The following is a 121,896-nucleotide window of genomic DNA, read 5'->3' on the forward strand; positions in this document are numbered from 1 at the left end:
GTAATTCCTAAACCCTTCCTCTGATTTGGATGTACATACCCTCAAATAAACCTGAGAGTGTGCACTGTCAGCCCATATCCATTATATAACTATAGCTTGAATATGTTTTGGTAAAATAGCCGAAAAAATCTAAAACTGTGCCTGTGTGTAAATTTATATGGACCTGTATGCTACATGTTTTTCTAGCAGAGGGGCTGTCAGTGATTGTGAGCACTGTCTTTACAACCCGTTTAATTCTATGTGTGTTTATTGGTTGCCATCCTGAGCATTGTAGTCCCTCAGTGATATAAACCTGCTAACGATCTACAGCAGGTAGGTCTGACAAAGGGTCAGTATGCACTGATATGGGTTGCCTATCTGGTCAGCCCTTTTCTTTCCTACACGTGTGATAACTGTGGCTGCTGATGCCGCTCCTGCTTCTTGCTTTTAGCAATTGTAACAATTTAGGTAGTCTTCTTCCACGCATTATATTTCACAATATATAAGTATAGAATGTATAAATTTGTTTTACAGTGATATGGTGCAATACGGTGCATTCCTAAAAATTAAAAGCATTACCATATGAAGTAAAAACACATTGATTTTCATAAAATACAGTATGTCGTGTCAGGATGTTTTTGTTGTCATTTTATAACTGTGACTGGAATGTAAATATATGAAGGTTTGGCGGAAATGCTCTTGTCATCGTTTATTCAGCAGTCAAACTCTTTGGTCATCCTCTGCAGCTGTGGCGCTTGTTTATGTTATTTTGTGCTTAAAAAAAAACCATCTTAAGTGTAAACATAATTATATACCAGATGATGCAAAAATTACCTAATTGCTTTATCATCTAAACATCCACTCCAACATCAGAGTAGGGTTGCACGTGTTATGAAAAATGATTTAAAATAGATCTAAAGTAATTTTTCTGTTTTGGATAGAGTGGCGAGGTGCTAGAACCCCTATTAGGTTTTTACTGCTGTCTGTGTTCCAGCTGGGGAGATTCACTTTCTCTATTGGTCCTGAGGATGAGCCTTCGGGTTCACAGTTTAGTGAACTAACAAAAAAACTGGAAAATGTAGCCAGTTCTACAGTAACCAAACCATAGCTACTCAAGGACAGATCCCTGGCCAGCTTCTCTTTGTAAACAAACCAACTTGAGATCTTAAGTAACGTCTTTGACCAAATATGGTCAATGACATTGTCCAGCATCTCCGGCTAATTTGTTTACAAACAAATGCTGGACAAGGTTTTGTCATTTTGCAACAGTAGTGCTGGGGCGGGTTCAGGTTGTGTGTCATCACGGCTGTGAGTCAACATCATCAAGCTGCAGGTCATCGTGGTGTTGAGGCAACATCGTTGGCCAGCAGGTCATAATGATTGATGCTGAATCTACAAAATGATGGACAAAACCATTGACAATGGATTTATAAATACATCATTTCCTTTTTTTAATGGAATTTTTATTAACCACTTGACCATCAGAAGGTTTTATCCCCTTCTTGACTGCGCTACATTTAGGCTCCATGCACACTGAAGCTCAAAAAAGCTTTTTCTGGACGCCAGATTGCTGGCAGAAAACGCTGGTTGAAAAACATGCTTTTAACAGCGTAGCGTTTATGAGCGTTTATTAATGTTAGCGTTTATGGGCGTTTTCAATAAAAATACACAGAGGACACTCCAAAAATCCCACAGTGCATTCCAAACTCCCACAATGCATTGAAAAAATAGAATGCTGAACACTAATTAACGCGTGTTTATAAGCGTGTATGAGCGTTTATCGGCGTTTGCCGGTTTTTGGAGGTGAAAAACTGCATTTTGAACGCGAATTTCTGGCGTTCAGAAAAAAGCCCATAAACTCCACTGCTCATTAAAGCTAAAAAACGTCCATGTGTGCATGGACACATAGGCTAACATAGAGTGGAGTTTATGGGCTTTTTAAAAAAAACGCCCAAACTCCAATAAACTGCAGTTTATCAGCTCCAGTGTGCATGGAGCCTAACTGGCAAATGTAACACAGTACACAAATTAAATTTTATATCATTAATATAATTTTATTCACATAAAGTTTTCTTTTGGTGGTATTTGATCCTCACTTTTTTTTTTTTTTAATTAAACACTGTAAATGAAAAACACCAAAAAACAAAAACATTATTATCTACTTTCTGTTATAAAAAAAATCCAATAAAAAGAAATTGCATTTCTTCATAAATTTAGGTCAAAACGTATTCTGCTACATGTCTTTGGTAAAAAAAATCCCAATAAGTGTATATTAATTGATTTGTGTGAAAACTATAGTGTCTACAAACTATGGCGTATATATACTGGAATTTGGAATTTATAGGCGCTATACTGGTAATGGGGATGATCAACGACTTAACGTGGGACTGTGATAGTGTAGTAGGAAATCTGGTCCTAACAGACATTGGCTGGAAGGATCACTAACTGACAAATTGACACTAACATTGCTAGTAACAGTAAAGCCCCATACACACTATGAGATTATCTGCTGAGTTTTTCCTTCAGATTTACCAAAACCATGTAGTAGAAGGGCCTGACTGATGGCATACACATTGAAACTCCTAAGGTTTGTCCTCATATTATATGGTTTTGGTAAATCTGAAGGAAAAACTCAGCAGAAAATCTGATAGTGTGTATGGGGCTTTATACTGTGATCCGTTACAATGCTGAACACTGTACTAATAGCACTGGTTGTGAAGGGATTAACATCAAAGGGCAATCAAGGGGTTAACTGTTTGCCTAACAATGTATTATGTGTGCTGCTTCTATACTTACTGAACTGGCAGTTTTTTCTCCCTGCTTTTCAGAGAGAAGAAACAGCCAGATCGCTGTTCTCTGTAAACAGAGTTCTATGTGTTTGCAAACTGTGATTGGACACAGCCGATCAGCTGAAATCATTGGCTCAAATCTGCTTCTAAATTCTTGTCCAATCACAGCACAGGTCAGCACGGGCACCGCCAAACTAGGAAGTACACCACGACGCCCGGATACATTGTGTCTGGTTGTGCCACCCACTCAGATTAGATCCACTGTGAGTGGGTAGGCAAGAGGTTAAAGGACTTTTTCAATGTGTGGTTGTCTTTATTTCTAAAATTTTTTGGTAGTGAGTAATATTGAGTACCCAGGGCGGGTGAATATCTGGGGGCCCCCTTATTATAAACTGGAACCTCCAGAATCCAATAAGTCTCCTTTGCAAACCCGTACATCACTTTTGTGAATATTGGTCTGGGATACATTTCTTTCTTTTTTTTAATATGTTTATTGTGCAATATCAAAAGTAAAAACATTGTCCTGATATGATAATGCACATTACAAGTCATAGCATAGTGTATATGAAAAACTAGGTAGTTAAAATGAAAGGGACACTAAAGGTTTGTGTTTTTTCACCTTAATGCATTAAGGTGAAAAAAACACCTGTCCATGACCGGCTCCCATGCCCCCCCCCCCCCCCCCGTTTTACTTACGTGAACCCTCAAACTTGTCCCACGGGAACACGCTCTCTCTCTGCAGGGGGTTCTCGGCTCTTGATTGGATAGATTGATAGGAACACAGCCATTGGCTCCTGCTGCTGTCAAATCCAATGACGTGGCCGCCAGGGGTCGGGGCATCCCTATGGGGCCCTAGGGATTGGGGCATCCCTATGGATGCCAAATGCTGGAATCAGGAGTGCGCCCCCCCCCCCCCCGGGAAAGCGCTTCTCCCAGGGGTTTATCTGATGCGGGGAAGAGCCGAAAGAGCCAACGAGGGACCCCAGAAGACCAGGTTTGGAGCCACTAAAAATAAAAAAAATTTACATTTAGTGTCCCTTTAATCAGAAAAACGTAGGTGACAAAGCTTATAGGCTAAAAATAGTGTCATACAGTATTTGAAAAAAACTGGATATTTCTATAACAATGTCTCTGTGGCACAGTGGAATGCCATAAGGAAATGCAAAAGTAATGCTTTGAAACCAAAGAGTGGGAGTAAGGTACCTAAGGGGGGTAAGGAGTGGGGGGGGGGGGGGACGGACAAGGTTAAGAATACAAAAAAAAACTACTGACACTGGCTTTTTTTCTCAATGGAGCTCACCCCCCCCCCTAGTCACGCCCCTACCCACCCAGCAAAGAGACCGCCCAGTCCAGCAAAGAGACCACCCAGCTTAGTGCAGAAAAGAGACCGCCCAGGAAAGAAACCGCCAGCAAAAAGACGGCCCAGTTTAGTCCAGCAAAGAGACTGCCCAGTCCAGCAAAGAGACTACCCAGCAAAGAGACTGCCCAGCCCAGCAAAGAGACCGCCAGCAAAAACATTGCCCAGCTTGGTCCAGCAAAGAGACAGCTAGCCTAGCAAAAAGACCGCCCAGCTTAGTCCAGCAAAGAGACCGCCCAGCTTAGGCCTGCAACTCACATGGACCAAAGCATGCACCCCCATATATTGAGCAAAGAGACATTCTCAAATGTGCAGCAGAGAGACATTCCCAGCAAAGAGACCGCACAGTTTAGTCCAGAAAAGAGACCGCCAGCAAAAAAAGCCACCCAGCTTAGTCCAGCAAAGAGACCGACCAGCCCAACAAAGATACTGCCTAGCTTAGTCCAGCAAAGACACTGTCAGCAAAAAGATCACCCAGCTTAGTCTAGCAAAGAGACTGCCCAGCCCAGCAAAGAGACTGCCCAGATTAATACAGCAAAAAGATCACCAGCGAAGAGACTGCCCAACAAAGAGACAGCAAAGCAAAGAGACTGCCCAGCAAAGAGACTGCCCAGCAAAGAGTGCCCAGGAAAGAGACTGCCCAACCCAGTCAGGAGACCACCCAGCCCACAGACCACCCAGCCAAGTACACCATAGTGCAACCCCATTCAGCAGCATCTTTTTTACACCACACAGACCTGGGGCTAGTGAGGAGGAGGTGGAGGAAGACCGCCTGACAGGCTACCATAACCTACCACTATCCACGATCCATCATCCGACACACTGTGCCAACCCGATCTCCCACACAGCACTGAGGGGCAGGGCAGAGCCGCAGAGTACAGATCACTCTGCCTTCCACTCTCACAAGCTCTGTTTTATCCCCCGGGGCAGTGCGCAGCAGACGGCATAGGAGGTGGAGGAGGAGCCGGGCAGGACAATACAGATACGGCGGTTTTGTTTGATCCCTCCGTGGGAGGCAGGGTGCAGGCTAAATAGTTAGGATTAGGAGGAATGCCTGGCATAGGTGGTGGAACAGCGTTCTGGTGCGTTTCGCCAGAAAAAAAGCCCTGCTGACACTGCCCACTCTACTAACACCAACCACCACTGAAAGAGGGTGGTTGTGAGTCTCTCTAATGCAACACAATGCACGATCTGGTGGCATTAAAGAGATGGCGTAAAACTGATTTGTTGGATGTTTTCTCAGGATCATGAATATTTGAGACATGTAGGAGAAAGAGCAGGGTCTTCTGGGATGGTGTAACAATATGTAGTAAAGTCCCCTTTTCTTCCTGGCATCTCCAGCAACTGTCAGGGGTTGAAGAAGAATATTTATGAGATATTGAGGGTGTAAAGTACCATCCCGTGGGAAGTTTAAAATTGGTTTCTTGGGCACTTGTACAGATGGATGATTTTAAGGTAAAACAGATAATCCGCCTATGTTGTGTAGAAGAAAAAGCCCTTTTTAATGTCAATTCCCACTTCTGTAACGAAGGGGGAACATAGTCACCAGGTGGAACAATCAGCAGCATGTACATTTGGGAGAGTGAGCGGGGGAGGGAACCCGTCTCCTCACAAATTTGTTCAAAGGTAATCAACTGTCATGGTTATGCAGTAATTTTCTTTTTTTTTTCAAGCTTACCTCTCCTCCATGTGTTCACCTTTAGAGGCCAGCCACTCTCACCTAGCTGTTTAAATAATCTCTCCTCAAAGCATGGCTCCACCCCAGCCCCTATCAGGGAGCTCTATATTAACCTGCTGATCAACCATTGTGTGTTTAGCTTTTGTGTGCAACTTGCTGTGTCTCCTACGTCTGATTCCATTTACCAATCTTGGCCTGTTCTCGACTATCCCTGTCTGCTTGCGAACCCTGACCTTTGGCGTGTTTTATGTTTATCCTTGTCTGCTAGTTGCCCTGACCTTTGGCTTATCCCTTTACTATCATTATTGTTTCAGCCTGCTGCTTCCTTCCTCTTTCTCCTGTAAGTTTACCGTGAGCGTGAGCGTGAGCTGTGAGACCCTGGGGGCCACGACCTGGAGCCAGACTGCAGCGCAGTCCATCCTCACCACTAGCGGCTCTGGTGAACACCTGCTGGCTCTTAGACTCTGCTCCCTTGGGAATCTATGCTCTAGCTCCCAGTGGGATCTGTGTTGGTGCTCCAGTGGACCTTCTTCTTGCACCTCTCAGAGTTCAATCCACAGCAGTCAATCCTAGGGTCCTGGTTTGGTGGAGTTAGGAGTGCTGGATGTATATAAGATGTAGAGGGGTTACAATGTTGGGGGTATCTGAGGCCCTGTCAGGCTGGATGGTGCCTCATGATTTTTATTGTCAGCTGTGTCTATACTTGTTACAACTGTCCTGAGCATCATTCTAGCAGATATATTATATGCACAGGACTGCTTTGTTACTTTATGTATGTAGTACATACACTGTACATACACTGTACAAACATACACTGTTTCTTTGCTGCACAGAATGATTGTTCATGTAGTCAATGCGGAGCTCCACCCAAAAGGGGAAGCTCCACTTGTCTGCCTCCTACATACTTGATGTCTGTTTACCTGTGCTGTCTCCATTGTAGGGGCCTCAGAGCATTACTTTACCCAGGGGCCCACTATGCTATTATGATGGCCCTGCATACACACACACACAGACACACACACACACACTGTACTGAAGATACAGGAAATTTAATCTTTAGGGATGGACTAAGGATATACACACATTTTCTGCAATATGAGGTACCTTCAAAGTCCCTTGTTTTGTGGGCTATAATGATGGGGCACTAGTACCAGAGTCTAGAACTAAATTAACTTGGTGCATTTAATCTATCTTTAAAGGCCTGTACACACAATGCGATTTTCCGAAGGGAATTGCCTGACATCTGAAATTCTTACCGTTAGTATGCTCTTTTCGACATCCGATTTTCATTTTTCATGAGACAAAAGCTGGATGAGCAGACTAGTCAAATTTTTAACGTCTGATTTTCAGATGGTCAGTACAGAAATCGTCATACAAAAGTTGAAAGTAAAAACACGCACGATCGGAATCAAGGAACGACCGGGAAGAGTTTGGTCTTGTAAACTATCATTCGTAATCTAGAATTAATATTCGTGACGCATCAATTGATGATATGTCGAAATGCAGCGCACATTCTCATTTTCTTTTATGTGATAATAATGAAGCTGCTTTGCTGGTAATACTGATGAAGTTATGCCAAACGTACGTTAAAATGCATTTGTTTTGTATTGATATAAATAATATTAACCACTTGCCTACCAGGCATGAACACCCCCTTTGTGCCCAAGCCATTTTTCAGCTTTCAGCACTGTCGCAATTTGAATGACAATTGCGCGGTCATGCAACGCTGTACCCAAATGAAATCTTTATTATTTTTTCCTCACAAACAGAGCTTTCTTTTGGTGGTATTTGATCACCTCTGCGGTTTTTATTTCTTGCGCTATAAACAAAAGAATAGGGACAAGCTTGAAAAAAAAACTATATTTTTTACTTTTTGCTATAATAAATATCAATTTAAAAAAATACATTGATTGGTTTTCACAAAAGTTATAGTGTCTACATAATAGGGGATAGATTTATAGCATTTTTATTATTATTATTATATTTTTTTACTAGTAATAGCGGCGTTCTGCAATTTTTATTATGACTGCAACATTGCAGCGGACATATTGGACACTTTTGACACATTTTTGGGACCATTCACATTTATACAGTGATCCGTGCTATGAAAAAGCATCGATTGCTGTGTAAATGTGACTGGCAGGGAAGGGGTTAACACTAGGGGGTGATTGAGGGGCTAAATGTGTGTCCTGGGAGTGATTCTAACTGTGGGGGGAGGGGGCTGACTGGGGGAGGTGACCGATCGGTGTCCCTATGTACAAGGGACACACCATAGGTCTCGTCTCCTCTTCTCTGACAGAATGTGGATCTGTGTGTTTACACACACAGATCCACGGTCCTGCTCAGTTACTGGGCAATCGCTGGTGCTAAGCAGACATCGCGGCCGCCAGGAAAACACATTGTGTCCCCATTGATGCGGCGGGCGCGCACCCCCCTAGTGGCCCGGGAAGGAGATCACGTCATATGACAGGGGCCCAGAACGAGAGCTGCCTTGTCCCGCCATCATATAACAGTGGCTAGTGGTTAATATTATGGTTGTTTGATTTTTTGGAGAAGTTACCACAACACCGTTATCCCTGATTTTGTAAGATCAAAGATACAACTATGTTGGTGTCCCTTGTTCATTTTCCATTGTGTTGTTTTTAATGTAACTACCTACTCCAAAACTGTCATTTGAAGATCAGGAACGATCTGAAAATCGCAAATTCAACGCTCACTAAACTTCTACTAACTTGAAATTAGCAGAAGGGGCCCAAAGGGTGGCGCTCGAGAAATTAACTTCCTTTTTATACTCTCGTGTTTGTCGAACGACAATTTTCAGATAGTTAGTCTGCTAGACAAAATCCTGCACACGCGCTTTTGACAAAAATCAGACTCTCTGTTATACGACAATCAAATCGTGTGTACGAGGCTTAAGTTAAAATTGTAAAATGAATGTACTGTATGTATTAAATCGTTATTTAATCTCATTTAAGATAACTATGCGGTTTGATAAAAAGGCTTATACCCAATGTCAAAATGGATAGAAGGTCTGTATCTTACAAGTTTAAAAAAGTAATGTATGATGATGTATTTTTTTAATAAAAATATAAAAACGCAATCTGTCTCTATATACAATTTTGCTAATATTGCTAAAGTATTATCTAATGCCCAATCCTGCCTTCATCTTTTTTTCTCACGTCTTTATTTGTTTCCATAAGTGATGCAATTTCTTCTGGCGCTGTGTGTAGGAATGTAGATTTCTTGTCTATTCTTCAGAATTTGCATGTCACAAAAGAATTTTAAGTGAGCTAAAGAGTTCCTTAAAGTTTTTTTTGGTATTGGTTAAGCATTCATTAAAACAGAACACCGAAACCACATGCAGTTTAATGTCCGTTGGTTTATCTGCCTAGATTTAACTTGCTTTATTGAAGCAAAGTATTATTGACAGATAGGTTTAATTGTGTTTATTAGTACCCATTATAGTTTTTAATGAATAAATGGTGTTACATCATATTGTGTTTTAGGCAGAGGCGGCTCTAGACTTTCTGAGGCCTTAGGCAAAACTTAGACATGAGGCCCCACTCACGCCCATAATGGGAAAAATATTATAAAAATGATAAAAATTAACTGTATGAATGCATATATTAACTTAATTCCTATGAACTATGAATTCACCGTTTCTATAAATTTCTCTAGCCAATTATTCTTTAATCAAATATCATTAAACATAGGGTGGGTGGGTATATATGTTACACGCACACAGATATAGATCAAATTGTGCAGCTGCCTACTCATTATCCTTTGTGCTGTCTCATAAATGTGAAATTAATTTGTCAACAAAGTATAAAACAAAAAAAAAAGTAATTTTACAACATATTCTAAAACATAACCTGTTTAATGCAACAAGTCCAATCCAGCTAAGGAGCAGTCCCAGCTGAGGGATATAGTCATAGTCCAACCCAGCTGATAGACATAGTCCGACCCATCCAATCCAGCTAAGGGACAGTCCCAGATAAGAGACAGCCCAGCTAAGAGACAGTCCAATCCAGCTAAAGGACAGTCACCGACCTCACATCCATGATACAAGAGATGGTCAGAGACTGTGTACGGGCAATAATACAGGAGATGGTCAGAGACTGTGTGTGGACAATGATACAGGAGATGGTCAGAGACTGTGTGTGGACAATGATACAGGAGATGGTCAGAGTCTATGCAGACAATTATACAGGAGACGGTCAGAGACTGTGCAGACAATGATACAGGCAAGGGTCAGAGACTGTGGACAATGATACAGGAGATGGTTTTATTATGGTAATGACAAGCAAACTCTTACCTGGCTAACATGGTATCAAACGTTGGAGCCACTGACAGGGTGCTGACAGACAATCATGCAGGAGATGGTCATAGACTGCGGAAAATTATACAGGAGATGGTCAGAGACTGTGTGTGGACAATGAATCAGGAGATGGTCAGAGACTGTGTGTGGACAATGAATAAGGAGATGGCCAGAGACTGTGTGTGGACAATGATACAGGAGACGGTCAGAGACTGTGTGTGGACAATGATACAGGAGACGGTCAGAGACTGTGTGTGGACAATGATACAGGAGACGGTCAGAGACTGTGTGTGGACAATGATACAGGAGACGGTCAGAGACTGTGTGTGGACAAGGATACAGGAGACGGTCAGAGACTGTGTGTGGACAAGGATACAGGAGACGGTCAGAGACTTGCAGAGACAATGATACAGGAGACGGTTTTATTATGGTAATAACAAGCAAACTCTTACCTGGCTAACACGGTATGAAAAGTTGGAGCCACTGACAGGGTGCTGACAGACAATCATGCCACAAAGATGCAGGAGATGGTCAGATACTGTGCGCAGATAATGATACAGGAAATGGTCAGAGACTGTGGGCGGACAATGATACAGGAGCCACTGTGCCATCAAAAGCAGCCACCGTGCCAGTAATCGCAGCCACTGTGTCATCAAACACAGCCACTGTGTCATCAAACGCAGCCACTGTGCCCTCAAACGCAGCCACTGTGCCAAAACGCAGCCACTGTGCCCATCAATTGCAGCCACTGTGCCCATCAAACTCAGCCACTGTGCCCATCAAATGCAGCCACTGCGCCATCAAACGCAGCCACTGTGCCATCAAACGCAACCACTGTGCCATCAAACGCAGCCACTGTGCCCTCAAACGCAGCCACTGTGCCCTCAAACGCAGCGACTGTGCCCTCAAACGCAGCCACTGTGCTCATCAATTGCAGCCACTGTGCCCATCAAATGCAGCCACTGCGCCATCAAACACAGCCACTGTGCCATCAAACGCATCCACTGTGCCATCAAACGCAGCCACTGTGCCCATCAAACGCAGCCACTGCGACATCAAACGCAGCCACCGTGCCAACAAAAGCAGCCACCGTGCCATCAAACACAGCCACTGTGCCCATCAATTGCAGCCACTGTGCCATCAAACTCAGCCACTGTGCCCATCAAATGCAGCCACCGTGCCCATCAAATGCAGCCACTGCGCCATCAATTGCAGCCACCGTGCCATCAAACTCAGCCACTGTGCCCATCAAATGCAGTCACTGCGCCATCAAACGTAGCCACTGTGCCCATCAAACGCAGCCACTGTGCCATCAAATGCAGCCACTGTGCCATCAAACGCAGCCACTGTGCCATCAAACACAGCCACCGTGCCCATCAAATGCAGCCACTGTGCCCATCAATTGCAGCCACCGTGCCCATCAATTGCAGCCACCGTGCCATCAAACTCAGCCACTGTGCCCATCAATTGCAGCCACCGTGCCATCAAACTCAGCCACTGTGCCCATCAATTGCAGCCACCGTGCCATCAAACTCAGCCACTGTACCCATCAAATGCAGTCATTGCGCCATCAAACGCAGCCACTGTGCCATCAAACGCCGCCACTGTGCCATCAAACGCAGCCACTGTGCCCATCAATTGCAGCCACTGTGCCATCAAACACAGCCACCGTGCCCATCAAATGCAGCCACCGTGTCATCAAACTCAGCCACTGTGCCCATCAAATGCAGCCACTGTGCCATCAATTGCAGCCACCGTGCCATCAAACTCAGCCACTGTGCCCATCAAATGCAGTCACTGCGCCATCAAATGCAGCCACTGTGCCAGCAAACGCAGCCACTGTGCCCATCAAACGCAGCCACTGTGCCATCAAACGCAGCCACTGTGCCCATCAAACTCAGCCACTGTGCCATCAAACGCAGCCACTGTGCCATCAAACACAGCCACCGTGCCCATCAAATGCAGCCACTGTGCCATCAAACGCAGCCACTGTGCTCAATAATTGCAGCCACTGTGCCATTAAACCCAGCCACTGTGCCATCAATTGCAGCCACCATGCCATCAAACACAGCCACTGTAAAGCATCCTCAGTAAAGCAGATGAAAAGTTATTTTTAGAATGTGTGAAAATAAAACTGTCTTGTCAATGCAGAGTTAATATGGCCTTTGGACTCTTAGATTTGGTGGGGGTGCATTGTTGTTAGGTTTTTCATATATATATATATATATATATATATATATATATATATATATATATATATATATATATATATATATATATATATATATATATATATATATATATATATATATATATATGAAAAACCTATATATAAACTGTACCTGATGATCCTGCTCCTCGCCTTGGTGACAAATTGGTAAAGGCAGCAGGACTCAGTTGGAGAAGCAACACATGATGTTCTAGCTCTGCCCTGCAGTGCAATCTGGGAGTTGTAGTCTCTGCAGAGCACAGGCACCAGACGGCCATGTTAAAGTCTATGTGCCTGTGCTCTGTGGGAGAACTACAATTCCCGGCATGCAATGGGGCCGCCGTTAGGGGAAGGAAGGGCTAGGACTCGGAGGACAGCGCTGCTGCTATTGGACACACAGGCAGCCTAAGCCATGCATATTAGACAGTCGGACATACTCTTATCACCCCCCTCATCCACCGCCGCGGAGCTCACTCTGTCTGCAGCTGTGTGCAGCGCGCCCGCCGCTCGCTCACCCCGCCGTTTGAGAGACACTCCACACAGCAGCAGACAGTGCAGCACAACACCTCAGAGACAAATTAGGCAATCGCTCGATGGCGAGGCCCTTCCTGTGGGCGAGGCCTAAGGCAATCGCCTAATTTGCCTAATTAAAGAGCCGCCTCTGGTTTTAGGCTGGATTCACACCGATGCATTTTTAGTGCTTTTCTACTTTATAAGTGAGGGGTCTTGTAATCATCTGAATAAAGATGCACATGGTATATTTTGATCACAATGTTGGTGTTTAGATGGACATCTTGATTTATGGATATATATCGAAAGACTCTTATTGCACAACTATTTATTTTTTTATGTATATCTATTTACACTCAACGGACACTTTATTGGGTACACCCTGCTAGTACCGGGTTGAACCCCCTTTTGCCTTCAGAAGTCCCTTTATTATTCGTGGCTAGGGATGAGCCAAACACCCCCCGGTTCGGTTCGCACCAGAACTTTCGAACGGACCCCAAATTCGTACAAACTTTAGAACCCCATTGAAGTCTATAGGACTCGAACGTTCGAAATTAAAAGTGCTAATTTTAACGGCTAATATGCAAGATACTGTCCTAAAAAGGGTTTGGGGACCTGGCTCCTGCCCCAGGGGACATGGGTCAATGCCTAAAATGTTTTTAAAAATGGCCGTTTTGGCGGGAGCACTGATTTTAATGACGATTAAAGTGGAAAAAAAAAGTGAAATATTCCTTTAAATATGGTGCCTGGGGGGTGTCTGTAGTATGCCTGTGAAGTGCCACGTGTTTCCCGTGTTTAGAACAGTCCCTGCACAAAATGACATTAAATGGAAATAATATCATTTAAAACTGCTTGCGGTTTTAATGTTATATCTGGTTCCTGCAATATGGTTGAAAATCATTGAGAAAAATGGCATGGGTAGCCCTCCCTGCCCATTATCAGCCCCTTTGGGTCTTGTACGCATACTAAGGGGAACCCCGCACCCATATTAAAAAAAGGAAATGCGTGTGGCCCCCAGGCCCTATATACTCAGAACAGCAGTATACAGGCGGTGCAAACAAGACAGGGACTGTGTAGGTTTGTTGTGTTAAGTTGAATCTGTTTGTAATTTTCAACTGGTACATTTTTAAAGTGTAGCTCCAGTCCAAAAAAACTATTTTTAAGCTTTTTGGAAAACATAGGGAAGGGTTATCACCCCTGTATAATTTTTTTTGTCGTACACTTTTTTCATCTCACTTGCTGTTGTCTCCTTCCGTTTGCAAGTAGGAGATGTTTGTAAGTTGGATGTTTGAAAGTAGGGGCCTGCCCTATATGCTCTGCAGAAATGGTGGAACAAGGTGTTGGTTTTGCCACAACATTGTAAGCCCTCAAAGTGACTCTTGGTGGGCGCTGGAGCGCCCTGCTGTGAACGATTATATCAAGAATTGTAATTACATGTCCTTGTTAAACAGGGGCAGAAAAATTGGGCCTTAGGCACTGGTGCTGGTGCCACCACACTGCAACCTCTCCCATATACTCTTGTTTTATTGCAGGAATTAGCCCTGCTGCAAAGCATTGCATCAAAAATTGTAATTAAACGCCCCTGTTTAACAGGGGCAGAAAAATTGGGCCTTAGGCACTGGTGCTGGTGCCCCGACACTGCAACCTCTCCCATATACTCTTGTTTTATTGCAGGAATTAGCCCTGCTGCAAAGCATTGCATCAAAAATTTTAATTAAACGCCCTTGTTAAACAGGGGCAGAAAAATTGGGCCTTAGGCACTGGTGCTGGTGCCACGACACTGCAACCTCTCCCATATACTCTAGTTTTATTGCAGGAATTAGCCCTGCTGCAAAGCATTGCATCAAAAATTGCAATTAAACGCCCCTGCGGCAGAAAAATTAGGCTGATGGCATCACCCAGAACCAGAAATGTTCTTCAAACATATCAGCGGAGGAGGAAGAGGATAGACAATCAACATAACAGGACAGTCACTCAGCATCAGCATAGGCAGTCTTGAAGGGATGTGATAGTTAAAAAAAAATTATTCGGTTACATCAGCTTCAGGTGCTTGGTAGCTGTGGGTGATCCAAGACTGATTCATCTTGATGAAGGTCAGTCGATCAACTGATTCGGTGGACAGGCGCACCCTGTGATCGGTAACAAAGCAAACCAGCAGCACTGAAGGTGCGTTCCGAAAGAACGCTGGATGCAGGACAGGCCAGTAGCTCAATTGCATACTGTGCAAGCTCTGGCCAGTGATCCATCCTCAAGACCCAGTAAGCCAGAGGATTTTCGGTGGGAAAGGTGTCCAAGTCTGACCTTGCCCCTAGGTATTCCTGCACCATGTAAATCAGACGCTGGTGATGGTTGCTGGAACCGATCATACCTTGGGGCTGCAGACTAAAAAATTGTCTGAAAGCATCAGTCAGACGGCCACCTTCTCCACCGCTCCTTCTGACCGATGCCTCAGCAACACGTTGTCCAGGACCAGGAGTTTGTAACCTCCCAGTCTCTGGGAACGCGTTGCACAGACCTTTCTGCAAGGCCTCCCGGAGATGTCTCATCCTCTGCTCCCTCTGCAATGGCAAGATAAGGTCGGCAACCTTACCCTTGTACCGTGGATCAAGGAGAGTGGCCAGCCAGTAATGGTCCCTCTCCTTGATCCGAAGAATACGAGGATCCTTTCGCAGGCTTTGCAGGATCAGGGAGGCCATGCAGCGTAGGTTAGCTGAGGCATTCGGTCCGGAGTCCTCTGGGTCACTAAGGACAACATGGTCCGCAGCTACCTCCTCCCAGCCACGTACAAGTCCACGTGTTTCTTGGGACTGTAAATCATCCCTACAAGACTGCTGCTGCTGATGCTGAGTGCCAGCCTCCACCTCCATGCTGACACAATCATCCTCCTCCTCCTCTTCCTCCTCCTCATCCTCTTCCTGTGTGATGGGTGGCACAGCAGGAACACTGTCTGGATAAAGGGGGCCTTGAGAGGCAAGGAAGTCCTCCTCTTCCTGCCTCTGTTCTGCCTCAAGTGCCCTGTCCATTATTCCACGCAGCGTATGCTCCAAGAAGTGGACAAGAGGTACAGTGTCACTGATGCATGCACTGTCACTGCTCACCATCCTTGTGGCCTCCTCAAACGGTGACAGGACAGTGCATGCATCCCTGATCATGCCCCACTGGCGTGGTGAGAAAAAACCGAGCTCCCCTGACCCTGTCCTAGTGCCGTAGTCGCACAGGTACTCATTGATGGCCCTCTGCTGCGTGTGCAGCCACTGCAGCATGGCCAACGTTGAGTTCCACCTGGTGGGCATGTCACATATAAGGCGGTTCTTGGGCAGGTTCAACTCCTTTTGGAGCTCAGCCAGCCGAGCACAGGCATTAAATGATCGGCGGAAATGCACACAGACTTTCCTGGCCTGCTTCAGGACATCCTGTAAGCCGGGGTACCTGCCCAAGAACCGCTGCACCACCAGGTTAAGGACGTGAGCTACACAGGGCACATGGGTCAGTTGTCCCTGTCGGAGGGCGGAGAGGAGGTTGGTGCCATTGTCGCAAACCACCATTCCTGGCTTAAGCTGGCGTGGCGTCAACCACCTCTCGGCCTGCCCCTGTAGAGCTGACAAAACATCCGCCCCAGTGTGGCTCCTGTCCCCCAAACAAACCAGCGCAAGCACGGCATGGCATCGTTTTGCCTGCGTACTTGCGTAGCCCCTGGAACGCCTATGGAGCACCGCTGGTTCTGAGGACAGAGCACTTGAAGAGGCCATGGAGGAAGAAGAAGAGGAGGGGGTGGAGGAGAGAGGTGTGTCACAACCAATAGTAGCATTTTGGAGGCGTGGTGGCGGAACAACCTCCAACACTACTGCACCTTGTCCTGCATCCTTCCCAGCTGCCAGAAGAGTGACCCAATGGGCCGTGAAAGACAGGTAACGTCCCTGTCCATGCCTGCTGGACCATGAGGCAGCGGTAATATGCACCTTACCGCTGACCGCCCTGTCCAGCGAGGCAAGGACATTGCCTTCCACATGCCGGTAGAGAGCCGCAATCGCCTTCCGTGAGAAAAAGTGGCGTTTGGGGACCTGCCACTGAGGAACCGCACATTGTACAAACTCACGGAAGGGGGCCGAGTCTACCAACTGAAAAGGCAGCAGTTGAAGTGCTAGAAATTTAACCAAGCTAGCATTCAACCGCTGGGCATGTGGATGGCTGGGAGTGAACTTCTTTCGCCGGTCCAGCAGCTGGGGCAGGGACATTTGCCTGCTATAATCGGACGTGGGTGTACTGCTAGCAGAGTGCCCGGAAGCACTTGGCTGTGACACACCTAATTCTACACCTTCATTCCTCTCAGAGCAGGTTTCAGAGAGGACTGAAGGTCTAGTGGGGTTGGAGATGCCAGCTGATGAGGAGCAAGGAGAGGTCCGCTTTGTTCTTTGGTGTGGGTCTTTGAGGTACGCTTGCCAACGAGCTGCATGGCAGGTCAACATATGTCTGGTCAAGCATGTGGTGCCCAAGCGGCTGATGTTTTAGCCACGCGAGATACGCTTGAGACATATGTTGCAAATAGCAGTGGTGCGATCTGATGCACTCGTCTCAAAAAAGACCCACACCAAAGAACTTTTATAATAATGCGCAGCGGCAGCGCCCTGCACAGGCGGAGCTCTGCGGTGTGATTCAGTCGGTGTGCTGCCCCTAAGCTGGCCCCCGGAGGGCATCCTGCCTTGTTGGACATGTGCCTCCTCCTCCTCCTCCTCCTCTCTCCTACCAGGCACCCACATGGAATCAGTGCCCTCATCATCCCCTCCCTCTTCATCGCTGTAGCAAACCTGGCAATATGCTGCAGCTTGTGGAACATGACTGCCAGATTGCTGTCCTTCTTGAGCATCCCCTCTCTCTGCATTCACGCTACTGCTTCCTCTAGCTGAGTGTCATCATCAGAGGCTACAAAACACTGGGCATCCTCCTGGAGCATGTACCCAACACTGTGCTCAAAGAGTTCAGGAGACTCCTCAGGAGGACGTGGTGGGTCTAAGGAAGGAGTCACTGATGATGACATTGAGACGAGGGAAGACGATGCGTTGGCAGCTGCTTTGCTAGTACCCTGAGACTGGGTGAGAGAGGATGAGGAGGATGAGGAGGATGAAGAGGGCTTGGTCATCCACTCTACCAAGTCATTGACATGTTGCGGTTCAACATGTCCAGCTGCCGAAAAGAAGGACAAGTGTGTCCCATGGCCACGTGCTGATGACAATGCACCGCGTCCATGACCAGCACTGTTGTCTCTAGACACAGAGCCTGCTTGCCCTCTTTTATCGGCTCGCGCCTGTCTGCCTCTCCTTGCTGGCCTTCCAGACATGGTAATGGCCTGAAGGGAGTTGGGTAAAACAGCAGTTGGGTAGTGTATATTGTGCTGGAGGCACACAACACCCACTAACTCCTGCAGATGCCTTTATTATAGAACACCAGAGTTAAAGGGGTATACTGTAATGGAGTCACACAACACCCACTAAGCCCTGCAGATGGCTCTATTAGAGAAAAGCAATAAAAGGTAGATACAGGTGTATATTGTGCTGGAGGCACAAAACACCCACTAACTCCTGCAGATGCCTTTTTTATAGAACACCAGAGATAAAGGGGTATATACAGATGTATACTGTGCTGTGCTGGAGGCACACACAACTTCCAATAACTCCTGCAGATGGCAAGTGGGCTCAAATAGAGAAGAGCTATGTAGGTGGATATAGCGGTGTGTACTGGGTACAGAGCACGCAGACAGCACGCACAAGCTCCTAACACTACTGACTGCAAGCTCTATTATAAAAGATAGATCACTAGCTATATAGGTGAGGTGAATATAGCGGTGTATACTGCGGTCAGGGCAAGCAGACAACAACCACTACAGAAGAGCAAGATCGAAAATCAGCCGATAACGATCGGTGTGTACTGTGTTGAAGGTACACAGAACACCCACTAACTGCTTCAGACGCCAACACACTACACAAGGCCGCCGCGCTAGCGGCCTTATATAGTGTGGGGCGTGTACTACACAGCCTGAGCTATGATTGGCCACAGGCATCCTGCCTGTGGCCAATTATGGCTCTCCTCGCTGCTGGCGCTGTGATTGGCCAAGCATGCGGGGTCACAGTGCATGCTTGGCCAATCATGAGCCAGAAATGCACTGCAATGACGCAGTGCATTGTGGGCCGTGAGCGCCACATGAATTTGGCGCGAACGGCCCATAATGTTCGGAATTCGCCGATGTTCGAGTCGAACGTACATTCGACTCGAACACGAAGCTCATCCCTATTTGTGGCATAGGTTCAAAAGGTGTTGGAAACATCCCTCAGAGATTTTGTTCCATGATAGCATCATGCAGTTGCTGCAGATTTGTGGACTGTACATCCATTAGGTGAATCTCCCAGGCAGAACGGATACATCCTTTCATGTCGTTTACGCCAAATTCCTACCCTACCATCTGAATGTTGCAGCTGAAATTGAGACTCATCAAACCAGGCAACATTTTTTTTCCAATTTCCTATGGTCTAATTTCAGTGAGCCTGTGCAAATTGTAGCCTCAGTTTCCCTGTTCTTAGCTGACAGGTGTGTTGTGGTGTTCTCCCGCTGTAGCCCATCTGCTTCAAGGTTCAATGTGTTGTGCTTTCAGAGATGGCATTCTGCATACCTTGGTTGTAACGAGTGGTTATTTGAGTTACTGTTGCCTGTCTATCATCTCAAACCAGTCTGCCCATTCTCCTATGACCTCTGACATCAACAAGGCATTTTCGTCTACACAACTGCCACTGACTGGATATTTTCTCTTTTTCGGACCATTCTCTGTAAACCCTAGAGATGGCTGTGTGTGAAAATCCCAGTAAATCAGCAGTTTTTAAAATACTCAGACCAGCTTGTCTGGCACCAACAACCATGCCACAGTCAAAGTCACTTAAATCCCATTTCTTCCCAATTCTGATGCTTGGTTTGAACTTCAGCTATTCATTTTCTCCATGTCTAGATGTCTAAATGTATTTAGGGTTTCTGCCATGTGATTGGCTGATTAGCAATTTGTGTTACCAAACAGTTGAACAGGTGTACCTAATAAAGTGGCTGGTGAATGTATATATTATTTTTGTGTATTATTTTTTATATGTAATTTTTAGATACTTTTGAGGTTTTGTAACACCAAATGGATGCTATATTTGTGTTTTTTTGTGTTTTAATGAGATATATACAGAGGTTATATAAAGCAAATCTTGAATGAATTAAAAAAAAAAGTAAGAATTTAAAATACTTGTTGTTTTTCTGTACTCTTACCTGATTTTTGTTTCAGTTGCTAACAGTTTTTTTTTAATACCTTAATTTTACTACAGGATGGGCTGGAGCACTATTGTTCTGGAAGGACATCATATGAGTCCTTTCAGAACCGGTGTGTCCACCGGAGACAGCCATTGACTGATCAGTTACCAGCCTGCTGCCAGTGATCAAGCACAGCAGATCACATGACAGTTATAAACAATGGATGACTTCCTTTCATGCCATCCATTGTATACAGGTCTCCTGGTCTCCTTTCCCAGTTGTAAAGAGAAACGCGTCGGGTGGAGCCAAGGACCAGACATACAGTACAGTCTGCATGAGCAGCTGAACATATAGAAGCTTACATTGATACACCGCTTTTTTTTACCTTTTTAAGAAAAAACTTTTTTGTATGTTGCAGTGTTGCTGTGTTTTTTACATACCCCTTTGGTTGTTGGCCATATGTGAACTTTTTAATAAAGAAGCTTTTATGTGTTAAAGTGGAAGTAAACTCCCCTATCGTTTTCATCCATGGAAGCTGCCATCTTTGCCTCTGTTTAATCTTCAGCTGCCACGGTGCTGAACATGTGATCTGTTATGACACCAGCCATTGGGTGGTTTGACAGTTTGGTTGAGAGCACAGCCAATGTGCAGTTAGCATTCCCAGCATGCCGTTTTTGGAAACTGTTTAAATCGATAGGTTTACTTCCACTTTAAAACCTATTGCACTATATATGTTTTTTTTTTCCCTTGATGGTGGACGGAGTAAGTTTTTTGGCGCACTCACAGCCAGTGAAGCAGGCGAGTAGTGTGGACGGAAAACAACTGAGCATGAAGCAAGAGAGTGATCACCTTTGGCTGGAGAGCAGATCGTCCTTGCTGTGGAAGAGAGTGGGATATCGCTCGGTGTGGAGGGTTCATTCTGATATATGCCCATTTGATCCTTGGATCTGGTAAGCGGCCATTTGATCATTTTCATATATATCGCGTGAGGGATTACATGTGGAGACTGTATTAGAAGAAATACAGCAAAGAAAAACTGTTGCCGTTCTGTTAAAGTTTGCTCATTTTCCACCATTTGGGAAGAAATTCTTTGAATTTTTTTGTTTTGACCTTTCAGAACATAGGGACTAAGGCCGCGTACACACGGGCGTATTGTCTGGCCAACTAAGTTCATCAGACAATCCGACAGACAGTCCGTCCTACTTTTGCATGAACGGACTTGACCACACATGATGAACAGACAGTCCGCTGAAAGCTTGGGCGATGACGTGTACAGCACGTACGACGGGACTAGAAATACGACGTCCAATACACTGCAATGCAACCTTCGACCGTGTAAATCCTTTCTGAGCATGCGCCATACTTAGTCCGTCCAACTTGCCTACTCACGAGCGGACTGTCCACTGAAACCAAGTTTGGACGGACTGTATTACGGAAATTCCGAAAGACTTAGTCCGCCAGACTGTCCGCTGAAAAAGTCCGCTGAAGCCCACACACGAGCGGATTGACTAAGTTGGACAGACAGTCCGCCCGTGTGTACGCGGCCTTATAACCATAGCCACCACTGATTCATATAATTGTGTGTTCATACCTTGTGGACATTTGTTTAATTTATTCGCATAACACTATTTATTTATGGATTCAGTCATTGGGTAATTTACATTTTTTTTTCCCTTAATGGATGAACTACACTATTTGTCACTTATATTATTTATTGATTTGTTGATAACATTTGATGATTTATTTATTTATATTATCTCACTAAACCTCACCTAGGTCGTGCAATTGAAGCTCTTTTTCACTTATACTTAACCCTATATTCAGTTTTTTTTAGATGCAGCACTTGGTAATGTTTTATCACCTTTGAGTGTTTTTTCAGGTGGAGTTTTTATATTCCATATCATTTTTTTCACATACCTTTGTACATTATCGCACATTGTGTTTATTTAAGGTCATTTGTACCTCGTTAATCAATTATCACCGGTTAGCGAAGATTTTTCCCTTTTAAACAATACAATTGTGTTGCTCACTGTGATTGGTCACAGTGATCACATGGTGCAGAGAGGGCCAATCGCGGCCCATCTGTACGATGTGATTAGCTCTGGCAAATCAAATTAATTCAGTAAAATGCTTGCTTTTAGCAATGAAATTCAATGCTATAAGCAATCAAGCTACGTGCAAAAAAAAAAATATTGAGCTTTTCCCCACCACTTTACTATGGTTACACACTGGCTCTGGTTGCAGTGTGTTAGAAAAAGAAAAAAAAAGGTAAACAAAGAAAAAAAATTGGAAAAAAAAGTATTATTATTTTTTTTTTTAAAACATACTGTCACCAGTGTTCCTGATCACTGCCACACCAGTTATATGATAATGCTGTACTTCACTGGTGAGAGTATGTAAAAAAAAAAAACAATTGTGCAATTGCAATTTTTTCTTTTAATTTCTTAATTTTCCATATAATTGTGACAAAAGTACAACTTCAAAAAAAGTCACCATGCTTCTTACTAAATACCTTGGACTGTCTACCTTCCAAAAAAGGGTTAATTTGGGGGTATTTGTACTGTCCTGGCATTTTATGGCAACCTGTACCTGGGGGGGGGGGGAGCATACAGTGTTTACCGATGAATTCCTATCTGTGTGCCTGTCCAGCATTATATCCACTTAAGCCCCGGACCATTTTGCTGGTCAAAGACCAGACCGCTTTTTGCGATTCGGCACTGCGCCGCTTTAACTGACAATTGCGCGGCCATGCGACGTGGCTCCCAAACAAAATTGACGTCCTTTTTTTCCCACAAATAGAGCTTTCTTTTGGTGGTATTTGATCACCCCTGCGGTTTTCATTTTTTGCTCTATAAACAAAAATAGAGCGACAATTTTGAAAAAAGCGCATTATTTTTTACTTTTTGTTATAATAAATATCCCCCAAAAATATATAAAAAACATTTTTTTCCCTCAGTTTAGGCCGATACGTATTCTTCTACATATTTTTGGTAAAAAAAATCACAATAAGTGATTATTGATTGGTTTGCGCAAAAGTTATAGCGTTTACAAAATAGGGATAGTTTTATGGCATTTTTATTAATAATTTTTTATTATTTTTTTTTACCAGTAATGGCGGCGATCAGCGATTTTTATTGAGACTGTGACATTGTGGCGGACACATCGGACATTTTTGACAAATTTTTGGGACCACTGTCATTTATACAGTAATCACTGCTATATAAATGCAGTGATTCCTGTGTAAATGCTACTGCAGTGAAGAGGTTAACCAGTGAGTGGCAGTGTAGGGGTTAAGTATTCCTAGGGGTGTGTTACTAACTGTGGGGGGGTTGGGCTTTCATTTAGTGAACACTGATCTCTGCTCCAATCACATGGAGCAGAGATCAGCATCACTAGTTGCTAGGCAGAATGGAGAAATGCTGTTTACACGGCATTTCCTCCATTCAGCCATCCCATGAGACGATCGCGGGTATGCCTGCGGCGATCGAGTCCACGGGACTCGTGACCGGACTCACAGGGGTCCCGACGGCGGCGTGCTCACGATGGCACGGCGGCATTGAAGATTGGACGTACCTGTACGCCAATATGCCTGCCCGTGCCATTCTGCCGACGTACATCGGCGTGCGCTGGTCGGGAACCGGTTAAATACCACCAAAAAAAAGCTCTATTTATGTGAAAAATGATAAAAATTTCATTTAGGTACAGTGCTGTATGACTGCGCGATTGTCAAAGTGTGACAACACTGACAGCTAAAAATCGGCCTGGGCAGCAAGGGGGTAAAAATGCCTGATATTGAAGTGGTTAAAGCTCTTTAGCTGCCTTTTAAGAATATGTAAATACTTTATTGTTCATAGTCTGCGCACTTTAAGTCAAATTTTTCACAATAAAATACATGGTGAGATCTGCCCTCATCTCATTGCATATTTTGCGGGAAGTTTGACATGCATTCATAATGTAAATAGGGCCTTTTAACCACTTGCCTATATACGTCGGCAAAGTGGCACGGGTGCGCAAAACGACGTACCTGTTTGTCATAGGTTGGACTTGATGGACTTTTTTCAACCTCACCTACTATGTAACTACATAACTCCGTCATTTACGGCTAGCTGGAGTGCACATGCTATGAGAGCGTGCCCGAGGCTCCCATGTCCGCCGGTGTAAACAAGGCATTTCTCTGTTCTGCATAGCAACATGACAGGGATCTACTGCTCCCAGTGATTGGAAGCAGCGATCTCTATCATGTTCTAGTGAGCCCATCCCCCCTACAGTTAGAACACACTGAGGGAACACACTTAACCCTTTGATCGCCCTCTAATGTTTAACCCCTTCCCTGCCAGTGACATTTACACAGTAATTACTGCATTTTTATAGCACTTATCGATTTATAAACGCCAATAGTCCTAAAAAAGTGTCAGAAGTGTCCGATCTGTCTGCTGCAATGTTGCAGTCAGTGGTGGAATTATAGGGGTCACCAAAATCGCCATGGCGACCGGGCCCCTTGCTGCAGGGGGCCCTTGAGGGCACCCTGTACTCTTCCATAGGAGGGGAGGCTGAGAGGAGCTCCCCAATCATCAGCCGAACTGAAATCGGCACTACGCGGGAGCTCCTCACATTAGGGTAAAGTGTGTGCTCTTTGTCTCCCCCTACAGTGCAGTACCCGGCAGGAAGAGCTACTGTATTGGTGTTTATATGTGTGTGTGAGCATGCTTGTATGTGTGTGTGTGTGAGCATGCTTGTATGTGTGTGTGTGTGTGAGCATGCTTGTATGTGTATGTGTGAGCATGCTTGTATGTATGTGTGTGTTTGTGTGAGCATGCTTGTATGTGTATGTGTGAGCATGCTTGTATGTATGTGTATGTGTGAGCATGCGTGTATGTGTGTGAGAGCATGCTTGTATGTGTGTGTGAGCATGCTTGTATGTGCGTGTGTGTGTGAGCATGCTTGTATGTGTGCGTGTGAGAATGCTTGTATGTGTGTGAGTGAGCATGCTTGTATGTGTGTGTGTGTGAGCATGCTTGTATGGGTGTGTGTGAGCATGCTTGTATGTGCGTGTGAGCATGCATGTATGTGCGTGTGAGCATGCATGTATGTGTGTGTGTGTGAGCATGTTTGTATGTGTGTGTGTGAGCATGCATGTGTGTGTGAGCATGCATGTATGTGTGTGTGTGTGTGTGTGTGTGTGTGTGTGTGTGTGAGCATGCATGTATGTGTGTGTGTGTGTGTGAGCATGCTTGTATGTGTGTGTGTTCATATATGTATGTGTGTGTGTGTGAGCATGCATGTATGTGTATATGTATGTATGTGAATGTGCATGTGTTTAACAGTGGCGGTGCATCCAAAAGGGTGCACAGGTGCTGCCCCCTCTCTCCAGCCACCCCATCTATGACCAATGGATAGATTAATGCATAGCATAGCATGAATCTATCCATGGCCACCGCTGCCACCCCCATATTTTGGTGTCTGGTCCCTTTTGAGGTGCCGGGCGCCTGAATTACAGCGGCGGGGGGTGTTTTTGCAGCACCTGATTAGAGCCATGGGCTCTAATAGGCTTCAAAATAGGAGAACTGTGAGCGCCATGCTTGACGCGCACAGTCTACCCAGGTGTGTTAGAAAAGTGAATTAATATTCACTTTCCTAACACTGAACCGCCTCTCCACCAATCAGGTGTGTGGGTCTGTTACCCATCACCTGATTGGCTGAAACGATAGGTGCAGCTATTGGACGCCTATCAGGAGGAGAGGACGGGAGATGAGGATGGCAGGAGATGCACGGAGGACCCCGCTCATGGCCGTTACCCGCTGCCCCACCAAGACAGGGTAAGTGGTGGGCAGACAACGAGTGGGTGTGGGGATTCACAGTGGCATTTGATGGGCACACCAACAGCATTTGATGTGCACAGTGGCGGCATTTGATGGGCACAGTGGCAGCATTTGATGGGTACACTGGCAGCATTTGATGGGCACAGCGGTGGCATTTGATGGGCACAGCGACAGAGTTTGATGGGCACAACGGCAGAGTTTGATGGGCACAGTGGTGACATTTGATGGTACAGTGGTGGCGTTTGATGGTACAATGGTGGCGTTTGATGGGCACAGTGGCTGTTATTGATGTTTTTTAAATCGGTTCCTTTATATGCGGCCACCCACTTGGGACTGGGCCCTGGTGTTCGACCATCGGGCTCGGAGAAAAGAGCCCTGTCCGAAGGTCGGGGGGCCCTCCAAGGTTTCCTGCATTGGGGCCCTGAAGGTTCTAGTTACGCCACTGGTTGCAGTCATGATATAAATCACCAATTGCCGCAATTACAAAAAAATAAAAATTTATAATAAAAATGCCATGAATCTATCCCCTATTTTGTACGCAATAACTTTTGCGCAAACCAATCAATATACGCGTATTGCAAATTTATTTTATTTTTTTACCAAAAAAATGTAGAAGAATGCATATTGGCCTAAACTGAGGGAGAAATGTGTTTTTTATATTTTTTGGGGGGTATTTATTATAGCAAAATGTAAAAAATATTGCTTTTTTTTCAAAAATGGTGCTCTTTTTTTGTTCATAGCACAAAAAATAAAAATCACAGAGGTAATCAAATACCACCAAAAGAAAGCTCTATTTCTGGGAAAAAAAGGACGCCAATTTTGTTTGGATACACTGTCGTACAACTGCGCAATTGTCAGTTAAAGCAGCACAATGCCGTATCGCAAAAAAGGGCTTGGTCAGGAAAGGGGTAAATCCTTCCGGGGCTGAAGTGGTTAATCAATCTTAGTATAGCAGATGCCCACAACCACGCACAGTCCATTCATGATTGTTTATGTTCAGGGCATGTTCTAAAGACAAAAGCTTTAGGGATTGTAATATACAAGGAATGCAATGCGTCATATAAACCTTTTGCTTTATTTATTTTTTTCTTTCATTTGACTTTTAACATCTTTTCATCATTTACAGCTAAATTCTTTTGATATGTGGTAAAGGTTAACAATAAAAACACATACCAAACTTATCTAGAAAATAAAAACTACGTTAGACAATGCACGTTATGGAGACCATTGATCTTTAGTTTGACAGAAATGTAACATCTTTGCATCTCCTGTGTAGGATCATTATTTTTTTTTATAATATCCATTTAATAAACAAGTTATGTCACTGTCTACAGCACAATGATGCATGCATAGCATTTATACATATTTAGTTGATGATCATATAGGTAGCCCACATGATTGGGTTTGATCGATAAGGCGGTAAACGTGTAATGTGCGCATCGCTGCAACCAAAGTTGTCAAAATGTTGAAGGTCGTCTCCAACAAACCACTAAAGCTCAAGACATATATTTCCATTCATGTGACCTTTATCAAGTGATCAACCCTGGGCCTGTCACTTAAAAAAATATCGTGCATAAAGCCTGGATTATTGGCCTGATTTACTAAAATGTGAAGAATGTTTTCGTCATCTCCATCACACCATCATGAGCAGAAGCGTCAAAGTGTATATAAAGGCAAAAAATAAATAAAAATGTAATACGTCTCTGCAATACATTTTCTCCATATTTTATCCCTTTGAAGAACCTGTACAGAAAAATATCCCAGAAATCTTCTCCCAGAAATGTGCTCTTAAGGTATATCTTTCTGTAATCAACAAGAACTAGGAAGGCAACGCGGGACGAGTGTGTGTATTTGTGTATTTTTTTTTTACGTGTAGCAAACCGGTATATCGAAATGCTTCTAATGGTATATAAAACTGAATAAAATTGGGCTTTTTTTAAGAAGATGACATCTACGAACTATTATAATTGCATTTCTGTAAAGGGTAAGGAAACCAAAATATAAAGCTGAAATGTTTTTAATATATTTATTTTATAGAAGACCACTTGAGAAGTTGCATAGAAGCAAGGGCTGCCAGAAAGAAACACTGCAATAATAGCAAGCCATGTAGTGATGAGTAAAGTAAGCACAGTGTAGCTCTGTCCTGGCCTCTGCAACCGCGACGTGTGTCATTGTTTGCAAGGAATATTCAATAAATGGACTTCAATCACGTCGGTGTACAGCCAATTTCTTCCTTCATTAAGCCATGTAATCTAACATGCTAGCTCCATATTGATTTATGGGGTTAATTTACTAAAGGCAAATAGGCTGTTCATGTTTATTTATTTATTACAGGTACTTATATAGCACCATCAATTTACACAGCGCTTTACATATATAATATACATTGTACATTCACATCAGCCCCTGCCCTCAAGGAGCTTATAATCCATCCACTAAATGCCCAAGAAGATTTTTGCCTGCACATGATTGGAAGATGATAGACATGTGCGCACTGAAATATTTCGTTTCTGAATTTCGTTTTCGTCCGAAAAATAAATGTATTTAGTTACTCTCGAAATTAGTTTTTATTTATTTTGTTTCGTTAAAAAAATGCATTAGTCTGAAAATCCGAAATAATTAAGGTCGAATCTGTCATTGAAGGCTTATGGTGTCTGTCGAATGTTCTAAGAAGATTTGATGGAGCAGCTAAACTGTATGACGCCGCAATCGTACATTTCCGGTGGAATGTTCCGCCTACAAGATATAGTAGAATTCTAATGTTGCATGACATTAGTAATAATTATATTTATTAATTATTATTACTAGTCAACCAACATTAGAATCCTTCTATAGCCTATGGGCGGAGCATTTGACCATAAATATCCACTCACGGCGACTGCTTCGTTGAATCTTCATGTCAAATCTTTTCTCTCTATGTCGAATAATCTTGGACTAATAAAGTTAGGTTAGGCACATTCGACTTTTTTTTTGCTATTGTCTCTATAATGTTGAATCTTTTCTCCCTATGTCAAATTTTTTCTCTCTATGTCGAATCTTTTCTCTCTTTGTAGAATAATCTTGGGCTAATAGAGCTAAGGTTAGGCACATTCGACCACAGGTTAGATTGACACAGATTGCTATTGTCAGCGTCATGTCAAATCTCCTATCTATATCTAACTGTTGTCAGAACGAAAACTAAAATAAAGCATTTGTTGATGTCGGATCTTTCAGTTTTTGGCTTCTGCACTGTTCGTTATCATTTGTTAAAACGATAACGAAAATACCCAAAATTCGGACAAAAATGCATTCGGACGAAAACGAATGCACATGTCTAGAAGATGAATGTTAGTGGAGCTTCACAACATTTAAGGGTGAACTTCCTTGAAAGTGAACAGCCTATTTGCTCTCAGTAAAGTAGGTGAAGGATTACCTTTGTACAGAAAGAACCCCAATTCTCCACACTACAAATATAAATATAAAATGTAAAAAATTCTTTATGGTCCTTTATAGTCCTGAATAAGAATACTCTTTTAAATAGCTTAAAGTGATTCTAAAGGTTTTTTTTTTTTTATCTTATGGTATTCTATGCATTCAGATAAAAAACCTTCAGTGTTCAGCACCCCCCCCCCTCAGCCCCCCTAATGCTTATCTGAGCCCCATCTCCATACATCGATGTGCACAAGTGCCTCGGCCATCCGGGACTCTCCCTCCTGATTGGCTGAGACACAGCAGTGGTGTCATTGGTTCCTGCTACTGTCAATCAAAGTCAGTAAGCCAAAGAAAGAGAGAGGAAGCTGGGTAGAACCACGGCTCTGTGTCCGAATGGACACACAGAGCTGCGGCTTGACTCGGGTGCCCCATAGCAAGCTGCTTGCTGTGGAAGCACTCGGCAGGAGGGAGGAGCCAGGAGCGCCAGTGGGGGACCTGAGAAGAGGAGGATCAGAGCTGATCTGTGCAAGACCATTACACAGACAGGTATGTATGGCATGTTTCTTATTTTTAAAGAAATAAAAACAAGACTATAGTATCACTTTAACTAATTGTTGTCAATTGTGAAAAAACATAGTGAACTATTTATCAATGTTTTCAACCAAGATTCACACAACTTTCATATGCAGATGTGTAATACTTGGGTGGAAACACAAAAAATAGACCCCTTAGTATACATTGCAGTGCTTTCAAAAGTACTGAATTGCCTTAGTTTAGAATAGTAATACATGCAGTAGTGTATTTAGATTTTGTGTTGCCCTAGGCCTGACTAAACTCGTGTACCCCGTAATTTAAATATGACCCACCCCTTCCTGTCAAGGCCATACCTCTTGCTGTTTAAGACCTGCCCTGAAATTTTCAAGTGGGGACACTAGTTCTGAGGGCCTGGGGGGGGGCAATGGATTCACGTAATTTGCATTGATTTCCTCTCACCTTCTGTTTGGCTATGGGGCAGGAAGTGAACGGCTATCTCTGCAATGGGACAGGGATGGTAGAAAATAACCTGACAGGGGCTATAACCCTCACTCTATCCAAAAATTAATCCCATCCACTCTATCCAAAATGAAAACAAAAAGTGTTGCTTATAGTTCTACTTTAAGCACACATTTCTGATAATTTTATGGAGAGGACTAAGAAGATAACCATGCCAATGGTGCAGCAGAAAACATAGCACAGTGAGGAAGGTTTGTGGTCCAGGATGATGAGACAGTCAAAAATATAAGCGGCGCCACCCCCCACAGTTGCGGAATGCCAGCCACCCGCATACCTGAAGCAGTGCGGCCACTTTATCTGGGCGATAGACTAATTTGCCTCTCAGACCAGTCCGCCCCATAAGACTGGCACTACACTAATGGTGTAGCGCAATCCGGCGGGTATTCTTTCCATGCTGCCCCCCTGCAAAGTGCTGCCATAGGCCTGGGCCTTGTTGGCCTAGGCCAGGACACAGCGCTGAATACATGTAAGAGAAGTCAATGTTATAAGCACATGACCATCGGGCTCAACATATGTCATAACACTAAACAGAAAAGGTTTCTACTCAGTTTATCAGTAATGAAAGCTAACCTAATCACTTAAAGGGAATGTATAGTTCTTTCAGTTTTTCAAGAGCTTGCAAGAGGTCATATTGAAATAAATAATGTTATCAATGTGTGTTAATAGTTTGTAAATATATATATATATATATATATATATATATATATTCATGATGACAGCCATATTTGCTAATTACATACATAGGCTTCCTGCTTTACAGAGACCACAAAAGTTAATGTACCTTCTCACAATACAAGTCTGAGTCGACTGACCCATTGAACACAATGCCCATATCAACCACAATGTATGTGGTTGATATGTAATCGCAACAGTTGTTGAGTAGTTAGACAGTGTGACTGTAACGGCTATATGTTAAATGTTAGCTTGTACACACAAATTGCAAAGATTAGTACTATAATACTTTTTAAGTGCAGTAACATAGCAAAAACATAATTGTCCTTAGAGTTTCTCTAGAAGAAAACGCGTAATGCCTCTTGGTGGAACCAGTATTCATGAAAGAGGTTTTCACAGTCAGAGGAACTCTGCTCAGATGCACTCTAGTAAAAGAAGTAACTAAAGTTAATTTCTCTGAAGTCACTGCAGTCCTTGAGATAAATAGGAAGACTCAATATCCATGTTTGTGGAGAGAATGAATCGCATCTGAATTGCCCATTGATTTTTCAGCTGGCACTTTTGCAAATGAAGCATCTATGGTGTATTCTCTCTATTGCACATTTCGTAATCTGGAGTTGGCTTACATCTGAAAAAAATGAGAAGTGAACAAAAAAAAAATAACTAATGTGTTTGTTTTTCAGTGTAGAGTTTATAGATAGATAAAGGCAATGTAATCACTTGATCCAGAATGTTTGTTGATTCCAAGAAGATGACATTAGAAGTGGGATAGGAATGCGTGTTAAAGAGATAATAACTGTTTTTGAACAATTTCAGTGAACACTAAATAGCTATAATCTTACTTTTCTTGTGAAACACCAGTTCTTTCTATCAACACCCGATATGAATTGACATTTTTTTTAAGATTTAAAAAAAAAAAAGTATAACTAAAGGCAAAACTTTTTTTTTTGTGTTGGATAGAGTGGAGAGGGATTAGAACGCCTGTCAGTTTTTATTACTGTCTGTGTCCCCTTTAGGGAGATTCACCCTCTCTATTTGTCCTATTTACCATTATTATTAAAAGTGAAAATAAAACAAAATCCCAAATTTTGGGTTGTCCCCAGATAAGTAATAGCGAGGAAATTTTCCAATGAGTACACTAGTTCTGGTGACCTAGGGGGTCCCCAAACGATTTCTTTAATTTGTAAGCCCCATTCACACCTGCCTGAAGCTACAAAATGCTGGAGGGGGAAAAAAATCTATTATTTTCAATGGAGATGGTTCACATCTTCACTTTTTTTGTCACTCAAATCGGGCAGATTTGGGCGTTTTTCTTCTTTTTACATTGGTGACCTTTTGCCCTGCACAAAATCGTGTCAAAATGCTTCAAAATTGCAGTAAAATACGCTGCAAAAAACGCCGTAAAATTGCAGTAAAATTGCGCAATTTTCTGCCTGAAAACGCTTTGCTCAGGTGTGAATGGGGCCATAGGGATTTCCTCTCACTTCTTGTGTTGGCTATGGGACAGGAAGTGAAAGAAAATCTCCCCAATGGGGCAGGGATGGCTAACAAAAAAAAATAGATAAGGGTTAAAATTTTCCCTAAAATTAAAAAAACAAGTTTTGCTTATAATTCTACTTTTATTACATTCCTGTGTATAACCATAGAAAAATGAAAAATAAAACCTGAATAGTGGACAAGAACACAGTTACAGCATTACTAGATAATAACATGGTGTGGTAGTGCAGATAATTTATAGCAAGTATAATAATAATGTTCACAGCAGAAGAATTCCTTTAGAACACAGGCATTGTGGAACTTTTGAGGGTAAGGCAATATATAAATATACACAGTAATATATTTGCATAAACCAAATCCTGAAGCGAAGTAGGCTATGGGCATTTTTTTTTTTTTTCAAAAAGATTAGAACGGCTCTTACAATTATATGCTAATGGTGGAAAGAACAAATAAGCTGGCCATAAACAATTAGAAAATTGTTGGAAAAAGCGTTTGATGTGCTTGATTGTTAGTTTTTTAAAACGTTAGTGGACTAATTCTGATTACCAACGTACAAAGTTTTATGGCAAAAAATAAACGGTCATGTTGGATTTCTTGAACCTAAACAAACAACTTTTTAAACATTAGTAGTGGAATTGATCAAAAACAGTTCGAAAAAATCTACAGAGCATGCGTATGTTAAAATGTAACCCCGGATCGTTTAGTTGTTCGTGAACAATGTACCATTTACGTTATCGATCAATAATATGGTGATAATTAGATGGCGTTATCACATGTACATTCCACAGAAATACAACCTTTTTTTGTAACCATTTTCTAACTGTGTATGGCTAGCTATAGAAAAATTGTTAGAGGGTGGGGGATCTTCCATTTAAAGTGGAGGGCCACCCTGAAAAAAAAAATACATTAAAAATTAGAAAAAAATCAGAAAAAATACATTTAAATTTTTTTTTTAACGTACCAGAAATGCCTGTTGCTAGGCACATCCTCCTAATCTGCCTCTTCCTCCTCCGCGGACATCTTCTATCTTCTCTCCTCCGTGCGGCGTCTTCTGGGTAATGGGTCGCGCTGTGTTCTGGGAACTGTGTGTCCCAGAACACAGCGCGCCCCATTCACTCGCGCATGCGCAGTAGGAAACGGGCAGTGAAGCCGCAAGGCTCCACTGCCTGTTTCCCTTAGCCAAAATGGCAGCGCCGGGACCCGAGAGCTGAGGGACGGGTCAGCCTCGGGCAGCCGACATCGCGGGTGCCCTGGACAGGTAAGTGTGCTTATTAAAAGTCAGCAGCTACAGTGTTTGCAGCTGCTGACTTTTAAAAAAAAATTTTTTTAAACCGGCCCTCTTCTTTAAGATAGACTTTTGTGCATAAACAATGTGAGGGCTTTGCTGGGTACATAGGAAAGAAGAGGATAGTGAAAAAATACCTTTAAATATCGCCATAATTGGTATGGGGCTGGTGAAAATCAATACACCAGCTTTGGTTAAAAAAAAATTTTTTAACTAAATTAGCACTGCCCATCACGTTATTTGGGGAGGACATTCACCACTTCATTTTTGAAGCCAAAGAATGTAAAAATTGGGTAAGGTTATTAATCAAATAAATGATTAAGTGGAAGGGCTGCAATGGATTCTGGGACAAGCAGTTCCTTCACAAAACGGCCCCATAGACTGGTATACAGGGAGAACTGCAAACCCCATGATGCGTTGCTGACAGGAAAGAAAAAGTCTCCATTTTGTGTCCTGAGGTACAAGTTCAGTCAACCATGAGGGAATGAAGAGACCAGACCTGAGGGAGAGGTGCTGTCTCTCAAATGATCTCCCCGCACGTTTCAGGCCTCTACCGCGAGTTGGGACATCCAGCCTGAGAGAAGGGGATCCCAGGTGTATATCAAGGCGCATCTCCACCAACAGTGAACAGTTCCACTGTGAGGGGACTGGTCGGGTCGCCATAAAGCCTGCCTGTTTCAGGACATTTGTTTGGGTCTTGATCACAGGATTTGGTGAGACGGCATTTCTGCCCTTCTGCTGGGAACAGAGACACTGCACTACAGAAGGAGTTATTTGAACACTGTATACAGAAATTGTTACTGGTAGTCATCTTGCTGACACTTGTAATACTGCAGGGATAAAGGATAAGGCTACCCATTTCGGGGACATTGTATACAGACATCATTTTCCTCTCACCTTGTTGAATAAAATTCTGCCTGTTTCACCTGATAATCTGGTCCAGTTATATTGTTTTCCTTGCTACCCAGGAGTTAAAGTGCACCAACAAAGTGGCTAGCTGAAGACACCAAAGCTTATCTTTTCTTCAAAAAGGACTGAAGCTGCTAGTGCCATATGGATCCACACACACATACTCAGGGCTCTGTATATGCACTGGGTGTGTGGGACAGTTTATCTATAAAGTTAAGCCATTACTTGCTGACTTGAATAGGTGTGTAAAGTTGAGCCTGTGGGTGTCAGAGGACAGAAGAGAGAGGCCTGGCACAAAGGGAATCATTCCTCGCCTCCTGCCTGGACTCATAGAGCCAATCTCAGTAAAGGTAACCAAGCTAAATTTAAAGTGCAATATTGTGCTTTATTTACTATTAACGTGTGCCTCTGCTCTTGGGCACCTGCTTAGGTTTGAATTTCCCTGAAAGCAGCTTGAATATAGGATTGAAAGCTCTATTGCTCTTAAATCTCAGTTATTGATCTCTAGTTGATTACTCGACTATATACTGTTACTGTCTGTTATTCTTCCACAGAAATATTGCAGTAAAGACAATTTCTGTGTTTTATTATAACGTGTGTGTTTCTCATTGGTCATTGCACTTACACTATTGTCAGGTGTGCCAGAGGGGGCTGAGGCTATTATTAGAATTGAGGGGCAGAATAACAGACTGAACATATTTAAAGAGGTGTTCCCCTAAAAAAGAAAAAAAATTAAAGTCAGTAGCTACAAATACTGCAGCTCCTGACTTTTAATAATCAGACAATTACCTGTCCCAGGGTCCAGCGATGCGGGGGAACGAAGCCCCGCTCGTTCCCCCCTCCGCTCGGCAGTACCGGCATTCTAACTGTGGGCACCCGCCATGATTGGCCGTGCAGTCATCTGGGACCTGTCACGTGTCCCAGATGACTGACAGGAGGGAGGGGGCAGAGCTGAGCCCTTCCTGCTGTGATGTCAAGAGCCCAGGCAGTGAAGGAGGCAGACTACGAGGGACCCCCTAGCAACAGGCATTTAGAGGCGAGTTAAAAATTTCAAAATTTTATTTTTATTATTTTTTTAGGAATTTTGGTGAATTTTTTTTTTCACTTTAAGCAGCCCCTGCAGGGGTGTCTCTACACTTGCGATATTAAAAGGAAAGGGTTTACAGTGTCAGAGTCAAGAGGAAAAAGAATGGGTAAACTGAATATATCAGTTTACCCAAGGGCCTGTATAATCCCCTAAGGCTTAATGTACACAGGACATGACAGATAGTAGCCGATGTTTGAAAATGTTAGTTTTGCTGAATTTACGAACCGCATTTGCGTTTAAAAGCGTTTTTGTTTTTTTTCAAATAGTCAAAAGTTAAAAACGCTTGTGATCGAAACGTGCCTAAACACGAGTTACCGTGTTTACACGTGTTTGGCGTTTAAAATGCATCTGAACATCTGTCCTGAACACATTTATTTGCTTTCCAAAAAATACTTCTAAACTCAACTGACTAGAAACAAATATAAACAACCCTGTGTACATGTACTGATAAGATAACAGAGGGAAAAAAAACACCCAACTGCTCCTAAACATTTGTTTACTAGCTGCAGTGTACATGAAGCCTTTCTGGTCAATTTAAAAAAGGAAGAAAAGCATAATAAATTAAGGCATCCTCTATATATAAGGATATTTGCCCTTCTAAAGAGTTAATGCAAAATCCTCTACTAGTGGAAGACATCCATATATTAAAATAGCTAAGGATGTGGGCAATTTTGAATAACAATGAAAAATTCAATAAAAACAATTTTGCAAAAAAAATAAAAATAGCTAAGGGCTCGATGGACAATGCAAAAGAGGCAACAAAGGACAATCCTGACTGGTGTGCCTGCAAATGGGAAAGATTTCAGAGATATGTTTTGATTCATTTCAATTCTGGCTATATAATAGTTGAATCCACTATTCATTAGATGTGCGCATCTTCACTGGTCTCAGATTAGATTATGATTATCATCTTAATGATTCACTTCAATGATGCATCAAGATTACTGCCCATGGTCTTCATCAAAAACCCACCAGTGCAGCCTATCAGTGCCCATCAGTGTAGCACTATCAGTGCCCATCAATGCAGCACTATCAGTGCCCTTCAAGGCAGCCTCATCAGTGCCTGGATCACACAGAGGGGGATCTCCCACTGTGACACGTAGCTTGAATATGAAACGCCCGGTGGCCGCTGTAACAAAGTTCCGCCTCTTAGACCAGCTCCTATGATACATGTCACACTGATTAAATTTCCATTGATCAGTGTGCCATCTATCATAGGAGGCAGTCTAAGAGGCGGAACTTTGTTACAGCAGCCACCAGGCATTTCACTTACAAGTTCCATGTCACAGTGGGAGATCCCAACTCTGTGTGACATACACCTTCACATTTAGGCCTGGAGAGGAGGAGGAAGGGGAGGACTCTGACAGGGAACTATGACATCATTGATGCAATCGCGATGTAGCTGTTCTCTACATCGATACAGAATATTTTAAGGCTGCATCAATTACACAATTCGTTTAAGCACTTACCACCTACCACATAGCAATATGTCGGCAACGTGGTTTCGTTATCTTGATTGGACATCATATGACATGATCAGGATAACAAGGCGGCACGCAGACCGCGCGGCGATCGAAGGTGCTGTGTATCAGTCTGACACACCACAATTCTGATCATGGTATGGAGCCTCTGACAGAGGCTTCTTACCACAAGATCAGCTGTGACCAATCACAGCTGATCGCATATACCAGAAAGTGCTAGTAAACGGCTTTCCTCGGTTCGCGCTGACAGGGAATAAGTGAACCCCCATCAGAGGTGTCAATCAGCTGCCAATCAGTGCCCAACACCTGCCAGCCTATGCCCCACAAAGAACACCTGTCAGTGCCCATATAACTGCCAATCAGTGCCCACAACAGTGCTAATCAGTGCCCTATCAGTAATGCCTGTCAGTGCCCTTCAGATGCCACTCAGTAATGCCTGTCAGTAGCTCCTCATCAGTGCCGCCTATCCAGTGCCACCTATCAGTGTCCATCAGTGCTGCCTATCAGGGCTCATCAGTGCAGCCAATCAGGGCCCATCAGTTTGTTTTTTTTCAAAATTGACGGCCTTTTTTGTTTATAACACAAAAAATAAAAACCTCAGAGGTGATCAAATACCATCATAAGAAAGCTCTATTTGTGGGAAGAAAACGATAACAATTTAGTTTGGGTAGTGTTGCATGACCGCGCAATTGTCATTCAATGTGCAACAGTGCTGAAAGCTGAAAATTGTCTTGGACAGGAAAGGGGGAAAGTGCCTGGTATTGAAGTGGTTAACCACCCCTAAAATTCATGCCTGCACTTTGAGTTTTTCAGCATGAAAGCTGAAACTCCGGGGTATGAGGCTACAAATATTTCTTTAAAGCCACAGCTCTGCCTCTTGGAAGATGTCAGAACTCTGTCTTGTCCAAATACCTGCTTCTTGTATAACAAGAATTGTATTACCTGCACTGTTAACAGTGTTTGTGTCACTGAAGAGGCTCGCCCACTGTGCCTGTCTGCGTGACAGGTGCAGTGACTAGGAAAAAAGCCCAGTAATGCCCAGCTAGTAATTTTATCAGGCTGAACATTGCACTGAGGATTAATTGTCAATTATGGACACTCCAGTCATAGTGCCGCTATCTCATCACCTTAACACCGATCTCTGTCTTCATTCAGTCAAAGCAACATGTTTTATGTTTTGTCAGTTAGCAAGCTCCAGCTAGACACACAGTTTACCCTTTGATAGCCCCTGATGTTAACCCCTTCCCTGCCAGTGTCATTAGTACACTAACGGTGCAATTTTTTTAGCACTGATAACTGTAATAATGTCACTGGTTCCCAAAAAAGTGATAAAGGTGTCCAATTTGTCTGCCGCATTTTTGCAGTCCTGCTAAAAATCGCTGATTGTCGCCATTACTAGTAAAAGAAATAAAATACAGAAAAGTGCCATAAAAATATCCCATAGTTTGTAGACGCAATAACTTTTCTGCAAACCAATTAATATATGCTTATTGGGATTTTTTTACCAAAAATATGCAGCAGAATATATATTGGCCTAAATCGATGAAGGAATTTGATGTTTTCAATTTTTTTATTGGATGTGTTTTATAGCAGAAAGTAAAAAATATTGTTTTTTTTTTTCAAAATTGTCAGGCTATTTTTGTTTATAGCACAAAAAATAAAACCACAGAGGTGATCAAAAAAAAAGGGGAAAAAAAAGGACATAAATTTTAGGCACGCAGTGCCATATCGCAAAAAAGGGCCTGGTAATTAACCCCTTTCTGACCAGCCACCACAGTTGTCTCAGGGGTGAGGAGTGTGATCTGTTGTTCATACCAAGTATGCACAATGATCGGTCTCCTCACTCAGGCAGTCCCATCCCCCCACAGTTAAACCTCCTACACACGATCAGATTTTCCTCAGACAAAACCTCTGACTTTTGTCCGAAGGCGTGCGCCTGGATTTTCTCTTGCATGCAAATGGCAAGAAATTGTTGGCCAACAAACATGAAAGTGAGGCCCGGAACGAACAAAAAGAGAAACAAAATAGTGCAGGGCCGGGCAGGAATGTGGAAAGGGAGACAACAGGGGGTTAAAAAGTGTGAGAGGTCTTAGGGGGAGGATTTAAGAAATAAAGGAATCTGAGGGGGAGGAGAGTTTATTTAAAGGGGAGACGGGGAATTCAGTCAGTGAGAGAGACAGAAAGAAGCCGTTTTACACGTGCTGCTCCTCTGTCAGAGCGATACGGAGGTCAATTTGATCCTGGCACGGTGGCGGGCTGCAGCGGCAAGCAGGGGAACAGAGTGGCTTTACAGCTGCGGTGCCGTTATGGGGATCGTGCGGATGGGGCAGCGCCACGGAGTGAGGGTCGTTTCTGCGCTCGGTGGTCCCGGTATACAGAGCATTTCTCGACCCTGCTCCTCTCCCCCAGCGGTGATCAGCGCCACTCCGGTGCCCCCCCCCCCCTTTTTAGCGGTCTGTCGACCCCACCGGCGAGGAGCACACTGGATTCAGCCTCCATGAGGTACAGGTGAAATCCTCGTCACTGGGGGAGCGAAGGGGGTGGGGCTGTGGGCCGTAATGGCGCCCGTTCCCTGCCAGCGTGCGTAGGACGGTGGAGATTGCGATCTCCCCCTTCAACAGTGCCAGCCAGGAGGGAGAGCCAGCGGGGGAGGTGCCTGAGGGAAGCGCAGAATGGAGGAGGACAGTGGGTGCGGCCCACCTGGAGATCGGCAAGGGTGGGGCTTGTGCTGCGGTGGATGGATCCACCGAAAGGGAGAGGCCCACTGGGAATCTACGGCCCCCAGGCCTGCTGCACCTGGGAGGCTGCTTCCACCTATGAGCCCAGCTCATGAGGTGAGGTCGGGGGAGGAACGGTACGGTTCGGAGGAAGAGGAGCAGCCTTGGGATCTCGCATCATTGGAGTGGCAGGAGCAGCGGCTGTGGGGCCCTACCCGTCAGCTAGGTAAGATTGAACATTGTCTCACGTCGAGTTTATTGATGCTCTTTGTCAGTTGCTGGAGGTGGGGAAAAGGGGGTACTATGCTGCGGGCACGTACGGATGCAGCGGTTGTCCCGGGGGCATCGGGCGTTTTTCGCCTGTCACCTTTGGGACAGTGGGGAAACTGCGCAGTTGTTGGGGGGTTGGTAGGACCTGTTTGTGGGGCCCCCGCAGGTATCCCCATGGGTTGCCGGGTGAAAAGAGCAGACAGGGCGCGGGGCCCCCTCGGCCTTGGCGAGGCCCCCTTCCAAGCATCCTGGTGGGGCAGGCTGGTGCAATATGAGGGTAGGTTATGATTGCAGAGGCCACGAAAGGGGTTTCCCTATGTTCTGAGGGGCTGTTGGGGGCTCATTTACAGCGGGGATTCGGATCCAGCTCGGTAGGGGTGAGTATGGGGAGTTCTTCTCTTGCTGCACCTTGGAGATTTTGCGTGGGATAGGGTCAAGCCTGATGACTCGGAGGAGGAGGAGGGGGAGAAGGCGTGTTGGCTGAACCCGCGGACGTTGTGCCTTGGCTGCAGGCGTTTGCTATGATGGCGAGCATGAACGGTCAAGGAACAACAGGCTCATTGCTCGGCTCTTGCCGGTTACACTGCGGCCATTGGGGAGGCACATTAGGTTTAGGGGGGGACCGCTGGGCTGCAGTATGGTACTTCGTTTAAACAGGATGGGGTGGTTCGTCGATCTCTCTGGTGGGATGGCGGGATATCGGCCTCTGTAGGCGCTTGATGTTTTAGGTGTGGGCCCCCAATGCAGTTTTCTTCAGGGGGGAGGGGGCTGGGGAGACACCCGCCTCTGTATTTCTATGGGAGCTACGGTGAATTTGGGGGTTACGGCTGTCCTAGGCAGGAGGGCATCTGCTGTGGGGGCTCATATCCCCTGTCCCGGTGTGTTTTCAGAGAAGTTACGTGTGTCGAGGAGTTTGCGAACAAGGGGGATGGCAACGGTAGGGAGAAGGGGAAGGATGCAGCCTTTTCCAAAATAGGTACCCTGATTGGGGGGGCGGCTAGGCTGTTGGCTGATGGGTGTGTGGAAGGTTTCTTGGGCTGCTGTGTTCCCTGGCGGGGATACTGTTTATGGTGCAGTATTTACGGTCTGCTCCAAAACAAATCTGGGGGTGTTTTCGGTGAAAATAGAGAGGGTGGGGGAGGGCCCTTGTTATAATAATTAAAAAAAAAATGTATAACTAAAATACTGACTAAAAAAATAAATAAAAATATGGTGGAATTTGGTTTGTTCACCAATAGGGGTGGTCCCTGAGGAGGAACCAAATGAGGTTAGTCTTATGCCCAACTTCTCGTTTGCAAGCTGGGGTTCGGTTACTGAGGCGAGGGACCCCGAAGCTTGTACGGTGTCTTATTCTTCCTTGATGCTGCTGACAGGTGGGTTTAGCGCTATGAGAAAGGAACATTCAGGGCAAAGCCTGACATCGAGGTAGCTTTTCATTGGCTTCCGGTACCTCCGGTTAGTTTTTTTTTTTAGCTTCGGGGGTGCTGGGGCAAGGGACTGTTACAGGAATAAATATCTGGCCAAGGGTTGCTCCATGTCTTGCAAGAAGTTTCATATGTTTAGTCACGGTGGAGTGGGTGGTTAAGTATGTGTTGGGCCTGGTTTCCGTCATCCGCTATTTGGATGCCTTTCTTGGTGTGGGGCCACCGACCTCGAAGGTGGGTGCGATTCTCCTGTCTATGTTATGGCACATTGCAGGTAGGTTGCAGGTAGGTTCGGCATGCCATGGGTGGCGGTTAAAAACTGAGGGCTCGAAGGCAGATATTAATTTTCTGGGGCATCAGGGTTGACCCCGGATCCTCAAGTGGAGCAGTCAGGATTGAGATTCGGGGATGCCGGGTCAGCGAGGTGTTTGATTCGGGTTATTACAGTCTTTGCGGGGCGGGTTTTAATTTTGCATGTCGCAGCAGTCCGATGTGCAGGGATTTCTGCCGACGGCTGTCGGTGGCAACAGCCAGGGTTCAGGCCCAGGCCCGATTTATAAGGTTTTTTCTAAGGAATACAAAGGGGATCTGAATGTTGGGCGCACGTGTTGGAGGAGTATCATGGGCGATCGATTTGGGCTGGACCGGGGAGTAATTTGATATTGAGTGGTTTGCAGTGATCCAGGCTATGGAGTTGTGGGGGAGACGTGCAGGAACTTGAAGAGTGGGTGGAAGTTTGACACCGTGTGTGGTGCAGGTCATCTACCGCATACCCACGTCATAACAGATGGTGGTACGGTTGCTGCACCATTTGGTATGGGCATTGCATGCAGTTGAACAATGTTATGTATGCTGTACACCTCCTGGGCAGTGACCATACTCTGTTTGATTTCCTGTCTCGGTTTCAGTGGGACGAGTTCGGGAGCTAGCTCCATCTGCAGAGAAGGAGGGGTCCCCGGGGGGGTGTTGGTTTTGGGAGATTGTATTGGAGTCGCCGCATGATGGATCAGGAGGTCGGTGAGTGGGTCGGCCTGGTGGCTTACAACACGGTATGGAGTGAGTGGATGGTTTCTGTATGGCTTGCTGGGGGCTGTGTTGGTTGGGTCGGAGGTCAGACTGTGGGTGGTGTATTTCCTATCCATGCACATGAAGGTATGGGGGGGCAGTGTCCGCCGTTAGGCGGCAAATGGCTGGTTTGGCTTTGTTAATCCAACCTTCGTGGGCCAGATGGACTTCACGGACGGAGGGTTGGGAGCCACACGCGTTTACAGGGCTTCGGAGGTGTCACAAGCATACGGACCCTTGGCTGCCATTTGATTTTGCATTCTTCAGGACATGGGCGGCCATTGGGGTTCCATGTGTTCCTTGAATTAAGGGATAATTTTGTATACAGCTGTTTTTACATAGCGTTTTGGCGCCATTCGAGTGGGGGGGTGTTGGTGAGCCCCTGCAGGCGGGAAAAAAGTTTTTTTTTTACGGCTCTAGATGTGGATATCGGGGTGGATAGTGTGGTGTTACGTTTGTGCAGGTCTAGGACAGACCAGAGGGAAAGGGATGAGTGTGCAGCTGTTTACATTGCCTGGTTCCCGGGTTTGCCCTGGGAGGGTGGTGATGGACTCTTTGAGAGTTCATTTTACAGGGGGGTGGGCCATTCTTGTTACACAAGGAGGGATCCTGAGTATCCACGTTCCAATCGTGGTAGTTTATCGGAAGAGCCTTAGGGCAGGGGGGTTGGACTGTCTGGGCGGCCACAGAGGTGCCAGGGGTGGGGCTGGATGAGGTAGCGGTAATGAGGATTGCACGGTGAGAAGGTAGGTATTTCCGCACTGGCATTTGCCTACAAATTGTTACACAATTGAGAGTGGGCGTGGTACGGGGTTGGAGGTAGCTATCTAATAGTTAGCTTTGCTTTAGTTGTGGAATGTGTTCTGGTTTTGTCCATTCTGTCCTTTCAGATGAAGTGCAAATCTGCCTTGTCTGGATATGGGGGCATCTCTATGTCTGTTGGTGCTACATTTGTTTGTTGTGCTGTCCTTTCAGATGAAGTGCACATACGCCTTGTCTGGATGTGGGGGCATCCCTATGTCTGTTGGTGCTACCCTTGTTTGTCGTACTGCCCTTTCAGATGCAGTGCACATACGCCTTGTCTGGATATGGCGGCATCCCTGTGTCTGTTGGTGCTACCCTTTGTTTGTCGTTCTGTCCTTTCAGGTGAAGTGCACATACGCCTTGTCTGGCTGTGGGGGCATCCCCGTGTCTTTGGTGATACCCTTGTTTGTTGTTCTGTCCTTTCGGATGAAGTGCACATACGCCTTGTCTGGATATTGAGGCATCCCTATGTTGTTGGAGGGCCAGGTGGGCGGAGGATAGATCAGATGGCAGGCGGCTGGGTGTTTCTCGGAAGGGGGTGTGTATCCGCTGGATGGGGACCCCTGGGATGGTGTGGAGCAGGGTGGTGCCGGAGGTACAACATTAAGCTTGGCTCGGTCAGGCAACTGGACGTTCTGGTTCTCCGGGTGGGAGAGAATGTTTAGGGGTCAGTCTCATCAGGGGGGTAATTTCGGCTGTTAAGTCAGAAGGTTGACACTCCGCTCGGCTTTTCCCTGCCGGGTTAATGGGTGGTCCGACATTGTTGCCCGGACTACAAGACTCATGGCATGATCAGTAGCAAAGTATAATAAAGCCTGCCTGTGGTGGAAAAGGTTGTGGGTGAGTTGTTTCATGTAAGGAGGTTTGGGCAGTTATACACATGGAGTTGGAGCCTAAGGTGGGTATGTTTTCGTGGGGCGAGGGGATTCACCTCTCAGCTGGGGGTATTGACCTGTGGGCGCTGGGTCTTTAGGAGGAGATTCAGCGGGCCCTGCGGGTGTGGAGGGGCCCTTAAGGGTAAGGGGTTATCCTTGCGGGCTGTGGCGGTGTCTTTGGTCTTTGATGGTGGCAAAATCATACGTGATGGAAGTGGTGGGGGGCTCATCGGTAGTATGTGCCCCTCTGGTTTATTCCAGTGGAACGGTGTCTGCTGGAATACGGTAATGGTTGCACTGCGGGAAGGGGGTTGTCTCCAAACTGATCATTCGGCTGGAGGCCTGGTATGGTGAAAAAGGTCCCGCAGTGTAGTGGTGGAAAGTGTTAAGTTTGGGGTGCCATCATAGACCAATAGACTGTGATTTAAAAAAGTTGTGGTTACAAAGGTTATATGATAAAATTGGAAAATATTTAATATTTGGTTAATAAAAGGCTGCTATGGCCATTTATACTCCAAACTCCTGTGTGGTCTCATTATTTTATGGGGGTAAAAGAAAAGGGGATTGGGGTAGTATGTGTGGTCCAAGGACAGTAAAAGAAGGTTGGGGATATCTAGACTACACTAGTCACGTACTGACGTACTATGTGGTTTTTCAGCTCTTTAGCACCACCCTTTGGGCTCCTTCTGCTAATTTTGTGTTAGTAGAAATTTGGTGAGTGTTGATTCGCGCTTTTCATTTCATGATTTTCATTTTGCACTTTTTTATTTTGTGCTTTACTTTTAGCGCTTTTCATTTCATACTTTTAATTTCTTGCTTTTCAGTTCGTTTCTGAATGGCTGCATGTCAACCAGACATGTTGCGGAATCGGAGGAGATAACGTTTTATTTATTATTGGCCTTGGAGTTATTGCTTTGACCCAAGTCCAGTCCAGGAACAGGAGGAGGAGGATTTATTGGACCAAAAATTGGTTGCTTTATTAATCATGAACAATTATGTCATATGCCTTTGCTGCGGGAGCTCCAGGAGAATAATATAGGTGATTTTTGGAATCATCTTCGGATGATGGACCCCTGCTTTCACCAACTCTTGGCATTGTTGCCCCCTATATTAAGAAGCAGGACACATGCATGAAGCTTTTATTTAATTTTTTGGTTGAATAATAATGACTTGATTTGGTATATTTTCTATATTTTTGGATGCATAGAATGCACTTTTTGGTTAAGTTCTATTGACAGATAGCATGTCTAATTGTATTTGTTTTCTTTTTTTAATGCACAATAAAAAAAATTGTGGAGAATAATACTTGGCTATGTGTTTTACTCCAAATGACAGTTTGGGAGTAGGCAGTTACATTTAAAAAAAATACAATGTAAAATTGACAAGGGACACCAACATAGTTGTATCTTTGATCCTAAAAACTACGGGATAATGGTGTTGTGGTAGCTTGCCCAAATAAAAAAAATAAAAAAGCATAATAATATTATTCTTGATATCACTAGAAAAAAAAGCCTTTGAAAATGTATTTGCAATAACTCCATCAGTATCACCAGCAAAGCAGCTTCATTATTATCCCATTAACCTCCTCAATACAGTGCAGTTACACCCCCTTCCTGACCAGACCAATTTTCAGCTTTCAGCGCTCTCACAGTTTTAATGACAATTACTCAGTCATGCAACACTGTACCCATATGAAACTTGCGTCCTTTTTTCCACACAAATAGAGCTTTCTTTTAGTGGTATTTAATCACTAGTGAGTTTTTTATTTTTTGTGCTATAAATAAAAAAAAAACGTACAATTTGGGAAAAAAATGCCTTTTTCTTTGTTTCTGTCATAAATTTTTGCTAATTAGTAATTTTTCTTCATACATTTTGGCCAAAATTTATACTGCTACATATCTTTGGTAAAAATAACCCACATTAGTATATATTATTTGGTCTTTGTGAAAGTTATAGAGTCTACAAACTATGGTGCCAATCTCTGAAAATTGATCACATCTGATCAGGCCTTCAGTAGATCAGGTGTATCTCATTTCTTGAGACACTAACAAGTCAGGAAAGTACAAATACCCCCCAAATGACCCCTTTTTACAAAGTAGACATTCCAAGGTATTAAGTAAGTAGCATGGAGAGTTTTTTTAAGTTGTCATTTTTTCCCACAATTCTTTGCAAAATTAAGATTTTTTTTTATTATTTTTTTTTTTTTTTACAAAATTGTCATATTATCAGGTTATTTCTCACACACAGCATATGCATACAACAAAATACACCTCAAAATACATTCTGCTACTCTTCCCGAGTTTGGCGATACCACATGTGTGAGACTTTTACACAGCCTGGCTACATACAGAGCACCAACATTGAAGTAGTACCTTCAGACGTTCTATGAGCAAAAATGAAGCATCTCATTTCTCAACCACCTATTACAATTTTGAAGGCCCTGGAGTACCAGGACAATGGAATTTCCCATAAAATGACCCCGTATAATCTGTGAGGCATAATGAGTCTTTTGAATGATTAATTTTTTGCCAGAAGTTTTTGGAATATGTGGAAAAAAATTCATACGCATTTTTTTTTTTACACAAAATTGTCAATTTATAAGATATTTCTAACGCATAGCATGTATATAGCAAAAATTACAACCCAAAACACATTCTGCTACTCCTCCTGAGTATGTCGATACCACATGTGTAGGACTTTTACACAGCCTGGCCACATAGAGAGGTCGAACTTTGAAGTAGTACGTTCAGGCATTCCAGAAGCATAAATGACACATCTCATTTCATTCCTACCTATCACACTTTTGAAGGTCCTGGACCACCAGGACAGTGGAATTGCCCACAAAATGACCCCATTTTGGAAAGCAAACACCCCAACGTATATTCTATGAGACATGGGCTGCAAATAGGTACTCGGGTACTCTGATGGGCTGGAGATAGGTACTCGGGTACTCTGATGGCCATGGCCCAATCGGTGTGTGAGGAGGAGAACAACCCGGTAACATCTCGTTACCGCGGTTTGTTTACATTTTAGTGATCGGCTGTGGATCACAGCCGATCACGTGGGTAAACAGCCGGCCAATGGCTGTTTACCAGCATCGGTGACGAGCAGTGTTCCTGGGGAACACGCCGCCACCGACGTGCACGCGCAGCGCGCTCACAATCGCGCGCATTCGCCGTGCACAGTCGGGGTGTGACCATCTGTGATCAGCCGTGATGAAGTCACGTCACGTGGTAAACAGCCATAACCAATGGCTGTTCACCCCCTTTGGAGGCGAGCGAATAGGTGCGTCGTCTGGCCGTCATTTGACTGCCAGTGGTCAGCAACCAGGTAAAGAAGAAGAGAATGTGCTCTGCATTTTGAGATTTCATAATTTGCCACATGTCACAAATGTTAATTCTCCATTACAAATGCTAGTTTACAAGACCGACCGCTTCTGGCTTGTCATTGCTTCCGAGCATGCGTGTTTGTACTTTGGACTTTTGTCCAATGGACTTGTGTACACACGTTTGGAAAATCCGACAACAGACATTTGTCGGTGGAGAATTTTAAAACCTGCTATCCAACATTTGTCCACAGAAAATCCGACAACAATTGTCCGATGAAGCATACAAACGGTCGGATTTTCCGCCAACAGCCTGTCATCACACAATTCCCGTCGGAAAATCCGATCATGTGTACGAGGCTTTAGAATCACATCCTCGAACACACAATTAACCCCTTTACACAGTAAGCAGTGCATTTTTATAGCACTGATCACTGTATAAATGCCAATGGTCCCAAAAATGTGCAAAAAGTGTCCGATCTATCCGCCATAATGTCGCAGTCCCGATAAAAATTGCTGATCACCGCCGTTACTAGTAAAAAAAAATTATAATAAATTTGCCTTAAATCTTTCCCCTATTTTGTAGATCCTATAACTTTTACGCAAACCAATCAATATACGGTTATTGCGATTTTTATTACCAAAAATATGTAGAAGAATACATATTGGTCTAAACTGAGCAAAAAAAAAGGGGGATATTTATTATAGCAAAAGGTACAAAATTGTGTTTTTCCCTCAAATTATCGCTATTTTTTTGTTTATAGCGCAAAAAATAAAAACTGTAGAGATGATCAAATTCCACCAAAATAAAGCTCTATTTGTGGGAAAAAAAGGACGTAAATTTTGTTTGGGTACAACGTCGCACAACCACGCAATTGTCAGTTAAAACAACGCAGTGCCGTATCGCACAAAAATGGCCTGGTCATTGAGCAGCCAGATCTTCCGGGGCTGAAGTGGTTAAGGGGATAAAACCTTCCAGGGCTGAACTGGTTAAATTGAACCCTTTATTTGGCAATGCAAAGCAAAACAAAGGGGGTTATTTACAAAAGGCAAATCCACTTTGCAATGCCGCGTACACACGACCGGAATAGGTCCGACGGTCTTCCTGACTGACTTTCGGTGGAACGAACGGACTTGGCCACACACAAGCACACTGAAGTCTGACTGATTTTAACGTGATGACGTACGACCGGACTAGAATAAGGAAGTTCATAGCCAGTAGCCAATAGCTGCCCTAGCATCGGTTTGCGCCCATCGGACTAGCATACACACGAACGGATTTTTCGACTGGACTCGAGTCCGTCGGAAAGATTTGAAACAAGTTTTATTTGTAGGTCCGTCTGACTTTTGGGGAAAAAAAGTCCACTAGAGCCCACACATGATCGTAATGTCCAACGGATTCATTCCGTCGGACCTAGTCCGTCGAAAAGTCCGGTCGTGTGTACGCGGCATTAGATTTTTGTAAGGGGTAGATGTGAAATGAGTGGAAGCTCTGCTGATTTTATCATCCAATAACGTGCAAGCTAAAATGCTACTTTCTATTTTCCTTGCATGTCCCCCTCGGATCTACAGCGACTTTACTTCCAAGTGCACTTGCAGTGCAAAGTGGATTTTCCTTTAGTAAATAACCCCCAAAAAGATTTACTTATATAACTGGCCTTCCTGCTACATATAATGGCCTTCCCCTTCACTACAGAGCAGTGATAGCTGTAAGAGCACTCAATAGCCAGACATGAGAACTGTCATTTGGAGGCAGTGTACGTTTCAAGCAGAGTGACATGGATTGTACAGAGGGCTTTTTACTTGTTGCTCCTTATTGATTTTCATTTTAAAATGCAGACATTTGCCGCCGCAGTCTGATCTATGTAAAAAATTAACATGTCTGCTGAATGATAAACAAATGTGACATTTGATGCATAAGGTAAATGATACAATATCCAAAATAACACAAATCATACAAATGTGCAGGTGAGTGTCTTTATAAATATTAGTATGTGTGTATATATATATATATATATATATATATATATATATATATATATATATATATATATATAGATAGAGATATATATCTATATCTCTCTCTATATATAGATATATATATAAAAAATCTACAGTATGACCAGTATGAAAAATAATAATGAAACATAATACATAATTAAATAATAAATACATAATGGAAAATAATAAAATCAATAATAATATGCACATAATAGCAATTAATTCAATATACACACAATATAGTTTACTGTAGAGAAATTTTTTCTGAACACAAAGATTAATGTGTATTCAAGCAGTAAGGATTTTTCCATTTATGTCGTTTACTAAATGCAGTAATGTTCGGATTATCAGCATGTTGTAAATCTCATTTTAACCTTTGAGCCGGCAGTTTGTGCTGCTGTGCTATAAACAAGGTATTTTACTCACTCCAGAAAAATGTGTTCAATCATATCACTGAAATGTAAGCATGTTCTACTATTATGCTGGCCCTTACTATTTACTGGCTTTTCTTGCATATTATTGACTACAGCTGGCATTAAAAGAGATTTAATAGTAAAACCATATAACGATTTATTTTAGGATTAGGAGATGAGCTAAGCAAATGATTTTAGTAAATGCCCCTAACAGCACATTTACATTTCTCATACAAGCAGATGACATGAAATACAGGCACAATGGGGTTTATTTACTAAAGCTCTAAAGTGCAAAATCAGGCTCACTTCTGCATAGAAACCAATGAGCTTCCAGGTTTTATTACCAAAGCTTAATTGAACAAGCTGGGGTTAGAAGCTCATTGGATTCTATGCAGAAGTGAGCCTGATTTTGCACTTTCCAGCTTTAGTAAATAAACCCCATTGTGTACTTAAAGAGGGATTCCACCTAAAAAAAAAAATATTAAAAGCCAGCAGCTATAAATACTACAGCTGCTGACTTTTAATAAATGGACACTCACCTATCCCGGGTTCCAGCGATGCCGGCAGCCGAGGCCGATCGATCGCTCGGCTCTCGGCTGCTGCCGTCACCATTCTAGGTGAGGGAATCAGGAAGTGAAGCGAATCGGCTTCACTTCCCGGTTCCCTACTGCGCATGCGCGAGTCGCGCAGCGCAATAGGAATTGTCCGCGCTGTCACTGGGACCCGTGTGTGTCCCAGCAGACAGCGCGGCAGGACAGGAAATGACATAGACTCCCATGGGAGTCTATGCCCGGAAGTGGGTGTAAATACCTGTCTTTGACAGGTATCTCCACCCCCCTCCCCCTGTAAGGTGCCAATTGTGACACCGGAGGGGGGGAGGGTTCCGATCAGCGGAAGTTCCACTTTAGGGTGGAACCCCGCTTTAAAAGTGGGGTATGCCTGTAGAGGGCGCTGCATCTAGTACACTGATATGGTAATATTTTACTATATTGCTATGAAAAAAAGAAACAAAAATAAACCAATGTTTTCTTTTAAATAGGCAACATTTTGCTTTTTATGTTGAATCGAAAAGTATTTATTGTAAAATTATGTACAAAATCAAAAAATGTCATACATGGTGCAGTCTGTCAGGAGCAATAACACATCAGTCATTGTTTTTCCAGAGTCCCCCCCAACATGGTTTAATTACCTGTTGATCCTGTCAGTTTAACTTACTTTAAAGTGGTTGTAAACTCTGTTACACCACTTGTACCTATAGGCAAGCCTATAATAAGGCTTATCTGTATGTACTGTGAATATCTCCTAAACTTGCACAGTTTAGGAGATATTCAGAGTGCGTGCAGCCAATGACATCATCGAACGTGCGCTCTGAAGGTTCGGATTACAATGCCAGACCTTCAGAGTCAGTGCCAGAAATGGTGGATCCCACGCGCATGCACGGGAGTCATGCCCCCCCCCCCCCCAGCCACTCATGTAGCCAGAGGCTACGAACCTGGAAGGAAGACCAGGTGAAGATATCAGCCATCGCAGCGCTGACATCACGGCACTGGAATGCTTCGTACTAAGGTAAGTCTCTCATAATGTGTTAGTATGCGATGCATACTAGCATATTATGACATTGCCTTGCAGGATTTTTATTTTTTTTTTACCACTGGCGGTTTACAACTGCTTTAACAGACCAAGCTGTGCAGTAAAAGTGGCAATTAGAAGGTTGAAAAAAAACTATTTTACACTGACAGGGTGCTTACAATTGCCATATGTTATTCATATAAATTATATATAATATATTAATGTATAGTTAAAACCTTTATCCCAAAAACAAACAAAAAAAAAAAGGTTTCTGTAGCTATTAGAAAAGTAGAAAAATATTAGCTACAGTAAGGCTTTAATTTAGTAGTTACTTGTAAAGTCCATTTAAATCTACCAGTCAATTTTAAATTGGTTCTAAAGACCGGCATTTTTTACCCTTTAAGGTAACAAATGTCCCTGTATTTGTATTGCCTCTTCACCCCTCTCTATACTTACATGAGCCTGATCTCGATCCAGTGATGTGCCCTTCTGCAAGGGCTGTTTCCCCTCTTTCACAGAGGCAGCAGTGGGAGCCATGGGTTCTTGCTTCTGCCAATCAAATCTTGTGAGCAGAGAGCAGGGGGTGGGGCTGGGACATGCTGTATGTGTCAAAAAAATCACAGCCCAGCTCAAGAGCAAGCCCACAAGTGTGCCCTCCTATAGGATGCAGCTTCCCATGGTAGGGCACTGAGAAGAGAAAGTTCTAAGCCACTTTGTGAGGTGACTGCACAGAGTAGGTAAGTATAATATGTTTGTAAAGCCACATTTTTTTTTAATTAAAATAATAATCACTTTAAGCTGACCATAGTGGCTTAAGCCTTCAGGCTCACACCCTTCCAAACATTTAGGGTATTTGAACCTACTACAGGAGATTTTGAAATCCAAGATTTGGTGGACCTCGTATTCCTGAGATGGATTGACAGCATGCATTGCTAAAGAAAAAGGGCAAGAGAATTTATTCAAGAATAGCTTCTTGAGTAGAGATACTGAAAAGTGTTAGGAAATCTAAATGCTACCTCCGGAAGAGCCGCTTAAGTATAGTTGGTTCTGCACTCTACCCAGGGCCGGCCCTACAATGGGTCCTGGAAAGGGGTGGCAAATTGAGGCCCACATTTTCTTTCTTGTGTGCAGGGGTGCCGCTATTAAAGCATATCAGTCAGGGGCACTGTGCTGCTCATTGACCGGCTGGAGTTGGGAACAGGAACAGAAGGGCAGGGAACTTCCAGAAGTGAGAAGCTCTGCGGCTCCTCCCATCCAGGCGGGCATATGGTGCATTCCAGTGAGCAGGGTTTCCAGGCTGCAGGTGGGGCATAAAGCAGCAGCAGCAGCGGGGCTGTTCCTGGAGCCCGTGGCCGCCCAGTTAGTCCACAAAATGTCAGAAGGCGGGGCCTAGTGGGAGGGGCCGGAGGAGACCCAATCTCCCCATCTCCTCACCTCGACATAGGACACCACAGAGCCGAAGACAAAGTGTCACAGTGAGTACAACTGCCTATGATCTTATCCTCCTCAGCACTGCCACTGACTCCCCTCCCAGCACTGTCACTGACCCCCCTCCCAGCCCTACCACTGACCCCTCTCCCAACACTACCACTGACCCCTCTCCCAGCACTACCACTGACCCCTCTCCTAGCACTGCCACTGACTCCCCTCCCAGCACTGCTACTGACCCCCTCCCAGCACTGTCACTGACCCCCTCCCAGCATTGTCACTGACCCCCTCCCAGCACTACCACTTACCCCCCTCCCAGCACTACCACTGACCCTCCGTCCAGCACTGCCACGGATCCCCCTCCCAGCATTGTCACTGACCCCCCTCCTAGCACTGCCACTGACCCCCTCCCAACATTGACACTGACCACCCTCCCAGCACTGCCACTGACCTCCTCCCAACATTGTCACTGACCCCCCTCCCAGCACTGCCACTGACCTCCTCCCAGCACTACCACTGACCCCCTCCCAACATTTTCACTGACCACCCCTCCCAGCACTACCACTGACCCCCTCTCCCAGCACTACCACTGACCCTCCCTCCCAGCAATACCACTGACCCCCTCTGCCCAGCACTGCCACTAACCCCCCTCCCAGCACTGCCACTGAGCCCCTCCCAGCACTACAACTAAACCCCCCCTCCCAGCACTGCCACTGACCCCCTTCCCAGAATTGTCACTGACCCCCCCTCCCAGCACTGTCACTAACCCCCCTCCAGGCACTACCACTGACTCCCCCCCCCCCCAGAACTACCACTGACCCCCCTCCCAGCACTGCCACTGACTCGCTTTCCCAGCACTACCCCTGAGCCCCCTCCCGGCACTGCCACTGACCCCCCTTCTAAGCATTGACACTGTTCCCCCTCCCACCCAAGTATCAAGCAAATGCACTTTCACTACTTTCAGCAATTCTAGTAATATCTCAATCATTTCTACACATCTAAATACACAACCTTTTTAGGTACATTTCCCTCCTCAAAGATGTGAAGGGGCTCATTATCTGATGTTTCAGATGTTGAGACATTTAAAGGTACCTCCTCCTTGCTGGAGATATAACAGCTTGGTGCTCCCCCAGAGCGCCAGAGCGCTGTCAAATGCATGTCTCATCCTCTCTCTTTCAACAATAATGAGCCAATGCAAGTCATAAACAATTACATTGTGACTTTTACACTCTCCAGTAATCTTTTTCTGGGCCATGGACAACACTTTTACCATCCATGCACCCTGACCTGGTCTCTCTGACTGGACCACTCTCTACAGGGACCAATGCACCCTTGATCACTGGCCACTCTGCGACTCCTCCATTGGGCATACCAGATGTTATGTCCACCCTATTTTTACAAATGGAACCTTTGTCCAGTAACGCAAGTACTTCCCTGCTCCAACTATCCCAGTCTGTGATGTCTCTATCATGGGTGCTCTGTAGCACCACATCGCCTACTCTAGGAGGCACCTAGAACTCCACAGCTAATACAGTATCTTTATCATCAACTTTATGAACAGCAATGCATTTCACAACATTATCATCAGCATTCCTGACTTTAACTGGCTGTCTTGGCTCATTACCAGCTTGGGCCTGTGGGACATTTAGTACGTCACTTTTCACGTTATGAGAAACACATTAGGGCGGCTACACAATTGTCCTGGAAAACCCCAAACTTGCAAAAATACTTTCACTGTGCCTATGGAAGTGGAGAAGACCAAGCGCACTAAAATGAAAGGGCATTGGGAAGAGGAGTGAGAGTGACAGTCTAGTGTGTCCCTGCATCCCCCTCAAGACACATTAAATGTGAGAGTTTTGCAGCTACTCTGGGTATTTCTTTAAAAAAGAATCCCTTTTGGCTGCACTAAATACACAGGCTGTCCCAGGTTTGAAAGTAATAACAAAGTAAAAACAAAAGTAAGGCATAAGCAGTCCAGTTGCATAGGCTCTTCCTGAGGTGATGAAGGAGAGACCTTGGGTGGTTTAAGGGGGCTGTGAAAGAGCCAGGTGTGGAGTAAAGGTCTCGCACTGACAAGCCCTTTCTTAGGCTCACTCTGAGAAGTGGTTGTCAATCTGGATGGCCAGGGTGACTAGGTCATCTTGGTTGGTAGGAATTTCTCAACTGCAAATGTAGGAAAATTGAAGAGATTAAGAAGAACACGTGCTGAGGAGCAAGCTCCAGCAGGCTCATTTCTCAACAGTGCAAGTAGTGCTGCAATACTATTGGTCCCAGGATCAAGCTTCTCCCAGAATTCAGCAGCCCAGGCCACAGTGTGCCCAAAAATTATGGATATAACATAACCTGTTTTAGTGCCATCAATGGTAAATGCTCTGGCTGCAGTTCAAAGTGAATATTGCACTGGTTAACAAAGCTACGGCAGATCTCCAGAGGAGCAAGGTGATGGTGGCAATTGAAAAGAGGAAGCCTCCAGTGGGACCAACTGCTAGGCAGTAGACATGTGCAGAGTAAAATATTTCGTTTCGGAAATTTCGTTTTCGTCCGAAAAATAAATTTATTTAGTTACTCCCGAAATTCGTTTTTATTTATTTAATTTTTCGTTCAAAAATTGCATTCGTCTGAAAATCCACATGAATTATGGTCGAATCTGTCTGTCGAATGTATAAAGAAGATTAGACGGAGCTAGTATATAGCATACTTCGTGTGAACTTTAGAACCCTATTAAAGTCTATGGGACTCCAACGTTCAAAATCTAAAGTGCTAATTTTAAAGGCTAATATGCAAGTTACTGTCCTAAAAAGTGTTTGGGGACTCGGGTCCTGCCCCAGGGGACATGTATCAATGCAAAAAAAAGTTTTAAAAACTGCAGTTTTTTTGGGAGCAGTGATTTTAATAATGATTAAAGTGAAACAATAAAAGTGTAATATTCCTTTAAATTTCGTAGCTGGGGGGTGTGTATAGTATGCCTGTGAAGGGGCACATGTTTCTGGTGCTTAGAACTGTCCCTGCACAAAATGTAATTTCTGCAGGAAAAAAAGTCCTTTAAAATCACTCGTGGCTATAATGAATTGTCGACTCCCGTAATACAGAGAACACTCATTGAAAGTCATTGATAAAAAAATAAAAAATAAAAAAAAGCGTGGGGTTCCCCCAAATTCAATTACCAGGCCCTTCAGGTCTGGTATGGATATTAAGGGGAACCCTGCGTCAAATTAAAAAAAAATTTGACGTGAGGTTCCCCCTAAAAATACATACATGTCCCCTGGGGCAGGACCAAGGTCCCCAGACACTTTTTAGGACAGTAACTTGCATATTAGCCTTTAAAATTAGCACTTTAGAATCTTTTCTCTCTGTCAAATCTAAAAGTGCCATTTATGCAGGAAAAAAAGTCCTTTAAAATCATTCGCAGCTATTATGAATTGTCGGCTCCGTAATACAGAGTACACTCATTGAAAGTCATTGATAAAATAAATAAATAAATAATTTAAAAAAAGCGTGAGGGTCCCCCAAATTCAATTACCAGGCCCTTCAGGTCTGATATGGATATTAAGGGGAACCCCGCGTCAAATGTAAAAAATAATTGACGTGATGTTCCCCCTAAAAATCCATACCAGACCCTTTATCCGAGCACGCAACCTGGCAGGCCACAGGAAAAGAGGAGGGGACAAGACAACGGCTCCCCCTCCCTCCTGAACCGTACCAGGCCACATGCCCTCATCATTGGGAGGATGCTTTGGGGGTCTGCGACCCTTCAGGTCTGGTATGGATATTAAGGGGGAAACCCACGTCAATTTTTTTTTTCAATTTGACGCAGGGTTCCCCTTAATATCCATACCAGACCTGAAGGAACTGGTAATTGAATTTGGGGGACCCCCACGCTTTTTTATTTATTTATTTATTTATTTTATCAATGACTTTCAATGAGTGTTCTCTGTATTACGGAGCCGACAATTCATAATAGCTGCGAGTGATTTTAAAGGACTTTTTTTCCTGCATAAATGACACTTTGTGCAGGGACAGTTCTAAGCACCAGAAACATGCGCCCCTTCACAGGCATACTATAGACACCCCCCCAGCTACGAAATTTAAAGGAATATTACACTTTTATTGTTTCACTTTAATCATTATTAAAATCACTGCTTCCGAAAAAACGTCTGTTTTTAAAACTTTTTTTTGCATTGATACATGTCCCCTGGGGCAGGACCCGGGTCCCCAAACACTTTTTAGAACAGTAACTTGCAGAATCTTTTCTCTCTGTCAAATCTTTTTTCTCTGTCGAATATTTTCTCTATATAATCTTGGACTAATAGAGGTAAGGTTAGGCACATTCGACCACAGGTTCTATAGACACAGATTGTTATTGTCAGAGTCACGTCCAATCTCCTATTCTATATCAAACTGTTGTAACAAGGAAAACGAAAATAAAGCATTTATTTATGTCGGATCTTTCGTTTTTCGGATTCTGTGCTTTCGTTATCGTTTGTCAAAACGAAAACGAAAATACCTGAAATTCGGACGAAAATGCATTCGGACGAAAACGAATGCACATGTCTACTAGGCAGGGGGTTTTGGTGATGGAGGTGCTGCCCTAATGGAAGCTTGTACTTAACCCATACAGATGGTACTGGAGTGCAGATGGCAAACCATCTGGACGTGGGTGGACTCATAGGCACTGAGCCTTTGGAGGATCCATTGGTTGATGCTTGTGTTTTGGAGATGGTAGTTTGAGCAAACTGTCAGACTGTCACAGACGCAGTGGTGGAACTACCAGGCTCACAGCAGTCGCAATTGTGACCAGGCCCTGGCATTCCACCACTGTGGGGGCCCCCAAGACCCGGAATCTCCCCCTGCACCTCTGGCTGTCAACTCACTAAGCTTCGGAGGGGGGCTGATAGCACAGTTCACTGACCTGTGTAGAGATGAGAGGGGAGAGGCCTCTGACCCCATCAGGTATTGGCTTCTGTGTGCGTCACTCTGCTTGTACACAGAAGTTGATACCTGCCCAGATCAGAGATGCACTAGACAGGGAAGTGAATTGTGCTAGCTGGAGGAAGATCCCATGGGCACTACAGAGCTGCCTATTGCCCCCCCCCCCCCTTCAATGCATAGTGAGCTGATAACCAGAGGTGCAAGGGGAGATGCTGAAGGCACAACAGAATTGCAGGAGTGGCCATGGGGTGACCTGCTGGAAGTTCACTGTGTGTGTGTGTGTGTCTGTATTGGAAAAGAGAGTGTGTGTGTGTGTGTGTGTGTGTGTGTGCAGAGATGTGATGGGGGTTGGAGGTGCACATAAAGTGGGTACAGAGCACAGATGTGTTTGGCTTTTTAACACTGGCGGACTGATTGGATCTGCCTGTCAGTTTTTCAGACAGACCAAATTGGTCCATCCATAGCTCTCTATGGAGCTCTGCGTGTAATGCTGACACCCCCACCACCATTCGCTCCAATTCTGTCACTAAAGACAAAGGGGTGGGGATCCATTCCTCATACTTCCAGTGGATCTGATTGAATGGCAGTTGGATGGAAATGAACAGGCGGTCCGTTTCCATTTAACTACCCCATAGAGAGCAGTGGGCTGTGCCTGTGTCTGCTCTGCATCAGCAGAGCCGACATGGACCTGTCATCTATTTGCTCAGCGGGGTTCAGGAGAGAGATCCCCCGCTGAGCAAGCAGATTCCGCTGACAGGTCCGCCCAATGTGAAAGGGGCCATAGGGGTGTATGGGGTGCCAAGTTTGCTTGCTGTGGTGTACCATGGTATGCTGAAAGGATACAGAGGATGCTGGGAGGTGCAAAGTGTGTGTGTGGGGGGGGGGGGGGGGTTGGAGGTGTGGGGGGTGCAGAGATGTGCTAAGGTATGCTGGGGAATACAGAGGATGCTGGGAGGTGCAGAGGTGTGTGTATGCTTGTGTGTTGGGGGTGTGGACATGTGCTGGGGATTACAAAGCCTTGCTGAGCATATGAAAGCAAACTTGGGGTATAAAGAGGATTCTAGAAGGTGCAGTGGTACGGAGAATGCTAGGAGCTGCAGAAGATGCAGCAATGTGCAAAGGGGTACAGAAGTGTACTGGGGAGGGGTACGAGGTGTGCTAGGGGTAAAGGGGTTATTTGGGAGGTACAGAGATGTGCAAGGGGGTATAGAGGCGTGCTGAGGGGTGTAGAGATGTGCAAAGGGGTATGGCATTAGATGGTTCTTGTAGAACCACACATATTTTAACCACTGGCTGCCCGCTGTATAGCTAAATGATGGTGGCAAAATGGTTTAGTTATCCTGATCGATGTCATATGACGTGATCAGGATAACAGAGCCGGAACGTCCCCGCGGGGGTGTACAGCGCGGCGATCAGAGGTGCTGTGTGTCGGTCTAACACACCACAACTCCAATCTTGATATGAAACCTCTGACAGAGGCTTCATACCATGTGATCAGCTGTGAACAATCCATAGCTGATCATCACATGAACCAGGAAGTGCCGGTAAATGGTTTTCCTCCCGTTCACGCTGACAGGGAGAGCCGATCGGCATCCCTCCCTGTCAGGGGGGCTCTGTGTTGATAATCAGCACATTGATTATCAGCACAGCCCCCATCAAAAGATGCCCATCATCTGCCAATCAATGCCCATCACCTGCCAGCCTGTGCCCCTCTATAAAGCCTGTCAGTGCCCATAAAAGTGCAGATAAATGCTCACAACAGTGCCCAAAAAAGTGTCAATTAGTGCCCCATCAGTAATTCCTGTCAGTGCCCCATCAAAGTGCCACTCAGTAAAGCCGGTCAGTAGCTCCTCATTGGTGCTACCTATCCAATGCCATCTATCAGTGCCGCCTATCAGTGTCATCAGTGCCGACTATCAGTGCCGCCTATCAGTGTCCATCAGTTGTTGTTTTTTTAATTAAAAACCGCAGAGGTGATCAAATACCACCAAAAGATAGCTCTATTTGTGGGAAGAAAATGATAAACATTTAGTTTGGGTATAGTGTTGCATGACAGCACAATTGTCATTCTGAAAGTTAAAAATTGTCCTGGGCAGGAAGGGGGGAAAGTGCCTGGCATTGAAGTGGTTAAATGGCCCACCCGTAATAAAGATATGTTCTCTGCCTACAGTGGCAGGCTGAACACATAGAAAAAAAAATGGTGTCCCTGAAATTTTTATGGAATTGTCGACAACTATGCAGGAAGGGGTACGGCTGTAGAACACGTGAAAGAGTCCTGCTGTGGGACCCCAATAAAGAACCCCACAATGGGAGTAAAGAGCCCTGGATCAGTGGTAAGGGCCTCAGGACAGGGTCAGGGGGGCCCTTCATGGTTTCTTGCTCCGGGGCCCTTAAGATTCTAGTTATGCCTCTGTCACAGGGGATTCTTTCCCCACTTGGGATTTACTGTTTGACCAGAGTACTACGTGGGACACACAGTATTACAGCATGTGGAGCCACAGAGAAGATTTTTAATAGTGCCTTAGGGGGTCTTAAATTAAAAATGCAGCTTTGGTTGCAATTCTCACCTTTTCTTCCTTGCTGCCTCTCCAGAGATTCCTTTCCACAGAATGTGCTCCGTCTTTTTGGTTGAATGATGCCCAGTGAAACATTGGGAGGTGCACAGAGATGGGATTTAAAGTCATACCCCTTTGTGAATAAATTATACCTGCTACGGTAGACATAGGATGCAACCCGCTTATGCATCTTTGTATAATCCAATGCTTGTATGAATGTTTTATTTCAATATATTTATCATTACTTACCGCTTTTTCTTGTAGCACCAAATAAAGACAATTAATCCACTTAGTAATAATCCCACTAATATTCCAATAGCTATATATGTTACTTCAGATTCTAGTTGGTATGCTGGTAGGATAACATGTTCACATCTTTCTCCTGTGAAGTCCGATAAACACCTAAGGAAAACAGAAGAGCAGAACAGAAACTCACCATTTGAAGGAAAAGTCTGAAATGGTTCACATATGCTCATGAATGAGCATAAGATCTTCAGGGCGTGGCCAAACTTCTGTTAGTTGGGTAACGATGCAGATTGAGCACACATGAGCAAGCTCCCTATATATTTCATCATGCAAAATTGAGTAATTTGTGTTCATGGCATTCTCTGTCTTTATCAGAGGACTCATTCCTTCCACGTAATGACCATAAAGTGTCAGTCCTGTCCAGAAAGTGTTTTCTGAGCACCTATACGATCTATCAGTCCTATCACAGCAATAGAGTTTCTGGGACAGCCAATATTTCAAACTATGTACAGGTAAAATTACAAAAGATACAGTAGGTACTGAATACTATTTCTTGTGTTCTATCCTTATAATGATAGTACTTGGATTCCAGATAAAATCAAAAACAGGTTTGTCAGTAAAAACAGGTTATTCAATTACTTTTTCACAATTTTGTATCATTTTGACTTTGCAGCTTATACACCACATAAAATGCAGCTTTAAAAATAATCTAAGGGATATACTTTAAAGTATTTTGTCATATGCAGTACTAAAATATTTCCCTGAATCAAATTAGGCTTGTGCAATTCGTTTCGTAATGAATCGAAATTCGGCCGAATTTTGCATCTTTCGGACATTCGGATGCATCCGAATGTCCGCATAAAAAATAACAAATTACAACGAATACGAAAGAAATATAACGAATGAATTCGACATGATTCGAAATTATTTCAACCGCATTCGAAAATATTTTGTGACCCGACTTTAGGGCCATGTATCTCGGGGTCACTTGATGCTAGACACTTCAAATTTGGATATGTTGTAGTGCTAGTATTATTGTGTTTACATACCAAATTTGGGGTTTCTAGCTATAAGTGACCCCGAGATATGTGGCCCAAAAATCGGGTCGCAAAATGTCATTCTCTGCTCTATTAACTAATAACATTTTGCAACCCGATTTTGGGGCCACATATCTCGGGGTCACTTATAGCTAGAAACCCCAAATTTGGTATACAAACACAATAGTACTAGCACTACAACATATCCAAATTTGGGTTTTTTAGCACCAAGTGACCCCGAGATACATGGCCCTAAAGTCGGGTCACAAAATATTTTCGAATGTGGTTGAAATATTTTCGAATGTTGCCGATTTTTCGAATTCGGTAGAAAACTAAACGAAATCCGAAAAAGAATTTAAGGAAGTTAACGAATATAACTAAACGAAATTAATAAATTAACGAATTAAAACGAAACGAAACTAAACAAATTTTTTCCTTTTGCACATGTCTAAATCAAATAAATATGCAGTATTGGATATAAGAAAGTAATATTTACCAGCAAGTTGAGACCTATTAGTATCTGCCATGCTAAAAATAGACCTGAGTCGCTGACATAATGCATATGCACTCTCCTAACAGAGGTGACAATGACTTCATTGGATTGAAATAGCAGATAAGTCATAGATCCAACTTGTAATAAACATTTTTAAGTAAAATTAAGATTTACTACTGTACATATTGAAAATTATTAAAAAAATAATAGCTTGTAAAAACGAAGGGGGGAAATAGAATTTACCAAAAAGCATGGTTTATCAAAAAGCTGAGCTTCTGTCCCAAAAGATGATGGAAGCTACCATTATCTGACTCCATGGTAGCACACTACTGCATAGTAATGACTAGTATAAGTACCATACAGCATATGAGTCACAGAACAGTTATTTTCATCAGAAGCTATTACCTTTTATCAAATAAATACAACAGATGTCAGCTAATGGATGTCAGCACTGCAGTAACACTTGGTGACGTGGCGAGTCTCATAAGTGCAGTTCAAGCTGGTGAGGTGGCTAGCACGAGTAGTGTCCAGCAGCCACCAAGAAGACAAGCACAGACCCGTCGAGCCCATAGTGCCCTTCCTGCTGCATTTGCCAATCCAAATTGGGAGCCCACCACTTCTGCAGCACCCGTACTTCCCCCATTCACTGGCCAACCAGGAATTCAGGTGGAAACAGTTGATTTTACGTCACTTGATTTTTATTTGCTGTTTTTCACGGAAGCTCTCCATAGATCTATTGTGGACCAAAGCAATTTGTATGCTGGTCAATCCATCGCCTCTAATCTCCAGTTGACCCTTGCCAGAGATTGGAAACCTATTACCGTTTCCGAATTTAAGAACTTCCTGGGCCTATCCCTCCTCATGGGCATAACTAAAAAGATTGAGTTGCAGTCATATTGGTCCACTGAACCAATTCACCATATGCCCGTGTTCTCTGCCTCCATATAAGGGACACGATACAAGCAGATATTGTGGTTCATGCAAATTAATGATAATGCACTTTGTCGTCCTCGAGGTGACCCTAGATTTGATCGGCTCTACAAAATTCGGGCCCTCGTAAACTACTTCAATCAGCAGTTTGCAGCCTTGTTTACTCCCGATCAAGTTGTCTGCGTTAATGAGTCCTTGATTAAGTTTTCTGGCTGCTTGTCTATCAAACAGTATCTTCCCAGCAAGCGTGCCAGATATGGGGTCAAGATGTATACATTTTGCGAAAGGGCAACAGGCTACACATATAGTTTTATGGTTTACGAGGGAAAAGATAGTCACGTAGAGCCAGAGAACTGCCCAGACTACATAGGGAGCGCTGGTAAGATTGTGTGGGACTTGGTGTCACCCTTAGTCAGAAAGGGGTACCACTTGTATTTGGACAATTATTGTGTCCCTCAATGTACAATGTAGAAGAAAAATAATTTATCATAAGTATAAAAATTGTATTTTCTTTATTATCCCTTAAGAGACATAGAAATTTACTGATTCTTAGAATTTTGAGACCAAAAGCAATCCAACTGAGGGGTGCACAAAAGCCACTGACAGATCTAATTTCTGCAACAACCAGTAACGTTCCCTACAAGGCAAAAGAACTGCTAATGACCCAGGGGAGATCACAGAATATTTGAGCAACGGGAATGCCTAGCACTCACTGTCAAGGGGAATGAGTACTTTGAAGGACACTAAGTCCACATCAGCAGAATCCATGGATCAAGCAATACTCACAGCTGAAACATATTACTACTTAAAAGAGAAGAGTATACCAACAGATATTATCAACATAGGGAAAATACTGGGAGGTTTCCCAGTCTCAAACCCAGATCCCTTGGTGGAAAATTTGAACAACCAGTCCACAATATAAGGCCAGCAGTCTAAAGATAACAAAAGCCCAAGCCATATATTTCTGACTCTAGGCATCAGAGAAGAAAGGCTCCAAAAAGGGGTAGGGATATCTAGAAGTCTATCAATCATGCAATCTCATTTGAGATAAGAAAGTTAAGCCAATCATAGACAGTTCAGAAGGGACCGGATGAGATTTGAACCAGGTATGGGCAGGCTGATTGTACTCGTGTCGATCTATCAATCAACTTGGGTACAATCAGCATGTCAATTTTTTAGGATGTGATTATTGCCAGTGGCTATAGCTGCTAGAAATAATGACTTTGCTCTCCTGGCAGGAATAACTCCCAGCATTCCTTTTCCCCTGCAGATAGCCCTGTGGCAAGCATTCCCCCATCAACACAGTTAGTGTTGATGGGGGAACCAAACAATTATCATATCATCTATGGTTGGCTTTAGAGAACTATCTAGCATAATACTCCTAATGGATGGTCAAGAGACTACCCTCAACAAACCACCGTAAAACAGTAATAGTGACAAGCAAAGGGGAGAAAAAAGAATGGGATGGAAGGAGAACCACCTCATAATGGTGTGGCAAAATCAGAAAAAGCAGTAGGGTGTGCAGACTTGTCCACAGGACAACCAACAAATTCATTAAAATCCATAGAGAAAACCCCCTGCATTGTCTGCACACCTGACACTGGACATTGGACAAAAAAATGTGTCTGACCTGCCTTAAGTCCAGACTCCCAGATAGCAAGGGAAAGACAAAAGAAAAAAAAGAGGCAGAGGCTAAAGAGAATAACACCCCTATATCCAACAAGCCCTAAATAAGAAGGAAGGAAGAGTGCCCTGACCACAAAATCACATTTAAAGGGATGCAGACCCAGCTTTCCTCATTAGAGCCCTGCAAGTGCAGCAGCTGATTGAAAATTAAAAAAAATACTCTGATACAGATTTACTTTGAATGTGAACACAGACAAACAGCTATTTCTTCAGAATAACAGAAGGAAGGAATCTGCAACAAAGTTTTTTAAAATCCTTGCAATATATATACAGTAGATCACCCAGAGGGGAATGTTTTTTTCTCAACAAAAGTGAAGTTACACTTTAAGGAATAAAACATGGGCTAGAGTTTCCAGGAGGCTGCTTTAGGTGACTTTTTGGCCAACATTTAGTTCTCTGAAAAACTCTTAACGTACATTAAAGGTTTTATTTGTAAAACCAAGATTACACGTTTAGCTTGTTCATTTCAAATTATTTAACCTTTTTCAACTGAAAAGTATTTCTGCCTTAAAGTGATATTAAAAGTTTGGCTTTAAACAAAAAAAATTACACACGTTATGCCCTGTTGACACGGACTGTGTTGTTGGAAATTCCGATCGTGTGTGGGCTCCATCTAAATTTTTCCGACACACAAAGTTTGAGATCTGGATCTAAAATTTTCCGACAACAAAATCCTATTGTTTAAATTCCGATCGTGTGTAGACAATTCCGATGCACAAAGTGCCACACATGCTCAGAATAAATTACGAGACGAAAGCTATTGGCTACTGGCCTCTTTATAGTCCGGTCATACGTGTATTACGTCACATCGTTCTGAACGTTCGGATTTTCCGACAACTTTGTGCGACTGTGTGTATTTTTTTTGTATGTTCTTCTGCCTTGGCTCAAGTCCCGGCCAACTGCCTACCTGCTTATCTCCTTGCCTTCCCTGGCGGAGTGATCTTCCTCCTCTCCTAACCCAGTAGTAGCCAATATGCAAGACAAGTTTGGGCAGAAATCTGTCGGAAAAAATCTGACGGATTTTGTTGTCAGAATGTCTGACTGTGTTTACAGGGCATGATACTTACCTGAGTAGGGGTTTTGCACAGGGCAGCCCAGATCCTCTCAGGTCCCCTGCAGGTGCTCCTGGCTCCTCCTCCTTGACTAGTGCCCCCCCCATAACAAGCTTCTTGCTATGGGGGGCATAGGTGCATGGTCGCTCCTGAGCCCTGCTCTATGGGTTCATAGAAAAACATAGAGCCGTGTCTTGACCCCATCCCCTGTTCTCTCCTCATTGGTTCACTGGCTATGATTGATCAGCCAATGAGGAAAGGATATCCCAGAACAGCCGAGGCTCTCGTGCATATTGCTGGACTGAGTGGGGATTCAGCTGAGTATTAGGGGGGCTGTGGGGAGTGCATGAAGATAAAAAAACCTTCAGCCTTTAAGCTTCTGATTGACCAGGTGTAGGAGTGATGCCGCGTAAACACGAGTGGAATGTCTGACAGAAAAGTCAGACGGGAGCTTTTCATCGTATATTCCGATCGTGTGTATGACCCATCTGACTTTTTATGTCAAAAATTCTGAATGAATAGAACCTGTTCTAAATATTTCCAATGGAACCAATTGCTATTGGGAAAACCGCTCGTCTGTATACTGTTCCGATGGGACAAAAACAGCGCATGCTCTGAAGCAAGTACGAGACGGAAGCCATTGGCTACTGCCTATTGAACTTCCTTTTTCTAGTCCCATCGTATGTGTTGTACGTCACCATGTTCTTTTTTTTTTTTTTTTTTTTTTTATTGAAAGTTTTTCAACACATTAATAACATACAAACATACAAACAAACATAACCTCCCCCCCCCTGCCCTTCCCAACCATTCCCTCCCCCCGCCCGACAAAACTCCCTCCCGTGCAGCCCTCCATTCCCCTTCTGAAGCTCAGTCTGTGATCATCGACAGCATCACACAGATAAACACATAGTTTGTACCGTTACTGAGTATTTAACTACCCAAGATGGGGATGCAAGCCAACCCAAAGGGGTAGCCCCTCCCCATCCCGCCCCTCGCCCGACACACAAGGAGTACACCACCCACCTAGCGATCAATTCACAGTGTCTGCGGCATCAAGCCAACACCTCCACACCCTCTCAAATTTGTTAGGACACCCTCTGCTGAGATAAGTGGCTTTATAGAACGGTAAAGCTTTATTAATTAAACCTTTCCAATAAGAAACTGTAGGAGGTTCAGGTTTCTTCCAACATAGCAGGATAGATTTGCAGGCATAAAACAACGCCAGAGAAATCAGAGTCCTCTGCGCCTTTCGAGGTGCCAACTCCTCCACCAATCCGAGCAAACATACCGCAACTGTGACTGGAATCGGCACCGAAAGGACAGATTGCATAACCTGTGTCACTCCCCTCCAGAACTCCTCAATCCGCGGGCACCGCCAAAACACATGGTCAAAATCAGCCCGGTCAGCTGTGCAACGCCAACATCCCCCCGTCCCCGTACCGTAAATTCTAGCCAGTCTGGCAGGGGTGTAGTATACTCTATGTAGGATTTTAAACTGGATAAGTCTGTCTCTAGCCGACACTAGGGTCTGGAACGTGTATCCCCACATGTCGTCCCAATCCTCCCCTCCAAAGTCAGGTACCAAGGCACTCCAAACTTCTCTACATTGTTGGATAGGTTTTGGCCTGTCCGAGAACAACATTTTGTACACAACGGACAGAGGCTTTTTCAGGTCCTCTGTCCGCAGCACAATTTCCAGAGGTGACACTCCCAACTGTAAAGTCCCAGGACCGAACTGAGAGAGAAAAGCGTGCCGCAACTGTAGGTACCGAAAAAAATACCAATTGGGAAGATCATGTTGCACCTTAAGCTGATCAAACGTCAAAAGCTGCCCCCCTCCCACCACATGCTTAAGCTGTTTAACACCTACCCTGGCCCATATCACCGGATCCGGTATGTCCCCAAAATGGGACAATTTAGGATTGAACCATAGATGAGTGTCAGGAGACCAACTCCCTTCTGGCTGTTTCATTAAGTTCTGCGCTTTTCCCCAGGCCCGGATCGTTGCCCGCATAGAGGCCGTCAGCGCTCGTGAAACCCCTGGACCTCTATACACCAAATGGGACAGGCTCTCATATGAGCCCAAAAGAGCCGCCTCCAGTACATTTGCCGAATCCCCGTCCTCCCCTGTCAGCCACCGTCTGGCGACTACCATTTGCCCAGCCAGATAATATTTAAAAAGATCCGGCAATGCCAAGCCACCTTGACCCCACGGCTCCTGCAAAACCCTGAGACCTATACGGGGGTGCGTAGCAGCCCATAAAAAGGATCCAAAAAGACTATTAACCCTCCGAAAAAATGAGCAGGGAATCCAAATAGGAGAATTACGTAAAAGATAAAGGAATACAGTCAGAACCTTCATTTTGAGCAGGTTAACCCTACCAATAAGGGACAGCGGCAGATGCTTCCAAGCCTCCAGCTGCACCTTAACCCTGGCCAGCAGGGGGAGACGATTCAGAGACATAAAGTCGCCCACTCGTGGTGAAACTCTCACTCCCAAATATGTCACCATGTTCTTTGACGGTCGGACTTTGGTGTGAGCGCGTGTACACAAGACAGTTTTAGCGGAATTCTGTCGGAAATCCATCGGAAAAACCTTCAGAGTTTATTCCGACGGGAAAACCGGTCGTATGTACAGGGCATGATGGGAAGTGCTTGGGGCTATTCACAATAACAAAGAATATTTTAACAGGTGGTCTCTATAAAGAGTAGAGACCTCATTTGTCTCTTGCTGCTTGTTCACTGTGAGGAAGGGCAGTTACCCAGCCTTGGTGCTTAATTTCAACAGAGAAAAGTCAGGTCACAATGCTAGCTGTGGTACCCAGAAGGACTGCGTTCTTATTTTTATATTTTGCCTTATAGATGCCAGCACACCCCTAGAATATATATATGCTTTTATAATTTTTGGATTCCGTATCAATAAAAAAATATATATATTTCAAATTTACATATTTTTGTTGTTGTAAGAGGGCCAAAAAAGTCCTACTTAGGGGAATGTACAAATTTACAAGCACTTTAAGCCTTTGGTTGACCAGGTGTAAGAGGGATGGGAAGTACTTAAATCCGGTCACACTGACAAAGAACATTCTAACAGGAGAACTCTGTAAAGAGTGGAGACCTCATTAGACTTTTACTGCTTCTTCACTGTGAGGAAGGACAGTGGCCCAGCTTTGTTGCTTAAAGCGGGAGTCCGCCGGGAATGCGCGTTTTTTTTTTTTTTTAAAGCCAGCAGCTACAAATACTGCAGCTGCTGACTTTTAAAATAGTGGCACTTACCTGTCCAGCGCGCCCGCGATGTCGGCACCCGAAGCCGATCTCTCGATCGTCTCTCGGGTGCTGCCGCCGCCATCTTGGGTATGGAAAACAGGGAGTGGAGCCTTTCGGTTTCATTTCCCGGTTCCCTACTGCGCATGCGCGAGTCGCGCTGCGCAATGAGGATGGACCCGCTGCCTCTGGGATCTGTGTGTTTCCCAGCACGCAGCGGGGGACTTTCGGAAAGGGGCGTAATCTACGCCCCTTTCCGCAGAGAGCGATCCAGGAAGTGGGTGCAGATACCTGTACTGTACAGGTACCTGAACCCCCCTCCCCCCTGAAAGGTGCCAATTGTGGCGCCGGAGGGGGGGAGGATTCCGATGAGCGGAAGGTCCACTTTAGGGTGGACCTCCGCTTTAACTTTAACAGAGAAAAGTCAGGTCACAAGTCTAGCTGTGGTGCCTAGAAGGACTGCGTGAATGGCATGACTGGATGGAATGAAATACAAGTCCTTTGGCAGGTAAAACAACTCATGTTTTTTAAATGTGTATTTAATTGTTTTCTTGGAGTTTAGCTTTAACAGGCTGATTACTAGCTGTTCCAATCTACTGTCACTCATGGACAGGCAGTTGTTACATTAAGAGGTAATACTTAGACGATTCTCTCCAAAAGTTAAAACCTCTTATCCACTCACTTACTCATTCCAGACAGCAAGGGAGTTGTCTCTATGATGTTACGTTTTTCCTGTCAGCAAACGTAAAGGTCATGCTGACAAAGGGCCTTGGATGAAACATCATTTAGAGTTATCAGACAAGCACATCATTTAAGTACGTACACTGTTACTTTACTACTTTTGTTCTGATTTAATCCTTTCAGTTTATCCCACATACTGAATTAGATCATTATTGACTTATTTTGCAGAACACGGTATGAACAGAATTGTAATCCCAGAGCTTGTTTGCAAATAAAGGCAGAGTTCGAGGCAGGTAGCATAGATCTGAGTAGCAAGGCCATAACAGTGAAGCTTGATATCCTGCTAGATCTACCTACCTAAATTAAGGTGACCAGATTTTTAAAATGAAATCCAGGGACATATTTTTTTTTTCCTAGTAATGGCAGCAATCAGCGACTCCCTGCCCATCACCGCTGCCGCCCACCTCACAGCCTGTGAAGTCTTACTCTCCAGGCCCCGGCTACTACTGGGTTAGGAGAGGAGGAAGATCACTCTCCCAGGGAAGGCAAGGAGATAGGCAGCTGGCCGGGACTTGAGCCAAGGCAGAAGAACATGGACCCGATACTAAAAAAAATATTCCCTCCGCTCCAACCAGCACAGGATCATCACAAAGGGGCACAGATAATGGGAAAAAATACATCCCCCTAAGCTAGTAGGAGCGGCGGAGCGGGGGTTAGTAATTCAGAATTTTTATTACATTTTTTTTCATGTTTTTGAAATTGCCCCATCCTCTGTACAAATCCAATCCAGGGACAAAACCGGGGACAGACTTGGTCCGGGGACAGTGTACTCAATTTGGGCACTGTCCTCGGAAACCGGGGATGTCTGGTCACCCTAACCTAAATCCAAACCTAAACCATATTATTATTGAACCACAAGCTAAGGGTGGTTCAGCTAGTACTAGTAATTAATTGGGCATGAGTTGTGGCTCCTCTGTATTGGCCTGAAACTAAATGTATATTTACACCAAAAACACAACAATGAACATGGTGACTACCCATAAAAAACTTACTTACACACTTTGTAGGTGTCCCCAACACTAATGCTACATTGGCTTTCAAATATAGGTGACAGGGCAACAGGTCCCTGTTCCTGCTCCAGTAATTAAAATGGTATTAAACCCAAAAATAAAATGTACTATATTTCAGTTTACCAATCCTTATATGTGGTGGCTGCATTCATTTTTTTTTAGTTTTTTTTTAACTTTATTTCATCTATTGATCCAGCCAGTGTCTTTCTTCCTGTCTTAAAGTGGAGAGACAGTCAAAAAAATAAAAAATTGCCTAAAAATGTTCAGAAAAACTTGAAGGAAAAAATAAATAAACACATTTTTAACTTACCAGAAATGCCTGTTGCTAGGCAGATCGTCCTAATCTGCCTCTTCCTATTCCACTGTGATCTTCTGTCTTCTCCTCCTCACGTTGTCTTCTAGTGAATGGGCTGCGGTGTGTTCTGGGAACTGTGTGTGTCCCAGAACACAGCGCGCCCCATTCACAAAGCGCTACACGACTCGTGCATGCACAGTAGGAAATGGGCAGTGAAGCCGCAAGGCTCCACTGCCTGTTCCCCTTAGTTGGAATGGTGGTGCCGGGACCCGAGAGCCGAGTGATGGTCAGCCTCGGGCGGCTGACATCGCGGGCACCCAGGACAGGTGAGTGTACTTATTAAAAGTCAGCAGCTACAGTGTTTGTAGCTGCTGACTTTTACATTTTTTTTTTTCCCGGCTGGCTCTCCCCTTTAAGGTAGACGATCAATGGAGATACCCTTAGACAGCTGCATTATAAACCTGGGAAAGGGGTAGTGTTCCAAGTATAGCAGATTTAGATAGACTTGACTAACAAATTAAAGCTAAACTCCAGCTAACACTTTTTAAGCAGACAGCAAATTATTTTTTTCCTTTTGAAATAAATGTATTATATAAATCAATAAAAGCTTATCGTTGGAGGGTGTGGCTTGGCGTGCAACGGAGATGGCAGCTTAACAGAGGAGCTCCGTCGACAAAGTGGCCCAAGCCCGTCTGTTTTCACAGACGAACGACCTAAGATGAGCAAACAGAACAAGCAGCTACTCCAGACTCGATCCCGCCGCTCCCAGGCTGTCAGCACCGGGAGAAACATCTCGGATCTTTTCAAAACCCAGGCCTCAGCACTGAAGGTGGTGGAGGGAGGCAAGATGGCGCCGGGCCATGCGGAGGATGATTACAGTGAGGATTCACAGTCGGCCGCGGAGGTTAACGGTAGGAGAAGCACCCGCTCTACCCACCCTCTTACCTATGAGGATATGTCATGCTTCGCTGCTGATATCAAAGCCTCGTTCTCCACCTCCATCACTGACCTAAAGACTAGCTTCCTTGTCCTACAAGAGAAGATGGCAGCCACGGAGGCAGCGGGGAAGCTGAGGGACAGATCCATTAATAGACTGGACGAAGCGGTTGCCACGCACTCCCTCCATTTCATTGAAATTAACAGGCATTTGGAAGACCTAGACAATAGGGGGAGACGTGACAATATCAGGGTACGCGGCATACCGGAATCGGTTATGGCGGACCGGATCACCTCAGTCCTGCAGAGGGTCTTCAATTCCCTTCTTGAGCGGCCAGAAGAGACTGCCATAGATTTCGTCAGAGCACACAGGGCACTCAGGATGAGAGGCCCAGACACTTTACCCCCCTTGTGATATAATATGCTGTCTCCAGAGCTTTGCCCTTAAAGAAGACATCATGTCACGGGCACGCAGGGAAGACCAGATTGTTTTCAATGGGGAAAGCATCAAACTTTTTCAGGATCTCTCCCAAATTACCCTGAAAAACCACAGGGCGCTGCGGCCCTTGTTGGATAAATTAAGGAAGAAAGAGCTGCGTTATTCCTGGCACTTCCCCTTCGCCCTGTTGGTCAACCATGGTGGCAAGCAGCACATCTGCGCACACCTGTAGACCTCCCGGAGTTCTGTACAGCCCTCCAGATTGAGCCTTACCTGACTGGTATCGGGAGTTTTCACTGCCACCCAAAGATAGGACCCCACCTTTTTCCCCACTGGCATCACCTGAGAAACACTCCACCAAGAAACGGAGACAAGGCCGTACCGACTCATCACCAAGGGGCACTCCCCAAAACCGTCCTCACTCCTCCAGGATTCTGTTGGAAGCTTAGACGTTCTGTAATACCTTTGCATGTCTGGGGGTTTTGTTTTTGTTTTTGTTTTTTCTCTTTTTTCCACACTTTTCCCCTTTTACATGCTTCTACCTTTGCTTCTGGAACATCTTCAGCTCCCACTACAGTGTAACTCGGATTCTCCCATTGACTGGGGGGAGGGGGTGTGTGTTTCTAATTTTTCATTTTATTTCCTCTTTTATTTTACCCCCCCCCCCCCCCACTATTCAAGAGACCAGAGGGGGTCCGGCTTGCTTTATTTACATTGGATCGAAAGACTGCCGGTTAAATCCTACCTTCTACCTACATGGACCCCTTGGGATAACTGGTCGGGAGACCCCCATGTGCTTGTCTACGCACCCAACTTATGGAAAGGGCAGGGAGTGAAGTGCTCACCAGAGGCCCCTTTGCCTGCTACCCACCTACCCAGCTCTCCTGATCCATTGGCTACACAGCTATTTTTTGACACAACTCGGGACGGTTTTGCTACCCGGGAAGACTCTGTAGGGGTTGGGTCGGGAGGAGGATGGTCTCAACCCGGTATGATGAAGGCCGGTCCTTAGAGCCGGCTTATTATTGCAAGGGGTCGTGTAGTAGTGGTGATACTCTGCTGGTCGGGCCCTGGGGGGGTCTACCTGCCCAGTGTCTCAGGGGGTTGCTGATGTTCAGATGCTATATTTGTTCCTCACTGTAACTGCTTATAACTTTTTGTTAAGGTTCTCTGATATGCTTTCTTCGTTTGTTGGTGTTTAACAGACTATTCAGCACCTTTTATAAATATAGAATGGGCCACGCTCGATGACTCCTATTTGGATAGTCGAGTACTTCCTCTAGTTTGATTGATTGTTGATACTTAATTTTATACCTCTACACCGCGTAGGCACCTAGACTGTTAGACTGGTGTGTTCTGCGTGGTGGTTGCTGCTGTCTCTGGGGTGGGCCTCCCTGAACCCCACAATAGTGTCCAGTGCGGGTCCGTTTGAGGCCCGTTCTCTCACACTAACTTTAACCCCCGGGACGGCTTACCCGTCTGAAGGGAGAGTAACCTATACTATACTATACTCATCTCCTACTTTCTGCTACTTTTCTACTCTTCTCTTTACCTTACCTTAGCATATAACCAATTAGAGATTCCTTACTGTCTTAATCCTACAGATATAACTTCTGAGCTATTTTTACAGGTTCTGACATCCGCGCATTCCTGAGTCTGAACCATGGCATATTCTGATGTCGGTCGTGGTCCCACGGTGATCTCTCACAACATTAAGGGGCTCAACATTCCTGAGAAGAGAACCACTCTATTGAGGGAACTCAGGAAAGGTAGGCCTGGTTTTGTATTCCTCCAGGAGACCCATTTTAAAATCAACCACATACCAAGACTTACTGACTCCTACTTTGTTGAGGCCCACCAAGCTGCCAGTCCCGGGACCTAGTCCAAAGGAGTCTCGATACTGGTGAGCAGGGACGCTGCCTTTAAGGTGATGGGCAAACTGGTGGACCCTGAGGGGAGATTTATTTTCCTCGCAGGGGTATGCCGGGGAGTCCCCCTGACACTGGCGATGGTTTATTTCCCCAATTCGGCCCAGCTCACTTTCTGCCGGAAAGTGGTTGACGAGCTGTTGAGCTTTAGTTCCGGCAGACTGATACTGGGGGGAGATTTTAATGTTCCTCTTATACCGACTGAAGACACATCCACTGGCAAGTCGGCTATCACGTATAAAGTCCTAAAGAGCATTAAGAAGCTTCTACACTCATTGAACCTAGTAGACACCTGGCGCCACTTAAACCCAGAGGGGCGGGATTATTCCTTCTTCTCGGCTCCCCACAATCGACACTCGAGAATCGACTATATTTTTATAGCCCAGAGGGACCTTCCATTGCTACGCGATACTCGCATAGGTTTGCAAACCATTTCGGATCACGCACCTATTTCCATGTCATTAGACCTGACAGATCCCCCTACCAGGCACAACACATGGAGACTGAACTCGTCGTTGCTAACAGACCTGACGCTCCTACCTGATTTAGTCACCTCCCTGACTGAATACTTCCAGCTGAACAATACACCCGAGATAAACCCTCTTACGCTTTGAGAAGCCCACAAATGCCACATTAGGGGCGAGCTGATCCGTATGGGGGCCAGGAAAAAAAAAAGGGAGAGGGACAAAGCAATCTCAGACTTGACTGTTAAGATCCGCACTTTAGAATCCCTCCACAAACACTCCCTAACCGTTGACTTGGCGAATGCACTACTCGAAGCCAGAAAGACCCTGAAACAAATACCGCCAGGAGATTCCTATTTTTCAAAAAGAAGATTTACTACGAGCACTGGGATAAGACGGGCAAGATTTTAGCAAGAGCCCTGAGGTCCCAGACAAATTACAACCACATTATGGGCATAAAAGGCAAAGGGGGGAAGACTGACTGCGACGCTGTGAATATTGCCCGACACTTCCAAAATTACTATACGACCCTGTACAATCTCCCACGTATGCATAGACCACCTGACATGCAGAGTGATCGTGCCCAGGCAATACAGGCCTACCTAGAGGCAGCTAACTTCCCCGCGTTAAGCGAAGAAGATCGTATTCAATTGGATAGGCCCATAGAGGACGCCGAAATTAAAATTGCTGTTAGAGACTTGAAAACGGGTAAGTCCCCTGGACCCAACGGGTTTAGTGCTATATATTATAAGACTTTCTTGGACATTTTACTTGCCCCCTTTAAGAACGCTATGAATTCACTGACAACCCAGGGAATGACCTCTGACGACTTCCTGACGGCCTTCATTACAGTCATACCTAAGGAAGGGAAGGATCCTCTAAACTGTTCTAGTTATAGGCCGATTTCCCTCTTGAATATCGACGTCAAACTCATAGCGAAAATTTTAGCCAATAGATTGAGACCCTTGCTTCATGATTTGATAGGACCCGTCCAGGCCGGATCCATGCCCGGTAGAGAGGCCAAAGATAATGTCACGAAGTCCCTGAACCTGATCCACCTGGCACACCAGCGAAAGATTGAGGGCTTTCTCCTGTCAACTGACGCGGAGAAGGCCTTCGATCGAGTAGCTTGGGACTATATGCTACAGACGTGCAAACATACAGGACTGGGTCCGAATATGATGGCCTGGATTTCGGCATTATATCAGAACCCCTCAGGCCAGGCTCAGGGTGAATGGGATATTGTCGGACACAGTGCATATTAAAAATGGCACCAGACAGGGGTGCCCTTTGTCGCCCCTACTCTTCATTATTTCCCTTGAACCCTTTTTACGACATGTACTAGCTAATCCATCCATTAGGGGCTTCCACCTCAATGGAGGAAGGGACTACAAAATTGCGGCATTTGCCGTCGACCTGTTGTTCTTTCTGACAGACCCCCACGTCTCCATTCCCTCTCTTTTGAAAGAATTTGCTAACTATGGATATCTATCTAATCTCAAAATAAATTATTCTAAATCTGAAGCAATGAATATCTCACTCCCCCAAGATTCACTGACCAGGGTTCAGGTTAACAGTCCCTTCCACTGGGTCGAGTCGGCCATTAAATACCTGGGAATTTGGTTAACCCCAAGACTGTCAACGACGTTTGTGCAGAATTTTTCCCCCCTCCTTAAGAGTCTAGCACAGGATCTACAGAGGTGGGTCTCGGGGTTTTTCTCATGGTTTGGCAGGACTGCCATATGCAAGATGGTCGTCCTGCCAAAGGTACTATATTTGTTGCGCACTTTACCTGTTAAGATACCCATGAGTTTCTTTAAATCGCTACACTCGCTCCAGATGAAATTTATATGGGGCCATAAACCGCCCTGACTGAAGATGACTCTACTGACCAGACCCAAAGACAAGGGGGGCCTGGGTGTCCCTGACTACAAATATTACTACTACGCTACACACATTGCACGTATTATTGACTGGCATTGTCATTCTCATCTCAAGGACTGGGTCCTCTTGGAGGAAGACTCTAGCATAACCCCCCTCAGATTCCTGCCCTGGATCCCACAAGCTAAATGCCCTACGGCCATACTGTCGCACCCTACCATTGGAACTACCCATAACATATTCCATAAACTAGCCAGAAATTTCGGATTCTCCTCTCCCTTGAGCCCCCTCACCCCTATGCGAGACAACCCGGATTTTCCCCCGGGCTTGGGTAACCCTTTGCTCACACTGACTAATCCGAGCAGACCGCTTTTGGCGACTAATTGTTTCCTCAACAAAAAGATGAAAGACTTTGCTCAACTCAAATTGGATTGTAGCATGCCACATTTGCCTATGTGGACGTACTTCCAACTGCGCAGCTACGTAAATGCCACTAACCGTAGGCCTCACTTTTCGAGAGACCTAACAGACTTTGAGTCGGTGTGTTCAAAGGGAGAACCAATCCCGAAGACCACATCGCTTTCCTATGCCTGGTTACAATCATTGGGTCCGCGGGAGGACCATAGACTCAGGGAGCGATGGATTCAGGAACTGGGACTACCGATCTCTGACGATCAGTGGTATAGGGCTTGCATTCTTTCACACAAATGTTCTCTAAGCACAAAAATGCAGGAAACGGCCTACAAGGTACTCACTCATTGGTATGCCACCCCAGTGAAAATTCACCGGTGGGTACCCGCATTCGTCTGATAGGTGCTGGAGATGTGACACTGAGCGGGGCTCTCTGTTCCACATATGGTGGAACTGTGAGTTGCTGAAGCCATTCTGGACAGGGGTTAGGAATTTGATCATCCAGATCACGGAGACCAGACTTGGGTTAGACGCTGCTTGCTGCATGTTACATGTGTCCACCATGTCTTTCAGACAGTATAAACATTCTCTCACGAGGCACATGTTGAATGCAGCCAACTCCCTTATTCCACTCTTCTGGAAATCTAAAGCCACCCCCACCTTGAAGGACTGGTTAAACAGAGTCTCCTTCATATGTGAGATGGAGGACACAGCGGCTCAATCTAACGAGCGAGTGGAGCGCTACCATAAGACCTGGACTCCGTGGTTTGTCTTTAGATACTCCCAGACATATCGGGACATGATAAGTTAGGAAGGAATGCACATGTGAAAGTTAGTAGCCTACGCTGGACCTGTGTCTCGGCTGAATCCTTCAGATATTTCTATCCTAACCTAGGGATTACAGATTATACGTCTCATGTACTAGTTAGCCAGTGATTTGTTACCTTATTCTACTTCTTGGTATAGGCACCCCCTCTTTCTTCCTTCCTTTCTTTCTTTCTTCTATATGTTTACTATACCCTACTTCTTCTTTAGTCTATTACTCTTTATACCTTCGTTCCCTTTTCATATATTGGACATAAGTGGGAATAGTTTGAATTGAGGTGTTATATGATGACCGAGCCTTCAAGGGCTATTTAGGCCTATTTTGGAGGAATCTGATTCTCCATAGGCAATACCTCTGTTATTGTTCATGTAAACAATGTTGACATGTCTACGCTTTATCCTGGCTTGTAATAACTCATTTGTGTCAATTATGCGCCCATGTTCTTTGTGTTTTATTCATGCAAATAAACTTTTTCTTTAATGAAAAAAAAAAAAAAGTTTATCGTTGTAGGCACCCATTTCAGTATTAAATTAATTGTTCCCAACTCCCTAAATGCCCCTTTTATTGGACAGCTTGGTCTTATAAATCTAGCTGAAAATAACACTTACTGGCAGGATCTCCAGATAAAAACAGGAAAAAAAGTCCCCCCCCAAAAAAAACGAATGCAGCTGTCACATTTAACATTGTTCTGGGTTTAATACCACTTTAATGCCTCTTCTGGTATGTGCACTCAAATGAAAGAACTATTGACACCTCCATAACCTCTCCTCAAGCTCAAAGCTCTCTCTCTCTCTCTCTCTCTCTCTCTCTCTCTCTCTCTCTCTCTCTCTCTCTCTCTCTCTCTCTCTCTCTCTCTCTCTCTCTCTCTCTCTCTCTCTCTCTCTCTCTCTCTCTCTCTCTCTCTCTCTCTCTCTCTCTCTCTCTCTCTCTCTCTCTCTCTCTCTCTCTCTCTCTCTCTCATCATATTGCTTCACATTGCTTGTTCTCATCATATCCCAGCCTAATTTTGTGTAGCACTGTCTGTTGTTTTCCAATAGACTAGCACAAATCTAATCCACCCTTAGGACCCTTTCAATGTGAACCAGAGCTGAGATATGTTTCCTCTGTGTTTTTGGTGCATTTCTAGGTTGCCTGCACCTGTGAAAAATGGACATGTGACTCAAAAACACACCAAAAAACGCAAGAACGGTATGGGTTTATGGAGATTTCCAGTAATTTCAATGCGGAGCTGCATTTTTGGTGTGTTCGGTTTTCAAAAGTGCCCCAAAGATGCAGCATGCAGGACTTTTCAAAAGGCATCACACCTATAACGCAGTGGTGTGAAGAGTCCCATAGGATTTAAAGGAAAGCTATTGTCTAGGCTCTTAGGGGTTACAGAGCAAGCTGCAATAAGAATTACCATAAGCATCCCTGCAAACTTAATTACACAGCTATTCGTGTGCTTATGCTGGCTGACATTAATGTGCCAACATGCTTTTGAAACTTTACGGTTTTGATCTGCCAATGCAGGCAGCTTATCTTTTAAAAAGTTGTCTAATGCTTTGTACACATGGTCAGACATTCCGACAACAAAATCCATCGGATTTTTTCCGACGGATTTTGTGCCAAACTTGTCTTGCACACAGTCGGACAAAGTTGTCGGAAAATCTGATCGCTCGGAATGAGGTGAGAATGCGTGGCACTTTGTCCGTCGGAATTCTCTACAAACGATCAGAAAAAGTACGATCGGATTTTGTTGTCGGAAAATTTTAGATCAAGCTTTCAAACTTTTCCATCGGGATTTCCGACAGAAAAAGTCCAATAGAGCCCAGATTTTCCAACAGCAAGATCCGATGGGACCTTTTCTGTCGGAAAATCTGACCGTTTGTACTAAATGGTAGTGTATGTGAGGGTGGGGTCCCACACAGGGCTAGACCAAGAGCAGTGGACTTAAATTACCAACAGCTCCTCCAGGGATAGCACTATACTTATTCTTTGTTTTCCTTTTTTTATTCCTTTTTATTGTGAGCTCATATGGATAGGAATCTCTCTTATTTGCCTCAAAACTTGTGCGTCCTATCACTCTCTTGCAGGCATCTGATATACTATTGGATCCTGAAGATTCTGTTATCGACCACAGCTCTGTAAAAGAGCAAAGATTGAAAGCATGGACTGTAGGATAGGTAAGTATTATTACTTTTTATGTTTTTTTTTCTTTTTTTAATTTTTTTTGTGATTGAGCTGCTTTAAGGCTGGGTTCACAATGTCTTCAGATGTGGCTCACAGCAGGGATCTGGTAAATCCCTGTTCTTCCTTTCAGGGACGAATCAGGCCTGAATTTTTGCCGGAATTTGACCCTAAAATGGAGCCAAAGACGCACAGGACCCTTGTGCAATCAGCTCTGTGGCCTCCATGGAGATATGTGAACCGCCTCCATTGAGAGCCAGTCACAGTTTCCTGTCATGCAAATTGGATGCAGGAAAAAACCCACATCCAATTCACATCAGCGTGAACCCAGCCTAAAAGTTAACAATGAAGTAATGTGAAACCAGCATATAGTTAACTGAATGTACAGCATTCAAAATATGTCATCACTTTGCAGCTATGTCACTCCAGGTAGAGTTTATTACACCCTCCTTCTGTAGAGAAAGAATTCAAGGTATGTGTCTACACCTTTTTGACCTATGAAAACTTACAAAAATAAATGATGTTTAACATAATAGGTGCTAAGTGAAAAGGATGTAATTAGGATTTAAATTATTTCCTATCATATATGAAGGTATATCACTCATTATTGGTGCCAAAATCTTTTAGATCTACCATGAGGAAATTGAGCACATCCAGGGAAACTAAGAATGCAAATGAGAGTGAAGGGGCACCTTAAGCTGGCGCTGACTGATGGAAACATAAAATGGTGTTTTTCTTCCTGAATATGTATTAAAGTGGAAAGTCATTGGCTGCCTTCCAAATAGGAGGGATTGTAGGGACTACTTCAGTGGGTGCAGGGGACAGTAGCACTGACCTGACATTCCTCAAGTCATTGGACAAGTTCTCAACCTCCTTTCTGATTTTACCTGTTTACTTTGTCAGAAATATTGGCAATGTTTTCCTTGTCAGGGTTAAAATGGCCCAGTTTTTCATTGCTGTTATGACTTAAGTAAAGTATGTTATGTTAACTCAGAAAAGTCAAACCACATTCCTTTCTAACTTAAAGTGGAACCTAGAGTCCTGCAGTGAAAAATTGCTTAGAGCTAGAGTTTTCGGGGGAAAAAAAGACAAGCAAAATATGTCGCCATTATAATTCCTTGCCCCTGCAATTTTTCTGTCTCTATGCTCATGCACCAGTACAACAAAGGTCATTTTTGCATGCTGAGAATAGAGCTAAGTGACAGGAAGAAGGTAACTTCTGTATGCATGTGCAAGAGTTACTTCGTCAGGGCTTTCCAATGGCTGAAGAGGATCTTCACAAGACCTAGATAAAACAGCGGGTAGATGGTTGTAGTGGGGAACAAAGTGGGGAGAAGAGGTTGGACCTGTCACTGCTGGAGAAAGGCTCTCTGTCAGGTAAGTGGGGTATAATGTACATACTTGCACTTTAAGACAAGTGCCCTTTTTCAGCCTGTGGAATTTAGTTCCGCTTTAAGAAGTTTTGATGTTGCACGCACATATTCATGTACAGTTATGAACATGATTACTTAGTAGCTGCCATATCTAAAGCTGGCCATACATACATTATACAATTTTCTTATTCTATTTCTTTTAGATTTACCTTCAACTATGTAGTGCAAGGGCCTGCCTGACTGTATGCAAATTGAAAGTGTTTAGGTTTAACCTCATATTATATTGTTTTGGTAAATCTAAATGAAAGTTGTACAAGAAAACTGTATAAAGTATGGCCAGCCTAAGTGGCATTACAGTAATGCAATGTTATGTGCATTAGTGGGCCGTGGTGATACTCAATGCACCTCCACAATGCAATTTCACAATGCGATTCCTTGAGTAACAAAAAATATAGCAGGTACTATTTGAGATCCATTGTGTTGGGCAGCCTATTGAAATGAACCAGCTGCAGTAATGCAAGATATGTTAAAGAGCTACAATATGCGTGTTAATGCACACAACACCTGATCAACTTGGTGTGAAGACCTATTGAAGTAATATTAAGAGAACATTAACCCATACACTTTCAAATCCATTCAAATAAAATACATTGAAAGAGAATTGACAAGCCTTTGCCTAACTTCTTTATAGCGAAATAACATACATACCTGCATATAGGGATATCTAGACCTTTATGAAAAATACAGAAACCATTAATGCAAAAACTTGTATATTTTTCTGGACAGGCAAAATCCTCTTCTGAAAGTAGTGTTGAGTCGTTATCTAATAAAACATGTAAAAAGTGAGACAAGTAGTTGGTTACCTTTGAAATATTTTATGTTTGCTTTGTATAACATTAATTTTAAGCGATCTCAGTTTGAAGATTTTGTTTGTCAATGTTTAATAAGGCGATGGTAGAAAGTTAATCAAGCCCCCTATGTACATGCTAGGAATATATATAATTAGGCTTTGCAAATATTACTTCTGAATCAAAATATCCATTTTCTCAGTGAAGGATAGGAAATACATAGGGGATGTCCTTTAAGTCAAGAAAAAAGACAGTCACTTCCAGCGCTAAAATGAAGAGCAACAGGGGCATCAGTATTCCAAGACTAGGTGGATGCTGCCTTACTCAGATGTGGTAATTCGATGAAAAGTGCAAAAAAAAAAATAGAGGGCTCGCACACCTAGTGTATTACCAATGACATTTATTAAATACTGTATATATCGGCATATAACACGCACCTTTTCCGCTGCTTTCCCCATGCACCTTTTCCCCGTTGCCTGCTGAGTAGAAGGAGGGGACAAGTGCCGCTGGATTACACACAGCCACGATCTCCTGTGTATCCGGTGCTCAGTCACACACATGCCTGGAATTGGACCACTGTTCTGTCCATCATATGAGCCGGACGGGACTGTGAGTGACTTAGCACTGGATACACAGGAGATTGCGGATCTGTGTAATCCAACACCGGCAAGGCTGCACTGATCGGCAAAGGCGAGTCTGCAAAAGGACACTAAACAGGTTGCAATGATGGGCATGTTAGAGGCTGCAGAAGGGCACTAACTAGGCTGTAAGGATGGGCACATTGGAGGCTGTAGATGGGTACTAAACAGGCTGCAATGATGGGAATGTTAGAGGCTGCAGATGGGCACTAAGTAGGCTGCAATAATGGGCACATTAGAGGCTGCAGATGAGCACTAAACAGGCTGCAGTGATGGGTATGTTAGTGGCTGCAGATGGGCACTAAACAGGCTGCAATAATGGGCACATTAGAGGCTGCACATGGGCAATAAACAGGCTGCAATGATGGGAATTTTAGAGACTGCAGATGGGCACCAAACAGGCTGCAATGATGGGCATGTTATAGGCTGCAGATGGTCACTAAACAGGCTGAAATAATGGGCACATTAGAGGCTGCAGATTTGCACTAAACAGGCTGCAGTTATGGGCATGTTAGAGGCTGCAGATGGGCACTAAACAGGGTGCAATAATGGGCACATTAGAGGCTGTACATGGGCAATAAACAGGCTATGACGATGGGCATTTTAGAGGCTGCAGATGGGCATGGATCAGGCTGCATTGATGGGCACTGGTGAGGCGGAAGATGGGCACTGATAAGGCTGCATTGATGGGTACTGACCTTTATTTAACAAAAAAAAAAAAAAAATCCTGAAACTTCCCTCTTAAAGTTAAGGTGCAAGTTATATGCCTAGATAAATACGGTAATAAAATCAGTAAAAAGTGGGTACTCAGTGAAGGGTATAATACATGTGCTATAACACATCATGGGGTAAAAGCTGACGTGTGTTTTGGGGGCACCCCTCTCAGTTTTACCTCATGAGGTGTTATAGCACATGTCCGCACTATTCCACACTGTGTGATTTTATGGCTCACTGAGGGTTGCATTTTGTGAGTACCCACTTTTTACTGATTTTGTTATTTAATAAATGTCATTGGTAATGTACTAGGTGTGTGCGCCTTCCATTTTGTTTTTTCTGTAGCTGAACATTAAGTAACTCAAAGGACAACTGTAGTACTAATTTTGTTTTTCTTTAATCATTTCCCCACCACCTGGAATTATTTTTTCCCTTATCTAGGGATCAGCATGCACATGCATGCTTCATCCCTGTTTGTACCATGGGAAGGTTGTGCTCAGTGACTGCTTGAAGTGCGGTTTTCTCATAGAAATGAACCGACTGCAGACTGCATAAAAAGCAGCCATTTTCAAAGGGATTGGCTGTGCAGTTCTGAGCATGGCCACACAGTGAAGAACACTGGATTGGGGTTGAAGGTTAATATACCAGCCAGTGAACAACACTCAGGAGAGTATACAGAAAAATAGGGAACAGGGACTTTCAAGGTGACTGATCAAGATAATGCACTATAGCCTATTTTAAAATATAATACATTTTATTCCGTAAATAAAAAAATATATATTACAATCGTCTCTAAAAAAGTTTTTTTACAAAGATGAAAATCAAATGCAATCAAAATGTACCGTGCAAAGATATTGGCTCGCCATGTTTCACCAGAATATGGCTTCTTCAGGATACTTTATTTATTTTTTATTACAAACGTTTATTGAAGAAAGTAACAAAAATAAAATACATCTGTTACAAAATATATAAAAGAATAAATCTCTAAACATAATCTAGTGACCTTATAAACAAGTTTGATTAATTAAGACAGACCAGGATGTTCATTTGCTGCAAGGTTATATCATAGACAGTCAGCAGCTCAATCCTTACACTAATATGGTTCCCAAGGGAAGGACAGCAGGTAGGAAAGGTCTAAAAGCACTGGAAGTTATTAGTGTGTTTCCCTACTGACCTGTGACCCTTAGGCTATTCCAGTTTATGTTGGAGAATATCCAGCCTGTATATATATAGAACAACAGAAAAATCAGAAACAACTAAGAATTCAACAACTAAAAAGTGGAACCAAAATGGTTACGGGATACAGGACTAAGATAAGCTGTAGCTATAGCTACTCCAAATAGGATTCGGTGTCTGAAAGCCTAATGGGTATGGAGGTTAATCAGGGGGTCCACGACTTCCATTTCAGGTCATATATACGCATGGTATCCATGTTGGTATGGAATATTTTCTCCATAAGTTGGATGGGAAACTTTATATTTTATTGTACAGGGTACCCAAATAAATCTTCAGGTCAATATTCATGTACACCAGGGACCCAAGACTGCCTCCAATAGGATATTAGTGTGTTATAGGAAAACCATAATGCCAAAGAAAATCTGTAAATTGGACATGTAAAGCTATCTGCTAGGAAGGTTTCAGCTTCTGAACTGTAGTTACTTTGATCAACCACCAGGGGGAACAAGTCCAGTCTCACAAACAACCCAATGGGGGAGAGACATCCAAACAGCAGCTTTGGAAGTTAGAAAGCAATAAAATCTCTATGTAGCAGCTATAACACCGCACAACTCATCATAGACAAACTCTTCCCTGGGCTGAACAAAGTAGGTCTGGTGTGATAGATCTTAATAACACATGGTAGTCAGGGATAGCTCCTGGGTTTTCAGCATGGCAGGCAGTCGCATCACGATTCAGGAGAGGTGGAGGGAGCTAATAACATAAATAAATAAAACCACATTTGTCCTCCAAAGCAGACAGTTTTATACCCAAGAGTGGATCTAACCTCAAAAAGTGAACATTTGCTGTGCTATAGGGAACATCTAAACATGTGTACTAATGCCTAAGTAATACCCTGAAAAATTAACCGTTTGTTTTAAATTCCTTTTTTTAAATTAACAGTGCACTTTCTGGTATGTGAGCGTTCCTAATCACTCCTGTGCCTAAAGCCTAAAACCACACAAATTCCTATCTCTCTCAAGAACAGTATCAATAGGATATCTATTTTTGAGGTCCTGGGACTGAACATGGCCAGTAGCAATTTCAAAGAGTTCCCACTAGGATGCTAGGGCACACAAAGGTTGGAAAGAACAGCCAAACTACTAGGAGGACAGGGAGAGAGTAGAGAATTACAATAGTGATATTTCTGCTTGTGTAACCAACTTACATTAGAAGCCACCTGGAATGAAAATTAGGGCTGAATTTACAAAAGCTGGCCATACATTATAAAATATTCTTTTTTCAATTTCCTTTAGATTTACATTCAATTTAGTGCAAGGGCCATACCAAATGTAAAGTGTTTAGGTTTGACCTCATATTATATGGTTTTGGTAAATCCAAAGGAAAATTGTAGACACAGTAGGCCTGCATAAAAGACAGAGAGAAAAAAAAGACAAAGGCGAAAGAGGTTGTTTTTTTGTACACTTGTTGGCTTCACATACTTTTCAATCATGAGTAGCAATAGTAACCTAATATAAAGTTATTTACTTATTAATTATTTAGTTATTTATTTAAAGTGATAAAAATCCAGCCCTAATAGCATTAGCAGCAACATGTTTTAGATGCTTTCCCTTTGCCCATTTTATAGCCCCCTTGCCTTATTACACTCACATTACCAGTGATCTCATTCTGCTATTGCAGCTGAAAACCCCAAACTCCAGGGGCAATATAGCCTGCAGCAAACAGCAGAAATTTGGCAGCAGGTGTCCAGCTGCAGAAACATTTTGTGGAACTTTTACAGTGCCAGAGCACCAGAAAAGGCCAGGTTATAGGAGATGGTAATGGTGGAAAGTGTTTAGTCTGTAGCATAGGAAAATTGCATTTTTAGCCATTGGTAATCCATGACTGGTTAATTTTAAGGCAAATTCACACATGAACACAAAGCAGCCGCCGCGATTCAATGCACCAGCTGCTCTGCATTTCTGGCTGGCTAGGGGGCAGTGTGGTGCATAATTCAGCACACCATACCGTTCCTTTTTTTGTGTGTTTTGTACCATACAAAATGTAAACTTCATTCACTGCGATGTCCGGCAGCACGATGCGATTCGGGCTAGTACGCTAGATAAAATGCGGCATCTCTGCATTTTATTGCAGCACGCTGCAGCGCAGCACTGGGCTGCGTTGCAGTGTGAATGGGACACATAGCAAACAATTGTTTCCTGTGTGCCCCTGTGGTGACTCATTTTACCGTGCGTCTGTCACCGCAAATAGTGTGAGTTGGCCCTTAATGAGAGTGAGTCAGTCCACAATGTCAGGAAACAGTGTGTGGGCAGGGTTAACCACGAGGCAGAGCTTTGAAGGGAACAGGCAGCACAACTTCTTTAAAAATTTTAGTGCAATATAACCATTATTCTTCTTTCAAAGTTCAGTTCTATACAACAAGGTCTTATGTATATAACTTTTGCTATCCAGTGTTTGACCCGGTTTGCCTCTGGACTCTGCTGTATCCTGAGTTCCTGTTTCTGACCTTGGCTTGTGTCCTAACTATGCCTGTGTGCTGTCTTGGTACCTCTGCTGCCTATCTGTTATAAATCCAGGCCTGGATTTTGACCTGGCACCTGTTTCTGATGTGCTACCTCTGCTGTCCAACTGTTGCTGACTCTGACCTGCAAGTTCCTGAACTCGCTTGGCAAACTAGCTTTCTGTGCAGACCTGGTCTGAGCATTCCCACCAGTACTGCACACTGTTTTCTGATTTACTGCTGTTTCTTGGCCCTTTTTTCAGGCGCTTGTGCTTCTTGTCATCCAGCTACACCCTGTCTCCAACTCCAGGAGGTACAGGGCCAAGAGATGCAAAGGAAGTTCTTGTCAACTTTTAATGAAAATTCTAAACTAAGGGGCACTGAGGCATCCTCTGCCAGTGCTGCTTTTCCTTTCAGGGATCAGATCTGAGGCACATTGGTCATCAGACAGATCCTGCCACCATAAGAGATTTTAGAAGAGAGTTTTTTTTACACAGCACCTCTCTTTTCATAGTGCTCAGTTTTGGGCTTCTTCTAGAATGGTGGCAATTGACTAGCCATTTTCCCCTTCCCCTCTTATTGGTGATCTAATAAGCCTGACCATCCAATATACTTGAAACTTGACATCTGAGCAAAAGACTCTATTTGCCACAAATAGAAAAATAAAAGGGACCCAGAGTCCCTGGTTTTGCTAAAAATAACACTGTCCTCATCAATCTCACCCCACTCATGTACACTAAGAAATATGCACATTGCAGAGCTCTGTGGGTCTACCTTGGGCATAGCAGTGGCTTGTACTTGTGGGGCAGTGATGCCAGGTGGATTAGGATGGATGTTCCTATTCGTCCTCTGCAAGCTGCCTCTGTCCGTGGATAAAATCCATTCTCACTGCTGTTCTGCCTTACCCTCAGGATGTTATTGCTGCTCCCTGCCCAATGTCCCCTCCTTCTATGGTCCTGACCCTTCTTCCTAAATACCTAAAAGGAGAAATACTTGTGTATGACTAAGATTGGCCTCCTGCAGCATGTCATTGACGGTGTAATTTAATAATTTCGCTGACTCCTCATTGCCATATTGTGGGGATATGGCAGACGTAGCAGAAGAAGAGGAGGAGGAAGATGGTGCAATAGCAGCAATTGCACCCTGGGAGGAGGAAAACAAGAAGGCTTTGTAAGGCACTCAACTACCTCCTGCACGTTTCTGTGGCTGTACAGCTCAGCCACACTGAGATAATAAAGGCAGGTGTGCCCTGCCTCTATATGGTGCGTCCTGACCATCACTTTGTCCTGCAGAACCTGCAGGCTCTCTACTACTTCTGTGTGCAGAACTTCTGCCTCTATTTTATGCCTGCCTGACTTTTTTTGGCATATATGGCAGAAGGGTAATAAAAGTCCCTACTTGCGGCAGAAGTATGCATTGACATGCTGCAAATAAGAGACAGCACAACATATTTATAGAGAGATAGGTAAGGGGTAACACATCCATGTTTAAGGTATACCGGACATTTTTGACTTTGCCGGTACCAGAAAAGAAGCACTATATAATTTGATGAAAATGAATTTATTATATATATTACAAAATATATATAAAAAATTAGTACAGGATAAAAACAAGAAAGTTAAAGCTCTCATTGGTATAACCACACAATGTATATACAGTGGGGATGGAAAGTATTCAGACCCTCTTACATTTTGCACTCTTTGTTATATTGCAGCCATTTGCTAAAATAATTTAAGTTCATTTTTTTTCCTCATTAATGTACACACAGCACCCCGATAAAACACAGAATTGTGGACATTTTTGCAGATTTATTAAAAAAGAAAAACTGAAATATCACATGGTCATAAGTATTCAGACCCTTTGCTCAGTATTTAGTAGAAGCACCCTTTTGATCTAATACAGCCATGAGTCTTTTTGGGAAAGATGCAACAAGTTTTTCACACCAGGATTTGGGGATCCTCTGCCATTCCTCCTTGCAGATCCTCTCCAGTTCTGTCAGGTTGGATGGTAAACGTTGGTGGACAGTCATTTTTAGGTCTCTCCAGAGTTGCTCAGTTGGGTTTAAGTCCGGGCTCTGGCTGGGCTATTCAAGAACAGTCAAGGAGTTGTTTTGAAGCCACTCCTTCATTATTTTAGCTGTGTACTTAGGGTCATTGTTTTGTTGGAAGGTAAACCTTCGGCCCAGTCTGAGGTCCTGAGCACTCTGGAGAAGGTTTTCATCCAGGATATCCTTGTACTTGGTCACATTCATCTTTTCCTCTATTGCAACCAGTCACCCTGTCCCCGCAGCTGAAAAACACCCCCACAGCATGATGCTGGCACCAAAATGCTTCACTGTTAGGACTGTATTGGATAGGTGATGGGCAGTGCCTGGTTTTCTCCAGACATACCGCTTAGAATTAGCAAGACATTTCTAACCAGATGGTGACATCATGTAAACTCGTCAAGGGCTAATGCTGAATGACAATATATTCATCTGTCCACAGTAACCGTTTGTATAATTAATAAATATGTAATATACTTATAAGGGGGAATTCTCCCTGCTCCTACCACCGCAACACCACCACCATGGCTATACAGTGGATATTGAGAACCAACCTGCAGACAGATGTTTACCACGCAGGGGGTCCCCATAAGTAAATATCAGAGATGAACCCCCAATATGGATCACATCCGATAGACACATTGGCATGCCACAACCATGTGTCCTAACTATGCCTGTGAATCATATACACTTATATACATCTGTTAACCATATACACTTAACAGATGTATTCCAGACCAAGGCAAAGGAACCTTAGTCCCACACTAAAATAGAGATTAAAACTGCTACATTAATCATCCAAACCTCCCACACTCATTTACTATAAAGTTTCAATTTAATTCATTATTTAATTACAATATCAATTATCAAAATGGTGATTTATGATACATAGTTTAAATTCACAATTGACCACAGATCTATTGAGACATATACAAACAGAAAGGAGTAGCATAACTATCATTATTTAGAATGGTTTCACCATATAATCGCGAAGAGAAAATAACGGTTTAAAGGGTCATCCATTTTCAGCCCAGAAATGGTTTGTAGCTGAGGGCTTCATTAAGGCCTAGAGGAAAGGTAGCATATAATTTAAAAATCCATTTGGCTTCCCACTGCAATAGCTTCTTATCAACATTTCCTCCTCTAGGATCTTCAACCATCCTTTCTAGTACTGCGAACTGCACCATTGACGTATCATGTTTATGCTGGAGGGTAACATGTCTCCCAATAGGGGTATAGAGTAGGGATGAGCCGAACACCCCCCGGTTCGGTTCGCACCAGAACTTTCGAACGGACCCCGCGTTCGTAACGAACGTTAGAACCCCATTGAAGTCTATGGGACTCGAACGTTCGAAATGGAAAGTGCTAATTTTAACGGCTAATATGCAAGATACTGTCCTAAAAAGGGTTTGGGGACCTGACTCCTGCCTCAGGGGACATGGGTCAATGCAAAAAAAAGTTTTAAAAACGGCCGTTTTGGCGGGAGCACTGATTTTAATGACGATTAAAGTGAAAAAAAAAAAAAAATGAAATATTCCTTTAAATATGGTGCTTGGGGGGTGTCTGTAGTATGCCTGTGAAGTGCCACGTGTTTCCCGTGTTTAGAACAGTCCCTGCACAAAATGACATTAAACGGAAATAACACCATTTAAAACTGCTTGCGGTTTTAATGTTATATCTGGTTCCTGCAATATGGTTGAAAATCATTCAGAAAAATGGCATGGGTAGCCCTCCCTGCCCATTACCAGCCTATTTGGGTCTTGTACGCATATTAAGGGGAACCCTGTACCCATATTAAAAAAAGGAAATGTGTGTGGCCCCCAGGCCCTATATACTCAGAACAGCAGTATACAGGCGGTGCAAACAAGACAGGGACTGTGTAGGTTTGTTGTGTTAAGTTGAATCTGTTTGTAATTTTCAACTGGTACATTTTTAAAGTGTAGCTCCAGTCAAAAAAACTATTTTTAAGCTTTTTGGAAAACATAGGGAAGGGTTATCACCCCTGTATAATTTGTTTTGTCGTCCATCTTTTTTCATCTCACTTGCTGTTGTCTCCTTCCGTTTGCAAGTAGGAGATGTTTGTAAATTGGATGTTTGAAAGTAGGGGCCTGCCCTATATGCTCTGCAGAAATGGCGGAACAAGGTGTTGGTTTTGCCACAACATTGTAAGCCCTCAAAGTGACTCTTGGTGGGCGCTGGAGCGCCCTGCTGTGAACGATTATATCAAGAATTGTAATTACATGCCATTGTTGAACAGTGGTAGAAAAATTGACCTTTGGTGGTTGTGGTGCTGGTGCCACAACACTATAAGTCCTCACCGTTACTCTGGGTGGGCACAGGAAGGGGCCCTCCTGTGAAATATTATATCAAGAATTGTAATTACATGTCCCTGTTAAACAGGGGCAGAAAAATTGGGCCTTAGGCACTGGTGCCATCACACTGCAACCTCTGCCATATACTCTAGTTTTATTGCAGGAATTAGCCCTGCTGCAAAGCATTGCATCAAAAATTGTACTTAAACGCCCCTGTTAAACAGGGGCAGAAAAATTGGGCCTTAGGCACTGGTGCCATCACACTGCAACCTCTGCCATATACTCTAGTTTTATTGCAGGAATTAGCCCTGCTGCAAAGCATTGCATCAAAAATTGTACTTAAACGCCCCTGTTAAACAGGGGCAGAAAAATTGGGCCTTAGGCACTGGTGCAATCACACTGCAACCTCTGCCATATAAAGTGAGAAATCAACCAGCGCTAAAAACACAACAAATACAGTGAGAAAATATATAAAAATGCAGCTAGAATACTGTAGGTCAAATTACCAAATCCCACATCTCAAAATCAAAAAATATCAGTACAGCGCAAATACAAAATAATACAATAAATATCATAAAGTGAAAAATAAAAAGTCCATATAGTGAATAATAAGGGAAGTTCAGAAAGAGTCCACTTGTGTAATGTGTCTTCAATCAATATATCAAGTGACGATGTGATCCCTTCACCATTGAGCAAGTTGAACTCTCACCTCAACAAGTGGACCCCTGATATATCAGATAGGTCAAAAACGCATGTTCCCATCAAGGGTAGATCATAAGGTTACAGCAGACCAAGCGGAAGCATTTCCAGGTAAGGTTCTCCTCCGTATCATCAGATCAATGTGATATCATATATGAAAAAGAACAGGCAAATCTAGTGCTCTCCGTTGATGCCAATTTATTAAACAAATAAATAAAAGACAAATACCACTCACATTTGTAAGCACTGATCTCCAGTGCTGAGTGCTAAGACAAAAAGTACCATGCATGGATCAGTGTGTCAGCTGGCGGATGACGTCACGACGCAGGTCACGTGGTCCGTACGCGTTGCGTCCCAAAAAGTAGGCGGGACTTCATCAGCGGTGACGGAATGACGTCGGGCGGCCGCTTTTATACCAACACACTAATATAGAACCAATACAAAGCGGAGTTATGCGCAAGACAGATACCGTAGACAGCACGTATCAAACGTGACACCGGAACATAGATCTGCGCTCACTCCAAACACAGGAAGGAGAGAGAAAGCATCAAAAAATATATATGCTATGGAGAAGTTAAAACCAAACCAGAGAGAGGCAAAATAATAGTCTGCTGATTAGCAACAAGATACAATCCTCTAATTATTCTCACATAAACTATGTGGAGAAAGAAAGAGGATATTGCCTAAAGAAAGCAGTACAATATAATCTCCTGGTAAGTCAAAAAATAAAAACCTAATAAATATACCCGCAATGCCGCTGACGCCATCAGAAAGCTACACTGATCCACACATGGATTAATAAAAATGAGTACCAAAATATAAATCAAAACAAAAAAATATAAAGATAAAAATAAAAATAAAAATAAAAATAAAAATTAAAAAAAATAAAATTAAATGAAAATGAAAATAAAAATAAAAATAAAATAAATAAAATTGAAAATGAAAATAAAAATAAAAATAAAAATAAAAGTAATAATGAAATTAAAATAATAAAATTAAAATGAAAATAAAATACAAATACAAGTATAAAAGGAAAAAATTCTAATACAATAAAACAATTCAATTATCTGTCCGAAATGAAACAATTTAAATCAAAATCCACGTTTAGACCTCTCGGGGCAAGAACCCTTGTTTCATGGATCCAATAAGATTCACGTTTGCTTAATTGGCGTATGAAGTTACCTCCACGCCAATGTTTGGTTACCTTCTCAATCCCCCAAAAGCTCAAACCTTTGGGATTCTGAGAATGCACCAATTTGAAATGGCGAGACACATTGTGGGTCTTAAGACCCTTTTTGATATTATTTACGTGTTCACCCAACCTCACATGTAGGGGTCTAGAGGTTCTGCCAATATATTGGAGACCACATTCACATTGTAACATGTATACCACCCCTATGGTAGAGCAGGTAATAAGTTTATCGATCTTATATTCCTTATTGTTACTTGTAGCTATAAAAGATTTTCTCCTTTTTACATTGCATCTAGAATGTCTGCATGCCGTACATCTACCGCACGCATAGAAGCCGGATAAAAAAGAGAAAAGTCTACTTTCAGTTTGTACAGGAGGATCGATAACACTCGGTGCTATTTGGTCACGTATTGATGGAGCCTTCTTATATATGAAAGAGGGCCGTGCAGGTAACAGAGGGCCCAACACTCGATCCTGTTTCAATATAAACCAATTTTTGGCAACAACTTTTTCGAATTTCTTATACTGTACGTTATAATCAAGAACCATTCTGAAATTGACCCCTTCCACTCCTGATTCTTTTATCTTATCTCTAACCAAAAGGGATCTATCCATCTGTTGGACCAAAGAAATTTCATGTTCAAGAACAGAGCGATCATATCCCTTTTCTTGGAATTTAGAGGATAGGGTATGGGCTTGATGCACGAAATCATCCATACGAGAGCAGTTCCGTCTTAATCTTACATACTGTCCCCTGGGGATATTGCATAACCAAGACTTATGGTGGCAGCTCCCCAGGGGAATGTACGAATTCCGATCAGTTGGCTTGAAATGATTTTTTAATACTTGCCCATCATTCGCTTTGGCGATCTCAAGATCAAGAAACACCATCCGTTCTTGGCTGATATTCCATGATAACTGGATGTTTTTTTCATTACCGTTCATGGTGCCGATAAATTCATCCAAACCAAGCCGGTCACCATCCCATATAAGGATAAGATCATCTATAAATCTATTGTAGCAAATTAATTCCTTGGGGCGGTTCCGAAACACGACGTCCTCCTCCCAGTGGGCCATAAATAGATTGGCCACACTGGGAGCAAACCTAGCCCCCATGGCAACCCCCCTCACTTGTAAAAAGAACTGATGATTAAACCAAAAATAATTCCTCGATAAACAAAAATCTAGGCATTTGAGAATATATTTTTTGTGGCACTCAGATAAATCAGAATAAGTAGACATAGCCCACTGGACTGAAGCTCGTGCATCACTGTGTCCTATAATAGTGTACAGTGAACCAACGTCGGCAGTCACAAAAAAACAAGAGGCCGTAATCTCAAATGACTCAAGGATTTGAATGATGTGTTTAGTATCTTTAAGGAATGCTCTGGTTTTAAACACCAGGGGTTGTAAAAAGGTGTCAATGTACTGACCCACTCTTGAAGAGATAGAGTCAATACCATTGACAATAGGCCTGCCAGGCGGGTTGACACAATCCTTGTGGATTTTTGGTAGGCTATATATAATCGGGGTTCTGCAAAATAATGGATCAAGATAAGATCCCTCCTTTTTATTAAGAATATTTTTATTTTTTCCTTCTTCTATTAACCAATGTAATTCATCCTTATACTGCAACATGGGGTCTTTGTTCAGAATATGGTATGTGTCAGTATCACCGACAAGTTTATTCATTTCGGACATATAATTGATCCTATTTAAAATAACCAATCCCCCCCCTTTATCTGCGGGGCGTATGATAATATCATCCCTGCTCCTAAGGGATTCCATTCCCAATTTGATATACTGGGGGTCCTTTACTTTACGTACTTTGAGATTGTCTAAATCATTTATGACAACATTCTTAAAAACCTCCAAAAACTTATTATCAGCATTTAAGGGGTTAAACGTGGATTTGTTACGGAGATTAGAGTGTTGATTTTCAAATGCTTTCACTTGTCTAACCGGATTGGATAAGAAATATTTTTTCATGTTTAAATTCCTGATGAACTTTTGAATGTTAACATAAGTGTGGAATTTATTCAAATTCCTAACCGGAGCAAATTTTAAACCCCTATCCAAAACTTTTAACTCGTTATCACTTAGTGGGCATCCACTTAGGTTATATATACCTGCTCCTATTGGGGTTTTTGTTTTTTGAATTCTCCTGCCCCCTCTCCTTCCTCTCTCTCTTTTCTTTTTCGAACCTGATTGCCCGACCGGGGGGTTCCATACGGTTGCTGTCTCCACCACTCCTGATGGATAGGTGGAGGTGCAAATGGTGGATTGATAGGTTGGTGGACAGGGGGTTGCACATAAGGACCCCTTCCGGGTCCACTCTGTGCACCCGAAAAATCCCCTCCCTCTCCAGCTCCTCCATACTGTAATGGTGTATACCTATTAGACACAGGTAAGGAATATCTCGGTTGGCCACCATAGAAAGCCCTCTGATGGGAACCATAATCAGACTGGTATCCACCCTGTCTGTTAGGGGAATGATAATCATAATAGTACTGAGACTCATTAACAGGGACTTCCCTAGAATCAAAATTCCTGTCATGATTACCATTACCTCTACCTCTTTTTCTTCCGTAATTATTACGGGGTCCCTTATTATATGTACCACCCCTGGGAGCACCACTCCTAGTGTTACTGGACTCAGATACCGGATGTTCCAAACTAGGGGTGCCTAGAGAGCCAGGTGGGGGTACAGGGGCCATGACATCAACCTCAATAGGAGTATTGTGGTGAATATCTCCCTCAGTTTGATTCATTTTTTGCCATTTAAAGACATTTCCCCCATTGAAATCATCAGAATCTCTTATGAATTTTTTCTTTTTCTTGTTTTGGATCTCAAAGTCCCACTTTGCCATCTTATCCTTTAATTCAACAGAGAGTCTAATGAAGTCAGGAGTATCCTTAAATGATTCAATGGATGGTTTTGGATAGGGGTTTAAAATTTGCTCCGGTTAGGAATTTGAATAAATTCCACACTTATGTTAACATTCAAAAGTTCATCAGGAATTTAAACATGAAAAAATATTTCTTATCCAATCCGGTTAGACAAGTGAAAGCATTTGAAAATCAACACTCTAATCTCCGTAACAAATCCACGTTTAACCCCTTAAATGCTGATAATAAGTTTTTGGAGGTTTTTAAGAATGTTGTCATAAATGATTTAGACAATCTCAAAGTACGTAAAGTAAAGGACCCCCAGTATATCAAATTGGGAATGGAATCCCTTAGGAGCAGGGATGATATTATCATACGCCCCGCAGATAAAGGGGGGGGATTGGTTATTTTAAATAGGATCAATTATATGTCCGAAATGAATAAACTTGTCGGTGATACTGACACATACCATATTCTGAACAAAGACCCCATGTTGCAGTATAAGGATGAATTACATTGGTTAATAGAAGAAGGAAAAAATAAAAATATTCTTAATAAAAAGGAGGGATCTTATCTTGATCCATTATTTTGCAGAACCCCGATTATATATAGCCTACCAAAAATCCACAAGGATTGTGTCAACCCGCCTGGCAGGCCTATTGTCAATGGTATTGACTCTATCTCTTCAAGAGTGGGTCAGTACATTGACACCTTTTTACAACCCCTGGTGTTTAAAACCAGAGCATTCCTTAAAGATACTAAACACATCATTCAAATCCTTGAGTCATTAGAGATTACGGCCTCTTGTTTTTTTGTGACTGCCGACATTGGTTCACTGTACACTATTATAGGACACAGTGATGCACGAGCTTCAGTCCAGTGGGCTATGTCTACTTATTCTGATTTATCTGAGTGCCACAAAAAATATATTCTCAAATGCCTAGATTTTTGTTTATCGAGGAATTATTTTTGGTTTAATCATCAGTTCTTTTTACAAGTGAGGGGGGTTGCCATGGGGGCTAGGTTTGCTCCCAGTGTGGCCAATCTATTTATGGCCCACTGGGAGGAGGACGTCGTGTTTCGGAACCGCCCCAAGGAATTAATTTGCTACAATAGATTTATAGATGATCTTATCCTTATATGGGATGGTGACCGGCTTGGTTTGGATGAATTTATCGGCACCATGAACGGTAATGAAAAAAACATCCAGTTATCATGGAATATCAGCCAAGAACGGATGGTGTTTCTTGATCTTGAGATCGCCAAAGCGAATGATGGGCTAGTATTAAAAAATCATTTCAAGCCAACTGATCGGAATTCGTACATTCCCCTGGGGAGCTGCCACCATAAGTCTTGGTTATGCAATATCCCCAGGGGACAGTATGTAAGATTAAGACGGAACTGCTCTCGTATGGATGATTTCGTGCATCAAGCCCATACCCTATCCTCTAAATTCCAAGAAAAGGGATATGATCGCTCTGTTCTTGAACATGAAATTTCTTTGGTCCAACAGATGGATAGATCCCTTTTGGTTAGAGATAAGATAAAAGAATCAGGAGTGGAAGGGGTCAATTTCAGAATGGTTCTTGATTATAACGTACAGTATAAGAAATTCGAAAAAGTTGTTGCCAAAAATTGGTTTATATTGAAACAGGATCGAGTGTTGGGCCCTCTGTTACCTGCACGGCCCTCTTTCATATATAAGAAGGCTCCATCAATACGTGACCAAATAGCACCGAGTGTTATCGATCCTCCTGTACAAACTGAAAGTAGACTTTTCTCTTTTTTATCCGGCTTCTATGCGTGCGGTAGATGTACGGCATGCAGACATTCTAGATGCAATGTAAAAAGGAGAAAATCTTTTATAGCTACAAGTAACAATAAGGAATATAAGATCGATAAACTTATTACCTGCTCTACCATAGGGGTGGTATACATGTTACAATGTGAATGTGGTCTCCAATATATTGGCAGAACCTCTAGACCCCTACATGTGAGGTTGGGTGAACACGTAAATAATATCAAAAAGGGTCTTAAGACCCACAATGTGTCTCGCCATTTCAAATTGGTGCATTCTCAGAATCCCAAAGGTTTGAGCTTTTGGGGGATTGAGAAGGTAACCAAACATTGGCGTGGAGGTAACTTCATACGCCAATTAAGCAAACGTGAATCTTATTGGATCCATGAAACAAGGGTTCTTGCCCCGAGAGGTCTAAACGTGGATTTTGATTTAAATTGTTTCATTTCGGACAGATAATTGAATTGTTTTATTGTATTAGAATTTTTTCCTTTTATACTTGTATTTGTATTTTATTTTCATTTTAATTTTATTATTTTAATTTCATTATTACTTTTATTTTTATTTTTATTTTTATTTTTATTTTCATTTTCAATTTTATTTATTTTATTTTTATTTTTATTTTTATTTTTATTTTCATTTTCATTTAATTTTATTTTTTTTAATTTTTATTTTTATTTTTATCTTTATATTTTTTTGTTTTGATTTATATTTTGGTACTCATTTTTATTAATCCATGTATGGATCAGTGTAGCTTTCTGATGGCGTCAGCGGCATTGCGGGTATATTTATTAGGTTTTTATTTTTTGACTTACCAGGAGATTATATTGTACTGCTTTCTTTAGGCAATATCCTCTTTCTTTCTCCACATAGTTTATGTGAGAATAATTAGAGGATTGTATCTTGTTGCTAATCAGCAGACTATTATTTTGCCTCTCTCTGGTTTGGTTTTAACTTCTCCATAGCATATATATTTTTTGATGCTTTCTCTCTCCTTCCTGTGTTTGGAGTGAGCGCAGATCTATGTTCCGGTGTCACGTTTGATACGTGCTGTCTACGGTATCTGTCTTGCGCATAACTCCGCTTTGTATTGGTTCTATATTAGTGTGTTGGTATAAAAGCGGCCGCCCGACGTCATTCCGTCACCGCTGATGAAGTCCCGCCTACTTTTTGGGACGCAACGCGTACGGACCACGTGACCTGCGTCGTGACGTCATCCGCCAGCTGACACACTGATCCATGCATGGTACTTTTTGTCTTAGCACTCAGCACTGGAGATCAGTGCTTACAAATGTGAGTGGTATTTGTCTTTTATTTATTTGTTTAATAAATTGGCATCAACGGAGAGCACTAGATTTGCCTGTTCTTTTTCATATATGATATCACATTGATCTGATGATACGGAGGAGAACCTTACCTGGAAATGCTTCCGCTTGGTCTGCTGTAACCTTATGATCTACCCTTGATGGGAACATGCGTTTTTGACCTATCTGATATATCAGGGGTCCACTTGTTGAGGTGAGAGTTCAACTTGCTCAATGGTGAAGGGATCACATCGTCACTTGATATATTGATTGAAGACACATTACACAAGTGGACTCTTTCTGAACTTCCCTTATTATTCACTATATGGACTTTTTATTTTTCACTTTATGATATTTATTGTATTATTTTGTATTTGCGCTGTACTGATATTTTTTGAACCTCTGCCATATACTCTAGTTTTATTGCAGGAATTAGCCCTGCTGCAAAGCATTGCATCAAAAATTGTACTTAAACGCCCCTGTTAAACAGGGGCAGAAAAATTGGGCCTTAGGCACTGGTGCCATCACACTGCAACCTCTGCCATATACTCTAGTTTTATTGCAGGAATTAGCCCTGCTGCAAAGCATTGCATCAAAAATTGTACTTAAACGCCCCTGTTAAACAGGGGCAGAAAAATTGGGCCTTAGGCACTGGTGCCATCACACTGCAACCTCTGCCATATACTCTAGTTTTATTGCAGGAATTAGCCCTGCTGCAAAGCATTGCATCAAAAATTGTACTTAAACGCCCCTGTTAAACAGGGGCAGAAAAATTGGGCCTTAGGCACTGGTACCATCACACTGCAACCTCTGCCATATACTCTAGTTTTATTGCAGGAATTAGCCCTGCTGCAAAGCATAGCATCAAAAATTGTACTTAAACGCCCCTGTTAAACAGGGGCAGAAAAATTGGGCCTTAGGCACTGGTGCCATCACACTGCAACCTCTGCCATATACTCTAGTTTTATTGCAGGAATTAGCCCTGCTGCAAAGCATTGCATCAAAAATTGTACTTAAACGCCCCTGTTAAACAGGGGCAGAAAAATTGGGCCTTAGGCACTGGTGCCATCACACTGCAACCTCTGCCATATACTCTAGTTTTATTGCAGGAATTAGCCCTGCTGCAAAGCATTGCATCAAAAATTGTACTTAAAGGCCCCTGTTAAACAGGGGCAGAAAAATTGGGCCTTAGGCACTGGTGCCATCACACTGCAACCTCTGCCATATACTCTAGTTTTATTGCAGGAATTAGCCCTGCTGCAAAGCATTGCATCAAAAATTGTACTTAAACGCCCCTGTTAAACAGGGGCAGAAAAATTGGGCCTTAGGCATCACCCAGAACCAAAAATGTTCTTCCAACATATCAGCGGAGGAGGAAGAGGATAGACAATCAACATAACAGGACAGTCACTCAGCATCAGCATAGGCAGTCTTGAAGGGATGTGGTATTTCAAAAAAAATTATTCGGTTACATCAGCTTCAGGTGCTTGGTAGCTGTGGGTGATCCAAGACTGATTCATCTTGATGAAGGTCAGTCGATCAACTGATTCGGTGGACAGGCGCACCCTGTGATCGGTAACGAAGCCACCAGCAGCACTGAAGGTGCGTTCCGAAAGAACGCTGGATGCAGGACAGGCCAGTAGCTCAATTGCATACTGTGCAAGCTCTGGCCAGTGATCCATCCTCAAGACCCAGTAAGCCAGAGGATTTTCAGTGGGAAAGGTGTCCAAGTCTGACCTTGCCCCTAGGTATTCCTGCACCATGTAAATTAGACGCTGGCGATGGGTGCTGGAACCAATCATACCTTGGGGCTGCGGACTAAAAAATTGTCTGAAAGCATCAGTCAGACGGCCACCTTCTCCACCGCTCCTTCTGACTGATGCCTCAGCAACACGTTGTCCAGGACCAGGAGTTTGTGACCTCCCAGTCTCTGGGAACGCGTTGCACAGAGCTTTCTGCAAGGCCTCCCGGAGATGTCTCATCCTCTGCTCCCTCTGCGATGGCAAGATAAGGTCGGCAACCTTACCCTTGTACCGTGGATCAAGGAGAGTGGCCAGCCAGTAATGGTCCCTCTCCTTGATCCGAAGAATACGAGGATCCTTCCGCAGGCTTTGCAGGATCAGGGAGGCCATGCAGCGTAGGTTAGCTGAGGCATTCGGTCCGGAGTCCTCTGGGTCACTAAGGACAACATGATCCGCAGCTACCTCCTCCCAGCCACGTACAAGTCCACGTGTTTCTTGGGACTGTAAATCATCCCTATAAGACTGCTGCTGCTGATGCTGATGCTGAGTGCCAGCCTCCACCTCCATGCTGACACAATCATCCTCCTCCTCCTCTTCCTCCTCCTCACCCTCTTCCTGTGTGATGGGTGGCACAGCAGGAACACTGTCTGGATAAAGGGGGCCTTGAGAGGCAAGGAAGTCCTCCTCTTCCTGCCTCTGTTCTGCCTCAAGTGCCCTGTCCATTATTCCACGCAGCGTATGCTCCAAGAAGTGGACAAGAGGTACAGTGTCACTGATGCATGCACTGTCACTGCTCACCATCCTTGTGGCCTCCTCAAACGGTGACAGGACAGTGCATGCATCCCTGATCATGCCCCACTGGCGTGGTGAGAAAAAACCAAGCTCCCCTGACCCTGTCTTGGTGCCGTAGTCGCACAGGTACTCATTGATGGCCCTCTGCTGCGTGTACAGCCGCTGCAGCATGGCCAATGTTGAGTTCCATCTGGTGGGCATGTCACATATAAGGCGGTTCTTGGGCAGGTTCAACTCCTTTTGGAGCTCAGCCAGCCGAGCACAGGCATTAAATGATCGGCGGAAATGCACACAGACTCTCCTGGCCTGTTTCAGGACATCCTGTAAGCCGGGGTACCTGCCCAAGAACCGCTGCACCACCAGGTTAAGGACGTGAGCTACACAGGGCACATGGGTCAGTTGTCCCTGTCGGAGGGCGGAGAGGAGGTTGGTGTCATTGTCGCAAACCACCATTCCTGGCTTAAGCTGGCGTGGCGTCAACCACCTCTCGGCCTGCCCCTGCAGAGCTGACAAAACATCCGCCCCAGTGTGGCTCCTGTCCCCCAAACAAACCAGCGCAAGCACGTCATGGCATCGTTTTGCCTGCGTACTTGCGTAGCCCCTGCAACGCCTACGGAGCACCGCTGGTTCTGAGGACAGAGCACTGGAAGAGGCCATGGAGGAAGAAGAAGAGGAGGGGGTGGAGGAGAGAGGTGTGTCACAACCAATAGTAGCATTTTGGAGGCGTGGTGGCGGAACAACCTCCAACACTACTGCACCTTGTCCTGCATCCTTCCCAGCAGCCAGAAGAGTGACCCAATGGGCCGTGAAAGACAGGTAACGTCCCTGTCCATGCCTGCTGGACCATGAGTCAGCGGTAATATGCACCTTACCGCTGACCGCCCTGTCCAGCGAGGCAAGGACATTGCCTTCCACATGCCGGTAGAGAGCCGGAATCGCCTTCCGTGAGAAAAAGTGGCGTTTGGGGACCTGCCACTGAGGAACCACACATTGTACAAACTCACGGAAGGGGGCCGAGTCTACCAACTGAAAAGGCAGCAGTTGAAGTGCTAGCAATTTAGCCAAGCTAGCATTCAACCTCTGGGCATGTGGATGGCTGGGAGTAAATTTCTTCCGCCGGTCCAGCAGCTGGGGCAGGGACATTTGCCTGCTATAATCGGACGTGGATGTACCACTAGCAGAGTTCCCGGAAGCACTTGGCTGTGACACATCTAATTCTACACCTTCATTCCTCTCAGAGCAGGTTTCAGAGAGGACTGAAGGTCTAGTGGGGTTGGAGATGCCAGCTGATGAGGAGCAAGGAGAGGTCTGCTTTGTTCTTTGGTGTGGGTCTTTGAGGTATGCTTGCCAACGAGCTGCATGGCAGGTCAACATATGTCTGGTCAAGCATGTGGTGCCCAAGCGGCTGATGTTTTGGCCACGTGAGATACGCTTGAGACATATGTTGCAAATAGCAGCGGTGCGATCTGATGCACTCGTCTCAAAAAAGGCCCACACCAAAGAACTTTTAGAATAACGCGCAGAGGAAGCGCTCTGCGCAGGCGGAGCTCTGCGGTGTGATTCAGTTGGTGTGCTGCCCCTAAGCTGGCCCCCGGAGGGCATCCTGCCTCGTTGGACATGTGCCTCCTCCTCCTCCTCCTCCTCCTCCTCCTCCCTCCTTCCAGGCACCCACGTGGAGTCAGTGCCCTCATCATCCCCTCCCTCTTCATCGCTGTAGCAAACCTGGCAGTATGCTGCAGCTTGTGGAACATGACTGCCAGATTGCTGTGCTTCTTGAGCATCCTCTCTCTCTGCGCTCACGCTACTGCCTTCCTCTAGCTGAGTGTCATCATCAGAGCCCACCAAACACTGGGCATCCTCCTGGAGCATGTACCCAACACTGTGCTCAAAGAGTTCAGGAGACTCCTCAGGAGGACGTGGTGGGTCTAGGGAAGGAGTCACTGATGATGACATTGAGAGGAGGGACGATGATGTGTTGGCAGCTGCTTTTCTACTACCCTGAGACTGGGTGAGAGAGGATGAGGAGGATGAAGAGGGCTTGGTCATCCACTCTACCAAGTCGTTGGCATGTTGCGGTTCAACATGTCCAGCTGCAGAAAAGAAGGACAAGCATGTCCCATGGCCACGTGCTGATGACAATGCACCGCGTCCACGACCAGCACTGTTGTCTCTAGACACAGAGCCTGCTTGCCCTCTTTTATCGGCTCGCGCCTGTCTGCCTCTCCTTGCTGGCCTTCCAGACATGGTAATGGCCTGAAGGGAGTTGGGTAAAACAGTAGTTGGGTAGTTTATATTGTGCTGGAGGCACACAACACCCACTAACTCCTGCAGATGCCTTTTTTATAGAACAGCAGAGTTAAAGGGGTATATACAGATGTATACTGTGCTGTGCTGGAAGCACACACAACTTCCAATAACTCCTGCAGATGACAATCGGGCCCAAATAGAGAACAGCTATGTAGGTGGATTATAGCGGTATGTACTGGGTACAGAGCACGCACACAGCACGCACTATCTCCTGAGTGACACTACTGACTGCAAGCTCTATTGTTAAAGATGGACCACTAGCTATATAGGTGAGGTGAATATCACGGTGTATACTGCGGTCAGGGCACGCAGACAATAACCAGAAAACAGCAGAGTTAAAGGGGTATATACAGATGTATACTGTGCTGTGCTGGAAGCACACACAACTTCCAATAACTCCTGCAGATGACAATCGGGCCCAAATAGAGAACAGCTATGTAGGTGGATTATAGCGGTATGTACTGGGTACAGAGCACGCACACAGCACGCACTAACACTACTGACTGCAAGCTCTATTATTAAAGCTAGATCACTAGCTATATAGGTGAGGTGAATATAGTGGTGTATACTGCGGTCAGGGCACAGACAGTAACCACTACACAAGAGCAAGATAGTAAATCAGCCAAAAACGATTGGTGTGTAACTGTGTTGAAGGTACACAGAACACCTACTGCTTCAGACGCCAACACACTACACGAGGCCGCCGCTATGGCGGCATTATATAGTGTGGGGCGTGCAATACACAGCCTGAGCTATGATTGGCCACAGGCAGGATGCCTGTGGCCAACCATGGCTCTCCTCGCTGCTGGCGCTGCGATTGGCCAAGCATGCGGGGTCACAGTGCATGCTTGGCCAATCGTGAGACAGCAATGCATTGCGCCATCGCAGTGCATTGTGGGCCACACGAATTTTGCCGCGAACGGTCCAAACGTTCGGAATTCGGCGAACGCACGAACGACCGATGTTCGAGTCGAACTTGCGTTTGACTCGAACACGAAGCTCATCCCTAGTATAGAGTAGATTTTGTTATAATGTAGTAGATGTGGTCATATATTCTCCTCCAAAAATTCCTAAATGTTTTTTCTATATAAAATGATCCACATTTACAATATGTGTAATAGTGCAATATAGATTACACATTTTGTTTGACAATTTCGCATAGTGTTCAATTCTATGCATATTACCATTGGGGAGTATGAAAGATCCAGCCATAATACCCATAATTGCCACATCTAAACATGCCTTTCAAATGTTCACTAGGCCCCGCAAATTCCAGGAAATTACTGTGGACAAGACGATCTTTTAGCGATCTGCATTTTTTATACGTGACTTGGAGATATTGTCCAATATATTTTCTTAGAATTGGATCCCCAGTAAGGAGGTGCCAATGTCTCTCCAGTGTTTTTTTCACCATATCATGATTATTAGAATATGTGGTAACAATCCTTACAGTATCTTCCTATTTCTTTATCTTAGTATCAAACAATAGTTCTTGTCTATTTTTTAGACATGCCTTGTAATAGGCTTTTTTTTTTGTCTTAGTATAGCTCCTTTCTAAAAGCCTTGCTCTCAATTTAGAGTCCTTCAAAAAGTCGTCTTCATTGGAGCAATTGCATCTAATATGTAGGTATTGTGAGTATGGTATACTTCTAATCAATGGTTGGGGGTGGGCACTAGAGGCACGGAGTACAGTATTCCCTGCAGTGAGTTTCCTATACAGTGAGGTGCCTAATGCACCATTCCCTTGTTTGAAAATGTTAAAGTCTAGAAAAGGTATTGATCGTGAGTCACTATGCATGGAAAATTTGAGATTATATTCGTTATTAGACAATTTCTCCATAAATACCAGCAAGTCTGTTTTACTGGAATTCCAAACCATGAACATGTCATCTATGTATCTGTACCAGTATATCCGGTTCCCAACCAGCGCACGCCGATGTACGTCGGCAGAATGGCACGGGCAGGCAAATGGGCGTACCTGTACGTCCCTTTAAATTTGCCGCCCTGCCATCGCGAGTGCGCCTTCAGCGGCACGCTTGCGTGCTGGTCGGGACCCCCGTGAGTCCGGTCGCGGGTCCCGCGGAATCGATCGTCTCAGGGGGTGGCTGAATGGAGAGATGCCGTTTGTAAACAGCATCTCCCCGTTCTGCCTAGCAACTAGTGACGCTGATCTCTGCTCCATGTGATAGGAACACTTAACCCCTACACTGCCACCCACTGGTTAACCCCTTCACTGCCAGTGTCATTTACACAGGAATCACTGCATTTATATAGCATTGATTGCTGTATAAATGACAATGGTCCCAAAAATGTCCAATGTGTCGGCCATAATGTCGCAGTCACAATAAAAATCGCTGATCTCCGCCATTACTAGTAAAAAAAAAAATATTAATAAAAATGCCATAAAACTATTTTGTAAACGCTATAACTTTTGCTCAGTAATCGCTTATTGCTAATTTTTTTTTACCAAAAATATGTAGAAGAATACGTATCGGCCTTAACTGAGGGAAAAAAAATGTTTTTTTATATATTTTTGGGGGATATTTATTATAACAAAAAGTAAAAAATAATGGGTTTTTTTTCAAAATTGTCGCTCTATTTTTGTTTATAGCGCCAAAAATAAAAACCACAGGGGTGATCAAATACCACCAAAAGAAAGCTATATTTGTGGGGAAAAAAGGACGTCAATTTTGTTTGGGAGCCACGTCGCATGGCCGCGCAATTGTCAGTTAAAGCGGCGCAGTGCCGAATCGCAAAAAGCGGTCTGGTCTTTGACCAGCAAAATGGTCCGGGGCTTAAGTGGATATAATGCTGGACAGACACACAGATAAGAGTTAATCGGTAAACACTGTATGCTCCCCCCCCCCCCAGGTACAGGTTGCCATATGATGGGGCACAGCATTTCCCCATCACAACACCCTGCACCTGAAGGTAGTTGGACCCATTAAATGTAAACACGTTTTTTGTCAGTACATGATGCAATAGTTGTAATACAACTAGATTATATTGATTTATCACCACTTCCATGTCATCCAAAAAGGCATTAACTACAGAAATTCCACGTGCATTTCTGGGCTGGGAACCATTTCTGGGCTGAAAATGGATGGCCCTTTAAAACCTATTTTCTCTCCGCAATATTATGGTGAAACCATTCAAAATAAGGATTGTTATGCTACTCCCTTCTGCTTGTATATGACCCAATAGATCTGTGGCAAAATCATGATTTCAAACCATGTATCATAAATCACCATTTTGATAATTGATATTGTAATTAAATCAAAAATTTATAGTAAATGGGTGTGGGAGGTTTGGATGATGAATGCAGCAGTTTTAATCTCTATTTTAGTGTGGGATTAAGATTATTTTGCCTTGCTCTGGATTACATCTCTGATCGGTGGTTCATCTATGACATTTACTTATGGGGACCCCCTGCATGGTAATCATCTGGCTGCAGGTTGGTTCTCAGTATCCCATGTATAGCCATGGTGGTGGTGTTCCGGTGGTAGGAGCAGAGGGAATTCCCCCTTATAAGTATACTACATACATATTTGATTTATTAATTATACAAACGGTTACTGTGGACAGATGAACAATAAATTTGAGCATAAGCCTTTGATGATGAGTTTACATGATGTCACCATCTGGTTAGAAATGCCTTGCTTGGTTATATCGATTGATGTAGCACCATTATTATTAGAGGTTGTTTTCCATGATATATTATTTTTTCTAAGTGTCTATTGTGTGCTACTGCGCATTTGTACACTTTCGGCCCAGAGTTAGCCTCTTTCATCCCTACGGCTCATGTGTGGCATACGGCGGTGCTGTCTATTTACGCCGTATGGAGGATTTCTTCTTAAGAGTGCAGGTGAATGCCCCATACTGCGGCATTCACTGGTATGCTCCTTCACAACTGATTGTAGTCAGCTATTATCTGATGGTGTGTGGCGCCATTCGCTTATCCTATTTAAAGTTTGGATGCTGGAAGTATCTGTGGCATGATTTAGGACATACATTGTCAGGTGAGCCTATGTATGTGGACTTTGATTGCGCTTGCAACTATCCTTGCCAGCGTTACTGCAATGGTGTTTATTGACTAAAGAGTAATTTGATTTATTTTGCCTTCTAGACCTCTGTGTATGTTGCCACCAGTGTTTACTTGACTATATCTGCTGCCTTGCAAATGCAAGTTATCGGATGTTGATTCTCACACAGGTTTATTGGTAAGTTTGCAACTGAGCGTTGCTCATGATCTGAGCAGTTCTTTTAATTTGCAATGAGTTGACAGGAAACTAACACTAATTTGGTTATTATTGATTTTTCTAGATCTCAGTCTTCCCTCTGCTGTTTCTTTGGAAGGCTTTTAATAAGTCATTCGATCACTGACCCTCTCCTTAATACTATCAAGGTATCTGACTATGTTTGTGATTCTAATGAGCATTATGGTTAAACAAGGGATATTGCCATTTGCCACTCCATTTATCTTATGTTTTTTATACTCTATATAAGAGCTAACAGGACTGCAGGTCTGATTTAATGATACGATACACTGACTTTTGTCCCATTGTAGTTATTTTGGGGATACCCACTGTCCAGCGAGTATTATATTGATATGGTTTTGATTGCATTGATTGTCCGTTTTATATTTCTTTGGAGGCCGATTTTCATTTTGTCCGCCTTATAGAATGGGGTACTGTGAATTATTGGCTAATTGATCTAGGGATGCTTTTCGTTGATCTGGTTAACTTTGGGTAGCACTTGGAATGCTGAATGTATAAGGGGCCTCTCTGATATGTGAGTGGCACTTCATATACACTGCTCCCCATATTACTTATGGGGACTATATTTTTATAAGATATCTGGCTGCATTTCTTATCGGTTCTATCAAATATGATATTTCCCTCCTCTCTCTCTTCTATACAGAATCCCTCTGCTTGCGGTCAAGCAAAAAAGGTCCTGAGGAAGCATAAAGCGAAACTTCGACCTCTCTGACTCGCAGAATTAGGGACTCTACATATATACTGTATTTGCTGGCGTATAAGACTACCTTTTACACTTAAAAAAAATGCCCAAAAATCGGGGGTCGTCTTATACGCCGGGTATACAGGTATACAATGCTGCCCGATGGATGTCAGCCCCCAAATGTCTGCTAATACTGTATGTGGCTGCAGCTACAAACAGTATGCGCTGTTGAGCCAATCCCAGCGAGCGATGTATTCTATTAAGAGAGAGAGAGAGACAAGGGCTGACGATGCTACAGCCTCTGCCAATCCAAGCAGGAGTTGTATTCATTAAAATAATACACCGCTCACCATACTTCCCTGGGTAAATCCATTCACTGATCTCCTACTACTATACATCCTGCTGTTTGCCTTTGAGGTCCCAGGCACCCAAGAGGGACAGGTAAATCTGGGACATATGACAGGGGGGGTTATTAAATGCATTTTGGTAGACAATTCCCATAGAATGTAACCCAAGAGTGGTATAGGTTTGGTTAGTGAAAAATTCTACTTTCCAGTGTTGTGGCATTCAATAGATCTGTTTGTGCTATTATTGTTTGATTTACTTTATGACATAACACAGCAAGGCGGATGAGTAGTTAGCATTCTTGCTTTGTATTTTTTAATCGTTCTAATGTTTTTTTAAATGGTGTTGCCTCAGAAGGGGGGTAGTCTTATACCACGAGTATTGCCCAAAACCTATGTTTTCACTTGAAAAATAGGGGGTCGTCTGTTACGCCCAGTCGTCTTATACGCCGGCAAATACGGTACATTGTGTGGTTATACCAATGAGAGCTTTGACTTTCTTGTTTTTATTTTGTACTCATTTTGTATATTTTTTTGTAATATACAATAAATACATTTTCATAAAATGATATAGTATTCCTTTTCTGGTACCGGTAAAGTCTGCTCAAAATGTCCTATATCCCTTAAGAGACAGCACAAGTGTACGCTGCAGACTCCGATATTAAAAGAAAGGCCTTAACAAAATAAAATATACCCCACCCCCCCAAAAAAAAAAAAAAATAAACACTGAAACAATAAACTGTGACCCTATTTTTCCTAGCAGAAAATTAGAAAAAATAAAGATTACAAAAACATCAAAACAAAGGTAGTATTAAAAAGAACGGTTGGTTCTCTGAACTGTGAAAATAGGGAGGTACTCAGGAACATATAGCTCAGCACACTGCATTCCAGAGAACTTTAGCACAATATAGCGCAGTATAGTGCTGTATAGCAATGTACACTACACAGACTGTTAGCTCTCCCTCAACTACTCCAACACACACTGAAAAATGGCTGCTAGGTACATACCCTTTAATAGTGAAGGGTTGGCATATAAAAAAAAGGCACCATTATTGGAACCTTCTAAGGCAGAGGCCCTACGTTCAAAGGCCACGCAGTGCAATATAGTTACAAAGAATTTGGTACAGCAGATTCCTGCATTAGTTCACCAAAATTTGCTGTAAACCCATGGCAGGCCAAAACCTAAATCCATCCCTACTTAAGATATACTGGCATTGTTGCATCTTGGTTTTGAATACATCCAGAAGCTTTCACACTGGACCATGTGCCTGCACAGCTGTTATGATCATTGTAAGAGGTAGCAACTTTATGCAGGATTTATTATATATACTTACAGTATGTAGAATGTAGCACGGGTTCTGTAAAACAATAATGGCCAAGTACACCCAAAACTCCCAGGAACACTATCAAGACAAATACGAAGCCACGGGCTGACTCAGCATACCTCTACTTGTAACTAAAATATATTACACTTGTCACCACAGAAGCAGCTTGTCACTTGTCATCACAGAAGCAGCTTCTCACTTATCACCACAGATGCAGCACTCACATGTCACCAAAGATGCCGCTTGTCACTTGTCACTACAAATGCAGCTTGTCACTTGTCACCACAGATACAGCTTGTCAATTATCACCACAGATACAGCTTGTCATCTTGTCCCCACAGGTGCAGCTTGTCACTTATCACCACAGGTACAGCTTGTCACTTGTCACCACTGGAGCAGCTTGTCACTTGTCACCACAGATGCAGCTTGTCACCACAGATGCAGCGTTCACTTGTCACCACAGATGCAGCTTGTCACCAAAAATACAGCTTTTCATTTGCCGTGCACTTGTTGCAACAGATGCACTGCATTTTTCACCACAGATTCAGCGTGTCACTTTGTCACCACAGATACAGCTTGTCACTTGGTCACCTCAGATGCACTGCACTTGTCACCACAAATGCATCACACTTGTCACTACAGATGCAGCTTGTCACTTTGTCCCTACAGATGCATTGCACTTGTTACCACAGATGCAGCTTGTCCCTTTGTCACCACAGATGCACCACACTTCTCACTGCAGATACAGCACACTTGTCACTGCAGACACAGCTTGTCACTTGGTCACCACAGATGCACCGCCCCTGTCACCACAGATACAGCTTGTAACTTTGTCACCACAGATGCACCGCACTTGTCACCGCAGATACAGCACACTTGTCACCAGAGATACAGCTTGTCACTTTGTCACCACAGATGCACAACACTTGTCACCACAGATGCAGCTTGTCACTTTGTCACCACCAATGCACCACACCTGTCACCACAGATACAGCTTGTAACTTTGTCACCATAGATGCACCGCACTTGTCACCGCAGATACAGCGCACTTGTCACCAGAGATACAGCTTGTCGCTTTGTCGCAACAGATGCACCGCACTTGTCACTACAGATGCAGCTTGTCTATTTGTCACCACAGATGCAGCTAGTCCATGCTGCTCTGTATTTGTGATTTGGTTTCCGTGCCATCTACAGAAGACCAGCTCTTGTGGAGGCTGAAGGGAAGAAACAAGAGGTGGAGCCTGGGTGGCAATGAAAGAGGTTGCCTATAGAAATGGAGCAGCTCCATTTCTATTGGCAGACACTTTCATTGCCACCCGGGCTCTGCCTCTTGTTTCTTCCTTATGAGAGCTGGTCTTCTGTAATAGCGGTGGAGACAAAGTCACCAGTGCCTGCTCTGGACCTCTACCAGTGGCTCTGGAGATAAATCTGGAAATTTCCCGAGACACGGTAAGACCAGGATAAGGGTCTAAATACCAGGAATGTCCCAGGAATTTTGGGACCATTGGCAACTATGGTATGGTGAGAGGTTATAGATCTTGTTAGGTTTGTATTGCTGAGGTTCACCTCTCTATCTGTCCTGGGGAACACTCTGTCACTGGGAATGAAAATGAAATCCAAAAGTGTGAGTTGTCACCAGAACAGGAGGGGGGGGGGGGGGCTCTTCTATAGAGTACCTATGTTCCAGTTACTGTCCACGAGGGGATTGTCTTACATTAAAGAGATTTCCTCTCACTTCCTGCTGTATCTACAGGAAAGGACGTGAAGGTATATCTCCCAAGTGGGACACAAATATATATTATATATATATATATATATATATATATATATATATATAAAATGATGTCAACAACTACAAAGAGTTCTGGCTTTAGCTATACTTTAAAATGTGAACACAACTATTGGTTTTGCTGAGCGACCCCATCCAGAAACAGTCAGAAGGAAGCCTTTAGGGCTGGCATTCAATTATAAACAGCATATAACATTTACACGCAGTTGTAAAATCTTTGTTGCTAAAATTCTATAATATTCTTAAAGGAGTTGTAAAGGCAGTAGGCTTTTTTTATCTTAATGCATAGAATGGAAAAAAACCTGTTGTGTGTAGCAGCCTCCCCAGTACCCCCCTAATTACTTGCCTGAGTCCCTTCTCTCTCCAGCGTTGTCCACAAATGTCTAAGCCATCCAGGACACTCTTCCTGATTGGCTGAGGCACAGCAGGGGTGCCATTGGCTACCACAGCTGTCAATCAAAGTCAGTCAAACAATCAGGGGAGAGAGGGAGTGGGGCCGGGTCAGAGCTCCGTGTCTGAATGGACACACAGAGCTGTGACTCAGCTCCAGCACCCCCATAGGAAGTTGCTGACTGTGGGGGCACTCAATAGGAGGGAGGGGCAAGGAGCAGAAAAGAGGGACCAGAGAAGAGGTGCAAGACCAACTGCACAGAGGAGAGTATAACATGTTTGTTATTTTTATTTTTTTTTCTTAAACGAGACTTTACAATCACTTTAATTTAAAAACAACTAACATTGTTAGAATTACCTTTTGTGAAAATGCTTTTATCATGAACTGAAGGCCCTAGGGTAACTTCACTCAGCACAGTCGTCACTGTTAAAATTCCAATGAGATTTAATATTAGAAACAGATATATAAAATATATTTAAACACAAACATAATTTTCTATGTTATTCATCTAATATGCAGAACTAGTAATGTAAATTACAAATATATTTTTTACGTGTAAATAACCCTTAAAGCATAACTACTAAAAACACAACAGAAGATTGAAATTGACTGATTAATCAAAATCTTAGTAAGCAGTTATGTGGATCCAAATATTATTTGGGAAACATTTACTATGTTGCTACATTTAAAATGCAAGAGGAGCAATGGCTAGGCAAAACAAACGATAGAATATTGGGTTAGACATGCACAGAATTGTACTAAAAAATGCAATATGTACAGATGAAAATAAACTTTGTGCTCAAGTAATGACATTTAACAGCAATAAGAGTTTGCGGGTTTTTATTTGATGGCTTTGCTGGTGTCTAATAAAAAGAGCACTGACAGCGGGGGTTGGGAAACATGGAGACGCCGGAACTCCAGTACTCATGCTGATATGTGATTGCTGAGGGCCATTTGTTTCATTTTTGTAAACCCTGACTCAAGAGAATGAGTCAGTTTGAATGAAGACTGTGTGATGCCTACACATTAATGTGGTTGTAAAGGCAGAAGGTTTTTTTTTTATCTTAATGCAACTTCTGCGTGCAGCAACCTCCCTCAGCTCCCCTAATACTTACCTGAGCCCCATCTTGATTAAACAATGTTGCACGAGAGACTCAGCTGTCTCCCTCCTGATTGGCTGAGACAGCAGCACGGCACCATTGGCTCCCGATGCTGTCAATCAAAGTCAGTGAGCCAATGAGGAGAGAAACGGCTGAAGCTAGGCCTCATCCCTGTGTCTGAAAGGACACATGGGGCAGTGGCTCGTCTCGGTGCCCCCATAGCAAGCTGCTTGCTGTGAGGGCACTCAACGGGAGAGAGGGGCCAGAAGCATCAAAGAGGGGCCCGAGAAGAGGAGGATATGGGCTGCTCTGTGCAAAACCACTGCACAGAGCAAGTAAGTATAACGTTTTATTTTTAATTTAAAAAAACAAGACTTTACTATTACTTTAAATGTTCTGGAAAATGTGACAAAAAAACGTATTCAAACGAATCGTCCGAAAATGTATTAGTTACCACATAGTTTTCACGAAAGTTCAACAAATATCCGATGGGATAGGTACAAACATTGTTGCAGTAAGATAAGGGAACAAACAATTTTTGTGTAATTAGTATGGTATTTGTAAGAAAAATCATGTAGCCAAAACCACACATGCTTGATAATGAAAGAATACATTATAATACAATACAATACATTACATCACTTCTGAAGTTCTATTCCGTCTTACGAGAATTTTTGTAACTTTAGTAACCTATCCATTTTCGATATGAGACTAGCATGCAAAAAGAAATGGCCAATCATTCATCTGATATTTTCATTGTGTGTACATTTTGACACCAATAGTCAGGTCAGTACAAAATATTGTTTTACTAACTCATACCGTAGTCTTTACCAAAATGTTGCTAACTGCATAAACTGAGTTCCTGGCAATTTATCTACAATATATTGATACATGCCAAAATACCCATGGCACAAATAAGAAAAACGCACAAAAGGTTGTTAAAGTATCAATAAAAGTGTAAACTTACCATATGCCATAAATAATATTAATATTTGTAAACCCATTGTGGAAAACAGGCAAAATCTCTTCAGTCTGCTTCTCAAGTATTATCAGAATGTTTCAGGTAAAACAGCTTCCCCGATCTTGTCCCTTATATAGCACAGAAAGTCATCTGACTTCTCTAACCAGTCATAACTGTCTATGCATGCCACTTGCTACAAAACTCCCCAAGGCCATACACTTAACTAGTGAAACAACGAGATCTATGGGGAGACAACATACAAATTCAGAATTAGCTAGTGGGTGTGCTGATGAAACTAGGAATGTTTCAATACTTTCTCTCTTTTCTAAATATATATTTTAAGAATTATTTAGAGAATGCTTAAAGGTTACAAGCAGTATTACCCATCACAATAGTCTATGCTACTCCTCAGTCATAACTGCATCTTCCTATGATAAAATTAGACATGTATTTAGATGGACCCAGAAAATCCCACCATGCAGATGGTTCGTGCCAACTTAAAGCAGAACTACACTGCATCTGAGCACCACAAAACAAAAATGCTATTTAGGTCATTTTTAATATTCAAAGTCCCCCATCCATCCAAGTCTCCATGCTTAAAGGGGTTGTAAACCCCTGTGTTTTTCACCTTAATGCATCCTATGCATTAACCACTTTCAGACCGGACCATTTTGCTGGCTTAAGACCAGACCACTTTTTGCGATTCGGCACTGCGTCGCTTTAACTGACAATTGCGTGGTCGTGCGACATGGCTCCCAAAACAAAATTGATGTCCTTTTTTTTTACCACAAATAGAGCTTTCTTTTGGTGGTATTTGATCACCCCTGTGGTTTTTATTTTTTGCGCTATAAACAAAAAAAGAGCAACAATTTTGAAAAAAACACATTATTTTTAACTTTTTGCTATAATAAATATCCCCAAAAAATATAGAAAAAATTTTTTTTTTCTTCAGTTTAGGCCGATATGTATTCTTCTACATATATTTGGTAAAAAAAAAATCGCAATAAGCGAATATTGATTGGTTTGCGCAAAATTTATAGCGTTTACAAAATATTGGATAGTTTTATGACATTTTTATACATTTTGTTTTTACTAGTAATGGCGGCGATCAGCAATTTTTATTGTGACTGCGACATTATGGCGGACACATTGGACATTTTTGACACATTTGTGCTATACAAATGCACTGATTCCTGAGTAAATGACACTGGCAGTGAAGGGGTTAACCAGGGGGTGGCAGTGTAGGGGTTAAGTGTGTCCTAGGGGCGTGTTACTAACTGTGGGGGGGCGTGGCTGTGTGTTAGTGAACACTGATCTCTGCTCCAATCACAGGGAGCAGAGATCAGTGTCACTTGTTGCTAGGCAGAATGGAAAGATGCTGTTTACTTCCGCATCTCCCCGTTCAGCCTCCCAGTGAGACGATCGCAGGTATTTCCGTGGCGATCAAGTCCGCGGGACCCGCGACCGGACTCACGGGGGTCCCGACCGGCAGGTGCGCACGCCGCCACCAGAGCACACGTGATGGCACGGTGGCAATTTTAAATGGACGTACCTGTATGCCAATTTGCCTGCCTGTGCGCAGTTCGGGAAGCGGATATGGTGAAAAAACTTCTGACACTAACCAGCCCCCCCTCCGTTTTACTCACCCGTGCCCTTTGTTCCCTCGGCGGAGACATGCTCTTACTCACTGCCCAGGGTTCAGGGCTCTTGATTGGATAGATTTATAGCAGCGCAGTCATTGGCTCCCACTGTTGTCAAACGAATCCAATGATGCGGGAGGTGGGAGCGGGGCCGAGTCTGGCATCCTGTGTCTATAGACGAAAACGCTGGACTCAGGATTGCACCCGCAAGGTAACCCCCTCGGGAGAGTGCTTTTCCCAGGGAGGTTACTAATGTAAGGGCGAGTCGCGAGCACCATCGGGGGACCCCAGAAGACGAAGTTCGGGGCCACACTGCAAAATGAACTGCACAGTGGAGGTAAGTATGATATGTTTGTTATTTAAAAAAAACAAAAAAAACAACAAAGGTTTAGTGTCACTTTCATTTTGCTGATAAATAACTTAAAAAAACCTCCTAACATTTTTGGCCGTGGCCATCTTGAGTAAAGGCAGATGATTCATGTAACATTGAATCCATGGAATTCATCTACCCTGAGCTCAGGCATACAAGCAGGTGGGTGTGCTTAGCTGCAAAAACCCCTCCTCTCCTCCAGAAGACTCCAGGGATGTATGACATAATTTGCCTATGCAAGAAATCAGGAGGCAACTGAAGAAATGTAAAAAAAAAAAGTTTAAAACATGTACAGTAAATATGTCATACTTTCCTATCTATTTACTAATGCTATCAGCATAATGGGTAAAAATAGTCAGCGTTGACTGAGAGAGTGAAATTCCACTTTAAGCAAGCTAAAAACAATTGAATCAGTAACACAATGCAGACAGGCTTATTTTAAGACAGTGCAACTCTAGAGCCATCTCCATCTCATTACTTACTTAGTTTGTGTATTAGTTCTAAAAAAAATTCAGGAAGCCTGATAATTGTGGTAGTATATTTTTAAAAACCTAATATACTGCACATATATTAATGCAGCCATGGTTGCTTTGCAATGTTACACAATGGTTATATTAATTTTTAACGTCCCTCCTTAAAATTTAACAATGCACATTGGCTAATACCTTGATTTATCAGTTGTTAAAATTAATCAAAAAGTGATTGTAATGAGCAATTTTGCTCACATTTCTTCTTATATACTTCTGAGGTAACAGTAAGCTAGATCAATTGGAGTTCCAAACTGTACTCCACTGTACTTTTCACAGTGTTTGGCTCAATACTTTGTTTAATAACTGGGCAAACCTCTTGGCATTTAAAAATATAAAAGTTTACACTCTGCAAGCATATACTACCACTGTTAATCTCTCATCCAGTGTTTGCATTCTTTTGGCAAGCATCTGGGTGGACAGCTTAACCAGATCTGAACTACCTTAATTCTTAAAATATAAGAATTGTACTAAAACCTTCAATGATCACCATGGTGTGTGTCACCTAGAGGCAGAAATCAGTCAGATAGCTGTAATTATTGGCTTTTATTGCTTTTCAATGGCTTTTGTTGTTGGGTGCAACAGATACGTGGCAATGAATACCTTTTCATGTTGTTGTTGAACATTATAAAGACGTTCTTTTCACACTTTTTTATATTGTTTGAAATTAATATAATACCAAATTGTATTTGTTGGCTATTAGAGGACCTTAACTGGGAGCGAGCACACACTTACCTACAGATCGGGCAAGTCATGCAAAGCCTATAGGAGCCAGTAGTGCAAAGGATCCAGTACTGTCTTGCTGCATAATGAGTCCATGAGGTCTCAATAACATTTGTCAAAACGCTAATATATACAGTTTAGACACTTCTGTTAAGTCCAAAGTTTGGTCAGCTCCGTTCCTTATTTTTCAGTAGATGCGTTAATGATTTCCACACTCTGGAATTCTTATATACTGAAATTTCAAATGCAAAGCTTTAAATCTTGTTGAACATAAACTATAGGTTGTTTTGAGTAAAACTTGGAAATAGAATTTAAGATATTTTTCAGAAGCTTCTCAGAACTATTTATCTAAAGGTTTATAGCCATGAGCACTCCCATGACCTGAGACTGCACCTAAAATACCCTTCCCCACAGCTACTTTGGAGATAAAGCCTGATTATTTCAATTCAGGGCTGGTTTAACTTGTCTGGACTCTGCACCACATTGCTGTTCATTCATTTTGTTCATTTTTGTCAATTGTGGAATATGGGATATTTCTGTGGTTTTATCTTAATAGTTGTATTCATTCACTGCACACACATACTATATGATGTATTTTATGTTTATTTGTACGTGTTTGTTTCTTTTTACATAATTTATTTATTGATATAATGTTGTTTTTGATTTATTGAATTTATTCTGGCAGTAGATAGTGCTGAAGTGCTAGGTTATTTTATCTGTTTATTTATTAGTGGCAATGATAGCATCCATATGTCATGATAACTTTAGATGTCTGGGAAGGTTTAGGTTTAGATTTTAGGTTAAGTTTAAACACAATTTTCTTAAGTAATTTTTTTAACTATTGCAAAGTCTCTTACCGGTTGATTCTGCTGACAGCATTATGCCACAGCTTTGCAATTAAAAGCAGCACTGTTTTTTTTTTGCCCATTGGGCTGTCTATAAGGTCAAACAGATAGGCAGCCCAATAGTCTAAGCCCTTGTACACACGGTCGGACGTTGGATTTTGTCCGACGCATTTTGTCCGACGTATTTTGTCCGAAACTGTTGCATACACACGGTCGGACAAAGTTGTGGGAAAATCCGATCGTTCAGAACGTGATGACGTTATTTCGTTACAACTGGACTACGTTCAGGCTAGTAGCCAATAGCTTTGGTCTAGGAATTTGATCTGAGCATGCGTGGCACTTTGTCCGATCGGAATTCTCTACACACAATCGGACTAAGTCCGATCGGATCATGTTGACGGAAAGTTTTATAGCCCAGCTCTAAAACTTTGTCCGTCGGATATTCCGACGGAAACAGTCCGATGGAGCCCACACACACAGTCGGATTATCCGACAACGCGGTCCGATCGGACATTTTCCGTCGGAATACCCGACCGTGTGTGCAGTGGGGGAAGATGGCATAGAAATTTAAAGTGTATTTTCATTTTTGCAGTCAAATTGGTATAACACCTACTTTATATTTGTAACATGTCTCCATTTACATAACATAATATTTAAAAATTGCAGCTTACCTTTTTTCGATGTTGTTTTTGGAAATCTTTAGCTTGGAAGGTCCTAGGTAGCTGGGCAGCAATGTTTGTCATAATTAACCCTGTACTGTGTAGGCAGATATTTCATTATAAATTGTAACTAGATTTGAACATTGCCCTTGCTTCTTCAAAGCTGGTTCTCTTCTGTGTATGAGGGAGGCTGAACTTCCCAGGGACCTTGCCACGGCGAGAGATCTCCAAGAAGTGGGAATGGGCACCTGTCAAAAACAGGTACCCGCTCCCCCCCAAAAGGTGCCAATTATGGTAGCAGAGGGGGGGCATGAAGCAAACTAACAGGGCTTCCCCTTTTGCCTGGAGGTCCTCTTTAATAAGGAAGATATGAATCAGGCTCACGCTAACATTTCTCAAAAAAACCTTGCATTCAGCCATGACACCTCCTTTTGAGAAACATATAAAAGGTAACACTTAAAAAAAAATGTAGGCATGCTGTGTGAATTAGAACACATAACAAACACACAGTGGGGTTTTCTCAAATATCAAATATGACTGCAAAAGTGGATATATGCTTTAAGAGTTCACTAGCTTTCTGGAAGATAAAGAGAAATATTTTTGTGCTTGCAGTCAAAAAATAAAGAATTGTGCATGTTGTGAAGAGATGTATTTAATATTTTTTTTAGATTTCCCAGACATACACTTCAATGTACCTTTTAGATGTTGGGCCTACCTCCCCGTGGTCTACTGGGGAGGACTAAAGAGAACAAACTAATGCATGTACTAAAACCTTAGGATGCCAGCACTTGATTGCCTATGTTGGTTTAATTTTTTTAATGCCATTTTTAATTTGTGATGCTCCTTAATTATAACCCTTGGTGGACGCAGATGGCTCAGACAACCCCTGACATCGGGGTTTAAAATAGCATTGAAGAGGAGCGTCTTGGACCAGAAATAGTTTATGTACAAACATCCAAATCACCACTATGAGGTTGTAAGCAAGAGGACCACTACATCTCTAAAATAAGCTAAATGCAATATTTACAAGTATGACTTCCCTATTCTACAGTTAACGTGGTATTAATCTAAAAAGAATACATATATATATATATATACATATTGCATTGCACCTTACCAGATCTTAGATGTGGTGGCTGTATTGGTTTTCTTTTTTTAAAACTTGTTTCCCTTTATTTTCACCTGGTCATCCAGCCAGTAAGTTTAACAGACCAAAAAAAGTGACAGTTATAAGGGTAAGACAAACCATTTACCACTGAGAGGGGTGTAGGCAGGTACCTACCTACCAAATGGTCACCTCATGTTCTTTTCCTTGCAATGTACAGTATCTCACAAAAGTGAGTACACCCCTCACATTTTTGTAAAAATTTTATAAAAATCTTTTTATGTGATCAATATAACCTGAATGAAGTGGGCCACTGAGAAAGGT

At 43.4% G+C, this 121,896-nt stretch overlaps 1 protein-coding gene across 1 annotated transcript; it reads right to left on the reverse strand.

Moving 5' to 3' along the window:
- Positions 1-26,987: 26,987 nt before the first annotated feature.
- On the reverse strand, positions 26,988-115,870 carry EPGN (epithelial mitogen). The gene is made up of 5 exons (XM_077476539.1): positions 115,710-115,870; positions 114,000-114,065; positions 82,588-82,702; positions 60,951-61,103; positions 26,988-31,695 (listed from the first exon to the last, which is right to left on the reverse strand). The coding sequence occupies exons 1-5, from the start codon at positions 115,744-115,746 to the stop codon at positions 31,644-31,646; spliced, it is 423 nt and encodes a 140-aa protein (XP_077332665.1). The 5' UTR covers positions 115,747-115,870; the 3' UTR covers positions 26,988-31,643.
- Between the last annotated feature and the right edge of the window lie 6,026 nt (positions 115,871-121,896).

This window comes from Lithobates pipiens, unplaced genomic scaffold (assembly GCF_037356315.1).
Source record: "Lithobates pipiens isolate NorthernLeopardFrog02 unplaced genomic scaffold, aLitPip1_a1.2 Scaffold_13, whole genome shotgun sequence".
Taxonomy (NCBI): Eukaryota; Metazoa; Chordata; class Amphibia; order Anura; family Ranidae; genus Lithobates; species Lithobates pipiens.

Coding starts and splice junctions, on each gene's coding strand:
- EPGN (XM_077476539.1), bottom strand. CDS start 115,746: ATGGGTTTACAAATATTAATATTATTTATGGCATATG. Junction 82,703..113,999: donor TAAAAGCATTTTCACAAAAG/GTAATTCTAACA, acceptor ATGTTTTATTAG/ATAACGACTCAACACTACTT. Junction 61,104..82,587: donor CTAGATATCCCTATATGCAG/GTATGTATGTTA, acceptor TGTTTTCCTTAG/GTGTTTATCGGACTTCACAG.